The sequence below is a fragment of the Podarcis erhardii genome (genome assembly GCF_964252035.2).
Source record: "Podarcis erhardii genome assembly, chromosome: 17".
Taxonomy (NCBI): domain Eukaryota; kingdom Metazoa; phylum Chordata; class Lepidosauria; order Squamata; family Lacertidae; genus Podarcis; species Podarcis erhardii.
In genome coordinates, this window is record NC_138515.1 from 26,949,137 (window position 1) to 27,093,315 (window position 144,179).

Genomic DNA, 144,179 nt, shown 5'->3' on the forward strand with positions numbered 1-144,179 from the left:
CATTGACTTCAAATTTGCCTTTTTACTCTCCATTCATTCTGTTTGGAGTGGTCCTTCTGGAGTTCTGCAATCCTTTTTTTTTTTTTTTTTTGGCCTCTGTATCCAATTGGATGCATCATTTGGCAGAGAGAAAATTGCTGCCTCTTGCTAAGCTTTTCTCCTGCTACTGCTCTTCCTCAGTTTGTTGGCAGTGTTCTCAGTGGTGTTTCCTGTCTATACAGTGGTACCTCGGGTTAAGTACTTAATTCGTTCTGGAGGTCCGTTCTTAACCTGAAACTGTTCTTAACCTGAAGCACCACTTTAGCTAATGGGGCCTCCTGCTGCTGCCATGCCGCCAGCACGTGATTTCTGTTCTCATCCTGAAGCAAAGTTCTTAACCTGAAGCACTATTTCTGGGTTAGCAGAGTCTGTAACCTGAAGCATATGTAACCTGAAGCGTATGTAACCCAAGGTACCACTGTACATTCTTTTCTTTTTTTGCTCTGACCCACTTCCACTTTCCCCTTCATCTTCAAAAGAAGTCGTCATTTTGTGGATCTCAGCTGCATCTCATCCCCTACTCTCATTGAGTAATACAGTGGTACCTCAGCTTACAGATGCTTCAGGTTTACAGACGCTTCAGGTTTACAGTCGCTTCAGGTTACAGACTCCGCTAACCCAGAAATAGTACCTCGGGTTAAGAACTTTGCTTCAGGGTGAGAACAGAAATTGTTCTCCGGCGGCACGGTGACAGCGAGAGGCCCCATTAGCTAAAGTGGTGCTTCAGGATTTTCAGCCGCTGTGATTGACGTCCACGTCCAGCCCTCTGAAGCATTGCTGGGCTAGAAAAGCAGGTTAGCTTTGCTGAGTGGCACATGTGGCCAGGACTGCAACCCCAGGGCCACTCCCTCTTCTGAGAGAGGGAAGTTAAACACCAAACTACTATTGGTAATGTCTGGACACTAGTTGAATGAATACAGACTGAATAGTCATGGGCTTAAAGATAAGAAAGGCGGAAAATGTCATTACCTTTTTTAAAAAGCAATGCCTTGGGTGATAACTAAGTCCCAGGATAGCTCAGTTGGTAGAGCTTGAGACTCCTGGTCTTGGGTCATGGATTTGAGCTCTACGTTGGGCAAGATTCCTGCATTGCAGGGGGCGTTGAACTAGATGGACTTTCATCAATAGAAATGTGAATTATGCCGATTTGTAGTAGATCTACTTGGAATATGACTCTGAGTTGATACTTTTAAATCAGTGACTGAGTGTGCTATAGTTTGAGATCGCCCATTTACATATTCTTTAAAAATTGGGGGGGGGGGTGTTTAAGTATCCTTGTTTTGATGAGGGCTATAACATGCATGACCCTACAAAGCGGAACTCCAGCAGTGCAGAGTAGCTCACCAGTGGCTCTTGTTTTTTGTTTTAAAAAAAGCCTGTTTCTGCTGCTGACCTAGGACTACATTTGCTTGCCTTCTCCATAGAGGCTTTAAGAATCCTGTAATAGTATATGTTGTTAAACTGTAGACTCTAGTGTAGCACTGATTTTAGCCAGGGCAATGTTTATTCCGCCCCCCCCCCCCGAATTTTTTTTTGCCATTTGTGCAGAAAACACACAGCTTGCAGAATTGGGCTTTCTGTAAGGACCCAGTTTATTTTAAAAGAAAAACAGGTTTCTAAATCTCCTGACGTTGATGCCAGAGTAATATGCAGGCTCAGAAACTCAAAAAAAGCCAAACTCTGCACTCTGTAGGCATATTTTGCATGTTTGCAGGCATCTATTGAATTTAAGATATACGTCCAAGCACACCCAGCCCTCCTTGTAATTTATTCTGTCTTTGGTACTGGATCTGGGTACGAGAAGTTTAAGAGTTAAAAGACTGTGCTCTAGCCCAAAGCCACACACCACCTTCTGCATGTACTTGACATCTAACACAAATAGCAAAAGTCCAAAGTGGAGGAGCCTGGCAAATGTTTGCATAGTGTTTAGCTTGTTTGTTCAGGTGAAGTTCAGTTTCGTTCAGCAGCCCCTTGATCTCTTTGTTTCGTTGCTGCCTGCGTCTTGGGAGCTGGAGAGACCCTTCAGATAACTTGACTTTAATGCACTGAGCCTGTGTCCCGACTGAAGGCTGCTGCGGGAGACAGCTCTCTGCAGGGGTGAGATTATTCTCCCCAGCTCTTTTAAGGCTCCTTGGCTCACACCACCAGGCTCTTCCAACTTTGCTTTGAGATGGAGGTTTCTTCCGTGGTCCTCCCATTCTTTGGGCAGCTCATTATACCTCTGCTTAATCTGGAGTCCTTCAGCATAGATAACGCTGAAGGTTACAAGAAAAGAAACCATACAGCCAATAAAAAATAAAAAATGGTAGCTTGGAGGAAATGAATGTTCGCATTGAAGGACAAGTTTCTTGTTTTGGAGGCTGGGAAGGAAATTGGTAGCAGAAGCCATCTGCTGAGTGGGAGGCCTAATGCTGCTAACACTTAACCAGCTGAACTTTGCTCTCTGACACGATCTTTTGAGAAGGAAAGATCCCTAGGCCTGATCCCTGTAGGCTTTTTCATACTTCTGCTTCAAGTCCTGTTAGTAGATGTAGCTTTGGAAGAGTTATGCAGATGGTAAACATGCATAACAATAGTTTTTGTACTGATGGATAGTACTTGTTTCAAGTTGACCCCATTAGTCCAGCAGAAGTTTTTGATGAGTCCCTAAGCTGTAAGTGGTGGTGGGTAGACGCACTGTTTCAATAAGACCTTTCTAGTTCAACTGCACTGGGTATGTTAAATTGGGCAGATCTGGTTTCTACAATCTTTCTTAATTGACATCAATATATAAAAAATGTCCCAAACTTGCCCGGCCTAGTGTTCAAAGTTCACAGACTTGTGGAGGAGTTCAGTAGGTGGAAAACTCATTTTTATGTAGGTCCAACAGTGTAGGGCATAATGTTTATGGACAAGGTGCTGAGAAACCAGTTCTATGGTACAAAATGGTACCCTTAGGCTGCTGCTTAAGTCTTGCAGCTTGATTAGTACCACATCTTAAAAGCAGTGAATGCATTTCAGGATTCAAGCAATGGACATTGGAGTGCCCATGGGGCATGGGCATTGCCACTCCTTGCCAGATCAGTGCCCAGTCCGTAAGAGTGCCTGTTGAAAAGCTACAGTACCATATTGGGATGGCTTGCATTTCTAAAGTGATAGAACTATAGTCCTTTATGTACTATCCTTGTTAAAACTAATTCAGTGGGCATGCAATTCTGAGGAACGTGTCATTTTGGACCTGATCAGAAGGCTGGGAGAGGAGGAATGTGACTCAGTTTTCAGCCACATTGTAGGAAGATGCTGCAGGTTACCGTATTTTTTGCTCTATAAGACTCACTTTTCCCCTCCTAAAAAGTAAGGGGAAATGTGTGTGTGTCTTATGGAGCGAATGCAGGCTGTGCAGCTATCACAGAAGCCAGAACAGCAAGAGGGATTGCTGCTTTCACTGCGCAGTGATCCCTCTTGCTGTTCTGGCTTCTGAGATTCAGAATATATTTTTTTCTTGTTTTCCTCCTCCAAAAACTAGGCGCGTCTTGTGGTCTGGTGCGTCTTATAGAGTGAAAAATGTGGTATATGTTCAGTTCAGTAAGTTCCTGTTTGGTAAACGATTATCTACATTCAACCGGAAATCTTCGCTAGTAGACAGTATTACCCCTCCTCTACCCCTTTTTCTTGTTTTTCCTTGGATGCATAGAGAATAGGTATCCTAATATGACTTTACAGAGTTTGATCCTATAGGTATGGCAGTTACACAGTCTGGTTACTGCTTTGTTAAATTCCCTTCTTATCTTATGTACCCTACAAGGCTAATGCTTCGACTGTGCTTTCAATTTCTTCTTTGCAACTGGAACTGGTCATTGGCTTCTGAACTACATTAAATACTGTCCTCACTAATTTAGGGCTTCAACCTTCAGGACACTGTGTGACTTACTTCTGAGTAAGTACAGAGTTGGTGTCTATGTCAGGTTCTTTATGCTCTTAACATATCTCTCACACCCTGCACATAACTGGTGCTTTGCATATAAATGGTAACAGTGCCTTTATTTTAAATGTATTTTGACTCCTTTTTACCAGTTCTTCCTTGCCTAGGGGCTGTTGTGTTATGTCTTGGCTGGATGGGGGAAAAGGTCCAGGGCTCTGCACTTTGATTTGCATGACAAACAATGCTGTTAACTTTTTCTCTTCAACACAACCACTAAAAGGTAAAGGATCTCTGCACTCTTTTTCATCTGATTATCCAAGGTACTCAGATGCTTTTCCTTAACCTTGAATATTTCTTTGAAAAGGAGCAAAGGTAGCTATCATTTTGTTTTCGTTTTTAAAAAGCTGTAATCCTATAAGGGTAACTTTATGTTAGAGGTAGTTCTCCCTCCTTTGAGAAGGCCGCAAGTCCTGCTTTTAAGTTTTGTGGAACCCAGTAGACAGCCGACTTAATAAGGGGCTGATCCATATATAATAAAAGCCATGGCACAGATTGGATACTTTTATTTACAAAACCATATATACAACACACAACCCCAGGTCCGGGTTTTCTTTCTGACCTCCCCATCCTGCTATTTTAAATATATATAGGCAACATCCTCAACTTGAGGAAGCAAAGCTCTCTGGAGCATGTGGTGCCTAACTGCAAACAAGCCATTTTTGCTCTTAGGACTGGGCTCCAGGAGAGAAAACAAGACACATAAGCAACAAGGGGAGCAATATAAATTTGATCTAACGCTGTGTGATAAAGGCAAGTCCAGGCCACTGAGCTAAGGTACAAGGTAGGCAGTCTTGGCCCCAGGAACTGTGCAAACAATGGCAAGTCCAGTCCCCTCCCCAATCCCTGAGTCTTCAAGCACAACTTTTGCATTTGAAGGGACCCCTTATTGCTAGATAATGGCTTTGCCGGCAGAATGGTTTCAGCTCTGCTTATAATTTTAAGTACACCTTGCTTCCTTAGTCACTATGAAATGCGACGGGCAGAGCGGCTGCTGTGGGAGTAGAAACACAAGAACGAAACAAGAGGTGGAGAGACAGAAAATGAGAGAGAAGCAGGGAGTTTGCATTTTAAGCGCTGGCCACTTCTCTGGCGTTAGTATCTGCAGGGAGCCTCGTGGAGTGTTGCTTTCTGCATTGGGAAGCGCAAGTCCCAACCTGTGCGCTATGGGGCACAAGGAATGCTGGTGGTGCACATGCTGCAGACTCTGCCATCAGCTCTCAGAGCCCCAGGCCAATGCTTGCTGCGCCACTGCAAGATCGCCTCAGTCCGTTCCCCTTCTCTTCTCCTTGTTCTGCTGGGCTCTGTGGCGTTGGGTTCAGTGACAGCTTGGTGATGCGAGACCCCATCACTCTTTGAAGCCTTGGATGCTGCACAGAATACGCTTCTGGTGGCCAGGAAGAGTCACACCCATTTGCTTCAAGTCCCTTGGAAAAAACAGGAGGGGAGAAAGATTAGCTGCCTTGTTTAGCAGGTGAGGGACGTGGGTGGCACTGTGGGTTAAACCACAGAGCCTAGGACTTGCCGATCAGAAGGTCAGCGGTTCGAATCCCTGCGAAGGGGTGAGCTCCCGTTGCTCAGTCCCTGCTCCTGCCAACCTAGCAGTTTGAAAGCATGTCAAGTGCAAGTAGATAAATAGGCACCACTCTGGTGGGAAGGTAAACGGCGTTTCCGTGCGCTGCTCTGGTTCGCCAGAAATGGCTTAGTCATGCTGGCCACATGACGCAGAAGCTGTACGCCGGCTCCCTCGGTCAGTAAAGCGAGATGAGCGCCGCAACCCCAGTCGGCCACGACTGGACCTAATGGTCAGGGGTCCCTTTACCCTTTACATTTTCCTTAGCAGGTGAAGAGATATTGAGAGTGCTAGACAAGCAGAGGGTTTCATAAAGCTGTAGCACCTTAAGAAACCTCTGTCCCCTTTCCCCACCACTTGTTGGTTTTTTTTATTAATAAATTTTATTAGTATTTTCCACACATAAACACGAAAAATATCGAAAAATAACAATACACAAAACACAAAGACCAACATACAAAAAAACCACAAATCCATATCTTACAAGTTAATAATATAAACACTAAAAAGAAAAACAAACATGGTCTTTCCCCACCACCTGTTATGTGTCCTACCAAAGTCCATTCCTAGAAATTCAGCTGAGCTCAAGGCGCAGACCCAGCTCAGAAATATCACCATTTCCAGTTGCTGTCTCACAAGGTGGATCTGGCAAAACTGTCTGCAAGTTGGGAGTGAGACAACATATTTTAGAGCGCTTGGAGGTGTTATGGCAGATCCCAAAAAAGACATGTTAATTCACTGGGAAGGTGATAAAAGAGCTTCAGGAAGCTGAATTTGTAGGACGGCAAGCACAACGCAAAACTATGGGCAGAACCTGCAAAAGTGTCACTCTGCTAAAACATAGTATATCATCCGTAAAACTAAATATACTAAGATGCACAAATACAATCTTACACAATGCAGCAATTCCTTAGCAGTGTGATGGATGCCAGCAGTTATCTTAACTGTCTCATGTGAATTTTGGTATGCTGGTGCTAATTCCTTGGTTCCATATGATTATTTTCATATGTGTCCAGTATTTTGGTATGCGTTAGTGATTTTATCTTATGCTCTTAATAGAAGACCATGCTTATTACTTCTGCAAATATTTCTTACATATCCAGCTCGCCAATGAATCCTATGCCTGCTCACTAGGGAGGAGGTCCCATTGAAATCAGTTCTTGAGTAAACCTTTGCTAGGATCTTTTTTTATCTTGCTGACTTCTCTGGCCAGCTTTTGCAGATTTTTGAAGCCTTACAGAAACCCATACAGTGGTACCTCGGGTTACAGACGCTTCAGGTTACAGACTCCGCTGACCCAAAAATAGTGCCACGGGTTAAGAACTTTGCTTCAGGATGAGAACGGAAATTGTGCAGCGGCGGTGCAGAGGCAGCAGGAGGCCCCATTAGCTAAAGTAGCGATTCAGGTTAAGCATAGTTTCAGGTTAAGAACGGACCTCCAGAACGAATTAAGTTCTTAACCTGAGGTACCACTGTAAAACCTGTTTCACCAGAGTCAATTGTGAGGCAGGAGGGAGTAAATGAATAGGTAAATTGCCCTGTTCAAACCACCTTCATTTCTGAAGGCGGGGGGCGGGAAGAACCACCCTGTTTGTTTTCAGCCTCACTACCAGCCCACATACAAAATGAGATTGTGATAGAGTTGGCTCTAGCTCAGGGCTGGGGAACCTTTGGCCCCCACCCCCATGTTGTTAGACTCTCAACTCCCATCACCCTTGTTGATGCTATCTGGGCCTGACAGCAGCTGGGAGTCTGACAACATCTGGAAGGCCGAAGGTTAACCAGGCCTCTTAACTCACATATTCTCTGCTCTCCAACAAAGCATTACTGTGACTCTTTCTGATTATGCTCTGACTTAAGCTGTTGGTTCTCTGCCCGCTTTTCAACCACAGCAACAGACTCCGTTGGGCAATCATGAGCTAGATAGAAGGATCTATCTCACTCTTGTCTTTACAAGCAGCAGGAGAATGTCTCTCCATCTTCTGGCCAGGATTTTGGCCTTTTATTGGCCCTCCTCTCCTCCTTGAATTATAGCTTAACGCAGAGAAAGTGAGCACATGAAACCTTTTCCTGGTCACTCGGCCTCTGCACCAGGAAAGGCTGCGGTATCTGCTCAATGTCTGCACGGAACCCAGCTACAAGAGAGCAGGGTGAGAAAAGAAGCTGGCAACCCTAAGAAACAGCTATAATGAGAAGTGCTTGTAGAGGGGTACAAGCTTGGTAGTTAAGGAATCAGCGGACAGGCAGAGAGATAGAGAGATTCTTTTGCTGATCCTGTGCATATGAATTTCTTTGTAAAGGTAAAAGGACTTGTGGATGCTTAAGTCCAGTCAAAGGCAACTATGGGGTTGTGGTGCTCGTCTCGCTTTCAGGCCGAGGGAGCCGGCGTTTGTCCACAGACAGCTTTCTGGGTCATGTGGCCAGCATGACTAAACCGCTTCTGGCGCAACGGAACACCATGACAGAAGCCAGAAAGCACAGAAACGCCATTTACTTTCCCGCCACAGCAGTACCTATTTATCTACTTGCACTGGTGTGCTTATGAACTGCTAGGTTGGCAGGAGCTGGGATGGAGCAACGGGAGCTCGCCTCATTGCGGGGATTCAAACCACTGACCTTCTGATAAGGAAGCCCAGAAAGGCTCAGTGGTTTAGACCACAGCACCACCCACGTCCCTGAATGTCTTTGTATGCTGTAGGGAGGTGCAATAGACACAGTGGCACCTAGCTGCATGTCCTCCCTTCCCTCTCCTCTCTTCTGCCCTGGAAGAGCAGAATCCCAAATTCAGGGTGCCCAATGCTTACTCGGCAGAAAGCTCCAGGACGGATTCCATGGTGTTCAGGCCGGCAGTGCGGAAGTTGATGATGTAGCGCTTCATGCGAATGGATTCCAACCACTCTGGGATAGACCGATAAGGAATCCCATCGGAGCCACTGCAGCTGGGGAGGCGGAGCGTCACCCTGGGGATTGATAGGCATTTTCAGACCTGATGGAACACTTAAAATGAAGACCAGTGCCCCCCTCCCACTTCTGATGGAGCTGGAGAGAAATGTCTACCCTTTACCCTAGGAGTCTTGGTTGACTGCAAACTTGACATGAGCCAACAGTGTGACGCGGCAGCTAAAAAAGCCAATGCAATTCTGGGCTGCATCAATAGGAGTATAGCATCTAGATCACGGGAAGTAATAGTGCCACTGTATTCTGCTCTGGTCAGACCTCACCTGGAGTACTGTGTCCAGTTCTGGGCACCACGGTTCAAGAAGGACACTGACAAACTGGAACGTGTCCAGAGGAGGGCAACCAAAATGGTCAAAGGCCTGGAAACGATGCCTTATGAGGAACGACTAAGGGAGCTGGGCATGTTTAGCCTGGAGAAGAGGAGGTTAAGGGGTGATATGATAGCCATGTTCAAATATATAAAAGGGTGTCACATAGAGGAGGGAGAAAGGTTGTTTTCTGCTGCTCCAGAGAAGCGGACACGGAGCAATGGTTCCAAACTACAAGAAAAAAGATTCCACCTAAACATTAGGAAGAACTTCCTGACAGTAAGAGCTGTTAGACAGTGGAATTTGCTGCCAAGGAGTGTGGTGGAGTCTCCTTCTTTGGAGGTCTTTAAGCAGAGGCTTGACAACCATATGTCAGGAGTGCTCTGATGGTGTTTCCTGCTTGGCAGGGGGTTGGACTCGATGGCCCTTGTGGTCTCTTCCAACTCTATGATTCTATGATTCTATGATTCTACCCAGTTCCCATAGACTAGCATGGGGAAGCCGCTGTGGCACTTGATGCAACCCAGGCTGGCACTGATGCCACGCACACATTGAAGGGCAGGGTACAATTCTGCAGAAGTGCTCCAAAAGCACAGAATGCGAGGGTGTGTGCAGAATTCAGCATGCAGGGAATAAGGCCAAAACAAAAGAGATTATCCAGCTATGCATAATTGGACCTGGCAACATCTTTATCCAGTTTTAGGTGCCAGGCAAATCCTTTCCTCCTGAGCTTTGGCCCCTTAATTTGAAGGGTGGCATTGCCTCTTCTAGTGGGGCGGGACCTCTGGTCCTCCCTTTGTGTTTTTAGGTTTTTAATGTTGGTTTTTAATGAAAGCCGCTTTGAATTAACTTGGTAAGAAAAGTGACTAACAAATAATATATATAAATACAGTGGTACCTTGGTTCTCGAACTTAATCTGTTCCAGGAGTCCATTCCACTCCCAAAACTGTTCAAAAACCAAGGCGCGGCTTCCGATTGGCTGCAGGAGCTTCCTGCACTCAAGCGGAAGGAAGCAGCGTCAGACGTTCGGCTTCCGAAAAACGTTTGCAAACCGGAACTCTTACTTCCGGGTTTGCAGTGTTTGGGAACCGATTTGTTCAACAACTAAGCCTTTCAAGAACACTGTAAGACCGCATGTAGAATTTAGCTTTTTTTTTTTATTCTTCCCCTTTGTGTGTGTGTGTGTGCCCGTGTGCATGCACACAAATTTACACAGCTCTGCCCCTTAAGTATTGCCCTGCATATCACTTACCTGGGGTCAAAGTCGGCTACAGTTCGAAGCAAATGTGGACTGGAGATGAAGTGCTCTAGCTGAGCGAAGATCTCCCGGAAGCGGGGCCTCCGGGTCCGGTCATATGACCAACACACCTTCATGATCTCGTAAAGGACGGATGGGCAGTCCACAGGTGGGGGGAGCCGATACCCATCCTCTATGCTCTTCATCACCTGTTCCAGGTAAAACACAAGATCACTGTGAACAGGGCAAACATTCCTTAGAACACAGCTACCAAAGAAGCTGGAGTTGAGGGCCACTTTCTCAGAAGCGTAATGTCTAAATATTGGGAAATCCTTTGGAATTGGAACTGCCACATTTAATCCATTTAATTAATTCGTTAAAAGCGTATAAGCTAAGGAGGTCACCACATTCTTCTGTTAAAAGTAATTCCGATACAAGTTGAAGAGCAAAAGTTATGGATGAGTGGCATCTTAGAAAATGCATCCCTTTCTGCATCTTTGAGAAGGAAAATTACTTCCTAAAGGAGAGATGCTGCTACTGTATTAGATGCACGTCATTTGAAAGCAGTGTGTGAGGTTCCCTTCTAAACTGCTGGGCCATATCCAAAACTTGAGCTTTGCTGGTAACAAGAGTTTCCTCTCCCTCTCAGGGCTTCACACTTAACTTTTCCTCTGCTCTTTCTAGGGACTATGTCTGAGTACGCAATTTTCCTCTGGAGCTCTTTAAAGCTCAGTCAGAGCAAACAGCAATCCACAGAAAGCCCAAATTGACGTTTGCTCCAATTGAGCCCTAAAGAGCAGGTTTTTGAGGGGAAAGCTTGGGGCAAAACAAAACCACACTCAGACACTGAGCTTTTAAGCACGGACCTGTGCCTGGAAAAAGCAGAGAGAAAGTAGATAAGCCCCCTGTCCTCTCCAGCCCCTAGTAAAGGTAAAGGGACCCCTGACCATTAGGTCCAGTCGTGGGCAACTCTGGGGTTGCGGCGCTCATCTCGTTTTATTGGCTGAAGGAGCCGGCATACAGCTTCCCGGTCATGTGGCCAGCATGACTAAGCCACTTCTGGTGAACCAGAGCAGTGCACGGAAACGCCGTTTACCTTCCCGCCGGAGCGGTACCTATTTATCTACTTGCACTTTGACGTGCTTTCGAACTGCTAGGTTGGCAGGAGCAGGGACCGAGCAACGGGAGCTTACCCCATCGCGGGGATTCGAACCGCCAACCTTCTGATCAGCAAGTCCTAGGCTCTGTGGTTTAACCCACAGAGCCACCCACGCCCCCTCCAGCCCCTGCATGCCCCCAAAATCAGCTTCAGGGGGTTGGGAGATCCTCCAAAGTGGATTTGGGAGTGCGTGGAGAAGAGGAAATGGAAGCCCTACTGCACCCACAGATTTATGCTGGCAGAGCACTGGACGCAACCCATTGTTTTTTCTCCTATGCAGATTTAATCAAATTGGTTAATGTACTGAAACTCATGACAAATGGATCTCAGTTGGGCTGCCCAACTATGGCTGCTCCCTTCAGGAAAGTAGGAAACGGAATTTTGGGCCATGGGGAAATCTGGAAACGTGTTCTTTATTACAATCTATTCTAGTTCAGCTCCAGCTCTGCTAATCCAGGAGGTGGTTTCCTTGCTCAATAAGCATTTCCCTTGACCCTCTTACCTCCTGATTGGTCATATCCCCATATGGCTTGTCGCCATAGGACAGCACCTCCCACATGACAATGCCAAAACTCCAGATATCACTGGCTGAGGTGAAGATTCGATGGGCAATAGCTTCAGGCGCTGTCCATCGGATAGGGATCTTGCCACCCTGTTGAAAAAGAGGTTGCAACTGTGAAATGGAAACTACGGTTTGGCTATTCAACTGCAATCTAGGAGCTCACAAAGCCACTCCCTCCTTCCCCGGGGTAGAAAAAAGATGTGAAACACACACACATAAGTAAGCAAGCAAAACGTGGCGTTGTTGCCAGGAGCTCAAGCTGGTGTTCCTTGGAACCTTGGATCATAAAGTTTCCATTTTGTTTGAATGTAGCAGGAAGTAATTTATCAAGATGCAGAGGGCAAAATCCAGGTTTCTTGATAAAATTCTCTAATGTCATAGAGAAGAGAGTAGCCCCCAACCCAGCTAGACTTAGACCTCCTGAGAAGGCATATGCCCAAGCTCCCTTGAGGTCCAATATTATCAATTGCCTGCTTAATTAAAGAGTAGGATATTAGTAGTACTGGAAACCATTAAACCTCTTTTAGTTCAAACCTGGAAATCACTCTTCCAACATCATCCTTTCATACCCATCAAGCCCCTCCCTTCTCAAGTCTATAATGGTCCTGGCCCTATTTGAGTCTCCACGTCCCAGTTCTTTAAAGTATGTTAGATTTCTGGCAGACATCCCAGCCAGGGTCCTGTTGGATGCTCATCTTCATACCCTTGGACCCTGGTGCCCATTCTCTGACAAAACTGAAAAGGATTGGTGAAGTGCTCCTCTCTCTGACTACATTTCTGACTTCAATCGTCTTCTTCCTTCTGCCTCTTTTGAAGCCAAAGTCATGTTGTACAGCCCCTTCTTCCTCTTTCCCTCTCAGTTCCTGGAAAGTTTTCCACTGTTCAATTACCTTTTTTTTTGGGTACTTTTTAAAAATAAAACTTTATTTCTGAGAATGCTCTGACTTGGTCTGTGTTACTCCCTTAAGTACTTTATTCAGGCATTTCACTATACCCAGTCTAAACAATCAGAAAGTTACCTGTCATTTGGCTCTTTGGAGTTTTGAGTAAGTGTGCTAGTTTTGACCCAGCACTACGAGACAAACAGCAGCCTGTCTTCTGCTGGCACAGAGCCAAGGTCACACGGGGGGGGGGGGAGTTGCCTTAATACAACAACTGACCTAAATGTCCCAGTTATTTGTGCGTCTTGATATATCACCAGCTAAACATCACAAATACTGATATATCACAATGTCTGAAATAAGGATGGAGTTATGAGGAGAGGCATTGGCTGGCTTCACACACACACACACAGACACACACACATCAAAATATTGCCAGGTCAAAAACTATGAAACCAATATCACAATATGGACTTCAAACCAGTTTTGGATAATATATTGATACACCGCCCAGCCCTACTCCCTACTTTATTTATCTTGTTTTCATAATTTTACCTTCGTTTCGTAAGTTCCCTCCACGTCGTTTTCTAATATCCGAGAAAGACCAAAATCTGAAACCTTGCACTGAAGGTTATGGGACACCAGAATGTTGCGGGCCGCCAGGTCCCGGTGCACATAGTTGCGGTCGGACAGGTAGGTCATTCCCGAGGCAATGCCCTGCAGCATCGTCACAAGCTGCACCGAAGTGAACTTGTCCATGTTCTCCTGAAACACAAACACAGGCACATAGAAAAGTCTTCTCACTGTGCTTAGCCACTTGTTTCACAGTGAAGAATGCAGTTTCGGAATCGTCGTGGCAATGAAATGTTATAGCCACAGCTTGTGTCCCACCAAAAAACAAATACAGTCATACCTCGGGTTAAATACACTTCGAGTTGAGCGAGTTCGAGTTGCGCTCCGCGGCGACCTGGAAGTAACGGAGCGTGTTACCTCCGGGTTTCGCCGCTTGCGCATGCGCAGACGCTCAAAATGACGTCACGCGCATGCGCAGAGGTGGTGAAAAACGACGCGCGCATGTGCAGACGTGCAGTCGCTAGTTACGTTTACCTCTAGATGCGAACAGGGCTCCAGAATGGATCCCGTTCATATCCAGAGGTACCACTGTACAATGCGCAACAGTCATGGACTGTGGCTTGCCAGCCCTTTGCTTTTAGTCCCAGACAGACCACGGGGGGGGGGGGGCTGGAGTTCCTGATGGGCTGGTGGATATGGCTGATGGGTCTACATTCAGCCCAGTCGGTCACAACTTATCCAGGCTCAGTTCCCAAGAATATCCAGCTGTTTGAGGTAAAAGATTCCAAGGTGGCTAATATAAATTAAATCTTATCAAATTAATCTAAAACAACAACAAACAAACCCCAATAATGCTAAAAGAAAACTGCAGAAAAGAACAATGGCAAGAAAAACTGATGAGCTACACAGAGTTGGCAAAGTTGACATACAAACTACATGAGAAGGACAACCGTGGACTTCAAGGAAGAATGGGAACTTTTTACAAATTATCTAAAAAGTCAACAAAATGATTTGGACTCCTTGGCTGGTTTTGAATAAACATCCACAAATTTATTAGTAGAATATAAGATAGATAAGGCAACAATATGTACAATTTTGCAACATGAAGAGTATAATATGTGCAAATACCGCATTTTTCGCTCTATAAGACGCACCAGACCACAAGACGCACCTAGTTTTTGGAGGAGGAAAACAAACAAAACAAAAAAATTCTGACTCTCAGAAGCCAGAACAGCAAGAGGGATCGCTGCACAGCGAAAGCAGCAATCCCTCTTGCTGTTCTGGCTTCTGGGATAGCTGCGCAGCCTGCATTCGCTCCATAAGACGCACACACATTTCCCCTTACTTTTTAGGAGGGAAAAAGTGAGTCTTATAGAGCAAAAAATACGGTAAATCAGAGAGGGGAGCTGAAGGAAGTCCTTAGTGGGTGGGAGAGGGAGGGATGGGGGGGAATAAAAAGGGGTGTGTAATTGGATATATTGATTATTTGTTCTGTTAAAATTATTTAATAAAAATATGTTTAAAAAAAGAAAAAGAAAAGAAAACGTAGCAAGAAGAATATGGAGAATATAAACATAGATAGAAATGAAAGCCGTATTAAAAGGTTGGGAGAATAGGATTATTTTTGTCTGAGGCCTGAAACGTAACCAAGTGAGCACCAGTGGTGTACCTCTGGGGAGACTGTGCTCATTCCCTGCTTGAGGGCTTCTCACCCGCATCTGTTTGGCCCCTGTGAGAACAGGATGCTGAGCTACAGATGAACCCTTAATCTGATCCAGCAAGGCTCCTCTTACGTTCTTACATAGGGTGCATCGCAACCAGGGTCCCACTATAGAAAAAGTCCTAGATGCCTAACTTCAGAAGGCAAGGGCACCTGGAGAAGAAGCCTCTGAGGAAGACCACATAGTTTCACATGGAATAAAGCAGCCCTTCAGATATCCTGGTCCCAGGCTTTAAAGAGATCCCTAGATCAATGCCAGAAACCATGAGCACTGTCAGACAAAAGAGACAAGTTTCCTTTCCTGGTATGCCCCACAGAGGAACTTACGGTCTTCAAACAAAAATGTATTGGAGGTCCCGGGCCACAGAGAGGTTAGGTTGGCCTCAACCAGAGCCAGGGCTTTTTGGGCTGTGGCTCCGATCTGGTGGAACGCTCTGTCACAAGAGACTAGGGCCCTGCGGGACTTGACATCATTCCGCAGGGCCTGCAAGACAGAGCTGTTCCACCAGGCCTTTGGCCAAGGCACAGCCTGACCCCCTCCTTTGGCAATCCTCACAGAGCCCAATGGTTGCCATTAATCTGTTTTGAATTAATTTTATAATGAAATGATTTTAGAATGTTTTATCATTTTACTGTTGTTAGCTGCTCTGAGCCTGGCTTCGGCTGGGGAGGGCGGGATATAAATAAATTATTATTATTATTATTATTATTATTATTATTATTATTATTATTATTATTATTTCCTCTTCTAGGCCTAGTTATCATTCAGGTGGTAAAGCTCTGGTCAGGCTCCATCACTTCGTAGTGGCATTGGGGAATGACATGGCTAAATACTCCTCCATGCAAAAATAAAAAAAAGTGTGCCTATAGAAAATGATTTGGCAGGGGGATGGGTTCTAGCTGAGCCTTCTTTCTCCAATGTGCTCATTTTCTTAGGCTGAATTTCCTTTTGCATGGAGTCTCCACCTTCAATCTGAATTAATACAGCTCTGATACAGCTTTATCAAGTGGCGATGCCTAAGTGGCTGACGAAAAAGGACTCACCCGTAAGAAGGTGTCCAGAGCCCCATTTTCCATGTATTCTGTGATAATCATCATTGGGTGTCCTGGGAAGAAAAAAGAAAAGAAAAGAAAATTACTAGTGCTGCTCTCACCTTCGTTCCCATCGGCTGGCAGTGACTCTCTAGGCTTCCCCCCCAATGGAAAAGTCATTTTAACCTTTTGAACACATGAAGCTTCTGGTCCCTCTTGCCCAGTTATTGTCTGCTATGCAGCCCTCCAAGCTCACAGGGCAGGGATGATTTATATTATTATTATTATTATTATTATTATTATTATTATTATTGACGCGGGAGGAGCTGTGGGTTAAACCACAGAGCCTAGGACTTGCCAATCAGAAGGTCGGCGGTTCGAATCCCCATCACGGGGTGAGCTCCCGTTGCTCGGTCCCTGCTCCTGCCAACCTAGCAGTTCGAAAGCACGTCAAAGTGCAAGTAGATAAATAGGTACCACTCTGGCGGGAAGGTAAACGGCGTTTCCGTGCGCTGCTCTGGTTCACCAGAAGCGGCTTAGTCATGCTGGCCACATGACCCGGAAGCTGTACGCCGGCTCCCTCGGCCAATAAAGCGAGATGAGCGCCGCAACCCCAGAGTCAGCCACGACTGGACCTAATGGTCAGGGGTCCCTTTACCTTTACCTTTAAGTATATAACCTTTAGAAGACACCTGAAGGCAGCCCTGCATAGGAAAGCTTTTTAATGTTTGATGTTTTATTATGTTTTCATGCATGTTGGAAGCCACTCAGAGTGGCTGGGGCAACCCTGTCAGATGGGCAGGGTACAAAAAATACATATTATTATTATTCTCATTGGAGATTCCAAGGACTGAATCTGGTAGCTCCCACATGCTGCTCCAGCACCTTCCACAGAAGCCTCACACTCACTGGTGATTCCACGTAGTGAAAACCGTCCCATTCCACCACCAGGCACTAGTGCTCCGTCATGGCTGAGCCCTTACGTTTTGTAACGACTCCTTCCAAGCGGACAATGTTGGGGTGATTGAACTGGCCCATGATCGTCGCCTCGCGCAAGAAGTTCCACCATGTTGAGTCTGAGTAAGTTGACTTCAAGGTCTTGATGGCCACGACGACACGTTCCTTCCCTGGGAAACGCAGGTTCCCACAGTAGACCTCCCCAAACTCGCCTGTGGAGCATTCAGAAAGAAAAAGCGGGTATTGGGGATATAGAAAAAGGGGATCACCTGACCAGAGAGAGAGCAGGAACCTCATGATACGCACCTTCGCCAATAACAGTTTCCATGGTGACAACGGATGGGTCTAGCTCTTTTGTGAATTCTAGGACTCCCCTGCTGGGGTCGTCATAGGGCTGGAGGTCTACGTATGGCTTCAACCAAATCTCATCTGTAATAAAGAGCCATGGCTGTAAATGATTTCTGCACAAAGGTTTTGAGGCTCTTTCAGTACAGTAAGACGCAAGAACTCCCCCGGCCCACATCACAGTCCTAAACGTATTGGCTTGGGAAAGTAAATCTCGCTGTGTAAGGTTGCGCGGTGGGTTAAACCACAGAGCCTAGGACTTGCTGATCAGAAGGTCGGCGGTTTGAATCCCCACGACGGGGTGAGCTCCCGTTGCTCGGTCCCTGCTCCTGCCAACCTAGCAGTTCGGAAGCACGTCAAAGTGCAAGTAGATAAATAGGTACCGCTGTGGCGGGAAGGTAAACGGTGTTTCCATGCGCTGCTCTGGTTCACCAGAAGCGGCTTAGTCATGCTGGCCACATGACCCGGAAGCTGTACGCCGGCTCCCTCGGCCAATAAAGCAAGATGAGCGCTGCAACCCCAGAGTCGGCCACGACTGGACCTAATGGTCAGGGGTCCCTTTACCTTTACCTTTTAAGGTTACAGCCTTAAGCTACTAGAGCAAATGTACTGAAGCTGAAGGAGAACAGGAAAAGTTGCCAAGTTTTAAAAGCACTGAATTTTGCCTGCAAAGGAAGAAACAAAAGCACACTTGGGAGTGTGCTCCTAATTCTTCCTTTGAAGCACCTGAGCCTTGAACTCTCCCATGCCCAATGCCACATGCGACATCAGGTGCTGGAGGGATCAGCATGGATCGCCCAATCTCCTAAGATCCGAAGCCCTAACTAGGCCTGAGTGCTGTGGTTTCCCTATGACTGTGCTAGGAAAAATATAGAACAGGACTTCAGATGGATGAATGTGGGGGAAACAGAGCCATGGATAAAAAGTAAGGAAATTCATTCAAGGTTATAAACACAGGGAGAAGTGGGCTGTGCTGCTGCTGCTGGTGGTGAATGAGCAATAATATCCCAGGCTTCTTGCCTGGATATTCAGCTTTTATTTTATTTTAAAGATTTTAGATCAGGGTAGTCCAACAAGCGAGGTCAGCAACATTTGACGCATCCCCAGTCCGTGGCTGGGCTTGGGTAGGAGGCGTGAGGGCTTTGGCAGGATCCTGGAGTCAGGCGTGAGGGCTTTGGCAGGATCCTGGAGTCCTCCCACCTCCTTTCGCGACTTTGGAAGGAGCTGGGAGGGCTCTAAGATCCTGCCCATGTCCTGCCACCTCCTTTCCAAAGCCTGGGATCTTGCTTACTAGGCTTTGGAAAAGCAATGCAAGAGTTGGCAGGTTTGGGTCAAATTTTGGCCTCAGAAATCAGGAAGACCAAAACTTCAATAGAGAATGGGACAAATACAGACTGTATTTAAAAGAACACTGTAATCACTTGAGCTCTTTGGAAGGCTTTCAATAACTCTTGCAATATTACAAAGACTTTGGTTATATGTATAGTGGATGTTTGGTGGCGAACGTGATCCATGCGGGATGCACATTCGCAACCCGCAGCGTTTGAAACCCGCGCCTGCACACGTGCGGGTTGCAATTCGGCGCTTCTGTGCATGTGCAAAGCGCGATTTAGTGCTTCTGCACATGCACGACCGCTGAAACCTGGAAGTAACCCGTTCTGGGTTTCGGCGGTCTGCAACCCCAAAAAACACAACCTGAAGCAGCTGTAACCCGAGGTATGAATGTATTGGAGGATTAAAATTCGGATGAACTATAATATGCAGTTGATTAAGATATATAAAGGACCTACAGAGGGGAGGAGGTAAGTCCTAAGATTCGGAAGAAGCTTGTTTGATTCTAAAATTTAATTGTGTTAACTGTGAGATTTAAAGACTATCTGCAGAAGTATTACAAAATCAATGAATGTTAAAATGATGTTGGATTGAAAACAAGTGGTATTAGCAACAAAGTTAAAAAGAGTATGCAAATAAGTGAATTGATAATGGGTGAAAAGAATTTTGATAATGGGTGAAAAGAAATAGAATTTTGATACGTTAAGATATAGAGTTAAGATAAATAAAAGAGGGTAAGGATTTGCTGATCTGATTTTGTAAATGGGAATACAAAAAGGGAAGGTGTGAGGAGGTCATGAAAATAAGGATATGAACTTTAAAGTTAGCAAAAGAATAATGGTTGTTTTTCTTTTTTCTATTTTTCTTTTTACTTATTTTTTGCGCTTTGTGTATTTTTCTGCTTTGTGATTTTTTCTTTTTTGATGTATTTTGTTAAAAACTTTAATAAATATCTATTTTTTTTAAAAAAAAAGATTTATTTTGCAAAACCAGTAAAAATCATTTAAAAAAAAAGAGGGGGCCTGTCGCGTATTGCACGCCTGTGATGTCACAGTGTGATGTCATGCTGCCTGGAGGAGACCGAACACTCTGAAGGAGCCAGCTGCTGAAGCTGCAACACGCAATGTGTGTGATGGCGCATGCCAGGCCCCCTCAACACTGAGCTGTCCACTGAGCTTTCCAACAAATATTGAAGAGGCTGAAGACAAGGTGGCCCCTTAGAGTTGGTGGGCCTGAGTGTGAGCTTGTGCTTGGCAATATGTATCTGGACTTCAGACTGAGGGACATAGGATGGAGGAGGGGAGGAATTTGGAGCAGAAGTACACCTGCTGAGGAAAAGTTAATCATCACTCTCCCTGCACACATATGCCCTCTAAAACACCCTGCACTACTGACCATCCCCATCAAAGTGGCTTTTGATATTCTCACATGCTCGTCTGGCTGGTCTGCATGTTACATGTAGTTTGGGGCTCTCAACTCCTAAGCCTTTCACCTCCTCTGCCTTCCCCGACTCCAGGTGCTCACCTCGGTCGTAGCTGGATTGCTTGTGGCATCGCCGGGCTCCGCGTCGGTAAGAGTGCCTAAAACAGATAAGGATAAACATCAGAACAGAGACGGTATAACCATCCAGAGCACAGAACAAACCACATAACAATGCCCAGGATTTCCTCCACCCTCGCGAACCACCATCTGTACCTTCGGCAAACAAGGAGACCGACAACCAGACCGATAAACAGCAGAACTCCAAAGATTATGCTGACAATCACTCCTCCAGAGGGCATCCCAGTGTCTGCAAGAGCAAAACGCAGGTTATAGACACCGTTCCAGCACCAGGCCGCCCTAGCCAGAGCTCACCACTCCTGAAATATATATGGATTTCCATAGAGATTCAGAGTAACTGTATGCATAGGTATGTGAAAGCACATACCTATTGTTTCAACCAGATGTAAGGAAAAGTAACGAAGAAGTGGCATTTACGCTTAGAGCTCAATGTCCAATAATGCACCACCTTTGCCTCCGATTTTGCAGAGTACAGACCACAAATTATTTGGTCTATTTTGTGCATATAAATGCTACTTACATGTTTCCTACAATGTATATAAGTGAGATAACCCCATTCCCCCCAGTAGTGATGTATGGAAGTGAAAGCTGGACTATAAAGAAGGCTGATCGCTGAAGAATTGATGCTTTTGAATTATGGTGCTGGAGGAGACTCTTGAGAGTCCCATGGACTGCAAGAAGATCAAACCGATCCATTCTGAAGGAAATCAGCCCTGAGTGCTCACTGGAAGGACAGATCGTGAAGCTGAGGCTCCAATACTTTGGCCACCTCATGAGAAGAGAAGACTCCCTGGAAAAGACTCTGATGCTGGGAAAGATGGAGGGCACAAGGAGAAGGGGACGACAGAGGATGAGATGGTTGGACAGTGTTCTCGAAGCTACCAGCGTTGAGTTTGACCAAACTGCAGGAGGCAGTGGAAGACAGGAGTGCCTGGTGTGCTCTGGTCCATGGGGTCATGAAGAGTCGGACACGACTAAATGACTAAACAACAACAACAACTCCATTCCCCAGGCAGGCACATCAGCCCCAGGCAAACACAGTCCTGACACTTTTTGTGCTTTAATATACACAGAAAGTGAACGAGTATTAAACCCCAACGCAAACAGTGAGCACCCTGGGTGTTCTCTTGCTGTCCTATTTATCAAAACTCTTTATCTATAAATACCTGATCTGAGAGGTCATTGGAAGGACTTGAGGAGCTGAACTGTTATGAAGTGTATGCTCATGATGTCAATGCCAAATTTATCCCAAATGCTTTCTTCAGTATTTACGCTGGATATGGAACCACTAGTAAGTGAGTGGCTTGGCCCAGATCCCAATTACACTTTCAGTACTGAGTGCTGTGTGGATAATTTTTTTAAGTGCATTTTGATCTTTCTTTCTTTCTTTCTTTCTTTCTTTCTTTCTTTCTTTCTTTCTTTCTTTCTTTCTTTTTTTGGAAACAATGCTTGGCATTATCCTTAGTTCTAGTTTCCTAAAATGCCTTTGCTGACCTTATTTATCTCATCCAAGGGCCACACTGGGAAAGGGTGGGTTTCAGAGAAGTTTCATACAGCCATTGTTCTTAGCAGATTTTGTGGCATGTTTATGCCACAGCAAATGCACAAGGTGTGCCAACAGACCCTCCCAGGTGTTAGGACCAGCAGAGAGGGCCCTCTTGGTAGTTCTACTTCCCTCAGAAGTTTGGGGGTGTGGTGGCCAAGGAGAGAGCATTCTCTGTGACAGGCTCTACATTCCCTGGTCCTGAATGGGGTAACTGTGCCCCTGAAGGACAGGGTGTGCAGCCTGGGAGTCATTTTGGACTCACAGCTGTCCATGGAGGCGCAGGTTAATTCTGTGTCCAGGGCGGCTGTCTACCAGCTCCACCTGGTACGTAGGCTAAGACCCTACCTGCCCGCAGACTGTCTCGCCAGAGTGGTGCATGCTCTAGTTATCTCCCGCTTGGACTACTGCAATGCGCTCTACATGGGGCTACGTTTGAAGGTGTCCCGGAAACTGCAATTAATCCAGAATGCGGCAGCTAGACTGGTGACTGGGAGTGGCCGCCGGGACCACATAACACCGGTCCTGATTGATCTGCATTGGCTCCCAGTACGTTTCCGAGCACAATTCAAGGTGTTGGTGCTGACATTGAAGGCCCTAAACAGCCTCGGTCCTGTATACCTGAAGGAGCGTCTCCACCCCCATCGTTCAGCCCGGACACTGAGATCCAGCGCCGAGGGCCTTCTGGCGGTTCCCTCATTGCAAGAAGTGAGGTTACAGGGAACCAGACAGAGGGCCTGTTCCACAGGTGCCATGCCCACCCTGTGGAACACCCTCCCTTCAGATGTGAAGGAAATAAGCAGCTATCCTGTCTTTAAAAGACATCTGAAGGCAGCCCTGTTCAGGGAAGTTTTTAATATTTAATGCTGTACTGTTTTTAACACTTGATTGGAAGCCGCCCAGAGTGGCTGGGGAAACTCAGCCAGATGGGCGGGGTATAAATAATAATTAATTATTATTATTATTATTATTATTACATTGTGGAATTCTCTCCCCACAAGAGGTGTGTCGGGCTTCTTTACAGCTTTGGGTGGATGCTGTCAATGTGTCTCTTTATCCTGGCCTCTGATATCTTATCAGCACCCAACCTATTCTTGAGGCTTGTCTTAACTATTTTTTTCTTATGAATTTTAAGTTGCTGTAACCTGCTCTGGGACCTGTGGGTGAAGAGAAAGTAATAAATTTAGCAACAAGAGGCACTAGAAAGCCACAGTAAGAAGGGTTTGCAGGTTCATTTTTCCAGGAGCTTAGGCACATAGACTTGCCGCACACAGTTTATGCATTCCTTGCAGGAAGCTGGTGTAACAAAGAGGGGAGCTTCAGGCAGCAAATAGGATTGCTGCATGAAACAGCTCTCAGTCTCCAAAGGGAAGTCGTTTGCATTTAGTTTTAGTTTTGCAATGCAGATCTAAAAGCATTTCTAATTACCATGCCAAAAAACCAAACAATATATTAGCAAAGCAATTTAAAAAGGAAGCTGCCTCCTAGAAACTTATATATTGAGCACCCATCCTGATTTGTTCGTACAGAGACTATAAATAAACTGTTATCTTACACTTTATAATGCATTTCCCCATCACTTTCCTAACAGCAAAAAAAGTATGACCTCAAGTGTTTTAGAGCCCATTGAGTAAAAAAGATTGTACAGAAATGCTACCATATAATGCCTGGAAAAGTTGCAAGCAAGTGTGTGTATGTATGTATGTATGTATGTATGTATGTATGTGTAAGTTTGTTCCATTTTCCTTATCTTCCTTATGAAAATCCACACACACCAGTGGAGTCACGGTAGGTAACGTCACAAATAGCAACTTCAGGGATGGGGTGATTTCCTTTAGAAAAACATCTTGGAGTGGGTGGAAAATTAGCTTCCTACACTTGCAGCACTGAATTGTTCCTTGCATCTAGTTTAGTCCCAAATCCATTAGCAAGAATCCCTCCTTTACAAACAAAGTGGGGCATCAAGGGGTCTACCTTGTGGAAGAGTGCGGAATTCCTGTTCCTGGGAATATGGCCCAGCTACAGAGTCTGTGATGGAGCGCACGCGCATCAGGTAAGCTGTGTCAGGCTGCAGATTTGCCAAAGTTACTTGGGGTTCCTGGAGGTGCTGGACAGTGTAGTGCTTCTCTTCTCCCTGCAAAACAATTACGCTGTGCTATAGCAAGGGTTAGGGACGTGGGTGGCGCTGTGGGTTAAACCACAGAGCCTAGGACTTGCCGATCAGAAGGTCGGCGGTTCAAATCCCCATGACGGGGTGAGCTCCCGTTGCTCGGTCCCAGCTCCTGCCAACCTAGCAGTTCGAAAGCACGTCAAAGTGCAAGTAGATAAATAGGTGCCACTCCGGCGGGAAGGTAAATGGCGTTTCCGTGCGCTGCTCTGGTTCGCCAGAAGCGGCTTTGTCATGCTGGCCACATGACCCAGAAGCTGTACGCCGGCTCCCTTGGCCAATAAAGCGAGATGAGCGCCGCAAGCCCAGAGTCGGCCACGACTGGACCTAATGGTCAGGGGTCCCTTTACCTTTATAGCAAGGGTTGGGAACCTTTCTGGCCCAGGAGTCAAGATCTTTAGCACCCACCTGTCCATCACCTGAATTCATAATAATGGCATCAGGTGTCTGACAGGTAGGTTATCCCACCCACCTGCCAAAGTTGGTCCATGGGGGTGCGGGGAGAGGTAACAGCCAAGCAGGACTGAACTCCCCGTCCTTCAGCTGATGTGCAGGGAAGGGAGTTCAATGGTGCTTTCTGAAGGGACCAGCTCGGTGAGCAGCTGATCCACCCACATCTCTACTTGCCCCACACCTAACGTCACATATGACATCAGGTGTGGTTTGGGGGAAACAGCCTGGCAGGCAAAACTGAATCCATGGGCCAGAGGTTCCAAACCCATATGCTATAGGACTTGAACAACTTGTGAAATGGAAGGAGAACATTGATGAAGTTTGCAGGTGTTGAGGAAAGGAAGAGCATCTCTCACCTTCTCAAAGTACATAACCTCGTAGTTCACGGAGCTACGGCTGCGATGTCGTGTCGGTGACCAAGTCACAGAGAGGCTGCTGTCATTTCGCCTTGCCAGGATGAGATCAGTCACCTTGCCAGGGACTGCACATAAAGAGAGGAGAGATGGTCAAAGTGTAACCTGCTCTTTGCAATTCATCCCACACCCCCATTCCCTTAGTGAAAGCTCTGGATCTCATTGCTTTTCCTGACTCTGCCCAGTTAGCAGCAGATTGGCTAAACCTAACAAATTCTGCACAGAGCTTGCCCTTCTCTGAGCCAAAGTAAGGCGGCTGTCTCTAGGGCCACATTTGGGCTGCTATTAGAGCAGCAGTCCAGGAGACCCATGGGTCAGAACTTGCTAGCATCCTTCACACATACTTTTGCTCCTATTTGACTTCACTTCCTTCCATTTTTTGGATACTGCTTCTTGTACACAGAAATGCATTTCTAAGAATGACACAACTCTTAAAGGCATCTTGAGGCACAAGGGTGTAAATTTCCAACATCGCTTTTGTTTCTGGGAAGCCCACAGACTTCAGAGAAGAAACCATAATGCTATCTGTGCCACAACCTGCCTTAGATATGTCCTGGATTAACTCTGCATTCAAAAAGACCACCTCTCTTTATAAGTTGCTTTCTGCAGCATAAAAATCTGACTTTAAAAACACACACACGTGCACACACACACACGGTAGAAGGAGCAGTTCATGTGTTTATGATGGCACCAGGGAACTCAAAACAAATTTTGCCATTTTGCCTGGCAACTCTTAGACTGAAGAATCAACTTTCCTATTTCATTGATGCATCCACAACAAAGGTTTTGCAGATTAAATACAGTGGTACCTCGGGTTAAGAACTTAATTCGTTCCGGAGGTCCGTTCTTAACCTGAAACTGTTCTTAACCTGAAGCAGCACTTTAGCTAATGGGGCCTCCCGCTGCTGCCGTGCCACCAGCATGCAATTTCTGTTCTCATCCTGAGGTAAAGTTCTTAACCCGAGGCACTACTTCTGGGTTAGTAACCCGAAGTGTTTGTAACCCGAGGTACCACTGTACACGGTTTTTTATAGTAGCCACCAATGGGGATGGAAAGGCCTGACAGGGATATGGGAAATGATTTTGTTAGCTTGGGTGAACACAAATAAGCTTCTAATTCTCTTGCCTTCATAAAGCAAACTGAACGATAAGAGTTCTGCCAAGAGTGACTAGGATGCATAAGAGGCCGAAGAGCATCTACGTTACAATAATCTATTTATTAAATTAGTTTTCAGACCAGCGCAACAGGCTTGTTACATCTGCCAAACTTCTCTAGAGACCAGCATTCCACCCCCACCCTAGACAATAAACCACTGAGCTTTAAATACTGGACAAATGTCATATCCGGTACAACAGAGAAATTGTGTTGACAAAATACAGCAATTACGTATCTCTCTCTTGAGGACTGCAAATGCTTTACAGCCATTACCTCAACATTCCTTTCACCGGAGGTGGGGAGCCTGTGATAAGATGTTGATGGACTACAACTCCCATCATTCCTGGCTGTTGGCTAAGCTTTCTGGGACTGACTGGAGCCGGAGACCAGCAGCAATTGGAGCCCCACCCCCCATTCTGCTGTACACCAGCCCTTTATAGCAGGACTATGATTCCCACACGACAGTAGGGAGCTGAGGCTGACAAAGCGAGTGGGAAGCCTTAGTGCTGCCTAATGCAAACCCTCCAACATTTCTCCAATGAAAATAGGGATGTCCTGTTCCATAATAATAACAATAATAACAACCCATCTGACTGGGTTGACCCAGGCACTCTGGGCGGTTTCCAAACATACACAAAAACATAATAAAACATTAAACATTTAAAAACCTCCCTATACAAGACTGCTTTCAGATGTCTTCTAAAGGTTGTATAGTTACTTATCTCCTTAGCTCAGGGGTTGCACAACTCCCACACCCTCCAACATTTCTCTGATGAAAATAGAGGTGTCCCGAGGAAAAGCGGGACATTCTGGGATCAAATCAGAAACCAGGACGGCTTCTGCAAATCTGGGACTGTCTCTGGAAAATAAGGACACTTGGAGGGTCTGCTAAAAAGTTCATGGCTGGAACATGAAGAAAGTCAAGGACTCCCTTGCTCACAGCTCATACTTTTAGCCCCTACAGTACCTCAGATTTCGTCAGGATCCAAGCATCTAAGACAGTTATGGCCAAACGGCCTTCCAGCTGTTTTGGGACTTCAGTTCCCATCATCCCTGACCACTGGTCCTGTTAGCTAGGGATGATGGAAGTTGTAGGCCAAAAACAAAAGTCTGGCCATCACTGATCTAAGAACTGTAAATTTGCACACACTCATTTGCAATTAACTAATCAGTGCAGTGTAATTGGAAAATGCAGCTCGGCTGCTGCTACAACTTTTATTTGCTTTGGTTGTGCTCACTTCCTCTTCCCCATATACGTCGCAGCGACTCACCTGCGTGGCCCACCAAAACCCGGACAGGAGAGCTGGTGCTGCTGCTGTGCAAGGCAGGGCTGAGCTCTGACACACCATTATGAGCCCGAACAACGAAGCTGTAATTGGTGAAAGCCTCCAGGCCGCTCACAACCACACTCTCCTGGGTGAGGTCTAGGGCGCTGGGAGAAAAAGTCACGCTGCTCTCGCAAGGTCTGCACTTTGGGGAACTGCAACGCTGGCAGGAGACGCTGTAGGAGAGGTCTTGGCGCCCACCCTGATCCGTGGGTGCCTGCCACGAAAGGGTGACCTCAGTCCCCTCAATAAGTACGGTGACATTGTGAGGAGCCGAAGGGGGGCCTGGAAAGGCAAAAGGAGGCAGCGTGTTAAAAGTACAATCCTGCAAAGAGATTCTAACCCTATCTGTACCTACCGTATTTTTTGCTCTATAAGACTCACTTTTTCTCTCCTAAAAAGTAAGGGAAAATGTGTGTGCGTCTTACGGAGCGAATACAGGCTGTACAGCTATCACAGAAGCCAGAACAGCAAGAGGGATTGCTTCTGAGATTCAGAATATTTTTTTTCTTGTTTTCCGCCTCCAAAAACTAGGTGCGTCTTGTGGTCTGGTGCGTCTTATAGAGCGAAAAAATACAGTACCTTAAAGCTTATAAATATAGTGCACTGTAGGGTTCTATCTAGATTTCTTTTTCTTTTCTTGCACCTGGGGACAGGTACAGTGGATATAAATATCTTCATTCCAACTTATTATTATTATTTCCATATCTATACTGCTTTATCTTTTAAATTTTAAAAATCTCAAAGCGGTTTTACAGCACATTAAAACATCAAATGAAACAATCCAGAATAAAACCATTTCAGGCTTCAAGGAAAATGTTTCAGATCCTTCTCTTAAGTGACATTTTGCTTTTCCCATATTTATTTACTTACTTAATGTTTACGGCTGTCCCATGGCAGAAATACTCTAGGAAGGCAGTGTGGTGTAGTGGTTAGTGTGTCGGACTAGGACCTGGGAGATCAGGGTTCAAAACCCCGCTCAGTCATGCAGGTCACTGGGCGACCTTGGGCCAGTCACAGCCTCTTAACCTACCACAAAGGGTCATTGTAGGGATTTACAGAGGGAACCATGGACTCTGTGGCCAGAGACATCTGGAAGACATATAAAGGAGAAGCAATTTGGAACCTCCAGATCAGTTTGGTCCACAAGGCCGTTTTGGGCAGGCTGCAGCTACCCTGTCGTTTGCATGACATCAGGCGCAGGACAGGTAAAGACACAGCTGCGAAAGAACAACCAGGAGCCTTTGCATGCACTCTTAATTGTTCCTTTACAGCTGCAGCTTGCATTCAGCGCCACTTAAATTTAGAACCGAATGACACTTGCTCTCCTTTTGGCAAGAATCAGAACCACTCTGGAGCTTTCCTATTTGTTGAGTACCGTGTTTTTTGCTCTATAAGACTCACTTTTTCCCTCCTAAAAAGTAAGGGGAAATGTTTGTGCGTCTTATGGAGCGAATGCAGGCTGCGCAGCTATCCCAAAAGCCAGAACAGCAAGAGGGATTGCTGCTTTCACTGCGCAGCGATCCCTCTTGCTGTTCTGGCTTCTGAGATTCAGAATATTTTTTTTCTTGTTTTCCTCCTCCAAAAACTAGGTGCATCTTATGGTCTGGTGCGTCTTATAGAGCGAAAAAATACGGTAGGTGCATTTTTCAAGTAGGTGCGAACGAGGTTCCACCTGCTCATCTGGGGGACCACAGTACTCCCACCCAGGACTTACGAGTACAAGCAGCAGTTTCGTCCTCAGCGGGAGTCCGAAAGAAGTTTTCGAGGCAGGGGCAGCTTGTGGCAGCAGGAGAACTGGAGAAGCTGTTTGGAGGGCATTTGAGGCACTGGTCAGTCTTCAGCGAGTGACGATAGAACCCTGGCTGACAGGCTGTGGAAAGGAGAAGCAGATTAAGTCCCAAGTAGCTAACTTAAGCAGATGCAAATAACCATACATTTTGGCTATACCCATTTCTTTTAAAATCCAGTTTAGGAATGCAATTATTTAGGAATACAAGCACCCAGCAAGAGGTGCAGAACCTCATCCCTCAAGATGTCACCATACATGGGACTTATCTTGTTTCTAACTTCACAGAGGAGTTGGAGATCTTCATTCCTTGTCAAGGAGCAAGATCATCTCATACTTAAGTCCCCTTTGGATAATTTTCAATATCTATTGACCGCCACTTCTCTGCTCTCCCCATACTCTCTTCTTCATGCCTATATTCTCACCAACACCACCCAAAATGGATGACCTGTCTACTGCTATACTTTTACCCACCCAATTCTGGCTAGGTTTACACTTGGCTTTGTGCGCTGAGGTAGCAATGGGCTGCCGCTGGGAATTCTCAGCAGAAAGTGGAGCTCTGATTGGCTGGGTGTTGTGCACCAGGAGCCATGTTGGCTTGAGCCAAGCAGGAAGCTGTGGCTTTTAAGCGTCCGGGGCCTCAGGATGCCGTTCCAGCAGTAGGTGAGAAACATGGGGAAACTCAGTGTTGGTGGCAAAAATTTGGACTCCATTTATGCTACAATTCTGCTGGAGTGCCAGAAAAGCATATAATATGGTACTAGAGGACCAAACTAGAAGGGGTTTCTCCTGTAGTTATTGTCAGGAGCTCAGCCTACACTCGAGTAGGACCCTGGCAGAGACGCATATCCGACTGGCATGTTCGCTCCCTCCTGGTCGATCATTCAGGAGCTTCAAAAGCTTTCTTCAGCCCGAACATCACAGGGATGCCAACTGACACGGGCACACTTAGGGATCCACAGAGTTTGCGTAACAGACCTCAGCAAATCAGCATTTAGGCTAATCTACTTTATTTACATATAAACACACACGGAGCATTGCAACATGGCTCCTTCTCTCTCTAGCATCAGACGGCAAAGAGAATGAACAAAGGACAATAATCCCACTTCACGGAACACAGTAACACAAACATCCTGTTTCGGTCACTTCCCACTCTGTGGAGTCAAAACATATACCGTCAAGTGATAGACAACAATCCCATGACTGCAATCACAGAGCAGGAATTCTAACAGTTATCCCTGATGTTCATTTTGAAAATAAAAATAAACACTGCATGTCTGGTGAGCCACCAAAACAGAACCACCGAGTGTGTGCCTGAAACTTTAACAATTTGCCCCTGCCATGGTCTCAGATAGAATTGGGAGTCTCTGCATCTTTCATTTGTAATGGGGATTGGAATTCTTATGGCTCCAAGTACATGCTTGGAAGTTTATGAGTAACGAAACTGCTGAAATCTTAGAAGCTACAGTAGTGGCTGAAAACGATGTCAATTGATTTGGAGGAGTTCTGTTTGAAGCTGGGTTATATCAAATGCAGAGGAAATGAGGAGTGGCACCGACACTTTTCTTGAGGCGATAGATTTAGGATGGATATGGCATTAATCTTGTCTTTGAATCGTATGCTTAGGATTCTATCGATGTGAGTTCCAGCGGAACAGGACACCCCCCCCCCCCCGGGAGGTGGTGGAATCTCATTCCTTGGAGGTTTTTTAAAGCAGAGGTTGGAGGGCCAGCTGTCAAGTAGGATCTAGCTGAGATTCCTGCATTGCAGGGGGTTGGACTAGATGACCTGGGGGGTCCCTTCTGACTCCAAGAATCATACTTTTGTCTCCACCTCACTTTCCCCAGTGCTTTGCCCAGTCTGTGCCCATAATTAGGAGGTCACCTCTCTGCAGCCTCATTTTTCTGGGGCACCTTTCCTTACCCTAAATGCCCCAATGTGTTTCTCTCACGTATTAACCGAGAGCCGCCGCTGTGCATGGCAGAGAACTGGTTCTTACTTCCGCAGACATGAAAACAGGGCGGGAAATTGTGTGGGTGTCACAAAGGGAGTGCTGCCGACCTGGGGAAGGAGCAAAGGTGAACTAGGAATGCAGGCAACAGGCGCCAACAGGATTATGTCACCACAGGGAGGGAATGGAATGGAAATCGGGCAAGAATTGGTTTTTAAAAAACACAAAAACTACAAGGTAAACAGCAGGTGGCAGCACCCACTGTCCTATGAAAGCAGATGCTCCCTTCGGAGCCCTTTGTCTTCTCCAGAGTGACATAAATATACCCATTTTTTCCCCAAGCCGCACTCACGAATTTGCCCAGATATTCGGATATTGGGTTAATTATCCCCCACCCTAATGGCATCCAGATTCACCACATGGTAGCAACCAATTGAAACTAGATCGTCTGGGGCCAAGTGTAAACCTGTCTCGGAAGGACTATACCACTTCGGAATGCGGTTGGGAGATTGCACAGGGTTGAATGCTCCCTCACAAAGAAAGCAGGATTCCTGCACATTAAAAAAACTACGCTGCCACCAAACTCCAACTTCTCCATATTTTTCCTTTGCACCCATATATACCTGCTGACTGAGGATTACACCAGATGAGGTGGGCTACAGTCCACAAAACCTTATGCCATAATCTTTAAAGTGCCACAGCGCCTTTTGTCATTTTTGCTGCAACGGACTAACGCGGTTAGCCCTCTGGAAATCTTATCCTCCTCCCTGACCTGCTAGCTTTCCACACAGAAATTTATTTTCTCCTGGACCGGCGAGCATTTGGCTGTGTAAGCCCTCGTTCGCTGTCTGGAGCGGTATAATTCAGACAAAGGTTTATCGCCTCAGCGAAAACAAGATCTGAGGGATTCCTTTCTCATATGCAATGAACGCAGATGACTATACACTTTGAACCTACAGAAAAAGCGGAAGCATGCTATGTGCTGGAGGCCACCTGTAGTTCAACTCCTCCTCCAATGCCACCCACCTCTCCCCCCCCCCCCCAGTTTCTGGGATTGCTCTACCTTGGAATACAGGAGCTAATTACTTCTGATTAAACTGGGATGGATTAATTCAGAGCAGACAGGTTTATTTCCTCGGAGGAACACATAAATTGCTGGGTGTTGTGCCTATGCTCAGTCAGTTTGCCCTGAGGTGAGCATTGGCTCTTACAAATAAGGCGCTCGGGTGTGTTTTGCGCATTATGCAGTGACCAACTCAGGTTTCCCACAGAATGTACACCTGACAACAACAGTGTCGTCTGGGGCTTGTTGTCAGGTGTACATTCTGTGGGAAACCTGAGTTGGTCACTGCATAATGCGCAAAACACACCTGAGTGCCTTATTATTTTTTTTAATTATTTTTTTTTCCCCAAACATGGGTTTGTCACATTCATAGTGTAGCTTTTTAGGGGTGTGACAAATAAACCAAATTCCCCACATGGCAAGAGTCCGTCAGAGGAACCCATTCACAGAGTGTCATGGGAGCCTCAGCCTATCAAAATTTAAGGAGTTTTTCACCAGAGCTTTCCCCACCAGCCATAACTCACGGGACCTCAGTTCCAACACCTCTCAGGTGGGCGCCGTTGCCATTACAGACCCTCCAAGTGTTCTTATTTCCCAGGGACAGACCCAGATTTGCAGAAGCCGTCCAGGTTTCTGATTTGATCCCGGAATGTCCCGCTTTTCCTTAGGACATCTCTATTTTCATCAGAGAAATGTTGGAGGCTATGGAGTTATGTGACCCCCAAGCCATCTGAAGGCAGCTTCCCTGTATAGGGAAGCTTTTTAACGTTTAATATTTTATTATGCTTTTATATGTGTTGGAAGCCACCCACAGTGGCTGGGGTAACCCAGTCAAATGGGCAGGGTAATAATAATAATAATAATAATACAGTGGTACCTCTGGTTGCGAACGGGATCTGTTCTGGAGTCCTATTTGCAACATGAGCAGAACGCAACCTGCACCTGTGCATGCATGGGTGGCGATTCGCCGCTTCTGCGCATGACGTCATTTTGAGCCTCTGCGCATGAGCGAGTGGCGAAACCCAGAAGTAACCTTTTCTGGTACTTCCGGGTCGCCGCAGGACGCAACCTGAAAAGACGTGACCTGAACTGAACGTAACAAGAGGTATGACTGTAAGGAGGAGGAGGAGGAGGAGGAGGAGGAGGAGGAATAGGGCGTTCCTATTTTTATTGGAGAAACGTTGGAGGGTATGCCATTATAAGAGGAAAAGGGAGGCCTTCATGGTGAGTTCCGGCACCTGTTTTTCGAGAAAAATAGCACTGCAAAAACCTACACCGAATAGGGAGGGTCACAGGTTCCTTTTGTTCTGCAGTAGCTGCAGGGACAACTGGGCCCGATCCTGTGGCTTGCCAAGGGACTAAGCTCCTTAGGCAGACAGGCAGACAGGAAATCGGGTGCAACCTGGGAAGGCTAAACATCAGGCAGAGACACCCCTCCCCGGTGTGGGGGTGGCAGACAGTGGCACCAGCTCAACCACCACCACCCAGCAATTATCTTTAACGAGGCCTGTATGGGCTCATTAAATCGAAGGGAGAGAAGGGAGCTTCCCACCTTAGCTCACTTAGAGCAGCAGAGCAAAGGTTCCCCGTTAGGGAAAGGAAGAACCTTTTCTGACTAACCCCCATGATGCCTCTGTGTTCCTACAAGCCAGCGGTTCCCACCTCCACTCAGACATGGCATGTTACGGCTCAATTGGTGCTGATAATGCCAAGGTTGCAGGTTTGATCCCCATAAGAGACAACTGCATATTCCTGCGTTTCGGGGGGGTTGGACTAGATGATCCTCAGAGTCATTTCCGACTCTACCATTCTATGATTCTATATGCAGGGTGGGGAGAATTGACCCCTCCCCTGGGTAGGGGGTCTGTTATCAAAGCTAAGCAGGTCTCAGCCTTGTCAACGCTCTGAATTGGGGGACTCCCCATCGCAAGCTGCTCTAACCTTCTCTACAGATAAATAAAGACAAAATGTAATTACAGTGGTATCTCTGGTTGCGAACGGGATCCGTTCCGGAGCCTCGTTCACATCATGCGCAGAACGTAGCCCGCACCTGTGGGTTGCGATTTGCCGCTTCTGTGCATGCGCGTGATGTCATTCTGAGCATCTGCGCATGCGTGAGCGGCGAAACCCGGAAGCAACCCATTCCGTTAATTCCGGGTCGCCGTGGGACACAACCTGAAAAGACGTAACCTGAACCAAATGTAACAAGAGGTATGACTGTAAATGCTGTATATAAATTCACCTCTTGTCTCACAGTTCCTTATACTCTTTTAGGCGTCAGCACAATCTGCCATTTAAAAAAAGAAAGAAAAAAGAAATTTACCTTTGCAACCGAGACCAAAAGGCACTCACGCCAAGGAAGGAGTCAACATTCCCTTTTCAAGAGCAACACCACAGAGGCACTGACTTAATCCCTTGCTGTCCTCCTGTTCTTTACTGTACCCACAGAAAAGGCCATGGCTGTGGTTGCGTCTATTCTGTATCAAGTACGAAAATGCCACACAATGCGCCGGTGGGCTCCAAATTCAGCTCCCCGAGAACCCCAGCTTTCATTTTAAACGAACAAAGGGCACATTTCTAGAGTTTACGCATGTAAAGACAAACTTGAAAGCAATGCCTCGTGAAACCTCCAGAGTCTAAGGAAGCTTCAATAGAATACCCATCACCGTAACTTTGAGGGGCTCCAATGTGAAACAGCAGTAAACCTTAGATAGCAGTAATCTCCAGATATAGTTTTAATAAATTGCTAACCACAATTTCGCCAAGGGTTTGTCAGTTATCCCAGTGCATTAATTGACCAGAGCACCAGAAATCAGGGGCAGATTTATTACTTCACAGAAATACTGCTTTTCTTTTCTTTTTACTCTGAAAGTAAAAAAGGGTACAGATTTATTTTTAGATTTTTAAATCAAAGCTGAAAATTCAGAAAAGAGGCTCAGAATATCTCTGAGATGATTAAGGATAGACCTGTACGTCAAGCCTATGATGAAAGCCTGGCTCAGTATGGCTTTCTGCGTTTAAAAACAGCTGTGGCTGTTTTAATTTATATACCACCCTATACCTGGAGGTCTCAGGGTGGTTCATAGAACAAAATCCAAATATAAAACCACAAAAACCAAATATAAAACCACAAAATATATAATCAAAATCAAAACAACAACCCAATAACAACCCCCCCAACCCCCCCACATTTTAAAAGGGTATAGGATGTCAATCAAATCAACCAAAGACCTGGTTAAAAAGGTATTCTAGCTCTGAAAAGCTCGATATCTGCCTCTTCCCAATGGTCAAGCTAATGCAAAATAAACTATGCAAATTAATTTTGCATATATATTGCATAATTTGGGCAGGTTACACAGAACCCTGTGTCCAACTATTTATTTATTTATTTATTTATTTATTTATTTGACAAAATGTATATCCTGCCTGAATGCCATAAAACCACTAGGCAGTTTACAAAGAAATATTAAAATTATCAGTAAAAACAGTTCAGGACATTTAAAAATAATTAATAATTTAACGTGTGTGTGTGTGTGTGTGTTTGTGTGTACACACCCTGCAACAATTATGTGTCTGGAATCTCAAGACAGGCTCACTTAAACACAAATGTTTTAAGTAGGCACTGATAAGAGTATAGTGAAGGAGCCTGCCTAATGACTATAAGGCAGGGAGTCCTGCCACACTAAAAGACCCATTTCATACAACTATGGAATGAGTATTATGTGGCACCAGTAACAATGCCAGTTCTGCAGATCGAGGTGGTCAATGGACACATATGGCATAAGGCAGGCGTGGCCAAACTTGGCCTTTCAGCTGTTTTGGGACTGCAATTCCCATCATCCCTGACCACTGGTCCTGTTAGCTAGGGATGATGGGAGTTGTAGTCCCAAAAACAGCTGGAGGGCCAAGTTTGGCATAAGGCAATCCTGCAGGTACACTGTTCTCAAGCTCTTACTGTATTTTTCGCTCTATAAGATGCACCAGACCACAAGATGCACCTAGTTTTTGGAGGAGGAAAACAAGAAAAAAATTATTCTGAATCTCAGAAACCAGAACAGCATGAGGGATCGCTGCGCAGTGAAAGCAGCAATCCCTCTTGCTGTTCTGGCTTCTGTGATAGCTGTGCAGCCTGCATTCAGTCCATAAGACGCACACACATTTCCCCTTACTTTTTAGGAGGGAAAAAGTGAGTCTTAGAGAGCAAAAAATACGGTAAGGACTTTAAATACCAATAGGTACACATTGGACTTGTCGAAAACTGCAGTTTCTGGGTCAAGCACAAGGAAAGCCGCACGTAAGAGTACATTTATGCAAACATTTTTAAATTTTACTTCTTGGAAGTTTAAGCACAGAACAGACAGCAGCTATGATCACAGCTAGCTAGCCTTACTAGCTAGACCTGCCACTTCCTTTCATAAGGAGGCAGCCCTAGGCTCACCCTCCATGGCAACCCAAATTAAAGTCCAAGAATACTTCCCTTAGTATTTCCATCTTCTCCGCCCACCCCAAGTCAGAGCAAAGGTCAGAGTTGTACAACCCCCTCGCGTCCCGTCCCACACTTCAGCTCTTTGTGTGCTCCTGTTTGGAAGTGGCGTCACCCTGATCCTGGAACAAAGGCCAAAAGGAGTACCTCTGGCACTCTGCCAACGCTGGGTGGGTCCAGCAAAAGGTTTGGATCCAGACCTGATCTTAGAAGTGAACACCCAGGTCTGCTGCCAGTCTGAGACACCTGGGACAGAGAGATACCAGGAGAACAGCCAAATCTGCATGCCTTTTATTGTGAGTCCTTGGGAGCTGGCAAGAACCCTTTCTGAACAAAAGAAACCATTTCTCATCACGGCGTGGCGGATGGTTTGAAAAGGCGAAAGCGGACAGCATCATGAAAGCACCATCTTAAAAACTGTGTGCGATTGCTCACACACATGTGCATACATACAAATGTGTGCATGTGTGGGGGAACCCTCTTTTTAGAAAGATGCTAGCTAAATGTCAACCATTGTGATTGACAGCCCATCTGTATAACACAGAGATCCTATGTTGGATTGTCCTGTGCAGAAGCCACATATTGCTCCCCACTCTTGGTGGGAGATAAACCACCCACCATTTTGCGCTTTTCAGGGGCAAATAAATATGCAATAGATCTAGATTGTGTGTGGAATAGATTGGGGGGGGGGGAGAAACAAGTACCGTATTTTTCGCTCTATAAGACACACTTTTTCCCTCCTAAAAAGTAAGGGGAAATGTGTGTGCGTCTTATGGAGCGAATGCAGGCTGCGCAGCTATCCCAGAAGCCAGAACAGCAAGAGGGATCGCTGCTTTCGCTGTGCAGTGATCCCTCTTGCTGTTCTGGCTTCTGGGATTCAGAATAATTTTTTTCTTGTTTTCCTCCTCCAAAAACTAGGTGCGTCTTGTGGTCTGGTGCGTCTTATAGAGCGAAAAATACGACACTCCATCTCCATTGATTCTAGAATAAAACGCTGTGTGTGCACAGCCTAAAACCGGCAGTTCTCATGTGTCAATTGCCATTGTTCCACGTGCCTTTTCTCTTCAGGAAGGCCTCCATTTTTATTTTGCCCTCCAAGTCCACTAACTCATCCCCACAGGTTTGAGAAACAGGGATAATTCCTTGAACTCGCTCTCTGAAGCCACCTCTGCCTTTGTCTTTGCCTGAACTGGGTAAGGGAGTAGCTTGTGTGTCAGCTACTACCTGGGCGGGTGCAGAGAGGACCTGCCTGGGCAGGATGTTTCCCCGTCCCGTTCCAAGGGACGGCTCCCAACCCAGGAGGGTGGAATGAAAGCAGTAATGCTAGCAGCTAAGTGGAAAAACTGGCTGAGCTGTGGAAGCAGAGGGGCAGGGAAGGGTGGATGTCTGGAAATGTTTCCCAGTTCTTCAGCTAGCAAGACAGAGAAGTGCAAGGACTACCAGGCCTCAAGCAGTTGCCCTGGAACTTCCAAGTGGTGCAAATTCCTTTTACAGGACAGAGCAGCCTAATGAGAAATCCAAAGAGGAACATCCTGAGGAAATTTTGTCAGTATATTATCTTCCCTACACCTCATCACAGTGAATACTAGCTCTTAGCTGAAATGTTGGGAGAGAGCAGATTGCAGACTAAAGAATTAGGTTTAGCTGGAAGTCATTTTCTGTCATAAGAGAGGAAGCTGCCTGTGATGGGATAGTGAGCTGCTTGTGCGTAAAAGCTTGATCCCTCTGGGGTTTGGCTGGTCATCCAAACCGATGCACTAACGGAGCCCCCAAAGCATGACTCCGTCAGTCGCTGGTAGAATCTGACAGTGGACGCCTACGGAATTTACGCCAACATAAAAGCTCTTTGACAGACATGCGCTTTCGAGACTCTCTGCGTGACAGTTTCCGGCGAAGGGTGGGCGTTCCCAACGGGGGTCCCGTTACCTCTCCACTACTCTCACTGGAAGCATCCCAGAGCCTCCCCTCCGCTGTGACTCCTGCACTCCCCCTGCTGGTTCCCTCTTCTACTGCAGATTCTCTCCTATTCTCCTGTAGCCTGTCCACCACCTGTCTCTCCGATGGCAGTTCCCTGACATCCACCTCCCCCCCAGGGCCCCCTTCACCCCCTCCCGCCTCCTCTCCCACTGGCGGTGAGGGTGGAAAGCCCCTGAAGGAACTCTCCTCGTCGTCCGAGGATTCTAACACTTCCAGCCACGGCGTACCGTCTCTCTCCCCGTCTTCCTCTTCTTCGTCGGAGTCGGCTTCTTCACCCACCCCTGACTCTGGGAACCCTTCAAACTCTCCTTCCTCATCGGTGGTCCCAAAGTGTTCCCTTCTAAATCGAGCCACGGGTTGCGGTTTTCTTGGGAAACGCTGATGAAATGTTTCTATTAAAACCTCGTCATTGACTACCTCTGCTGGTACCCAAGTGTTTTCCGACTCTGCTTCCCCCTCCCATTCTACCAGATATTCCACCTGATTCCCCTTCCACCTGGAATCAATGATTCCTGCCACGTTCATGTCGCGCTCTCTCTCTTCTATCACGGGCGTTTGGGTGGCCTCTCTCTCACGCTCCCCCCACTCGCGTCCCTCTCGGTACGGCGACAGTAATGACCTGTGAAATACTGGGTGTAATTTCATGTGACTGGGCAGCCTGAGTTTGAATGCCACTGGGTTGACCTGCTGTATGACCTCAAAGGGTCCCAATCTTTTGGGCCTCAATTTCTTACTCCCGCCCTTGAACGGTAGCCCTTGGGTAGACAACCACACCCGGTCCCCCACCCTTATAGTTTCACCTTCCCTCCTATTTCTGTCTGCTTGCTTCTTATATTCTTCCTTGGCTTTCTCTAAGTTAAGTTGAAGCTGACGGTGGATCGCCTCCATCTCTTCAAAAAAATATTCCGCCGCCGGCACGCTCCACCTCTCCCCTCCCTCTCCTGGGAATGCCCGGGGGTGACACCCATAATTTGCCAGGAAGGGACTCATCCCTGTGGACACGTTCTCCGCGTTGTTGTAGGCAAATTCTGCTAGAGGTAACTTATCCACCCAATCATTTTCTCTGTCTTTTACATAACACCTCAGGTATTGTTGTAAAACCCCATTTGCCCTTTCCGCTTGCCCATTGGTTTCTGGGTGCCGGGCAGTTGAGAAATTGAGTTCTACGTGCAGTAAGCTCATAAGTTTCCTCCAGAACCTGGAAGTAAATTGTTTCCCTCTGTCGCTGACCACCCTCAAGGGGGCGCCATGCAACTTGAAAATATGTTCTACAAACAACTTGGCGGTTTCCTCCGCTGTGACTGCATGTGAACAAGCTATAAAATGACACATCTTGGTTAATTGATCTACCACCACCATGACAGCTGTTTTGCCTTTGGATTTTGGCAGGTCCGTCATAAAATCTATGGATACTGCCTCCCATGGCCTTTCGGGCGTGGGTAAGGGTTGTAATAGCCCCGCTGGCGCCACCCTCTCTCCTTTCGCTCGCTGGCACCTGCCGCAACCCCTGACATATTCCCGTACGTCCTCCCTCACCTTGGGCCACCAAAACTCCCTGGTAACCAACCACATGGTTTTGTGCTGTCCAAAATGTCCCGCTGTGGGGCTGTCATGCAACTGCTTGAGTACTCTGCCCCTCAGTTCCCCGTCAGGTATGTACAGTGCCCCTTTGTAATACAATGCCCCGTTCTTTTCTTCGAACCCCCCTGTGTTCTCCTCTGTCCTCCGGAGCTCTCTGAGTTTCTCTTGGGCGTATTCATCTTTCTCCGTACCCTCTATCAGTTCCCTCTGCCCCACCAATGCCGCCCCACACACCCAGCGGTCTTCAGAGATTACATGCCTTGCCTCAGGCGCTCCCTCCCCCTCTAAGTACTCAGGTTTCCTGGAAAGAGCGTCCGCCCTCACGTTCTCGGAGCCGGGCACGTAACGAATCTCAAAGTGGAATTTGGAGAACTCCTGGGCCCATCTCACTTGTCTCTGGTTCAGCACTCGGGCTGTTCTCCAGTATTCCAGATTTTTGTGGTCAGTTCGGACTTGAACCTTGTGCTGCGCCCCAATCAGCAAGTGCCGCCATTTCCGGAATGCTTCATGAATGGCGAGCAGTTCTCGGTCGTACACTGTGTAGTTCCTCTCTGATTTGTTCAACTTCCGCGAGAAGAATGCACACGGTCTCCATTCAGACGTATCTTTTCCCGGCTGGAGAAGAACGGCCCCCACCGCTCGGTCTGACGCGTCAGTCTCCACTCTCATTGGTTGTTGTAGATCCACGTGCAAGAGTTGCTCTTCCGACGCAAACGCCTGCTTTAAGCGTTCGAACGCTTGTTGCGCTTCTCCCGTCCAAACAAATTTCTTTTTGCTACTAAGACAATCCGTGATGGGCGCTGTTAAATGGGCAAAGTTTTTGATGAACTTCCTATAGAAGTTTCCGAAGCCCAGGAACCTTTGCACGTCCTTCTTGGTCTTTGGTGTTTTCCATTCCAGTACCGCTTGAACCTTGCTGGGATCCATGGCCAATCCCTTGTCAGACAACCGGTACCCCAGGAATTCCACCTCCTTGGTATGAAACTGACACTTCTCCAGTTTCACCCACAGCCGGTTTTCTCGCAGCTTGCTCAGTACCTCTCTTACATCTCGCACATGCTGCTCCTCATTGTCTGAGTACACCAGAACGTCATCTAAGAACGCTACGCAGTTCTTGTAGAGCAGTGGCCCCAGGACGTGATTCATGAATGATTGAAAACAGGCGGAGCCCCCTTGTAATCCGAAAGGCATAACGGTGTACTCAAAGGCCCCCAAGGGGGTGAACATAGTGGTCTTCCACTCATCCCCCTTTCTCACACGTATCAAGTTATATGCCCCCCTAAGGTCCAGCTTGGTAAAAATTTTCCCTTTTCTCACCCGTGTTAGAATGTCATCAATTCTGGGCATAGGGAAAGTCACTGGTTCTGACACTGCATTTAGGGCCCTGAAATCACATACAAGCCTGGGCTTGCCTGTGTTTTTTTTGTCCACAAAGAACACTGGGCTGCCCCCCACCGCTCGTGACTCTCTGATGAAACCTCGCTTGAGATTCTTGTCAATGAACTCCCTTAACTCCTGCATCTCACTGTCTGACATTGCATACAGCTTGCCCACTGGCAATTGTGCTCCTGGGAGTAAGGTAATTTGACAATCAAAGGGTCTGTGCGGGGGCAGTTTATCTGCTTCTTTTTCGCTGAATACGTCAAGCAAGTCAGCGTATTGTGGTGGCACCCTCCCTTTGTCCATCACTTCCATCACTGCTAGAGTGCCCCTGGCGCCTGCCTGAGCCTCTCCCTCCTTGCAGTGTTCTAGGCAATGTGCTGATCCAAAGGAAACCACTCTCTGATGCCAGCCTACTAGCGGATCGTGTAGCGCCAGCCAGCTCATACCCAAGATAATAGGAGCTCCTCCCAAGGTGGCTACGTTAAACGCTATCAGTTCGGTGTGTCGTGCCACCCTCATTATCATTGGTACAGTCTGTTGGCTCACTTCTCCACCCAACAGCTCCCTCCCATCAATCGTGGTAACCTGCAAAGGCTTACTCAATGGGATAGTCTGTATTTGGTGTGCAGCTGCAAACTCTTTGCTCATGAAATTACATGAGCTACCTGAATCCAATAGCGCCTTTATCTTCAGTGGGTGTCCGTTTGCCAGTTCCAGCAACACCTCTATCACAAGCGCTGGTCTTGGAGGTTCCGGCGTGGGCACATTCATTACTCCCTGGCCTGGCTGCTGTGCCCTGATGTTGGCAACCAGGCGTTGGCTTTTACTGGCTCCGTGATTTCTTCTTCCTCCTTCCCCCCAACAGTTCCCGCCATCCCTTGCCATTCCTTCCTTTGCGGACAGACTCTGGCAAAGTGACCTGGCTGTTGGCAGAGATAGCATCTCTTGCCGCTCTTTCCCTCCTTCTTCCGCCCTTCACTGGTGTTTGAAACTGCGCGCGCGCGCGCTGTTCCAAGTTCCATCGGCTCTGCTGGCGGGAAAGGCTGCTCCGGAATCTCTGGAATGCGGAAGTCCTTCCAACGTTCCCCCTTTCCTTCCCGCTTTTCCATAGCTCTAGCTTCCTGGCGTGCCCCAATGGACAGCGCTGATTTAGTCAGCTGATCCATAGACTCCGCCCTAGGCGCCCGGGAAAGTTCATCTTTCACTGCCGGAGAGAGACCTTCTTCAAACAGCATTTGAATAGGTTCACTAGCAAGGTCCCACCCAAGTCTATGAATCAGCATGGTGAACTCAGTCCAGTACTCACGTACAGATCGGCTCCCCTGTTTACACGCCATTAACTGCCTGCGCACCACTCCCTGCTCGATCTCGCTGGAAAACATCAAGTCCATGGCGCGGAAAAACTTCATTGTGTCCTTTAAGATTTCATTATTGGCTGCCATCAGGGGCCGAACCCAGTCCCTCGCCCCTCCCTCTAGATGGCCAATCACGTACGCCACTCTAGAGTTCTCGTCGGGGAAGTCATCAAACAGTAGATTGAGAGCATATTGCATCTCTGTCCTAAAGGCTTGATAGTTCCGGGGATCCCCCCCAAATTTCTGCACCAGTCCAGGCACCCGTCTGGCAAGTGGGGTGGTCTTCCCCTTATCTGCATCTTGAGCCCTCCTCTCCTCGAGCCTCGCCGTTTGCAGTGCCAGCTGGACCTCCAACGCCCTGTACCTTTGTTCCAGGCTTGGATCTGCGCCAGCTCCCGCTCCTGCTCCTCCGGTTCCGGATGGTTCGCTCATGATGCCTTCTGCTTGCACAAGCTGCTTTCAAGGACTGTCAGATTGCTGTGATGGGATAGTGAGCTGCTTGTGCGTAAAAGCTTGATCCCTCTGGGGTTTGGCTGGTCATCCAAACCGATGCACTAACGGAGCCCCCAAAGCATGACTCCGTCAGTCGCTGGTAGAATCTGACAGTGGACGCCTACGGAATTTACGCCAACATAAAAGCTCTTTGACAGACATGCGCTTTCGAGACTCTCTGCGTGACAGTTTCCGGCGAAGGGTGGGCGTTCCCAACGGGGGTCCCGTTACCTCTCCACTACTCTCACTGGAAGCATCCCAGAGCCTCCCCTCCGCTGTGACTCCTGCACTCCCCCTGCTGGTTCCCTCTTCTACTGCAGATTCTCTCCTATTCTCCTGTAGCCTGTCCACCACCTGTCTCTCCGATGGCAGTTCCCTGACACTGCCCTATAACCAGGTTGGGCTTTTTGGCTGCTTAGTAAAGGTAAAGGGACCCCTGACCATTAGGTCCAGTCGTGGCCGACTCCGGGGTTGCGGCGCTCATCTCGCTTTATTGGCCGAGGGAGCCGGCGTACAGCTTCTGGGTCATGTGGCCAGAATGACTAAGCCACTTCTGGCGAACCAGAGCAGTGCACGGAAACGGCATTTACCTTCCTGCCAGAGAGATACCTATTTATCTACTTGCACTTTGACGTGCTTTCGAACTGCTAGGTTGGCAGAAGCAGGGACCGAGCAACGGGAGCTCATCCCGTCGCGGGGATTCGAACCACTGACCTTCTGATCGGCAAGTCCTAGGCTCTGTGGTTTAACCCACAGCGCCACCCGCGTCCCTTTTGCTTAGCCCAGTATTGTCTACCAATTGTACTGGCTGGTGGTGGCTCTCTCTCCAGACCCCCCCCCCCAGCTCTTGCACGATGCCTGATCCCATTTTTTAAGTGAAGATGCCATGGTTTGAACGAGGAATACTATGCATATACTCATCTTCCGAGACATATTCCCTTGACTTAGTTGGTACTTCAAAAGCAATTTGAGGATGGAGTGTATGGAGTGTACGATCAGCTACATTTTTTACAGCATGCTTGTTTTGTGTGTGTGTTTATAGTAGACTGTTTTGGGCAAACAAATGTTTCATTGGCTGCCTTTAAAGGTTTTTGACTGTGTCCCCTTTTGCCGTTTTTCTCATGGCCTCTGGTTGAAACAAGTAGAACATAAGAAAAATATATCCTACTAGTGCTGGGAAAGAGAGTTGGGATTTCCTGTCTGAGCTTCCAAAACGCTTCAGGACGGCCCTGCAGATACAGGTGGCCTATAGAGTGATACCACCCTGACCCAACTCCTACGCCCCAGAGGTGCCCAGTTTAAAGAACTGGGAGACACTCATCGAGTGAATCAGTCTCAGTCACGCACTTCCACGTCCCTGAAACTGGCTCCAAAACTTGGAAGGAAATAAAAAGCAGGTGGAAGGACAGGTATGTCAAACTAGTCTACTTACTTTATAGACAGAGGGAGAGTGAAACAGAAAGACAACCTGGGAGTTGCGCTTGACGTATAAACAGCAATGGGAGTCAGATAAGCTGATGCGCCCCAGTGAGTTGCGTGCAATGAGTAAACTTTCCACACCTTCCACCCTGTGAACTCTGGCGTGCTCCTATCCCGAGATCTCCTCAGGTACCCGCCTCCTAGCTTGCACCATTATGTACTTACCAACACACCTTCCTCCATCCTCCTCAAAGCCAGCGATGCACACACAGCGGCCCACCAGGACCAGCCACTCCCCATCGGGACTGCAGTGCATCTTCGGCGGAAGCCCTCCGTCCTCGACTGCGTTCTTTAAGCAGACACCAGACACTTCTTCCAGTCCCCCCGAAACAGCTAGCTTCTCTGGGAAGTGGGCCAGTCCGCGCACTATGTCCGAGCAGGTCTTGTAGTAAACTCTCACGGAAACCAAGGCAACGCAAGCCCCCGAGTTCTGAAAGGCCAGGTAGAAGCCGCGTTGCTGCAGGTTGTCTATGTGGCACACCTCCATGTTCAGCTGCATGTCACGCGTCATGATGTCCTGCGCCGTGAAACTCCGGTCTCCTGCCACAGTGTTGATCTGCAGGAGGAGAAAATGGGCATGAAGTTTGCACATATTCAGCAGAATCAACTTTCCCCTGTAATATAGGACTTAAGAAGAAGAAGAGGAGTTTGGATTTGATATCCTGCTTCATCACTACCCGAAGGAGTCTAAAAGCTGCTAACATTCTCCTTTCCCTTCCTCCCCCACAACAAACACTCTGTGAGGTGAGTGGGGCTGAGAGACTTCAGAGAAGGGTGACTAGCCCAAGGTCACCCAGCAGCTGCATGTGGAGGAGCGGAGACGCGAACCCGGTTCACCAGATTACGAGACTATTGCTCTTAACTACTACACCACACTGCAGGTGAAGGTTTCACACATCTCAATGTTCACCTATATGCAAAAACTCCCACTCTTTGTTTATTATTTATTAAATTAATGTACTGCCCTTCATCCGAAGATCACAGGGCACTTCGCAGTATGAAAAGACAAAAATACATAAAATGGTAACAAACTAAAAACAACCCTCTCTCCAGTTTTAAAGACCCAAGGTTTCCCGGATCTCCAGCTGCTGTTGGACTACAATTCCCATCATCCCTAACCTCTGGTCCTGCTAGCTAGGGATGATGGGAGTTGTAGTCCAAAAAACAGCTGGAGACCCAAGTTTGGGAAACCCCAAATTAGCCCAAAGACTTGGAGACGGGGAATGTTTTTCCCAAATTGTATTAAATTTAAGTAATTTGGACAGATTAAAAAATACAAGCACATCCAGGTTTATCTAGCCTTCTAGCCAATGCATAGGGAGATTTCTTTTTCATGTGGAAGATCATTCAAATATGTAACAACAACACCCACAGCTGAAAATGATACACCCCAAATTCACCAAATTCTTCAGAAATCAAACATTATAAAATGGCTCCTGAGCCCTCCAAAGATAGCTGTATCACCCATTCACCTTCCCATTCATAACCATCAGAGTGAGGAATTTGGCTTAACCAGTAAGTATTTCCATCTTTCTAAGGTTTAGCCTGGTTTTTGTGCTAAGCCAGATAGGAGGAATTTGTGGTCCTCCAGCTGCTCTTGGGCTACAATTCCAATTCATGGAATGGTGAGTGGTCAGGGATGATGTGAGTTGTAGTCCAACAACATCATACAAGCCACAGGTTCCTCATCCCTGGACTAAAGAATTCCCTGCCATGCAGTATGGTTTATAATGGGACTAATGGAAGATTTTTAAAAACTACTTGCTAAATGACTAGAGTATATTAGAGTTGAACAGTAACATTGAATCACGTGCACGTATTTGACACAGAAATGAAAGATGGCTAGAGAATGCTCAAAAAAATCAGTGATGCTGCATCTAACTCTGAATTAACTGAAGCGTGATTGACTACTTTCCTACAGCAAGACTACGTAGCGAAACCTGCTGGGAATAAAGAACAATTCATTCAACTGCTATCTCTCTGGTTTGGATGTACTGTATTATATTTACATAATGATCATAAACGTTTCAGAGTATGAGTCAAAGAAAAACTGGTTTGAAAACTGTATCGCAGGTCAAATGGAATGCAAATAATAATTCATAACATTATCAGCAAGTAGATAATAAGCACACATAGGATATCTGAGCCTATATCAAAAAAAAATAATCAAGAAAGAAGATCTGAAGTTTACATAATTGGTTTGTCAGACCTGTGTCCGGCAGGTTCTGACAGGTACCTTTAATTATATAATGGAAATATTTAGAAGAAAGACACCAGCAGGATCACTCCAGACGAGTGGGGCTTGCCCATACTTGTTGCACTCTAGATCTTATTGGCTAAAATCCAGAGTCCATCAAGTCCAGCGTCCTGTGGTCAGCGAGATTGCCTCCAGGCAATCCACAAGTAGGGCAGGAAGGCAACGTCCCTGGAGTTTGTCCTCCAGCAACTAATATACAAAGATACACTGTCTCTGAACATTGAGGTTCCATTTAGCTATCATGTCTAATGGTGTGTTCGGTTCTGCACAATCTTCTAGACCAGGCTGATAAACAGCTACAGCTGCAATCTTACATAAGTAATCTTTTGGTGAAAACAGAGACTTCCTTCTGAGCAGACATGCATAGGATTGCACTAAGAGGCTGTTCTGACAATTTTTCTTTTTAGAAGGAGGAGAAAGGAGGGGGTTGAGCTGCCCTGACAATATACCCAATATTCACAGGCCATACAGTGCCCACTATGCAGCTGTGTGGAATGTGGTCCTTGCACAGGTGTTGTTGTTGTTGTTTAGTTGTTTAGTCGTGTCTGCCTCTTCGTGACCCCCTGGACCAGAGAACGCCAGGCACTTCTGTCTTCCACTGCCTCCCGCAGCTTGGTCAAACTCATGCTGGTAGCTTCGAGAACACTATCCAACCATCTCGTCCTCTGTCGTCCCCTTCTCCTTGTGCCCTCCATCTTTCCCAACATCAGGGTCTTTTCCAGGGAGTCTTCTCTTCTCATGAGCTGGCCAAAGTACTGGAGCCTCAGCTTCACGATCTGTCCTTCCAGTGAGCACTCAGGGCTGATTTTCTTAAGAATGGATAGGTTTGATCTTCTTGCACAGGTACCACAACCCAAATACAGGAAAGCGTAATGCTGCAAAGAGAGAGGAACAATGCCTAGATCAGTGCCTCCCAAACTTGGGTCTTCAGCTGTTTTTGGACTACAACTCCCATCATCCCTAGCTAGCATGACCGGTGGTCAGGGATGATGGGAACTGTAGTCCGAAAACAGCCGAAGACCCAAGTTTGGGAAACACTGGCCTAGATCCATCTCCTTAGCTGTGGGAAAACGACCCCAAAATACTAAAACATGAAACAGGAGTGTACAAGGCACCCTAACTTGGAAAGAGCTTGCATGGAAATCAAGGCAGAATACTTCCCCAGGTGAAGGTGTTTCAAATCAAATTACAGTGATACCTCAGGTTACATACACTGTAACCTGTATCAAGCTAACATTGGTCAAAAAGGGGCAACTGAGCATCAATTACTTAAAGCAAAAGTTGTCATACCCCAGCTCCCAACAGCCTCAATCAGCTTAGCCAATATTTGGGGGTGGTTGGAATTCAGCTGCAACATCTGGAGAGCCACATGCCCCCCCCCTAATTTAAAGTATTATTTTCACAGAACTGTAATGAAGAGAGACTTGGCTGCACAACCTTCACCAAGACCAAGGGAGATACAGTGGTACCTCAGGTTAAGAACTTAATTCGTTCTGGAGGTCCGTTCTTAACCTGAAACTGTTCTTAACCTGAGGTATCACTTTAGCTAAGGGGGCCTCCCACTGCCGCCGCGCGATTTCTGTTCTCATCCTGAAGCAAAGTTCTTAACCTGAGGTACTATTTCTGGGTTAGCGGAGTCTGTAACCTGAAGCGACTGTAACCTGAGGTACCACTGTACACAAGAGGACAGTCTTGCTTTTGTACACCACTCCTTCATTTCAGTAGGGCTTGTGCAAAAAAGACTTTCCTACTCCCTTTTAAAGCAGGTGTGCCCAACTTCTGGCCTTCCAGATGTTGTTGGAATACAACTCCCATCATCCCTGGCCATTGACCATGTTATGGCCATTGAACATGTCCTATGCCCTTTTGAAAATGTGGCTCTTTTGGGGACGGGTTATTGGGTTGTATTTATTTTGATTATATACATTGTGGTTTTTATACCTCTGGGTATAAGGCGGTATATAAAACAAAGAAGAAGAAGTATAAGGTAGGGCTTTTTCACACAACTGTAGAGTTGGAAGGGACCACGAGGCTCATCTAGTCCACCCTCTGCAATGCAGGAATCTTTTTGCCCAAGGTGGGACTCAAACCCACGACCCTGAGGCTAAAAGTCTCACGCTCTACCAACTGAGCTGATGGTACCTGGGAGTCTAATGAAATCTGGAAGGCCACAGGTTAGCCACCTCCATTTTAAAGCTTTGCCTGAGCCCCCAGCATAATTTATCTCTTCTCCTTGTTGGCTTCTGCAGGGAAAGATCTTGCATCTTTCCCACCTTTGCCCTTCAGATCAAATGACGCACTTATTTGCTTCACATTGACCACTAATTTCCTTGCCTGACTGGCTTCTCTTTCCACAATTCTTATGGGCCATCCACCTTCCAGCTGTTGTTCTTTCTTTGATTATAGTGCTGCCTGCAGTGTTAGATAAATGCTATTTGCTCATTTCACCCATCCACAGAGACAGGTTGGTTGGTTTGCTGTCTTAAAAAACGAAACAAAAAACTAATTATTACGTTTAATCTGAAAAATGCTCCAGGCAGGGAAGGAAAACTTTATCATGGTGTCTTGGGAATCCAGCAAATCAGCACTCAGCCAGAGGTGGAACCCAGGGGTGTGTGCCAGCAGCGGTATGCGTCCCAGAGGAGTGTGCTGGCAGCGGGGAGCATCCCAGGGGGGTTAGCCGGCGATGGAAAGCATCCCAGAGGGGCACCACCAGCGGTGATGTCACCCCCCCTCAAGGATGACATCTGGGGCGCGCTGCCCCCACCTTTCTCCGCCTCTGCACTCAGCACAGCCTCTTCTGCTTCAGATTGACAGGACTCGTTCCTTCCAGACTTGATCCCCAAGAGAAGAGGACCTCTGGAGTGAGGAGAAGATTGTACATTTGCCCCAGTTGACAACAGCGGCTCCTGTTTGTAGGAGTCTCTTTCGAAGGGCAAGAGTGGCCTCTTTTTGGAGAGGTATTCCATGCCGCCTTCTATAAAAGGGTTCCCTGTCTTTGTGGAATACCTGACAATCTTTAATTGTGGTCAATGCAGCCAGAACCAGCCAAATGAAGAACAACTGGTATATTTTCCCTGTCTGAAAACTGTCTGCCTCCAAGACGCATTTTTTTCTTAATCTGACTGAAGAGCACATTGGTGCAAATAGCTCCCCACTTGTCCATCTGTTTGCAAGGAAGCTGTTATGAGCATCTGATCACTGCGGTATTTGCACTTTTGGATGCTCTGATTCCCAAGGATTTGGCTTTGCTCCAAGTGTCACTGGAATTCAGGGGTTTCCACACTGAAAATGCTCCTGAAAACCTTGGCTAAGGGCCCCTTCGCATGGCAAGTTTTAAAATGCAAATCTAAGATCTTTTAAACATACACATAGAATGTGACTGTGACAAATTAAAGCGTACAGAAACAGATTATCAAAAAACATAGCCGTCAACTTTCAGATTTGAAAATAAGGGATCAGCAGCCTCACTTGTCCCGGAGACAGTCTACGGGATATCTAACAATCCGGGATAGCAGCGGGAAGCAGGGGGAAACGGTGCTGAAATAAGGGAATTTCCCGCAAAAAAAGGGAAGGTTGACAGCTATGTCAAAAGAAACCTGTGACTGGCCATAGCTCCTTGCTGTGTACACTCTGTGTCAAACAAAGATCGACTCATGTGTAATGTGTAAAAAGATCCTCAGGGTTTGTCCATACTTCTGCTTGTCCCAAGCCTAGAAAGGATGAGTCCGAGTGGTTTTCTGCTTAATCCACACTTTCTAGGCATGGGTCCAAGTGGTTTCCCCCTTTCCCTGCTCCTTTTCGACTGTAAACTCCCTTTTAGTGATAAAACATGAATTGCTGATTGCTCCAGTTGAGTGCATAAGAGTGGTTCCCCCCGCCTCGCAGGGAAAGCCACAGAACAAGAGGAAATGTGGAAAATGTTGTACCAAGTGTACACAGACAGCATTCCCCACCCCTTTCATTAGAAGGCTCTCCTGTTTGCATCACAGCTGAAAACTGGAGCTTTGGGGAACAGAAATCCAAGGGGCGCTGCTACAAGGGCAGTGGGCTCAGTACTGACTCCATAGAGTGCTCATTCCTGAGAAAATTTATCTGGGTGGGCCCATATAATAATGTCTACTTCCACACCCTGTACAAGCTTCATGGACTTGCTCCACCCTGGTGTTTTTGTTTTTTTTTTGGGGGGGGGGTTCCTTGCTTCCTGCCACATCCCTACCCAAAGCCTTTACTCTTGCAACTCAGCCACCCAAAGGACTCCTGTTCTCCCAAACCATTCTGCTCATTCTCATCTCTCCTTCCCCTCTGCTGTTGTTTAGACTGGATGCTCCTTCTGCTCTTGAGTAAGCCAAGTTTTGAAAACTTTCTGTAGCTCTGCAACCCCTGCTGACCTTGGTGAAGAGAGCGCGGCGAAACTGGATGCCAACATCTTGCTCCGACTCCATGAAGTAGAGGTTGAATGTCTCCTTGCAATTGACCGCCTCTCCTTTGAAGCTCTTGCAGTCCCGGATGGTGAATTTCAGCTCCACGTAGATGCGGGAAAAGGCTTCGGCTCGGAATATCCAGTTGGTCCGGAGCCAATGGTCAGTATCACCTTCCGAGAGGACGCTGCAGTCTTGATACATGTACATCGGAGTGCCATTTACGATCTCCTGCACCTCACTCCACTATGGGGGGGGGGGGAGAGAGAGAGAATGGGGGAAGAGTCATGTTAGCCGAGAGTTTTATCAGGCTGTCAAAGAACTCATGCTTTTTTGTTAGTCCTATGATGTATGCCAATGGATTAATGTAAATATAAAGAATGAATTAAAAATATAAGGCAAATAATCTTACAATACTACGCAAGAACCAGTCCACCACACACACCCCGCACTGTTTAGCCTCCCTGCCATCTCCCCCCACCCATGCTGTCAAATTTTGGAATGCAAGTTCCTTCCTGCCATTTTAGAATGCAAGTTCCTTGGGGGCAGGGACCTACCTCTTTGTTGTCATCCTTCTAAACTGTCATGCAGATTAATGGTAAACTATATATGTAAATCAGCAGCAGGTGGATACCAACAGTACAGTGGTACCTCGGGTTACAGACGCTTCAGGTTACAGACTCTGCTAAACCAGAAATAGTACTTTGGGTTAAGAACTTTGCTTCAGGATGAGAACAGAAATCGCATGGCGGTGGCGCAACAGCAGCAGCGGGAGGCCCCATTAGCTAAAGTGGTACCTCAGGTTAAGAACAGTTTCAGGTTAAGAACGGACCTCCAGAACAAATTAAGTTCTTAACCAGAGGTACCAGTGTACTAAAATAAGCACCATGCCCATATAGCAGCAAGAGACAGTCATCAGATCTCTTGGAGTTGTTACTTGAACATAGCTGGGTGAGTGGGGCGGGGGGGGGGGGCTAGCAATTTGAGGAGAGCAGCAACTGCTGAGCAGACCCAGTGCAAGGAGGACAAATGGCAGGTAGTTTAATTCTTTATTGACAAAGCACACACAGTTGATCCTATGGTGCACAGAACATGCACACACACACTTCTGACAACTAAGGAGCTGGCCTCCCCTCCCTAGGTTTGTGCTATGAACTGGATGGTTGGAGCAACAGTGTAACCATGGCTCTACGCATGGGCATAGCCAGGAATTTTTTTTGCCGGTTGGGGCAGAACCGACATGATTGGTCAATTAGTTAAGTATTTCTATTGTTTTACTTGATCTGGGGGGGACAGCTGCGCCCCCCTGGCTACGCTCACCCAAACTTAAGAAGGCTCGTCTGATGGGGTGCGTGCAAGCAAACTGCGACTTCTCCTACACAGAAGTTGCCACTGTGCCTGTCTCTTCAGTAAAAAGGTAAAGGACCGCTGGATGCTTAAGTCCAGTCAAAGGCGACTATGGGGTTGCAGTGCTCATCTCACTTTCAGGCCGGGGGAGATGGTGTTTGTCCACAGACAGCTTTCCGGGTCATGTGGCCAGCGTGACTAAACTGCTTCTGGTGCAATGGAACATTGTGACAGAAACCAGAGCGCACGGAAACACTGTTTACTTTCCCACCGCAGTGGTACCTATTTATCTACTTGCACTGGCGTGCTTTCGAACTGCTAGGTTGGCAGGAGCTGGGGCAGAGCAACGGGAGCTCACCCCGTCGCGGGGATTCGAACCGCCAACCTTCTGATCGGCAAGCCCAAGAGGCTTAGTGATTTAGACCACAGTGCCACCTGCATCCCGTCTCTTCAAGCCCCTCCTGGTCCTGGGGGACAGAGGGGATTCTACCACCTCACTCTCTCAGGACCATCTCTTCCTCCACTCCTGGCACATCCTGCCCTTCCTCCAGTCCCGGCTCCTGCCCCACAACCTACACCCTGTTCCCCATCTCCTTCTGGCTCAGACTCTTCCCCTCCCTCTAGCCCTGGCTCCTGCCTTGTGGGAAGCACAAAAAAGAACCCCATTCCCCTGGGTGAACCTCTGGCCATGCAACCTCTGCCGCATTCTCAGCTGTGGTGGCTATTGCTCAGAAGGAAACCACAGAGAACTCCCTGCTTCTCCCCCTTTCACATTTCCAGGCAGGTCATGGCTGCTTCAAGCCGCTTCCTACAACCCCTTTTGGAGGGGCAGGATCTTTTTCCCTGCAGGCCACAAGGCTATGGCTCACAGCACCTACAACTGGCTCCCTGCCAACAGAAGGGTGTGCATCCAGCGCAACTCTCCAAGCCTTCCAGTTCTGAGGTGCTGGATTGCTAGTCACCCAGCCTGCCCTGCAGGAATCGACAAGGTCTCTTATCTATGAATCACCAGTGCTTTCCTGAATTAAGAAGTTCAGAAAGAGGAAGTTCTTCGCAGGGTGTGGGAAAGAGCGTAAGTTTTATATAGGTTTATGTGGGTGGCTAAGTATATCCTCTTTGTGAATTACTGCATTAAACTAAGCACAGAAAGCAAATTTCAATGAAGAAATGAGTGTTTGTGTATGTGTGTCATGTATGTGTGTTGCAAGTTGAGATACACAGGTTTTCGACTATCTGTATACCAAAGGCACCTATTACGGTATGTAGCATTGCTGTTTTTAATTAGAGCTATAGATTTATTAGAAAAGACAAGATCAATCCTCCTTCTTCTGGGAGAAAATTTTAGTCTAAGTACTGTGTTTAAAACGGGCATCCATGCGGGGGACAAATCCATTTAAAATGCAATCGCAGGCAGAAAAAGATACAACAATAACAATAACAGCACAACATATTTATTTCCTGTGTGCCTTCTCCTTCATATTGGCTCCCACTGGAGACAAACAAGTTTATTACGAATGCTAGCATTGCCAAGCCACAGTTGTTGTCCTTGCCAGAAGGAAGAAGCTGGATTCCAGGGCTTATTGCCACTACAGATTCATATTTGTTGGTTATGGCAACCCTGAAAAATCTGGGGGGGTTGTAATTCGGGGATTACGAGACTTCTCTGTTAGAACTCACTAGCCCCTCTCGTGCAAATGAAAGGAATTACTATTTAAATAGTCTGAAGAGTGTAAGGTAAATGTAGCTGTCTGCATATTACTTTGCCACAGTGATAGAAGCTGCTTCAATATAAGACAACGGGCCAAGTTACAATTTTGTATTCTTCCGAGACCTTTGAGAGAACCCTACTTCAGATTGAAGCAATCAAGCAAAGGCACTCCCTTGAAAATTACTTCTCTGGTTCTATTTCAAAAGAGCTTGTGATTTAAGACCACCACCCGCTATCAGGAATTTTGTAATTTTGGCACAGCCCCTAAAGGGTTGTTTTAAAAGGGAGCATTAGGCAAATGAACTCTAAATTGTGCAATTGCTGTCTTTTGATGAACTTCTCCCTGCATGCAGAGACAACATCTGTGGTGTTTGGGGGGCCTGCTAACAGACAGATGAGCCGTGGTGACTCTGTGGAGTCACTTCTGCATATTACACCCCACTTGTCTTTCTTCCACAATCCCAGTCTAGAGTGAGAGCACACTGCTTCACTTAGGTAACACAAAAGCAAGGCAAATGATACCTAATAGGGTTGATAAAGTTATGGATGACACGTCAACGGAAGCTGGAGAAGAATTTGTTGGCAGGATAAGAAACAGATTAACCAGGTTTGTTATCCCACTCAACTCACTCAATATGAGCTCATTTGCTTAGCTGCAGAAAGAATCACCTGCCCTTAATGGCTGAGGCTGAAGCATTAGATTGATTCATATCAGGATCAGAGGATCAGATTCATATCATATCAGGATGCACAGCAAGGCAGGGCTCATAATCTGGCAGCAGAGCACATCCTGCACATATAGATGGCGCCAGATGAAATCACAGGTATTTCTAAGTATAGCCTTTCAGGTAGGAAGGCTGGGAAAGAAGTTTGCAGCACACCTTGGATTTACAAAGTGCCTTTTCCAGGAAAAGGATTTAACGATCATTTCCAGGAAAATGATTTAATATATTTATCGTTTATTTTTATTTAAAGTATTTTTAATAGCATCCTCCAATAAAATTCCCAGGACAGTTTACAAGAATGAATGAAAGAATTGAACTGTAGACACAAAGGGCTATAGTAGGCTTATAAAACTTATAAAAGCAGCACAAAACAATACTCAATATTAAAATCTGATGGTAAAATAAAAAGGCATTTACTAGACACGAAAGAGACAACAAGGAAGAAGATGCCAAGCAAGTCTTTCTGGGCATATCTTTCCATAACTGGGCCACCAAAACTCAGTAGCCCATCTAAGAGTCATCCATCTCTACTCAGTTGGCAGGGGCACCCATAGGAGAACCTAGATTAAAGTCCTTTGTGTAGGACAGTGGTTTTCAAACTTTTTATGTGGGCCACACTTTCAGTTTAAAAATTTGCTCATGCCAGAGAGAATTTTTTTACTGATAGGAAATACATTGAAAAACAAAAAGAAGCAATTCCCAGCAGTGCTTGACTTATAACATAGAACACATCAGGCCTCAACAATTCACCCAACAGCTCAGGACCAAACAGAATTATGGACATTTCCATAGACTGATCTATTTCAATTGTTGCATCCATAGAATAGCGGGTATGAGTGATTTTTTCCTTCTTCAAAGTGTTTTGCAAACATGTCATATCAGAGAGCCTCAGAAGGTTCCTTAACATCAACAGATGGACCAGATTCCAAAAGCTTTTGGAAAAGCTTAGCTGGGGCTTCTGCAATGCAGTAGCATCAGAGTGTGGTTAAGACTCAGGAATTTCCCTAGTAGAAATCTCACCCTGGTCTTTCTCTTAGGTCCTGCTTTGAGGCTTCCCACATGCATCTGGTTGGTCAAATGTGAGAACAGGATGCCCAACCAGATGGACCACTTGGTCTTATGTTCTAAATCTTAAAAAAACTGAGTGGCCTTAGACAGCCACTCATCTACAGTAATGCAAGTACAGAACTGCCCGCCTTACAGTGCTAAGAATTTCCTAGGTGATGTTTTTGAATTTGAATACTCTCTCTGCATAAGCATAATGATGCTTTCCTGTAAGTGATAGTTACCCTTTCAAGTGCAGTCATAACTAGGGCTGCAAGCTGCAATTCATTTAATCAAGAGATTAATCAACCCAAGGCTTAGCGGCTTGATCAGTGGGAGCCAATTTCAATTGACGAGGGAAATTTTAATTGATGGATCTGCAGGTTTTAGCAACATATCTCTTGTCACGTCACGCCCCCAACTCCTTTTGAGGCCCCTCTTGAGTTACTGTTGTGTTACTGTAAAAGGGAATGAGAATTTAAAATGTAACGATGACCCTTCCTTCTAACAGTGAGATTTTATTCATTAAATTGCTAGTTATTTTACATTTCGTTCAATATCTCAAAAGGCTCCTACACTGAAATAGTGGCAATATGCATGCTTTAAAAAAAAAGTAACTGATGAATCATTTATTAATTTTAAATCAACTAAATATTATTTAATTGGTTGACAACATTAGTAATAACTGCCAAGGTGCACAAAAGAGTAAATATGTGTCTTATGGATCATGCATATGAAGACCTCATCCTGTTACTATTTATTTACAGTAGCTAGAATTCCAACAACTAAAAACAATTACTACTGGGTGTTAATGTAAACATTGCTTACGCTGTATCACTGCCTCCAACGGTGGCCTAGCAGATGTTCTTGGAAAGCACAAAAGCAGAGCATGAAAAGGAAATTATTGGAATTATTGTTGAATGCCATAAGAAATGATATTAAAATAAAAAATATCTCATTAGGGGGATTTATGAATCATGTCATAAGAAAATCATTATATAAAACAAGGACAAAATATAAGGATCTTCTAGAACCAAAAACACCATGGTGGGCATCACCTCTAGAAGCAATTACAATAAAAAAGAAAAAATATGGAATTAGAATGGGCCACATATAAAGATCTGATTGGGCGAAAGATAATAAATTGGTAATTAAAGATTATGAGGAAATTAAAGAACACCTTACGGGTCGGATCCTATACCATCAATTGCATGAAGTGTTCAGGACAGATAAGAAAAAAAGGTTTCTCAAACGAACCTTCATTATTAGAAAAAGTGTTATTACAAAAGAAAACCAAGGTAATATAAAAAATGTATGATACATTATTGGAGTGGGAGGTCAAAGACGAACAGGTCAAGGAGATAATGATCAAGTGGGCTTTAGATATTGGGAAAACCATTAACTTAACAGCATGGGAAGAACTATGGAGAAAGAACTGGAAATCTACAGCCTGTGAAGTATTGAGGGAAAACCTAATCAAGATGTTTTATAGATGGTACTTAACACCTACCAAAGTAGCTAAAAAGTATAAGACAAAAACAAATCTGTGCTGGAGGTGTGGTAAAACAGAGGGGACATTTATACATGTTTGGTGGACCTGTAAAAAATTCAAAAGCTTCTGGTACACAGTGTATGATGAGATTAAAAAGAATGTTTAAGTACTGTATAACTTTATGAAAAATACAGAAGCTTTTCTACTAGGGATAACGGACACTGGTATAGCAAGAGAAGATCAGAAAATATTCCTCTATGCCGCAGAAGCGGCAAGGATCCTAATTGCTAAAAACTGGAAAAAAGAAACTGTGCCAACAAAAAAGGAATGACAAGATAAACTGTTAGAGTATATTGAACTGGCTAGATTAACAGAGGCAATTAGAGATCACACTAGACAAGAGTTTCAAAAAGCATGGGGAAAATGCAGAGAATACTTCGCAAAACAGCGCCCTAAAATACATACCTGGACTTGTTTCGATTAATGTCTGCAGGAGACTTTGTAGATATTTAAGTTATAATTAGAAAAATCTTAATAATTATTCATAAAGGAAACAGTTTCTAATAAGTAAATAAGGAGGCCAGAAAAGGATAAAGGAAGTCTTTTATTTGGTTGTTTGTATTGTTGTATGTTATGTTCACTGTATGTTATGTTCACGTTTAATGAGGGTGGATTTGTGTATTGGGGGTGGGGGGTTTGTGTTATGTGGTAAATAAAATTCCAATAAAAATTTAAAAAAGAAAGAAAAGGAAAGCACAAAAGCAGAGCATTAAAAGGAAAAAGGAAAGCTATCTCAGGTCGCTCCTCCCTGTTAACTGGTATTCCAAAGTAGAGTGCTTCTGAACATAGCTGACACATGAGTTAAGACACTAGCAGAATCCACAACCTATATGGAAGCTAATGATGTGGAATGAAACCACACTAGAGGAGGAATGTAGAATAAGCCCCCTCATCCCCCCCCCATTTTAATTAGGAATCTGAGATTGCTAAGCAATCATCTCAGGTCCTTAGAGCCTGCCAAATTGCATTGCACTCCTTGTTGATTTGGTGACCTGCCCGGAATACAATGGGTGAGGCTTGGCTTGCTTACTTTGAACTTCCAGCCTTTCCTGCTTCTCAAGTGTACAGCAGAACAACGATGCAAGCCAAACCTGCTGAGCTATTAAAGTCTGGAGTATCTAAATTGAATAATGCATGTCCCAAAAACAGGGCCATTAAAGTGGTAAGTTACAGTGATGACAAAGTAATAACCCCGACTAGTCAATCTCTTGACTTATCTACATAGCTGTTATCCTGTCCCTAAAACACCATCATCTGGCACACACAACACTGTCTGTGAATGCTGAAGTAGTTACTCCTGACTTGGTGGAGACACGTTTTCTGCTTCTCAATATTTTGGTTCAAGCCCCCGGGTGGGATCCTCTGCCAGAAGGAAAGAAGCTGCATGGGGAGTCCACAGCTGTGTGCCAGAGAGCACACCTTGTACACATAAGAACTGGTGTGGTGGTGAAGCGATTACAGATTCAAACCCAGTTTCAAATCCACACTCAGCTGGGAAGCTTTGGCCAGCCCACTGTCTCTTGGCTTAATCTATTTCACAGGATTGTAGAGAAAATAAAACAGGGCTGGAGGAGAACCATGAAAGTCACTCTGTTCTCCTTGGGGGACAGCGCAGGATTAAAATGTACAAAGATCCCATGTTCAAACCCTGGCAATTCCAGTCAAGAAGGATCTCGACTAGCAGTCCAGAGAATGAGCTCTTTCCCTGAAGACTTAAGAGAGATGCAACTAAAGGCTGCATTGATCCTTGGCCTACACTCTGGGGACGGCCTACCAGAAATGGATGTAGCGAGGGCTTTTTTTTTTCCAGCTAGAATTCGCCAGAACTCAGTTCCAGCACCTCTCAGGTGGGCACCATTGCCATTATAAGAGAACAAGGGAGGCGTTCATGGCAAGTCCTAGCACCTCTTTCCCTAGAAAAACAGCAATGAGTGTGGCAGAAAGTGTGTCTGAACACCCCACATTCTTGCACTCAAGCACGTTCCGGTACACGCCTCCTCCTCAGGTGATCTGTGTTATCATCGCCTTACCCACTCATCAAAGGGTATATGAATAGGGGGTGGGCGATTTGCATCTCTAGCAGGGTGCTGGGTTGTTAAACATCACTGCCCATTCCTGAGTTGTGCCTCTTTAATTTTTTGTTGTTTCTCTTAAAGGTAAAGGTAAAGGGACCCCTGACCACTAGGTCCAGTCGTGACCGACTCTGGGGTTACGGCACTCATCTTGCTTTATTGGCCGAGGGAGCTGGCGTACAGCTTCCGGGTCATGTGGCCAGCATGACTAAACTGCTTCTGGAGAACCAGAGCAGCGCACAGAAACACCATTTACCTTCCCACTGGAGTGGTACCTATTTATCTACTTGCACTTTGACGTGCTTTCGAACTGCTAGGTTGGCAGGAGGAGGGACCGAGCAATGGGAGCTCACCCCGTCACGGGGATTCGAACCACCTACCTTCTGATCGGCAAGTCCTAGGCTCTGTGGTTTAACCCACAGCGCCACCCGTGTCCCTCATTGTTTCTCTTAGCATAGGGTAAATTGGTAGGACAGGGGAGGAGGGCAGAAAAATTGCTTTGAGGGGCTGAATCAGGCCCTCAGACTGGGGGTTAGCCACCCCTGCAGTAGGAGCAGGATTCTGACCACTGGGGCAGGTGGGGCGGAGGGCAGGGCAGCCAACTGCTGGTAGAGGTAGTGGTAGCTGGAAGCTGCAATTGGCAGAGCAATTACACAGGCACAAAGTTTAAGCAGAGAGGGAGAGATTGGGGAAACAGAGGTTATGGGGGAAAAGACTAATGGGTCTGGGGGAGTGCTGTGCTGCAGTAAAGGAAGACTTTTTTTACCAGCATCTCGTCCTTCTCCTTCTTTAAACTAAAGCAACACAACCTGATTGCTCCTTCTGTTGCTTCCCAACAGAACAGCTAGGTCAGAGCATCCTGAATACATGCTGACTGGGCCCAAGGCCACCAACAAAAGTAAAATGAGGGAGAATATCCTAAATACTTGCCATGGTTTAGTCTTGGGTGTTGATCTAGAACTAACCACTTGCTGGAACTTCAGCAAGTATACCTATGTGCTGCTGATTAGCTAGGTGTCTGCAAACTCAATAAAATAAGGTTATCTGAAGGATCAGTAAGTCTTGTCATCCTACATGAACTGCCCCTTTTTATATAGGAAATTGCTTCCAAAAAAATTCAGGATTTTCTAATGTTCAAAGTATCTGGATGGGACGGCCACAACTGTACATTATGGGCAGGCATCTAAGAGTGTTGGGAGTTTAGACTCCATACACGTACACACATCAAACACTCAAATTATTAATACAGTATCTGTACAGCACAATCACTGTGTATGATGCTCTACTACAGAATAATAGAGCAAACAAACATGTAGAAATATTGAAGCACGCCTATAATTTCAAAGGATGAGTGACTGTATTAAAACAAACAAACAAATTCCACAGAAATTTCCTGTAGGAGAAAACTATTTAAGTCAATTACCAATTGCTAAATATAAAATTTGCAAAAGAGATGATGACTGTGTTATGTTTGGCAGAAGCTAGATTGAGAAAATGCATCTCTTCTACTGTAGGTGAATCATCTTCAGATGAGACTAAATTAAACATTGTCATGTTCTAGCCCAAACCTGTTTACCTGTTTTGGCAGCTGTGATCCCCCCCCCCCCGTGTCAACCTTGGGCCTCTGCAAAGCACCCTAAATGTACCCTTATCCCAAACCTTACAGCCGTACCCTCTGCCTGGAGTCAGAGATCTCACAAATCAAAGCATTTATCCACTTGATGATAAACAGATGTTACTTTAATAGTGTGATTAGTAACCATGGCTGTTCTTTTTTAAAAAATTAAATATTAGGTATTTGCAGGAGTGGGTGGTTTATTGTGACTGCAGCACATGAGGAGAGGCAGTTTAAACTAAAAAAAAATTGCCCCATCCCTATGCACCAATTAGACACAGGGGTGGGTGGGTGCGATTCCCATTGGTATCAATGGGATTTCTACATGCGTGTGCGTGTGTGTATTTGGAAATAAGTGTTTCCTGAGGTCATATGTAGATCTCAATGAACTTTGAATAATTGGCAAGAATTTGACTATTTATGCAGAAAGTTTTATCTGAGGCCAGGAAGGTGGAGGGAGGAATGCAATGAAAAATAGGTGTGTCCCCCGCCTTTTTGCGAAAAGGAGCTGGAACAGAGTTGTGGAGCGAGAGAAGATTAGGAATAGTCTCCCCCACTTTTGGGGAGGGTGACAAGAGAACGTTTTGGTTGCACAGCATAGTGGCAAAGAAGGCAAATTCTAGGCAATTCGGGCAGAGAATGTGGCTCTGGAATCTATTCTCCCTAACTTGAAGGGTACAGTATGCAGTTTCAGTGATGAGGTAAAAGGCACTTTGCATATCCTCAAAGACAAATTTTAAGTCCCACTGATTTCAGTAGGTCTAAGCGTGACTAAATTATGACTAAACACAACTAAATACTTGTGATGCTTGTTCTCTCTTAGCCGGATTGAACCCAGCAGCCAAGGGTGGAATTCCTATATGGTCTGTGCATGTGCAGAGTTCAAATTTCAGCAAATCTTTTATACCATTAAAAGTGTTGCATCTTTTGGCTAAATTACCATTTGAATAAAGGAAGGGAAGGGTAAGGAGTATATTTTAAAATAGGGTTAGATTTAAAATGAAAAGAGAAACTCAGCAATTCAAGTTTTCACCAAAACCAGCAATAGAAGTTGGTCAAATTAAATTTCTGTTAACTCAGTTCTAAGGGATCATGTTTCCTGCAGCCCAGGCAAAGGGAGTACTGCTTTCTTTATGTACAGGAAATTGGGGTGCAGGTCTCTACAGTGGCACCTCAGGTTACATACGCTTCAGGTTACATACACTTCAATTACAGACTCTGCTAACCCAGAAATATTACCTCGGGTTAAGAACTTTGCTTCAGGATAAGAACAGAAATCGTGCTCAGGCGGCACGGCAGCAGCAGGAGGCCCCATTAGCTAAAGTGGTGCTTCAGGTTAAGAACAGTTTCAGGTTAAGAACAGACCTCCGGAACAAATTAAGTACTTAACCCGAGGTACCACTGTATTAAAAAAATGTGGGCTATCATTATTTTGTGTGCTCCCCCTCTGGTCATTCACGGAACATTTCACAAGGTAAAGGGACCCCTGACCATTAGGTCCAGTCGTGACCAACTCTGGGGTTGTGGCGCTCATCTTGCTTTATTGGCCGAGGGAGCCGGCGTACAGCTTCCGGGTCATGTGGCCAGCATGACTAAGCCGGTTCTGGCGAACCAGAGCAGCACATGGAAACACCGTTTACCTTCCCACCGGAGCGGTACCTATTTATCTACTTGCACTTTGACGTACTTTCGAACTGCTAGGTTGGCAGGAGCAGGGACCAAGCAACGGGAGCTCACCTCAAACTAGGGGATTCGAACTGCCGGCCTTCTGATCGGCAAGTCCTAGGCTCTGTGGTTTAACCCAGGGCGCCACCCGCATCCTTAATTCCTTAAGCAATTCCTTTATTTATTTATTTTTTAAAATATCTAGTTGTGTCCTACCTAGTGCATCACAGGACCGAAATAACTTCTGTAGAATTCTACACCAGTCCCTTTCTCCCAGGCAGCTGCACAAAGCTGTGCCTTTCCTCAAGGACACCCCCTGTCCTGGAGCTACTAAGGCCCACTGTTCTTTGCAAAAATGAAGCAAAGGGGCAAACAAACCCACTTAGAGCACTTCCTCCTGTCCCATGCACACATTGCACAGACAACCATTCTTGTCTGCTTGCTCTTTTTGCAGGCGGATTCCTAAGGAGTTATCCAAAGCTTGCCAAAATGACTTTGTGGCACCCACACTGCAGTTGCTCTTGCTGCTCTCCAAAGTAAAGAGGTGAGTAAGGTGAATGAGACAAAAGGAGGCAATGACTGCCCTTACATGCAAAGCAAGCAAGGTTAGTTGAAGCTGTAATTGCGTGAGTCACAGGCTGGATTCGTGTTTGGGGATCACATGTTCCTTTCTGTACAAAGGGAGCTGAGATGGATCACCTGAAACAAGCCTCTGTGGGATTGCCCTCATGATGGTACATGTCGCCCAGATGCGGGTATTCTTGCCGAGTCTGTCACCTATAAACCTCTTTTGTATAGAGCCAAGCCATGCAATCTGCAGCTTGACATGACAAATCCTTTGCTGTTGACTGTACTTCAGATTGCAAGTGAGAGGTTGACTATTTGAGCGCTCCCACACATTAAAACAAAACAAAACAATTCTCCAGACATATAAAACTAGTGTGTCAGGGAGAGCATTCTTGCCCACATTCTTGCGTGAGCAACAGCTTTTGTTATGAGGGATTAAATATAAAATAAAACAAAATGGGGAACTTTTGAAACATTCAGTTCCTCACCTGCAATCTGAAATGTGGCAGCCTGGAAACTGATGCAGCATGGGAAGCAGCTGCACATGTGTCTCTTAGTGTGGTGGCCTCTGTTCACATTACACTTCCTTCGTATGTCCTGGGATATCCTTACCACCAACTCAGCTACCACTGGTGAACATGTGGAATTAAGATTTTTTGCCCCAACACGCATCCGTATACATTTCTTTACACTGAACCACAACTGCAATTTTAATGCCCACTCATCCACAAAAAAAGATATTTTGAGCTATTCTTTCACAATCCTTTTTTGTTTTGTTTTTACCACTCTAAATAATTTGGTGTCATCAGTAAAGTTAGGCACTTCACTGCACATTATTAAATCCAGATAATTCATGAGCAAATTAGAAAACACAGGTCCCCTGGGGCCTCACGTTTTATATCTCTCCATTGTGAGAATGGGCACTTATTCCCACTCTCTGTTCTCGCATCTGTTACCGATTCACAAGAGGACCTGTCCTCTTATCCCATGGCTGCTAAGTTTACTCAGGAGTCTTTGCTGAGGAATTTTAGCCGAAGCTTTTTGAAAGTCCAAGTAGACAATTTCTACAGGATCACTGTGTCCATGTGGTTAATGACACTTTCAGAGAATTGTAAAAGGTCAGCCAGGCTTTCCAGAAGCTTTGTTGGTTTTTCTATTGCAAGATTCGTTCTTGATAATTTACCTTTAATCATGCTTTCCACCAGTTTACGCAGAACAACTTGTAAACCAGATGAACATTTATTAAGAAACAACATTAGTGATAACTGCTAAGAACTAACGCTGGAAGGAGAAAAGCCAAATCTGTCTCTGTGGATCGCTGACTTCAGGGAAAACAATGATATATTAAAGTACAGCCCTGCTAAAGTACCAGGTGTCCTCATACTTGGTTACATTGGCAAGAGCTGCGCCTCACTTGTATGTACTTTGCCTATATATGGTCCTGGTACAACTTCTGACACCCCCAGTTGAACCAGTAGGGATTACTAATATTTATGAGATTTCCTACCCACCCTCCCCATTCCAGGGTGGGTTACATCAATGTAAACATACAGTATTAAAATAGTTTAAACAATATACAATCGAAAGAACAGGGTGCGTCCTAAAAACATATATATCAAGTATCAAGAGTCAAGGTAGAGGTGTGTCATCAGCATATGACTAAACCTACACAATAAAAGTGCCTGATTTTCCCTCTGTGGGGAGGGATTTCCACAGCTTAGTGGCTGCCATAAATAATGCCCTGTCCTGGCTGCCACCCCTCCAAGCCAACTACTGAAGGTGGTAAAAGTACCAGGAGGACCTCCTCTGTCAATACAAGGCTGGATAATACCACTCTCCCTGGCAGGGTTGACAGACTGGGATACAGAGATCCTGCCTGATTGTTTGAAATGTCCAAAGCAGTGAAAGAGAATGCATTCACTGAGTCTCCAGTCCCTTCATCCTCTTTCACCTTCCCTAATGTAGCAGTCGGGATTCCTGCTTCCCTGAAAGCAGCAGATTGAGAAGAAGTGACTAGTGGAAGATCACTCAGGTACAACGGCTGAATCGACACCTGTTCCCCACGAATTCTTAAAGGAATGGGCACTATCTCTAGGTTGGAATCTGGCAACCCTTGTGTCCAAGCATTGTATATTCATGTCCCAGGTTGAATTTGGATTCATGTGGGTTCAGCTGAGATAGAGCAGTTGGGTGACTACAGGAGCCAGGGCCCAGGAACCCAGCTGATAGGTAACCGGTAAGCCCTGGCAAAAGCTGAGAAGGCAGGAACAAGAACCTTCTACTGTCAAAGGAATACCAGTTGCTGGAAACTGCAGGAGCAGAGTGCTGTCTTCTTCTGGGCTTCCCATCTGGTTGGCCACTGTGGGAACAGGATGCTGGACTCAACTGGCCAGAGCCATCAGGCTCTTATTACATTCTCCCAAAAGGTTCCCATTGCAATTCAAAGGGAGGACCAGATGTTTCTGAGGAAGCAAAGACTTCAGGCAGCCAGGCTAGCAAGGACTGAACACGTAGTTCTAGTTGCAAGAGTGTGCTTGCAGGCCTTGCCTAAAAGCCTAAGACTGCAGAACCACCATCCCGACACCCATGTCACTCTGACTTATCTGGACCTGAGCTGGGGCAGGGTGGCAGCAAAAGTTGAGGCTCAGCAGTTGCACTGACATCTGTGCCCCTGCTAATCTGGCACTTCCATCAGTACAGCCATGCAACCATGACCCCACTACTGCTTCGCTTCACCCCTGGTAGGCAGCAGCTTCAGAGTTTCACCCCCCATGTGCTACAACTCAAAACAGGGCCAGCACCAAAGAAGGAGGCCCATTTACAAGACCCCTCCAGGACCCATTCCTCCCCTTCATCACTGCAGCCTACTTGTTCACGCACCGCTTGCTCAGGGTCAGTCAATGCTGGTGGTGAGAAGTCTTGGAACTTATGCACAGCTTAACATGTAAGCTTGGAGTCTGAATTGCGGTGAGATTGTTATGTGCACAAAGATGGAAAGATACAGCCCTACTATGGAGGAATGGCTGATAAAATTATTAGACTTAGCTGAGATGGCAAAGTTAATGTGTTTAATTAGAGAAAAACAATTATTGTCATTTTTTAAAGCATCAGAATCTTCTTATGGACTTTTTGCGTGAAAGGGATTTGAAGACGGAAAAAATATTGGCTTATAGAAAATGGAATGGTTGGATGTTAATGAGTGGTACTATATTTAGCTGACAGAGAACTGGGAGTGTTTTTATCTTTTCCCATTTCTTTCTCTTTATTCTTTTCTTTCCCCTTCTCTTTTCTTTTGCTCTTTTTTTAGATTAGATTTTAAAAGTGTAGTATAAAAAAATACTCTGTATTGGGTATAAACTTTTGTATATATTTTGATAAGTATAAAAAAATAGACCTAAAAATGGGATTTGAACTGAGTACTGAATGGTTGTTGGATAATCACACCTAGCCCCTGGCCATAACTGAGACTCTGCATTCAGGAAAATAAAAATGCTAACTTTATTAAAGGGAAGACATATTTGATAGGAAGGTCGCTAGTTCTAACTACGAGCCATGCCTGCCCTTTGGTATCAGCAGGAGACACAAACAGAGATGTATCTTCTCCCAAGGCTAGGAGGAAGAAGGAAATACGCAACTCTGAAAGTATCAGCCTAGCACCTGAAGCAAGGTCAGCACAGGTTAAAGGACAGTCTAGGGAAGTTCCTCTCTCATGCTACTTTATCCAGTGCAGACCCACAAGTCTTCAGTACAAGCTGAGTTGCACCCCAACACCTCCAACAACAACAAGGAGCAGTAGACGCCATTGCCAATGCCAGTTTGCTCACTGGCAAGCAAGAGGGTGGCGCTGTGGGTTAAACCACAGAGCCTAGGACTTGCCGATCAGAAGGTCGGCGGTTCGACTCCCCGCGACGGGGTGAGCTCCCGTTGCTCAGGCCCTGCTCCTGCCAACCTAGCAGTTTGAAAGCATGTCAAAGTGCAAGCAGATAAATAGGTACCACTCCGGCGGGAAGGTAAATGGTGTTTCCGTGTGCTGCTCTGGTTCGCCAGAAGCAGCTTAGTCATGCTGGCCACATGACCCGGAAGCTGTACGCCGGCTCTCTCGGCCAATAAAGCAAGATGAGCGCCGCAACCCCAGAGTCGGTCACGACTGGACCTAATAGTCAGGGGTCCCTTTACCTTTAAGTAAGTGGGTAGTAGCAATCCTGAGGAAAAGGAGCTGCAGTAGTTGGTGTCTATGGTGGTGAAGAGGTAGACTCACTGAGGGAGGACTAACTGAAGGAGGGGTGCTCAGGAAAGGTGTCTTATTACTGCCCAAGGGTCTTCCATACCTGGAGACTGCACCCAACAGGAATAAAAGCTGCATTGTACAAAATAGACATTTGCAATACAGATGTCTCGGTTCCACCTTCTGTTCCACACCAACCATGAGCAGAGGCACAGAGGACCTTTAAGCCTTGTGTACGAAACACTTTTAGATAAGCAATCCAAGGCCGACACTTAAGACTATCTGATAATGAGGGCAGGAGATGTACCCTGTGTCCACAAAAAACATAAACTCCTTGCTAAAATCCTTACACCATAATGTGCTGCTTTGGGTGAGCGCCGCTATTGAGCAATGACTGTGAAAACAGTGTTCAAAGGGTCACAGAGTTCATTGCCACCCAAGGGAAACATCTGCATTAAATTCCTTTCCACAGCATCAGGTGGCCAGTCTGACTACTTATCAAGAACACCACCAGCCTCAAATCTCAGTGGGACGTGAAACTTGATTCTGTTTACGAATTCGAAAATTTCACAAATTTGAATTCTGAACTACAGTAATCAAAGAAGCCACTTTTGAGGTCCAAGATCACAGAGGTGATAAAATAGATCCACTATATGTGAGATAGTGTGCCAGGAGGTATTGCAACCCCTTCAGCAGCTTACAGAGGTTAATGTATATGCATACATAGAATCATAGAATTGAGGAGTTGGAAGGTCCCCTGCAATGCAACCCAGAAGGAGATTTGCATGAAATACTTTATAATTTGGAATTAATGTATATATATAAGGGAACATGAGGCATAGCCGGGGGGGGGGCAGCTGCCCCCCCTAAATCAAGTAAATAAATAAAAATACTTAACTAATTGACCAATCACATCACAGATAGCTCGGTTCTGCTCCCCCAATCCCTCCATGTAAGGGAGTTCTGTATTATGGCCTTAGTGTCATCAGATCTTGTCTTTTTCAGTCCCATAAAGATGGAACTATTTCTTTGGTTAGTGCAGTACACTCAGTGCTGGTTTAATACTGGAAAACTGAAAGCACACTGGAAAACTCTGATCTTGTGAACCAACCTGAGATCTTCGGATGAAGGCAGTACAGTTGTACTTTGGTTTTCAAACAGCTTAGTTTTCAATCGCTTTGGCTCCCGAACGCCGCAAACCCGGAAGTGACTGTTCTGGTTTGCGAACTATTTTGGGAAGCCGAACATCCGATGGGGCTTACACAGCTTTCGATTGGCTGCAGGAAGCCGCACTTTGGTTTCCGAACGTTTTGGAAGTCAAACGGACTTCCGGAACAGATTCCATTCGACTTCCAAGGTATGACTGTATATAAATGTAATTAGTTAGCAGCAGCAGCAACAACAACAACTGAAAGCTATGCAACAATAGCTGCTTGTTACTTAAGGCTGTGGCTTGGAGGGCAGTGAGGAAAAACTCGTCCATAAAATCCTGCTCTCATCTAGGAGGATTGCCATACCTGATAAATCTAAGTGATATCCATTTGTCTCTCATATTGAAAATACATATTATTCAATCTGTTGTAAAAGATAAGAACATAAGAAGAGCTTGCTGGATCAGACCAATGGCTTATCTCGTCCAGTATCCTGTTCTCACAGAGGTCAACCAGATTCCTGTGGGAAACCCACAGTCAGGACCCAAAAAACAAGGGCCCTCCCCTGCTAGTGGTTTCTTGTTGGTCTACCTGTTTTTTTGTGATACTTAACATAACAATTATTCCTATGCCTACTTCTCCATTTGTATTCTTCAACATATAATTAGTTTGTTTTTCAGCAGTAAGCATTTCTGTTTCGGAAGCATTTTAATTTTGAAACAATAAACATGGAAATCTTTGGAAGGAGTATAATAACGCAGATTTTCTGAGCTGTGAATTTGGCACCAAACGCAACACGAAATGCTGGAAACGCGTTGCAGATTTAACATTTTGGATGAATTTAAACCATATTCCGAACTACATTTGAGAAATGGTTGGTGACTGAACATGAGAATTATAAGACCGGTGGACAGATGTAATTAAATCCATCCCATCAAGTAAGGCGGGGCAGAAATTTCCCAGAACATTTTCTGCTGCTATATGTTTCCACAGAAAATGTCCTTTTAAAATACGTGTTGCTCCATAAAATTAATTAGCAGCATAATTAATGGATATGGTTATCAGTTAAATGGAGTGGTTCTAAAGTTGTAATTAACTTTTTCAGGTGGCTGACCCTAAGAAACATGTAAATATAAATGCATAGTTCTTTATGTGCGTCAGTAGCACCTGAACACATTTCTTTCTCCTTCTTTTACACATTTTTTGTTCTTTTATTAAACATTACAAACAACAAATAAAACCACAAAAAATTATTTCTGTTACAAGTTTGTATGTAGCCAAGCATAGTACAAAAGCAAGGAAAGTATTAACCAATGTAATATTATGAGAACTCTGCTCTCATGCATTTAGAGATTCGTTTTGTTGGATCCTCAGTGGAGGATATAGAGTACAGTCATATCTCGGGTTATGAACGCTGCGGGTTGCACATTTTTGGGTAGCGGACCACACCGAACCTGGAAGTACCGGAACGGGTTACTTCCGGGTTTCGGTGCTCGCACATGCGCAGAAACACAAAATGACGTCACGCGCATAAGCATAACCACCAGATATCCCCAAATATGGAGCACTCTGTGGAACTGTTCCACCAACAAATATACTAAATACAAGTCAAACAAACACACATCCTAAATCAGATCCTAAGCAGCTGAGCTCCCTGGGCTTTTTGAAAGATTTTACCTAACTGAACCAGAAGAAGGAATGAAAAACCTGCTGCACACTCTGAGGTCTACACAACTCAGTTAAACCAGACAAGCCCCAATCTGCAGGAGAAGGCTGAGAAAACTTCAACACAAAGGAGACACACCGTAACAAAGCAAAAATCTCTTGAGGAACATTTCCCCCTGCCAGAAATGTCTGGAGTAATAGGTACTGAGCATGAATAGGGTTTGCCAAGTATCAAGGCCAGCCCAAGAGAGATTTTGCTGCCCAAGGTGGAGCAGCAAATGGTGCTTAGTACTCCTAACCACGAACAGAACTTGCCTTAAATAAATGTTTTCTTTCATTTCAGAAAATAAACCAAACAAAATCTGCACTACTATTCTGCCTGCCTCCCATGCATGTGGAACCTTACTTTGCAGCACGGCGGGCGGAGCCTGGAGGCACTTTGTGATATTATTTTTTTTTAAAAAATACAGATTTCAAGCATCTTCTCTCTTATCTCCAGTGCAGAGTCATTCCCTCTCTATACCTCATATGTGCCCAGATACATTGCCTATGCCAGTTTTAGTAGTGTTCTCCTCACTGTTGCTCTCTTCCACAGAAAAAGAGCAAAAAAAATACCAACACCAAAAAATAAAAATAAAACCTGTTGTAAAAAGGAAGTGGTTCTTTTTTTAAGCATTGGAAGAGAAGGCAGAAAACAATTTGCCTTTTTGCACCCACCTTCTTACCCTGAGGGACGCGGGTGGCGCTGTGGGTTAAACCACAGAGCCTAGGACTTGCCGATCAGAAGGTCGGCGGTTCGAATCCCCGCGACGGGGTGAGCTCCCATTGCTCGGTCCCTGCTCCTGCCAACCTAGCAGTTCGAAAGCACGTAAAAGTGCAAGTAGATAAATAGGCGGAAAGGTAAACGGCGTTTCCATGTGCTGCTCTTGTTTGCCAGAAGCGGCTTAGTCATGCTGACCACATGACCCGGAAGCTGAACGCCAGCTCCCTCGGCCTATAGAGCGAGATGAGCACCGCAACCCCAGAGTCGGCCACAACTGGACCTACTGGTCAGGGGTCCTTTTACCTTTACCTCTTACCCTGAGATTTATCTACTTTTCCTTGAGAACCCTAAAGAAGCAGAAAACAACAACCCTAAAACTTTTGGTCAAACCCTGAATTTTGGCCATTTTGGAGCAAAATCCAGCTACAATATCTCATTAGGGAAACTTTACTGAGTTCACCTTTACGCAGTATCTATTACCATTTCTGAGAAATAGCTAGCTAACAAGAAATGTGTATGTAAATGGGTGGGCCCTTCCCACTTCCCTGATCTCTTTCCCAACCGCTCACTCTTGGTGATTGCTAAATTACGAGAGAGGTGCCAAGAGGTTTACCATCTCAGTGAGAATTGATTACATTCAGATTTTTCTGGCAACATTTCACAGCACGTTCATTTTCATGTTTTAACCGCAAGCATCTTTGAGTCACTTTAAAAACTCTTTATTTTCCTCGATATATTTATACTCACATCTAGGAAGCCTAACTATACACAGGGGAGAGCCCACAGCTCAGAAGAATATCTCAGGCTTTTAGGGTGGCAATGCATCCTTCTTTACAGGGGTTAGCCCTCCGTTTGAAGGTGTCTCCTCTTTGAGGGCTGCCCAGTCCAATGGTCAGTTCCTCCCTCTGACTGTATGGCTTTGCTCCTTTCAGGGTGGCACCAGATGGTCACAGTTGCCCTTCCTCTTTTCCCCCTGAAAGGGCAGCTCCAGGTTACAAGAGCCATAGCCTTTACCCTTTACTCACGCCAAGGCCAGTCGACGACGTGTAAACAGGCACACAAATATCAAAGGCTAACGTCAGGCCATGGACTCTTTCTCTTTGTCTGCAAGGAAATAATTGACAAAATTTGCGATTGGGGCATGCCTGAAGCTTCAGAGCCAGGAAGAATAACGGGGCAAAGAAGCATATTGAGCAATGTTTGTTGAGATGGTTGCCTGGCTGCAATAGCCGGTAATTACATGAATGGCTAGATAGTGACCCTAATGCACCAGGAACCACATTGGCTGTCAGTCGCTCCCTGTTGCAAAATAATGCTTAATGTTGATTCATCATAGCACTATGAAGCATACATGAGAAAGCCTTGCCACTGTCAAGAGTGGCCTAGCTGAGAGAACTGCTTTATTGGCCGCCCATCGCTCTGAAGGCTAAATTCAAGACGTTAAAAACTTCTTACATAATTTGGGGACTAGGACACCTTAGGGAATACTTCCTCTGATATGAACCTGCTGAATTTAAGTCATTTAATAAAGCTCTGTGCCAAGTGTGGTTTGTGACTAAAGCAAAACTGACACCTTACAAGGAGCAGGGCTTTCACTGTGGTGGCACCACAGGTAGAAAGCTTGCTCTGTTGAAACATGCCTTGCTAGCTCCTTTCTGGACTTCAGAAACCTGATGAAACTTTGTACAGTGGTACCTCAGATTAAGTACTTAATTTGTTCCGGAGGTCCGTACTTAACCTGAAACTGTTCTTAACCTGAAGCACCACTTTAGCTAATGGGGCCTCCTGCTGCCTCTGTGCCGCCGGAGCCCAATTTCTGTTCTCATCCTGAAGCAAAGTTCTTAACCTGAAGCACTATTTCTGGGTTAGCGGAGTCTGTAACCTAAAACGTATGTAACCTGAGGTACCACTGTACATTCCACCAGGCCTTTGGGGATTACAACCACCCCATTTACTGTTGCGTAATCATCTTGATGTATAAAATATTATTTTGATGTATAAAATATCGTCGTGATTAGACACATTGAGGACCCAAACTTGGTTATAACATGGTAGAGTGAGGCCTATGGTTCTTCTAGCCCTAAACTGCTGCCTGCTCCCTAACTCAATAAACTAGAATACTCTCCAGGTGTCCCTATTTTCCAGGGACAGTCCCACGATTACAAAAGCCACCCCAGCTTCTGATTTGATCCCAGAATGCCCCTGTTTTCTCCAGCAGCACCACTGCTGTAGAGCTTGGGGATGACCGTGAGCCTGTGATTGCCTTGAGTGACGGTGGTGGCAGCAGTGGCAGCTGTGAGGGAGCATTCCGTTGCCTCCCCATGGCTGCTGCCGACTTCCTTCCTTGACAGCAACGTCTAGGCAACACAATGACCATGTACATACGCAATAGAAAATCTTTATAGAATTCCTTCAAACCATAACAAATACGAAATGAAATCTTTAGTCTCAAAGTCTCTGAAAATCTTTAAATGAAGTGAGGTACCAGATTATGTACGGATATTGACTACATGAGCACTGTTCCACAGAATTTGATATTTTCATTTCATACATTCATTCAAAATAAGATGGGTTTATGAAGCAATTCCATATCTTCCCACCAGGCTGACAAAGAATTCTACGAAACAGTAGTCAATATCTGGAATCACTGTTCAGTGTTGGACATCATATTTGATGAATACACAAAGCTTCACAGCTTGTGAATCAGGCTAGTCAGAGGAAAACAGAGACCGGCTACTATTCCTTTGGTGTTACGGACACAATATTAGGCTAGCACTGCCCATCTGTGTGCCTGCAATGCGTGTATCCATGCTGCTCAACTTCTCAGTTATAGTTGTAAATAAAAAAGGAATTACAAAATCACCACAGGTCTCCAGAATGCTCTTGAAACTAACCCCATAAAGCACACTCATGTAAAAAGAAAGACTCTGGAATTATTGCTCATGGGAACTGTATGCATTGATCCCTTCCTCACCCTTTTCCATAGCTTGGGGGCAGGGCCAGATTTAGCTTTGAAGAGGCCCTAAGCTACTGAAGGTAATGGGGCTTTAGCAGTTAACCTTCCCATTTTTTGCAGGAAATTCCCTTATTCCAGCGCCGTTTCCTGCTGCTTCCTGCTGCTATCCTGGCAGTGGCGTAGCGTGGGGGGTGCAGGGGGGGCGGCCGCACCGGGCGCAACATCTGGGGGTTAGGGTTAGGGGGTGCAAATCCACGGGTTAGGGGGCACAAATTACTTGTCTTGCCCCGGGTGCTGACAACCCACGCTACGCCACTGTATCCTGGATTGTTAGATATCCCGTAGACTGTCCCCGGGACAGGTGAGGCTGCTGATCCCTTATTTTCGAGGCTGCTGATCCCTTATTTTCAAATCTGAAAGTTGACAGCTATGAATGGGGCCCTGTATATGTCCAGCTGTCCTTTGTCAACAACAAATTGTCGCTGTGTTTTGTGTTGAATATATATGCTACATGGTAATTTATGGACCTAATAGGTATCTAAAGCCATTTGCACATAACAAAATATGTATTTTATCAAAGTAATTGTTGAATTGAAATACATTTAAGAAAAAGTATATTAATAGTGCCTGGCTTGCTCTGGTCCATGGGGTCACGAAGAGTCGGACACGACTAAACGACTAAACAACAAATATTAATAGTGAAACACTGTTGCTGTATGTAGGTTTTATTTTATTTGTTTTTTAATCTTATATTTTGGAAATGTACCTCCAGTTTTTTCCCCTTTAATTTTTTTGGGGGGCCCCCCAAGAGAGTGGGACCCTAAGCTATAGTTTGTTTAGTTTATACGTAAATTCGGTACTGTTTGGGTGGCACACACACACACAAACCCTCCACACTAAACTGGGAGCAAGTGGTAGCAATTTGGAATGCTCAAGGTTAGCACACTGCGTTGCAGGAACATCAAAAGGGAAGCTGAAATGTATGTGACAATCCCCGGGGGCAATGGAGATTTACAGTGCATTCCAAAGAATGTTATAACCAGGTAGTCTTCCACAAACTTTAAAAAAGAAAAGAAAAAAGGCTGTGATCTGCTCAAAAATTTCATTTGGAAAAATCTCTTTAACAGAAACTGTGTAACATCTCCAGGGTGTTACATTATAGGTTTCGGAACTAAAAAGATAAAAACTCAAGGCTTTGAACAATTAACATAATTAATTAACATAAAAGGGGTTGTGTGTTTCCCCCCCCATCCCCACCCCCCACACTGAATCCAAAAAGGATAAAGAAATACAAAAAGCAAAGCTTCTTAAAGAAGAAAACCAGAAAACACAAAACAAATAACAAATACTAATAGCCAGTGTTTTTTTTCCTGGAAAAAAAGGATGGGGGAACTAATCAATCAATCAATCAATCAATGAATCAATGTCTATATAGATAGCGAGATTGCGGGCCCAGTTGCCATGCCACCCCCAGGCAGTGGCGAAATGTAAGATATGATTAAACCCAAGCAGACAATGATCTAGGTTAGAAATGGCCACAACTTTATTGATTACAGTGGACACTTGGGTTGCGAACGTGATCCGTGCGGGAAGCACGTTCACAACCTGCAGCGTCCGCAACACGCAGTGCCGCAACACGCAGCGCCGTGTCTGTGCACAAACGGATTGCGATTTGGCACTTCTGCGCATGCGCAAAGCGCATTTTGGCGCTTCTGTGCAGGCGCGACCGCCGAAACCCGGAAGTAAGCCATTCCGGTACTTCCGGATTTCGGTGCGTCCGTAACCTGAAAAAACGTAACCTGAAGGGTCTGTAACCTGAGGTATGACTGTAGAGATGCAGATGGATTTTTGGTTTAGGCATTGGGCATATGTTTATCTGTTCCAGCCGTCGCCCCCCCCAAATATTAATTTTAAAAAGGTAAGGGTTCCTGCTAAAAAACTACAACCCTGCTTCCTAGTAAACATGGCTAGGCTTGCACTGTGACTTCAGATTCCTAGTACACACCCTTCGTTAAGTGTCTGTTCCCCTGCTTCTTCCACCTTTGCTCAAGGTGGCAATTTCACTTGTTGTGAATCCACAAGAGCTCCCCCTGGCCACTTCAGTCTTACTCTCTCTCCCTTTTTCTTTGCTTTCCCCACTTCCTCTCCACTCCTCAAAACCTACAATCCTAGATTGACTTAAGACCCACTGGAGTGTGTGGGATTTACTTCTGAGAAGACATGGTGAGGATTGCGGACAGTGTCCTGACATAAACTCCCCATCGCCTTCTCATCCATCCCATCCCTTGTTTTGCCTCAAGCTTTGACCAATTTACTCAGAACAGTGGGCCAAAATAATTATTAATGGCAATATCTCGGAGGAGTGTAACATTAGTCAGGGAACCAGGCAAGGATGCCCCTTATCCCCCCTTATTTTCATTATGGTAATAGAGGTAATGAACAATCAAATTTGGGAAGACCAGTCTGTCAAAGGCATCATCCAGGGCAACAAAACATACAAGTTCAAAGCCTTTGCCGTTGACCTGATTATTATGAGTGAAAACCCTAAAGAAAGCTTGATAAGAGTGATAGAGTTGATTAAATACTTTGGAGAGGTGGCAGGTTTCAAGTTGAATACTACCAAAATAAAATTATTAGTTAAAAACTTATCAAAACAAGAAAAAAATCAAATTAGAAGAAACATCGGGATTGCGGATCTGCCAGAAAGCGAAATATTTGGGTATTTGGATCACCCCTAAAAATATTAATTTATTCCAGGACAACTATACAAAAACTTGGCTAGGAACTAAAAGGAATCTTGAAACCTGGAGCAGATTGAGACTAACATTCCTGGGAAGGATTTCAATCATTAAGATGAACGTACTCCCGAAACTAGTTTTTTTATTTCAAATGATTCCAATACTAGGAGGCGCAGACTTTACAGTTTATGGATTATGAAATTTATATTAATTCTTTCTGTAAGGCGTGGCTGACGGTATTCTTATTATGGTGTAATTTGTCTTTTTTTGTTATGTGTTGAGCAAATTAAATAAATAAATATTTAAATAAATAAATAAATAGCCTCGACAGAGCTCTCTCCCATTTTTGAGGCAATCCTAACTATTCAATGTGTTTAGTTTTCTGCCCAGAGACTTGCTTTAAAAGGGAAGTGAAGGAATTTGGAAGTGTCCTTGCAGTGCAGAAAAGCTGTCTTGCTGTCTTGTGAAGTCCAGAGGAGGAGAGAGAGAAAGCTGGGGGTGGAGTTGGAAGTGGAACTGCCTGAGAATGGGAGATGATCAGGAACCAGATGAGGTATAAAAGCCAAGTAAGAGCCATGTGTGTGGGACGCGGGTGGCGCTGTGGGTTAAACCACAGAGCCTAGGACTTGCTAATCAGAAGGTCGGCGGTTTGAATCCCCGCAACAGGGTGAGCTCCCGTTGCTCAGTCCCTGCTCCTGCCAACCTAGCAGTTCGAAAACACATCAGAGTGCAAGTAGATAAATAGGTACCATTCCGGCAGGAAGGTAAACGGTGTTTCTGTGCGCTGCTCTGGTTCGCCAGAAGCGGCTTAGTCGTGCTGGCCACATGACCCGGAAGCTGTATGACGGCTCCCTCGGCCAATAAAGTGAGATGAGCGCCGCAACCCCAGAGTCGGTCATGACTGGACCTACTTTTACCTTTAAGAGCCATGTGTAGAAAACTCAGGCCTGGAATATATGGCTGGGCTGATGTCTGGTTACAAAGTGAAGCTACCATTCTGCATCAAAAGCATGCAGCCCTACATTTGACGGATTATTTCAGGTCCAAATGTCACCTTCAGCTTTCCTCACATCCGTAGCTCTTGTCCATTTTCTCCCAGCTTCCATTTCTTTGTCAACCCTCACCCTTTTCTCTTCATCACCTCATCCCCCCCCCCCCAGTAGACCTTCAAATCCTCCTGTCCCAGCCACATATCATTGCTTCCTTTGACTTGTTTTCTCAACCCACCCCTACGTAGGGTGGCCACACAACCTATTTTACAAAGGATAATTCTTGATCCCAAATGGCTGTCAGTACAGTGGTACCTCAGGTTAAGAACTTAATTCGTTCTGGAGGTCTGTTCTTAACCTGAAACTGTTCTTAACTTGAGGTACCACTTTAGCTAATGGGGCCTCCCGCTGCTGCCGTTCTGCCGCCACGCAATTTCTGTTCTCATCCTGAAGCAAAGTTTTTAACCTGAGGTACTATTTCTGGGTTAGTGGAGTCTGTAACCTGAATCGTCTGTAAACTGAAGCGTCTGTAACCCGAGGTACCACTGTAGTCAGTCCTATATTTGAAGGTGCCCTCTGTTTGAGGGCTGTCCATTCCAGTCTAAGTCTGGTTTAAAGCTCAGGAACGGAAAAAAATGAGAAGTTGCCCATCAATAGTCAGCAGACTGAACAGGCATCCATGTCACCTGGCATCTTCCCCACTATTGTGAGATGTTTTGCATTTCTATTTAAATTCTACCAGTTATTTCTACATTTGTGCATACATATGAATACATATACGCATAAATTATCATGCATAGAGTTTATGCAAATTTATGTCTTTTTTTTGGTCTGCCAATTTTTTTTGGCAAAGCATAACGGGCTATCTTAGCTCATCTGATCTTTTATAAGGCCTCTGTCTCTTCTGCCTCTCATTCTCTATAGACCTTTACCTGCATTGCCCCTCTCTGACATCAGAGAACCTCAGCCAATGGGAACCTATCACCGCCAGAGGTATCACTACCACCGCCACAAAACCCCTCCATGCGTTTCAATATACAGGTAGATTGCTTCCAGTTCTCTTTCTGAACATGAACAGGCTACTCACCCCGTTTTCTTGAGGATGTGGCAACCAACCCAACTCATTCTGAGCAATGCTTGTGTCAAGAAGGTTCACTGAAAATCATTAAAAAAGCAACAATTAGGACATGCAGCAAAATATCGGATTTCAAGTCACCATGTAATGGGTCCTTACTGTACAGGCTATCCTTTATGCCAAAAGAAGGCAGCTTCATTGAAAGTCACTAGTGGAATCATAAAGGTATGAAGGGACCTCTTGATACCTCAGTTGGTAGAGCATGAGATTCTTAATCTCAGGGCTGTAGGTCTGAGCCCCACATTGGGTGAAAGATTCCTGCATTGCAGGGAGTTGGACCAGATGATCCTCATCATCCCTTCCAACTCTACAGGTCTGTGATTCTGTGACCTGGAGAATCACACGATCCCAGAGAGCCAATCCTGTGCTGCCACTTGCTATACAGCACCAAGATCTCTTGTTGTTCATGTACTTGTCACAGGTAGATGCACTTTACCAAATCATAAAATTTTGAGTTGGGAGGGATCCCAAGATTCATCTAGTCCAAGCCTCTGCAATGGAGGAATCTCAACTAAAGCATCCATGACGGATGACCATCCAACGGCTGCTTGGAAACCTCCAAGGAAGGCAGAGTCCTCTATTTGAATGTGTCCTCTATTTGAGAGCTGAGCAGATCAAGAAAGGTCTGAAGATTCCCCATCAACACATAGCAACACCTGCACAGCAGACTGGGAAGACACATGTCACCTGGTGCCTTACCCACTGTGGAGAGACATATTGCATATCTGTTTAAATTTTGCCAATTACTCCTACATTTGCACCTATACTACACTTATAACTTCTCATACTCAAATGGATGTCCACTTTTTTTGGTTGATGCAAATGATCACCTTTGGGGATGCATAACTGCCACCCTACATAGGGACTGGACCAGGGGTCAGCAACCTTTTTCAGCCATGGGTCAGTCCACCGTCCCTCAGACCATGTGGTAGGCTGGACTATATTTTGGGGAAAAAATATGAACGAATTCCTATGCCCCACAAATAACCCAGAGATGCATTTTAAATAAAAGGACACATTCTACTCATGTAAAAACATGCTGATTCCTGGACCGTCTGCGGGCCGGATTGAGAAGGTGGTTGGGCCACATCCGGCCCACAGGCCTTAGGTCGCCTACCCCTGGACTGGACCTTACCAGTCTTTGGGACACCTGGGCACCTGGAAGCTGCACCACAAAATAAAACACATCCATTTTAAAGAGAGTCTGGTAGTGAGATGTGGACAATGTAAAGAAGGAATGGGGAATCTCAGGCCATGTGCCGAATGTGGTCCAGGCCTCTCTGGCTCACAACAGGATTCATCCCTATACTTCACACTGTCCTCTGGTTCCTTTACATGGCTGAAAGGTCTCCCTTCCTCTTTCCACACAATTTCATTTTTAAAAAATGGGGGGGGGGCACAGAAGAGGAGTCCTTGTCCTTTCTGTATTCCATCTATTTTGCAAGCAATAAAATGTCTCAGCCAGCAGTTAATGGATCTCGGCCACACCAACCTGATTTCTGAAACCTACATCTTAAATCACAGAACTTGCAGCGGCTGAGCTGAGAGAATTACTGACTCATACTTCAAGTTCCTCTCATGAACAAATGACTCCCAGAAGAAGTCACCATGATTTGTCTACTGCCGTGGCAAGTAAAGTGGCGAAAAAGAGCCGTAACATTATCTGGGGTTTATTAGAAGGGGAAAGGGGTGCCTTGACACTAGCAGTCATCTCTTCAGCACAGAGGAGCATGACCTAACAAAAGGATGAAAAGTGACAGGGACAAATTACCAGAACAAAAGATCAATTAGTGTTGCCTCAGGGAACTAAGCAGAGACAGGAATGACAGGCCAGGGGATCATGGGAGACAAAGATGCACATGCAGTCACTTTTTTGAATAAAACTGTTCAACAGTTATTGGATCCCCACTTTGGGCTACTGTATGTTCAGTGGTACCTTGGGTTAAGTACTTAATTCGTTCCGGAGGTCCGTACTTAACCTGAAACTGTTCTTTTTTTTTTTTAAATATTTATAAAGATTTTTAAATAGAAGGATAAACATAATAACCAATATAACATGTATCGTAACATAATTTCATAACTTCTTTGGACTCCCTCGCGTCTCCCGCTCCCACTTACATCATTGTAAATTTTTACCAGCAATTTATCATCTTGTTTACATTCTTGTGCCCCATTCATTTAAATATAGTCTAATAGTTCTCCAGAAGATTTATATTTCTCACTTGTCATCCCAATTCCATCTAATTTAGTGGTGCTCAATTATTTATGATCTAGCATCCTTCTTAACATTCAACCAAATTACAATATTTTTGCAAATACATCTTAAATTTCTTCCAATCTTCTTCAACCCTCTCCTCTCCCAGGTCACGGATTCTGCTGGTCATCTCGGCCAGTTCCATATAGTCTATCAGTTGCATCTGCCATTCTTCCAGGGTGGGTAGATCTTGGGTTTTCCAATGCTTAGCGATGAGTATCCTTGCTGCCGTTGTTGCGTACAGGAAAAAAGTTCTGTCCAACATTTGTTGTCCGACAAATGGTATATTTTGGCAAGTTTAACTGGGGTCATGTACCATCTATATATCATTTTCATTACATTTTCCTTCAAAGCATTACATGCAGTGAAGTTCAACCCAGTGGTCCACAACCTTTCCCAGTCCTCAAACATAATGTTATAGCCAATATCCTGTGCCCACTTTATCATGGCCGATTTAACCATTTCGTCTTGTGTGTTCCATTTTAACAGCAAGTTATAGATTCTTGAGATTACCTTAGTCTTAGGTTCTAACAATTCTGTTTCCAATTTCGATTTCTCCACCTGGAACCCTAACTTTTTGTCATTTTTAAAGACTTCTTTAATCTGAGCGTAGTGTAGCCAGTCTCGCACTTTATCCTTCATTTTCTCCAAACTCTGCAATTTCCAATTGTCTCCATCTTTTTCTAATATTTCCCAATATTTTGGCCATTTGGCCTCCATATTGGGTCTTTTTCGGGCCTTAGCTTCCAGAGGTGATAGCCACCTTGGAGTTTTGTTTTCCAATAAGTCTTTATATTTTGTCCAGACATTGAACACTGCTTTTCTGACAATATGGTTCTTAAAGGCCTTATTGATCTTAACTTTGTCGTACCATAAGTATGCATGCCAACCAAAAGCATTGTTAAAACCTTCCAAATCTAGTACATCAGTGTCTTCAAGAAGTAGCCAATTTTTTAGCCAGCAGAAAGCTGCGGCCTCGTAGTACAACTTTAAGTCTGGCAGGGCAAAGCCCCCTCTTTCTTTCGCATCAGTTAATATCTTAAACTTAATTCTGGGCTTTTTGCCCTGCCAGACAAACTTAGAGATATCTCTCTGCCACTTCCGGAAGCACTCCGTCTTGTCCACAATCTGTAGTGTTTGAAACAAAAACAACATTTTTGGCAATACATTCATCTTAATAGCAGCAATTCGGCCTAACAAAGAAAGTTTCAATTTTGTCCAACTGTCTAAGTCTCTCTTAATTTCTGACCAACATTTTTCATAGTTATCCTTAAATAGACTCAGATTTTTTGCTGTTATATTTACCCCTAGGTACTTTATTTTTTAACCACATTTAGTTCTGTCTCTCTCTGAAACCGTTCTGACTCTGTATCTGTCAAGTTTTTTTCCAACACCTTGGTTTTCTGTTTGTTTAATTTAAATCCCGCCACCCGACCAAAGTCCTGAATCAATTGTAATACTCTTTTCGTACTAGATTCTGGCTCCTGCAGGGTCAAAACTAGGTCATCTGCAAAAGCTTTAAGTTTATATTGTTCGCTCCGACCTGAATTCCTTCCACCAACCGGTCCCCTCTAATCATATTCAAGAGCACCCCCAGAACCGAAATAAATAACAAAGGGGAAATAGGGCAGCCTTGTCGTGTTCCTTTTTCGATATTAAACTCTTCTGTAACCACATTGTTAACTATCAATTTAGCCTTTTGTTCTGAATATATTGCATCAATCCCATTCTCAAAACCCTGTCCCACTCCAATTTCTTTTAGATTTCCCTTCATAAATTTCCAGGAAATATTGTCAAAGGCCTTCTCCGCATCTATAAAAATTAACACTGCTTTTGTATTTATATCTGTTTGCAAAAGTTCCAAAATATCGATAATATTCCTTGTATTAGCAAACAAATGTCTACCTGGGAGAAAGCCTGCCTGGTCCTTGTGAATTACTTCATTTAAAACTTTTTTAAGTCTACTTGCCAAAATGTCTGCAAATATTTTGTAATCCACATTTAAAAGAGAGATGGGACGATAGTGCTTAAGTTGTGTCTTTTCAGCTTCCGATTTTGGTATCAATGTGATAAAAGCTTCCTTCCACGATTCCGGCGCCCTCTTCCCCTCCATAATTTCATTGCTAACCTCCATCAGTGGTTGTATCAAATAATCTTTTAATGTCTTATAGTACTTGGAGGTCAGCCCATCTGGCCCTGGAGATTTGCCCAGTTGCATGTTCTGAATGGCTTGTTCGATCTCTTGTCGTGTTATTTTACAATTCAGGATTGATCTATTTTCTTGTGACAATTTTGGTCGTCCATTTTTTTCCAAAAATTGTTTAATCTCGACCTCGTCTTGCGGCCCTTGAGTATATAATTTTTTAAAATATCTCTGGAAGCACTTTCTAATATCCACGGGGTTCTGAATGTTTCTTCCCTCAATCTCTAAATTTGTAACTGTATTTAATTTTTGTCTCCTCTTCAACTGCCAAGCTAGCAGTTTTCCACATTTATTCGCCGATTCAAAAGTTTTTTGTTTCATTAGTTTAATCTTCCACTCTATTTCCTGGTTTATCAATTTAGAGTATTGTGCTTGATGGAGTTTAATTTCTCTCAGAGTCGGCTGTGACTTCGGATTTAATCTTAACTTCTTCTCTAATTCTTTAATTTTCTCCAAAATTTTGTCTTTCCGCTCATTTTGTGTCCTTTTCTTTACCGCATTCTGTTGTATCAGGAACCCCCTCATCACAGCCTTACTTGCATCCCAGATAATCCTTTTTTCCACCGTAGTGTTCAAATTTATCTCAAAATAGTCTTTCAAAACTTTTTGGGCCTTCTTAGTGATCTCCTGGTCTCTAAACAAATTGTCATTCATCTTCCATCTAAAGGAGCCGGTTGGTAGTAGTGTCATGTCCATCTTTACTGCATTATGGTCGGAGCAGGTCTTTGGGCAGATTTCCACCTTTCTAGCCTTAGGTGCCAGACATCTAGATATCCATATTTGGTCGATTCTTGTCCAGGTCAGTTGGGCTTCAGAGAAAAATGTTCCCTCTCTTCCCAAGGGGTTCTTTGTTCTCCAAATGTCAATCAGGTCCATATTGTCTGTCATTTCAAAGAAAGTCTTTGGTAGTCTGCCGTCTTTTGTGACATTTTCGCTTTGTGACTTATCCATGTTAGTTGATACGACCCCGTTCATGTCTCCCATCATGATGATGTTGTTATAGTCCAGATAATCCAGCATAGTCTCATGCAACTTCTTGTAAAATTCCGATTTCCCCTCATTTGGTGCATAGATTCCTAATATCAAAAGCTTCTCTCCTTGATGTTGTATCTCAATTGCCAAAATTCTTCCATGTTCGTCTTTAAATAAAAATTTAGGTGACAGGCTCTCTTTTGCATATATCACCACACCTCTCTTCTTTACTCTGTCCGAAGATATAAATTCCTGGCCGAGTCTTTTGTTTATTAACACTTTTCTGTGGAGCCTAGTCACATGTGTTTCTTGTAAGCAAATAATGTCCAATTGTTCCCTTTTTAATATATGAAAAATTTTCCTCCTTTTTTCCGGAATGTTGCAGCCATTTATATTCCAACTCAAGAGTTGCAGAGACATCCTGAATAAATCTGGTTATTTTTCTGGGGGTGGTATCTTATTCGCTGGGTCTTCAGGTTCCAAGGGTGCAGGTACCGCCGGTGCTCCAGGCCCAGAGGGTAATTCAATTCCTTCCGGAGGCGGCGCGAACGGCAATGGCGGTCCTCTTCCTTCGGTGAAGGGGAAGCTCCGTGGGAAACGGGTCGTCCGCTACGGCGAAGCGGAGACCCACTTCGGAAACCCACAGGCAGCAAAAGCCTGTGGTCTCGGGACCCGGCGGGCGCCTGAAGCAACCCCTGAAACGTTGAAGGAACCCCGTAAGGGGCTCCGGAACGGGGAGGGGGTAGCGGCGCTGTGGGTCGTTTCGCAAGCTACAGAGTGAAGCCGCACTGCTGCTGCCGGTGAGCGCTGACCTTTTTTCCTGAAACTTTCTGATTTGGAAAAGCAACAACCCGTGAGTAAAGAAGGACTTTATTAAATTGGAGACTAAAATTTACTGAATTTGGCTGAAAGCGGAGCGACGAAAAACAGGAAGTCCGTCTTCCGCTGTCATTGAATTTCAAAGCAAAGAGCTGGAGGAGTGGAGGCAAAGAAAGAACTTTTAACCTAACTGATCTGAGCAACCACTGAACTTTTCTGTAAGCGAATAAGGACTCTAAGTACTTGATTTTATGCTCTAAATTTGCATCGTGATACCTTTCTTCTAATTGGAAATATAATTTGAGCAAGAAACCCAGGTGCTGGAGCTGCCTGAGTAACTGAGCTGTCAGTCTGCAGATTTGGTTACTTTGAATTAAAAAGTGCAACAATCTGAGGGAGTTTGGACTTGTTACTTTGAAGCATCATTAATACCAGTATGCACTGTTTGAAACAATGTGGCGCTAATACTAACTCTGCTTAAAACCTGTTTTTGAAGGTTCCTGGACTTTAAACTTGATTTTAACAATTTTATTAGAATTGATCTCTTCCCTAAAGACATTTTAAGCTCCCCCTAGAGGATTTTGGATTTACAGCAGTGACATTATTTTACTTTCCTTTTCCCGGCCTCCTGTTTGACTGCTACCGTCTGGGCTGTTGTTTTCTCATGGGAACAACTCAGCTTGACCTTGACTTTTAGATAACTTTGGAATGAGTGGCACTAGAAAAAAGGGACCAAGAACCAGACAAACAACTTTAACAACTTTAACTTCAGCTTCTCAGGCACGTAGATCATCTGTACCTACTCTGCCCTCAGAGGAAGAAGCTGCTTCTCTGACAAAAGCAGGGGAGGAAGAAACTGAGCAACTACAATTGGAAGATATGGCCTCAGGAGCAACTGCTTCTATTTTAGAGAAAATTTATGAAAAACTGGAATCTCTGGATAAGAGAGTGGAATCTCTGGATAAGAAAGCTGATGAGCAAACAGCTAAAATTGATCAAAACACAGAATGTCTAAATAGACTAACTGAACAAGTATCACAGAACGTACAAGCATTTGGAGAATTAACGAGGGCCACAGCAGAAAATCGGAAATTGGCTGAGGACACTAGCCAAAAACTTGAAAATTTAGAACAAGAGGTAAGACCACTCTGCAAACAAGTAGGTGAACACCAGACCTATCTTTCTATGATAGAACTGCGGAACCGGGAGAGTAACTTAAGGATAAGGGCGATACCAGAAGTGGAAGAAGGCAACCTAGCTGAGTTTTTGACTAAAGAATTTTCCAAGTTTTGGAACTTAGAGGAAAAGGACTTTAAAATTGTATCAGCTTTCAGGCTTGGGAGATTTGCAAAGAAAGAGAAGCCCAGAGACTGTTTGATAACATTGAGATCAAAGGAGGAAAGGGATAAGATTTTGGGCCTACACTACGAAAAGTCACTGGACATTTTGGATAAAAGAATTGAAATTTATAAAGATATTCCTAAACAACTGTTCGACCTTAGATCTGCCTACCTTGAATTGGTTAGACTGTTGAGGAGCAACTCAATTATCTTTAGGTGGGAATTTCCCCAAGGATTATCCTTTACCTTCAGAGGGAAGAAGGTTAAAATCAGAACATTGGAAGATAGAGATAAATTTTTGACTGCATACAGAGAGGACCTTCAACCTGAAACTGTTCTTAACCTGAAGCACCACTTTAAATAATGGGGCCTCCTACTGCTGCTGTGCCGCCGGAGCACGATTTCTGTTCTCATCCTGAAGCAAAGTTCAGGACTATTTCTGGGTTAGCGGAGTTTGTAACCTGAAGCGTATGGTAACCTGAGGTACCACTGTACTGATATGACACATATGACATATGACACATAAGAAAGACTGAATGTCTGTTAAACAAAAACCCCAACCTCCAGTTGGCAATCTTATTTTGGGCCTGATGCAAACGTAAGACTGGTTAGGGGATTAGAGCACCTTATGGGCCCCACACTCTCCTCCCACACCCCACCTCGCCTCTCGTATGGGCATGCTTTCCATTTCGGGGCTATAATTAGAGTCAAGGGCTGCACCTGTGCTTTCCCTAATCTTAGCCAGCATCAGACCACAGTTTGGAACCATGATTAGAAGTGGATTTGCAAGCTGTGGTTTGGGCTGACTACGGCACACGTTAGACATTACAGCCTCCTGGTGGAAGCTGCTTTCCCACAGGTTCATGCCAACAGCACGGCTGCAGCTTCTAAAGCCCCACAATTATGTGGGTGAGGCCAATTGTGCAGGTCTTTCCTATTCTGTAAATCTCATCCCTCGTTCCCTACAGCTCATCTTGTTTCTCCTCTCTCCCTGCCCTGGTTGTGAGAGGTTGTTGGTTTTTTTTGTCGCTTCCTAGTTCTTGCTTCTCTTTCCCAACTCCTCCTTCCAATTTCATTCTGTTGATTCTTTAACTCCTTTTAAGCCCTTTTGTGTGCATCAGCCCATTATTTACTCCTGATCTTTTAATATCTTGAATTGTGATTTCACTCCTTTCTCCTTCTCCTTTTTCCTGTGTGTATCTACCAATTAGTAACGTTTCATGAATCTGATGACATCTACTCTAGTGACTAGTCCATGAAAGCTTATCCCATAATAAATTTGTTTGTCTTTAAGGGGCTACAATACTTTTGTTATTTATGCCACAATCACATTCACTCTTTTTAATCTTACATATTTCTATACTGCTTTTCAGCCAAATGGCCCTCAGGGCAGTTCACAGAGATAAAAAGAATACAGGCAACTCCCAATTTGCATGGGGGCTATGTTCCAAGGCACTGCGTGTTTAAGTGAAATCACGTATATTTGAAACACCATTGAAAAAGCCTGTTCAACCACTGTTATTTTCTGTGACGTTTTGGGGTCACTTCCGGGTTTGGCGTGATGCGCGCATGCGCAATCATGCCTAAAATGGTCACTGCCTGTATATAAATGTTGTTATTAATTTAAAAAGCATTACATGCACACATCTGTGTTACTGTGATGACATTGTGGTTTTTCTTATTACCTCCCAAGCCCTGCTTTCACTATCTCCACAAATCAGTGAAGTCTGTAAATCAGAGCATGTAGTAAGCGCATGAGAGAAAATCCCCAATGAAGCAACCTCCTGCAGTCTCTTCTTCTGTCCTGTCTGAAGAATCCTTATATACTCCGCTAATGAAGACCTAGGGTGATAATAAAGTGCTCTTTTAAGTTTGGAGCATCACTGACCCACACAGTAGAAACATCTAACAGATAAGAAGTGGAACACTTGTGCACTTTTAGCACCAGTGCTATCACAGCAAGGATCACTACTGGAGGCCTCCAAGTGTTAAACATCGCTTAAAGGCTCTTCTCAGCTGCTTTGCAATAGCCCACCCATCACTGATTTAAAACACCATTGTCCTATAATATGATACTAGTATAGTTAAAGCTATGGTTTTCCCAGTAGTGATGTATAGTGAGAGCTGGACCATAAAGAAGGCTGATCGCCAAAGAATTGATGCTTTTGAATTATGGTGCTGGAGGAGACTCTTGAGAGTCCCATGGACTGGAAGAAGACCAAACCTCTCCATTCTTAAGGAAATCAGCCCTGAGTGCTCACTGGAAGGACAGATCATGAAGCTGAGGCTCCAATACTTTGGCCAGCTCATGAGAAGAGAAGACTCCCTGGAAAAGACCCTGATGTTGGGAAAGATGGAGGGCACAAGGAGAAGGGGACGACAGAGGACGAGATGGTTGGACAGTGTTCTTGAAGCTACCAGCGTGAGTTTGACCAAGCTGTGGGACGCAGTGGAAGACAGGAGTGCCTGGCGTGCTCTGGTCCATAGGTCACGAAGAGTCGGACACGACTAAACAACAACAACAACCAGTTTAATCTGAATGTCGCCGCCTGAAGTGTGTGAAAAGAGCTTCTGCCTATGAGGTGCTTCAATGTTAATGAGCTTGCATTCAGTGTGCATGTGCACTACGGTGAAGATGCATCCACCCTGCACTCTGAGATTTAACTTCTACAGCCGGCTTCCCCAACCTGGTGCCCTCCAGATACTTTTGCTTGGAGTAGAGCAACAATGCTTGCAATTAGTTACATGAACTGGGCAGAGAGGGCAGTGTTTATAGGCCAAAAAGGCAATCTGTTCTTGCCTCACACACTCTTTGCTAGGAAGTACTTTTTGGTAAAGCAGATTACTTCTGTTCAGGCTTCTACTTCCTTCCTCCTTCGCCAAGTTAGTCCAGGTTAGCGACAGAATGAGTTAGCATGTGGTTGTAATGCTAACGTATTGGCTCCATCTTGGCCACGTGCAAAACAGGTGCTTAGCATGGCCTTGTTTGCTGTGAGTAATAAACCTTAAGTCTTCTTTATCCTTTCAACTTGAAGTCTTACCAGACCGTTTCTCTGTGCAAACCACTGCAAAATATTTACCAGACTCCCAACCACGTCGGATTAGAACTACCACCGATTTCAGCCAGCCAACCGAGAGGTGGTGCCGGAAACCAGAAGATAGGAAAAAGGAGCAACTCACAACCCTGTTTCCGAAGGGCAACACAAGGGAGTGTTTTACTATGGCCAGGAACAAAAAGTGAAGGAAAGTAGGGACAGCGGGAATAGATTTTTGCTCATATAAAACATTTAGACTCTGCTTCTTAACTACAGGAAGTCTCCTTAACAACTCTTACTGACGGTGGTTCTCCATGTTTGCAGACTACAAGATAATAGCATCAGGGGCACCATCGGGGTCATCCAGTCTAACCCCCCTATAATGCAGGAATATTTTGCTCAACATGGGGTTCGAACCACACCCCTGAGATTAAGAGACTCAGGCTCTACCAAATGAGCTGTCTCAGGCCCAGCCCCGCTGCTGGAGATCCTTGTAACTGGAAATACCAGGACCTGGAAATTGAACCTTCCAATTCTGCCCGATATTGCCTATTGCCCTGATACGGATGCTCAGCAGGGCCTACAGGCCTCTGAGTAGGCTATGACTAGGGTGAGTGGATCTGGGCAGGCTTTCTGGATGACTGCTTGCATTTTAGCATGTGCTGAGGATCTGATCTGTACCGCCCATAATGTTAATTTATCCATGTTGGGTAGAGGGGAGGCCTATATCTGAAGGATCCTTTTCTTTCATAAGTTTGCATGGAGTAGGAGAATGCGTATGCAGGTACGGAAGAAGAACACACAAGAATTTCCAAGAAGAGCAAGTTGTTTTTCTTGCTACATTACCCAGTTTGTTCCACTTTCTTCATTCTGACACATCTCAAATGGATTTCTGTATTGTGCTGCAGACTAATAAGAGGCTAGAATGACCATTAAGGCCACAGTGACTCATTTTCAACTCAGTGCTTAATAATTTAAGCTGCCGTGCTGAAAATTTCTTCTGCGGGTTAAAACAAACAAACATTCTCCATCAATTAATGAGATGGAAAAGGCATTAGAAACTTTTCAAAGGAGAGAGAAAGATTTGAAGGGGTGAAACTCTCATGGTAGGGTTTTTGTTGCGCTTATCTTACTTTTAAGGTGGCCAGAGTGTGTTTTGGTTTCTCAGTGTCCTTTCTTTCATTCTAGAAATCACTTTGCAGCCTTCCCAGGTGCCCGTGTGTCAGTTAAAGCCCAGGGGAAAACATCATGGTGTAACTCCTTCCATGGGCCTTTTTAATATCATGGTCAGCTGGGGAGGCTGCAAATTGCTGGGTAGATGTTTACAGGAACAGGTAGCACATGTACCACCCTTGGCCATCTCATGATGATAAAATAAGCTCAAAACCCCACAACCACTCATATTTTAAAGAAATTCTAAAACAGCCTGAGAATGTGAGAGAAAAATGGGAACCCTTTTGCTGAGGAGGAAAAGGTTTGAGAAACTGGGGGGAGAGGTATCGGTACTAATTAAAACAGTGGGACTTGATAGCTCCCCCAACCATCTCCTATGACATCCACTATTACAACAAAAATCTGGATTGTCCAGATCTGGTCTCGAACGTTGTCCTGCTCGCCCAGGTGTCACTTTAGACGGCTTTAAAATGGCTGCTGTTGTTTTTTAATTGAAACGTCTGATTGGAATTTGTGGTTGTTTTAGGTAAGCTGCCCTGTGAAAGCTCTGCTCCAAAATGTGACCTATTTCACATTTTCAAGAAATATTTCAAGAAGAAATGAAATGAAATCTTGCCACACTAATGCTGCAGGCCGAGCACAGCTCACAAGAGGGGTTCATAATATATTTGCTGGAATTGAGAGGGTAGGAGACATTGCCCCCCCCCCCCCCCGCAGCTGCACTATGCATTCAAATCAGTATCATACCACTTTAAACAGTGATGGTTTCCTGACAAGGATTCTGGAAAATGCATTTTTAAGGGTGCTGAGAGTTGTTAGGCGAACCACCAACACCCCCCATTCCCCAGACAGAGCTGCAATTCATATATTGATTTAACCGTCACTCCCTCTTCCCAGGGAACTCTGAAAATGGTTTCTCTGTGAAGGGAATAAGGGTCTCAGCACTCTTAACAAACTACAGTTCCTGGGATTTTGGGGGGAAGAAAGCTGTGATTGTTTAAAATGGCACGGCACTGCTTTGAATGTATAGTGCGTTGCCAGAAGTGGGCAGAATACAACTCAATAAATCACCCACTCAAAAAAAATGCTTCAGTGAGTCCAACTCAAGCAAACCCCCATGTCTGACACAGAGTTCCTTTTCTGGGTGCTATTCACTGGTACCCTCAATCTAAATCAATCCAGGGGGGTGGGTGTTACCAGTGGCATAGCGTGGGTTGTCAGCACCCGGGGCAAGGCAAGTAATTTGCGCCCCCTAACCTAGGTAGGGGCAGGTAGGGGCAGAGAGCTGCGAGTGCGAGCGCGCCCCCCCCCCCCATGTTGCGCCCGGTGTGGCCTGCACCCCCCACGCTACGCCACTGGGTGTTGCAGAGAGAGACAGAGAGAGACAGAGAGAGAGAGAGAGATAAGTAAAATGTATTTGGCATAAAGTTATACGGAAATGAAGGGTTACAAAGCATAGTAACAATAGGTTATGTAGTGAAGGGAGGTCCTTCTCGCCAGACCTGCAAGCTATTCACTAATTAGACCTATCATTTCATTCCCACAGGAGATTAAATTCAATTTAAAAGACTTCTTTCACACTTCTCCTTCTCCAAGAAAATTCTGGGCAGCATCTTCAGAGTAAGTTTTCTTGAAGAAGAGAGAAACAGAGGCATAGGGTGATGTAATAATGTGCTCATTTATGGTCGTTCCTTCTTTTCTCCCTTCATGTGTGTAACATGTAAAGTGGGATCAAGTAAGGGAGTTAAAGTAATCAGGTTCTGAACAGCTACGAACCTTGACAGCTTGGTTTGATGCAACTTGCCCATGGAAATGCAGAACATCGGCTCCAAATACATTTTGATACTAGTTAAAAGCAGATTATCGGGACGCAGGTGGCGCTGTGGGTTAAACCACAGAGCCTTGGGCTTGCCAATCAGAAGGTCGGCAGTTCGAATCCCCGTGACAGGGTGAGCTCCGGTTGCTCGGTCCCTGCTCCTGCCAACATAGCAGTTCGAAAACATGTCGAAGTGCAAGTAGATAAATAGGTACCACTCCAGTGGGAAGGTAAACGGTGTTTCCATGCGCTGCTCTGGTTCAGCAGAAGCGGCTTAGTCATGCTGGCCACATGACCCGGAAGCTGTATGCCGGCTCCCTCGGCCAGTAAAGTGAGATGAGCGCCGCAACCCCAGAGTCGTCCACAACTGGACCTAACAGTCAGGGGTCCCTTTACCTTAAAAGCAGATTAAGGGTTTCGGATAAGGGCACCCATTTTATAATAAAAACAACTACTATAAGCAATTGATACAAGGAGCCCGTTATTCAAAAACTTCATCAGCATCACTGCATTAAATAAGGAGAAGGTGCCAGCCAAACAGAGCTAGAGGCCAAAGAGGAAGGGCATAAAGGTCGTCAGGGTTTTCATGAGATGTTGAAATACTGAAATCAATATTTGAAGAGCACTTATATACGTTCAGCTTCGAAGTTCTCATGAGTTTTGTGAACTCTGCACCTGCAGTGTGCAGAGCAAATATATTTATCACTTTATAAATTCCCCATTTGCTAATGTCACTCTAACCCAGTAATTTCACCCATTGGTTATGCCATATTTCCGTAATTCAGGTTTAGAGATCGTTCCGATATAATATGTTGTCACCCACAGACACGATGATGTAAACTTGCTTGGTCTGCTGACAAAACTGGTGAAACTAAAGTATTCTGATTGAGTGATTTTAATCGCAGTCATTTTGACTAACAATGTCAATTATTACCAAGACTTCCCTTCCCTTCACACTAATCACTTGTGAAGTCTCTGGGCCATATTTACATCACACCATAGTCTTAAGTTGGTTTAAATGTTCTGGGAACTATAGCTGTGACAAGTGAAGTAAAGAGTGGATTGGCAGGGATGGATCCCTAGGAAAGAATTCACAGTACCATCATCAAACCTGCTATGGTCTCAGTCAGGATAGGTGTACAGCAAGCATCAGAGCATTGATGCGGCATAATGTTTTTCTTCTGGTATCATCTCCTCCTCCTGTCTTTCTCATTTTCCCTGTGCCAAATTTTCCTTTTCTTACAACTTCAAAACTTCAAGTAGAAATTATATGGGGGAATGTGTGGATAAAAAGCATCACAGGTCATGTGGTTTTTGTACGCTGAAAGAAAACTATATGAAAATGATGTACCGGTGGTATTTGACTCCTACTAAATTATCTAAAGTGTACAAGACAAGTTCAAATATCTGCTGGAAGTGTAAAGAAAAGGAGGGTACATGTGGTAGACATGTAAGATAACAAAATCCTTCTGGGAAATGGTATATAATGAACTTTTAAAAAAATTGTTTAAAATAACTTTTGTCAAAAAACCAGAAGCGTTTTTACTAGGAATTCTAGGTACCGAGATTCCAAAAGATCAGAAAAGACTTTTAATGTATGCGACAACAGCTGCACAGATGTTATTAGCCCAAAGATGGAAAGAAGTGTCAATCCTAACAAGGGAAGAATGGCAAGCCAAAATGCTAGACTATGCCGAAACGGCAAAACTAACAGGGAGACTCAGGAATCAAGAAGACAAGGACATTAAAAAAATGGGGGAAATTTATAACTTACCTAGGAGACCATTGTAATCAAATTAAAACCCTAGCTGAACTCTAAGATACACTTGTAAAGTAACAAAGATTACAGATAATTTGGAAAAATGAAAATTATGGACAACATACTGATATGTAGTTTTAAACTCTGTTTTAAGGACCCATGTAGGCGATGGGGGAAAGTCACGAGATTCAGAGAATATCACAAAATGATTACACAAATTGTTTGAATGTAAATTTTTAATGATAAAAATAAATGCAGAAAAAGCGTTTAAGATGGAAGATTATCAGAGGTGCTGATGGAAGTCCAATAATGAATGTATTTGTGATAAATTGTGTGGTATGTTTTATAATTTTGTATTTTAAAAACCAATAAAAATATTTAAAACAAACAAATAAATAATTCCAAAAATGTCATGTGATTTATATAGTGCTAGCTATTCAAACATTATTATGTATTTCCCCCTTTTCATGTTGGAATAATCAGGAAAGCTTGGTGGAATGCCAGATGGTAGCTTGCTAGGAGGCTTAGCAAGGGCAGCTGGTTGGACAGGAAGGGGGAAATCATTGAAGCTTCTCAGTAACTCCATGCCACAGAAGCTCAATCAACTGGCTGAGGGCTGGGGTTGGGAATCAATAGATATATATACCCTTGGGACAGCAATAGGCAGAAATTTTATTTATTTTTTAATGTCTATTTCATTAAGCATTCTGTCTTGCTTAATAAGAACTTTGAATTTCAGCAGAGTTATCCTTAAAGGTCCATAAACATTCTCGACCCTCCTCATTATTTATTATTTACTCCTTACAGGGATGGGTTCATAGAAAACTACTGCTTTGTTTGCTTTTTACGTCTTGCATGTAATCTGCCAGATTATAATTTTTATTTTTTTTGTGATACTGTGCCGGGGCGGGTGGGAGAGGCATAGTACTGTACTGAGAACCATCTCCAGGCACAGAAATTACAAGCAACAGAGTGTCTGCTCCGTGTAAGCGGAATATATGTGTGATTCAGGTTAGCACTAAGGTTCTAAAGTAATGGGCTCTATAAAGTTCTTGGAGTCGTATCATTTGCCTACAGCTTGCTTATCAGGGCATTTCACTGTTCCTAATATATTTTTATTTTTCAAAAAAGAAAGGTTTTTTAAAAAGACAAAACACCAAGACCTGGAAAGCTAAGTAAAAACAAAGATCCTCTTTTTCAACCAAAAAAATCAGAGTTTAAGACTAACCATGTGTTATTTTAAGAATTTTTTTTCATGTATTGGGGATGCCACTCTTCACTTCAATGCTACTTTCCAGGTAAGTAAAGTCAGCCTCACGACAGGCAGAGATGGTTCAGTGAGCTTGCCAATCAAGGCCTTTTTAAGCATCTCTTTATCACCTAGGGCTGTTTCACACACAACACAGCAGTAATTCCAAGTTTGCCGCTTGGTGCCACAGCCAACCCAGCACTAAGCACACCTGTACGAACACAGGTCCACCACATTCATGCTTTACATTCTTAGGTGCACACTTAAAAATCACAAATGCGTTAGGAGGCTCTTTCCTAATTTCTCTTCTGCCAGAACTCAACACACATTGCAACTTTTTTTTTTTAATAAGCTGTTCCTAACCCACAGTGGCGTAGCGTGGGTTATCAGCACCCGGGGCAAGGCAAGTAATTTGCGCCCCCTAACCCATGGATTTGCGCCCCCTAACCCGTGGATTTCCCTAACCCCCAGATGTTGCGCCTGGTGCGGCCGCCCCCCCTGCACCCCCACGCTACGCCACTGCTAACCCAAGACTCCCTATAAAATGCTCCAGCAGTTTTCTTTTTGCAGTTTTTTGCCTGGAAAACGAAGCTTCCCCTCCTTCCAAGGAGATTGTCCAGTTTAACCGAAAACTCCACGCCCATCTTTCCCAAAGTGCCCTTACCTTCTTTACTGGACACCTCAGGAGGAAGAGAAGCCCAGTGCAGGAAAAGGAGCTCAAAGGAGAGAACTGCCTTTGTCACAGTAAATCTCACATCCATATTCCCTGTGGAGGCACTTCTGACCCTTTGCAGCACTCCTCCTCAGCTCTGGCAGCCTGCAGCTCTTAGTTCCTTCTCCAGAGGCCTTACACATCTGGGCAACAGCGTGGTGCCCTTTGCACGAGGCTCTCTCTAGAGCCAGATGACGGACTGGGGCTCCTGCATTGCAAAATCTGCCTGCCTGGCCCTGAGTTATGATGAAAGACTCAGGCAGAGGAGTGGTGAAACCAGTTCTCCCCCAATCAACTCCCTTGCTTTACTAGCTTGAAAGGGGCTGTCCCAGGACTTCCCATCTGGCAGACAAATAAACTCACCTTAAAGGTAGCTACCTTTTCCTGGGATCCTCCCTCTGTCTTTTCCGTCAGTTACACCCTGTGTACATAGCTTCAGGGTGCCACCTGGTGGGTCGGTGCTGACATTTTTGGTCTTCTTCCAGTGACTTCCACAGAAGTTAGGCTTTCTGTGTTTGTGGACTCCAGAGCTGAAAGAAGCCACTTGGATTAGTTCTTTTGCAAGATTCCTCCTGCTCTTGGAGGGTAGACCGCAAACCAATGGCTTCAAGTTACACGAAAGGAGATTCCAAATAAACATCAGGAAGAACTTTCTGGCAGTAAGAGCTGTTTGACCGTGGAACGATCTTCCTTGGGAGGTCGTAGACTCATTCCTTGGAAGTTTTAAAGCAGATATGATGATGATGATGATGATAATAATAATAATAATAATAATAATAATAATAATAATAATAATAATAATAATAATAATATATTTATTATTTATACCCCGCCCATCTGGCTGAGTTGTTTATTGCCTTCTGTGCATATGCTTCTAGGCAATGCACAAAATGCAATAAAACAGCTAAAGATCAATTTAAAAACAGTACAGAAAATAACACCGGGTCAGTTTTAAAACAATGCTTAGTAGACTTCCATGTAAGAGAAGCATTAATCCAGCTGAGACAGCTTGGTGGAACCAAAATGTCTTCAATTATTTCCAGAAAGTGCAGAAAGTGGGTGTCTGTCATATCTTGACAGGAATGCTGTTGCACAGAGCAGGGACACAGGGACAACCTCCCTAAAAGTCCTACCCCGAGTTATCTTCATTGCTGAGCAGGGATTCAAATTCACCTCTATCTCTTCCCAGTCCAATACTCTAGCACAGCACATGGGCTCCTTTACATGCTTCTACGGTTAACAGCACAGTGTGCTCACCCAGCACAGAATTATGAGAGGGGTGATCTCATTGACAAAGTCAGGAATTAATGCAGAATTTGTTAACATTTTTTCCTCTGTGGCTGTAGTCCAAAACATCTGGATGTGTCCTTTTCCAGAGCCATAAATAAATGCAATAAGATGGCTCATGGGGCTGCAAAACTAGTGTATTGGGTAGCGAATAAAGCTGGGGGACCAAAGAGCAGAGAGGAGAGAGGGAAAAAAGTTGATGGCAGCTGTCAATATGATGAAGAGGTTATGGTTAAATAATTTGGAACAAACAAATATTGCTATACTCCGAGATTTAAAAACAAAACACAAAGCAAGTAAGACAGTCAGCTTTGTTTGATTTATGTTGATGTTTAGTATTTGTTAAGTTTCCTTACTTCGGACACATGGTATGCAAGAGTCTGGTCAATCGCATTAGCAGAAAAATTGACTCATCAAGTTAGAGCTGCTAAAGGCAAGTCAAATCCCTTTCCTTTTACAACACCTGGCTGGCCAACCATTTATTCATTACATGAAAATAGAAGACAGTGAAAGAACACCACCACGCTCTCATCTGAATTTATGGAATGATTTATTGAACTGAGCCAATACAGATGTTGGTAACTTTTATTCTTGTAGAAGGTTGTGAAGCCCAAAATGTTGTGATGTCCTTTGTTGGTTATACTATGCTGATCTGTTGACCTAAACGTGAATAAAAACATTTTGTTAAAGCCTTGGCTAAGCTTCCATATTACCCAGAAGAATTCATGTAGCAGAATGGGGGAAAATAGCTAATCCTCACTGTTGGCAGGTGGTTCAAATTTGCAGTAGTTTCTTTCAGCAGCACCTTCTTGGTGTATTCCCCTTTCTTCAACTATCCAAGTGCAATCCAGTGGAGTTGTACATGTAGCAACATATCCATCCACCTTCCTCCGCACGGTAATGTTATAAAGTCTCCACCCCCAGCTTCCCAACTGGTGAGTGATCATATTCCAGCTGGTCACCGTATTTACTTTCTTTTTAGCTTTCGGGCCAACGTCTGTGGTGGCAATGCTGGACCAAAGCCATTGCAACCAGAAGAAAACCACGTTGCCATCCAGCAGTTTGTATATTGGCCTGGCACTGACTGCAACCGTGACATCGTCGTAACCCTGGTTGTGGACCAGGATAGTCAAGTCATTAGTTTTCGCTTCCAGCTCTGAAAAAAACAACAGGTAAATACAGATGATATTATTCATTTCCCTTAAATTTCCAGAGCACTGTAACGAAGGCAATGCTAAGCTGAGGATTTGGTGGTTATTAGCCTGACTTTTCCCTGTGCCTACTGCTACTACGTTGGCTTCTTTAATTTTTTGTTTTGTTTAACAGCCAGTCTGTTGTACAGTATAATAATAAGAAATCAATGTACGCTATAAAACGCATAGGGAAAGGCCTTTTCTCTTAATGCTGTCTTCACCCATTTCCTGACCAGCAGTAATTTCTCATCGTGATCTGATGTACAATGGCCTCATCTCTTTCATGATCCTGTACAACACAAAACACCCTCAGGATGAAACATAATTAGCAACACCCTAGTGGTCCCGGGCCCTAAGGAAGTTAGATTAGCCTCAACCAGAGCCAGGGCCTTCTCAACACTGGCTCCAGCCTGGTGGAACGCTCTGCCTCATGAGACCAGGGCCCTGCAGGATCTGATTTCTTTCCGCAGGGCCTGTAAGACAGAGTTGTTCCGCCTGGCCTTTGGCTTGGAGCCAATTTGATTCCCTCCCCCTCTATCTTTTATTTTTCCTTTCTCCTCCTGTGATGAGGCTGCATTTTAATATTTTAATGTTTCAGTATTTTAATTGTTGTATTTTAATCTTGTTTTTAAGTTGTATTCATTCAACTTGTTTTTATTATTGCTTGTTAGCCGCCCTGAGCCCCGCCTTGGCTGGGGAGGGCGGGATATAAATAATAATAATAATAATAATAATAATAATAATAATAATAATAATAATTACCCCTTAGTGCATGCATCAAGTTTTACTCTATGGTTTTTATCATTTGTAAATGTGTTAAAATGTTTCCCCAACAATAAACTTTTTAGGCCATTGCATAACATGTTCCCCCACCCCACCTCACCCTGGAACTATGTCCTAGTTATATAGGATAGTCACATCCAACTCCCAAGAGACTACAATCTAATCCCAGTATAAAAAAACTGGCAGTGATCTACCCTTTGGGGGGGGGGGTAGGCCAGAGTTCCTGAGCTTTTTTTAGGGGGGCCGGGCAAGAATTGTTGACCATTCTTTAGGGGAGGGGAGACACCAGAGTTATAGAGCTTTTTAGGGGGGCAGGCCAAAGTTGTTGAACTTTTTTTTTAAGGGGGACACAGCATTAATTGCTCACCATAGACAGAAGCAAGCAGCAATTACTCCAAATTTTGTTTTCCCAATTGTCTGCAGAAGACGGCAAAAGAACAACCATTTTGCATGACAGAAAAAAACAGCGAGGGGGCCAGGGTTGGATACATTCATTCAACAGCCCCCCCTCCCATGATTGCAAATGAGCCCAAGATCGAACACGATCGACCGCTATCACCAGGGGAACTACCTGTCGATCACGGTCGACTGGTTGGACATCCCTGATATAGGCTGTTTCAAATCCTATATATATTTGCTTGTGGTTAAGTGCCACACTGAATTTGCATAGAATCAGAATCAGATCTCCAATGTACTAGAGTGATTTGTACTGAATGCTAAAATTTTGATTTCCCATACCAACTATTCTGATAAATGTGTTCCTAATATACAACCTGAGTACACTTCTAGGCAGAACGGAACTTTTATCTGAAGAGGAATTTGTGATAGTGCAGGGAGAATAGGCTTAACTCTTTTGAGGACCTCACTTCCTCCTGTTTAATAGCATTCCCACCTAACCATTTCAGTGGTCATGTGCACATTCCTTCATTTCGCAACAGCTGGGCTGAGGAATTCAGTACTGAGTTCACTAGTATTTGAGTAATAATAATAATAATAATAATAATAATTTATTATTTGTACCCCGCCCATCTGGCTGGGTTTCCCCAGCCACTCTGGGCGGCTTCCAACAGAGATAAAAAATACACTAAAATGTCACATATTAAAAACTTCCCTGAACAGGGCTGCCTTCAGATGTCTTCTGAATGTCAGGTAGTTGTCCATCGCCTTGACATCCGATGGGAGGGCATTCCACAGGGCGGGTGCCACCACCGAGAAGGCCCTCTGCCTGGTTCCCTGCAACTTGGCCTCTCGCAGTGAGGGAACCGCCAGAAGGCCCTCGGAGCTGGACCTCAGTGTCCGGGCAGAACGATGGGGGAGGAGACGCTCCTTCAGATATACTGGACCGAGGCCATTTAGGGCTTTAAAGGTCAGCACCAACACTTTGAATTGTGCTCGGAAACGTACTGGGAGCCAATGTAGGTCTTTCAAGACCGGTGTTATATGGTCTCGGCGGCCGCTCCCAGTCACCAGTCTAGCTGCCGCATTCTGTATTAGTTGTAGTTTCCGGGTCACCTTCAAAGGTAGCCCCACGTAGAGCGCATTGCAGTAGTCCAAGCGGGAGATAACCAGAGCATGTACCACTCTGGCGAGACAGTCCGCAGGCAGATAGGGTCTCAGCCTACGTACCAGATGGAGCTGGTAAACAGCTGCCCTGGATACAGATTTGACCTGTGCCTCCATGGACAGCTGTGAGTCCAAAATGACTCCCAGGCTGCGCACCTGGTCCTTCAGGGGCACAGTTACCGCATTCAGGACCAGGGAATCCTCCACACCTGCCCGCCTCCTGTCCCCCAAAAACAGTACTTCTGTCTTGTCAGGATTCAACCTCAATCTGTTAGCCGCCATCCATCCTCCAACCGCCTCCAGACACTCACACAGGACCTTTACCGCCTTCACTGGTTCTGATTTAAAAGAGAGGTAGAGCTGGGTATCATCTGCATACTGATGAACACCCAGCCCAAACCTCCTGATGATCGCTCCCAGCGGCTGCATGTAGATGTTGAAAAGCATGGGGGAGAGGACAGAACCCTGAGGCACCCCACAAGTGAGCGGCCAGGGGTCTGAACACTCATCCCCCACCACCACTTTCTGAACACGGCCCAGGAGGAAGGAGCGGAACCACTGTATGACAGTGCCCCCAGCTCCCAGCCCCTCAAGACGGTCCAGAAGGATGTCATGGTCGATGGTATCAAACGCCGCTGAGAGATCCAGCAGAACTAGGAAACAGCTCTCACCTTTGTCCCTAGCCCGCCGGAGATCATCAACCAGTGCGACCAAGGCAGTTTCAGTCCCATGATGAGGCCTGAATCCCGACTGGAAGGGATCCAAATGGTCCGCTTCTTCCAGGCGTGCCTGGAGTTGTTCAGCAACCACTCGCTCAATCACCTTGCCCAAGAATGGGAGGTTTGAGACTGGGCGATAATTGGCCATCGTGGCCGCATCTAAAGATGGTTTTTTAAGAAGCGGTTTAATAACCGCCTCTTTCAGCGGGTCTGGGAAGGCTCCCTCACGGAGGGAAGCATTCACCACCCCACGAAGCCCATCGCCCAGTCCTTCCCGGCTAGCTTTTATAAGCCAGGATGGGCAAGGATCCAGGAGACAGGTGGTTGGCTTCACTCGTCCAAGCAGCCTGTCCACATCCTCGGAGGTAACAGATTGAAATTGATCCCACACAACTTGACCAGACAGGACTCTAGCACTCTCCCGCCCCGGCCCTGCTCCCACGGTGGAGTCTACTTCTTCCCGAATCTGAGCGATTTTATCTGCAGACTGACAATCTGAAACACAGGTTCATTCATTTGAAATATTTATACGTTTGAAATATCAAGTGTGAACTTAGCTGGAAGAAGCCCCAGCATGTTCCAACATGTTCATCACAGTTTAACTCACTTGCAGGGCTTTTCCTTGAAAAGCGTTGTAAAGAATTTGTGGCTTCACAACATCCTTGATATTTCCAACTCTACAAATTCTATGATTCATTGATACTGTCTTCTTTCTTATACAGGGGTACCTAATCTGTGGGCCTCCACATTTTTTGGAATACAACTCCCATCTTCCCTTGCTGTTCGCCACACTGGTTGCATCTAATAGGAGTCAGTTTACAGTGGTACCTCGGGTTAAGAACGTAATTCGTTCCGGAGGTCCGTTCTTAGCCTGAAACTGTTCTTAACCTGAAGCACCACTTTAGCTAATGGGGCCTCCCGCTGCCACCGCGCCGCCGGAGCACAATTTCTGTTCTCATCCTGAAGCAAAGTTCTTAACCCGAGGTACTATTTCTGGGTTAGGGGAGTCTGTAACCTGAAGCGTATGTAACCTGAGGTACCACTGTAGTTCAACAATATCTGGAAGGCTTCAGGTTACCTACCCCTTGTTTTTACAGATAGTACGTCTCTAATTCTTAGCAAGTTAGAACAGCCCATTTTTTAAAATGTCAGAACAGAAAGACTGGTGTTTGAAACATGTTGAGAATTAAGAATCCTTTGGGGAATAAAAATATGTAAATATATGTACAAGGACTGGGTAAATTAAAGATGGTTGCAGAACCTGCAGCCCTTCAGCTCTTGCTTGGCTTTCACCATCCCTGACCATTCACCATGCTGTCTGAGGCTGATGACAGTCGTCTAGCAACATCGTAGAGGACCACACAGTTTCCCAAATCTTGTTTTAGAGCATAGAGTGACACTTCAGGTTACCCTAGACGGCTTCGATCTTCTAACACTTCCGGCCTCCCCTTCCTTGAAAGGTGGTCGCCCCAAAGGGGGTCTTTTGATTGGGATCTCACTCCAACTTCACGCCAAATTCACTCTGGTACGGGCTTCCCCGCCTTTTGCTCTATCTGGACTGATCGCAGAAGGGAAGTCCTCATTACTAATTACTAATGTCTATCTCCCCCCCTGAAGGCTCTGCACCTGATCTTGATTGGAGATGGGAATCATTTGAAAATCACCTATTGTCATGTCATACCAAATGCCCTAACTCGTACTCCTTAATTGGGAGAGACTTTAATGCTCGTATTGCCACAAATTGGGACCTACTAACCAAGTCCAAACGGTGGACTCCCCCATGCTTGGACAACTTTGACTTGGAACATGCCAGAATTAGAACTTCAAAGGACAACAGAGTAAACAAAGCAGGAGTGACCCTTTACCAAATGGCCATTCGCCTGAATCTAGTCTTCTTGAACGGCACCTTCCCCCCCGACATACCGGGGGAGTTCACTCACCTGGGACTAGCATCTAACAGTGTTATCGATTACTTCTTGATCTCTGCAAATTTGGCCGTTAATGTACTTTCCTTCCAAGTTGAAAACCAACATTTCAGTGATCACCTTCCAATAGTGACCACTTTGTCATTGTTCCGGTGCCAGAAGGACTATAAACACTCAGTCCTTCTGGAAACCTCATCACCGACCAAAATAAGAGGGATGAAATGGTCGGAGGCTGTGGCCCAAAAATACCAGGAATTTTTTCATAGGGAAATCATTGCCTATCTACCTCAAATAACTACTGATTTACAAGACTTCAATTCGGTTTTGAAACTTTTTAACCTTCTTATAACAAACTTTTTTTACATCACCTCCTCAAAAGGCGAAAGTGGCACATTGCAGTACTGGGGCCCCTTGGTTTAACACCTCTTGCAAACAAGCAAGATCCCTTCTTCATTCTATCTATAATGAATACAAAAACTCTAATGCCCAGGCTCTACCACCCTCCTATTTACAAGCCAAAAGAGCATACAAACAGACTTTAAAGCTGGCCAAACGCGAGTGGTACCAAAAGCGTTGGCGAGCCTTGATTGCGGCCTCTAGATCCCGCAGACCACAGGAATTTTGGGCTCTGATAAACAAAAGAGGAAGGAAGTACCCACTGGCGATTATCCCTGCGCCCACATGGGAACAATTCTTGAGTAAATATTTCTCTTTGGCAGAGGAATCCAACTCACCCACGGAATTCCGAGCCGACCATCTACCTTTGTGGCCCTCTACCGACCCAGAACTGATAATGGACTTGATACTAGATCTGAAAACGGGCAAAGCCCCTGGGCCGGATCTAGTCCCTGCTGAGGCTATTGTTGCGCAACCGAGGTGGTGGGCTGAAATTCTGGCTAAAGTCTTTGATGCAATTAATTCTACGGGGCTTATCCCTAGGTCATGGAAGGAGGCCGTGATCGTACCAGTCCATAAAAAGGGTCCCCCTGCTGACCCAGAGAACTATCGGAACATCGGCCTTTTGTCTATCATTGGGAAAATCTATGCAAAATTTTTGCTGTCTAAGCTGTCCCATTGGGCATACGACTCAAATTTGATTGGCCACGAGCAAGCGGGCTTTAGGAACAATTATTCGACCACTGACCATATGGTAATTATGTATCATCTTGCCAGAAAATATTCTGCCCCGAGTCGGGGGCGCCTATGTGTCGCTTTCATAGACTTAAAGGCCGCCTTCGACAGTATCCCAAGAAACTGTCTATGGAAGAAATTAGAGAGATGGGGCATAGATAGAAGGCTGTTATGGCTTATAACCCAATTACACCACGGGTCGTCGGCTAAAGTGAGACTCACACCGGCGGGAAACCTATCCAATGAGGTCCCAATAAATAGAGGATTGCGCCAAGGCTGCATTTTGGCCCCACTCCTCTTCAACTTGTTTATTAGCGACATGAAGCTCTTTCTGAGTGAGTCTCAAGCCAACATTCATGCCCCCCGCCTAGCTGATTTTCGCTGCCCTCTGCTCCTATATGCTGACGATGCAGCGATCCTTTCCTACTCTAGAGTCGGTTTATGCAGAGCTCTAAAGATTTTTGCGGCTTATTGCAAACTCAACCATCTGACAATTAATCATGGAAAATCTAAAGTACTGGTCTTTACCAGGTCTCAGAAAACTTACAGCTGGAAGTTAGATGGAGTCCAATTAGAACAGGTTTTCAAATTTAAATACCTGGGAGTCTTTTTTCACTACAACCTAAGCTGGAAGCCACAGATACAGTATTTACTGAACAAAGGGAAAACAATACTTTACACTCTACTCCAATTTTTTGCGGTCGACGGAGCCTCCCACAACCCTTCTGCAATGAAGGTGTACCACGCAAAAGTGGTTTCCACCCTCTGTTATGCTGCCCCGCTCTGGGCCCCAGGGTCCAACTTAACATCGCTGGGGACATTGCAGAATCAGTTTCTCCGTCGCCTCCTGAAACTCCCCATGTGTGTGAGCAATGCAGCCATACATCTGGAGCTAAGGATTGCAACATTGGAGACTGTCATCTGGAAGCGAGTCTTTGGCTATTGGCTGTCCAGCTGGCATAGGCTTCCCGACCATTACCTCTTTCAGTGCCTCTGGCGGGATGACTTTGTTAATCCGTGGGTAGGAAAAATCCATGCCAAACTTCTGAGCATCGGAATTTCCCCAGCGGACTCCTTAAAGATGAACCTACGCTCAGCCAAAAGCCTTATCGAGCAAAGATTAGCAGACATTGAAAATCAACACAACCTCTCCAGGGGTGGGGGTGTCTGCTCCTCCAGGTATCATGGAATAACCCCACCACTTGGCCTTCCATCATACATGTCATCTCTTTCATCTGTACCACACCTAAAACAAGATTTGGGAAACTTGCTCTAAAACAAGATTTGGGAAACTGTGTGGTCCTCTACGATGTTGCTAGACGACTGTCATCAGCCTCAGACAGCATGGTGAATGGTCAGGGATGGTGACAGCCAAGCAAGAGCTGAAGGGCTGCAGGTTCTGCAACAATCTTTAATTTACCCAGTCCTTGTACATATATTTACATATTTTTATTCCCCAAAGGATTCTTAATTCTCAACATGTTTCAAACACCAGTCTTTCTGTTCTGACATTTTAAAAAATGGGCTGTTCTAACTTGCTAAGAATTAGAGACGTACTATCTGTAAAAACAAGGGGTAGGTAACCTGAAGCCTTCCAGATATTGTTGAACTACAATGGTACCTCAGGTTACATACGCTTCAGGTTACAGACTCCCCTAACCCAGAAATATTACCTCGGGTTAAGAACTTTGCTTCAGGATGAGAACAGAAATTGTGCAGCATTGGCGCGGCAGCAGCAGGAGGCCCCCATTAGCTAAAGTGGTGCTTCAGGTTAAGTACAGTTTCAGGTTAAGAATGGACCTCTGGAACGAATTAAGTTCTTAAACCTGAGGTACCACTGTACTCCAAAGTCCTCTTAAGCACCCATGAGTTCCCTGGAGGCAGAAAGTTTTAAAATCAAGGCATTTAGAAAGTGCAACATGAGATCATACCCATTTTCTGAGGGATGTTTCTTCTCAAACACCGGCAAGTTGCTGGCAAAGATCTGCATAAGAGAGAAACATATCTTTTTCAGAACATAAAGGATCTTTCCACTGCACCACATCTCAGTGTCCAAATAACGCTCCAAAGACTTGTACATTGACAATGGCCTCTCCGGGTATTCCTCCTCTCTAAAGAATATGCCTCCTTTGTGCTCTTAACAGGGATGCAATCTACATCCCATCTGCATGATAACTTTGAAGCAGTATCACACAACTTTAAGCGGCAATGACTTCTCTCAAAGAATCCTGGGAGCTGCAATTTGTTAAGGCCTCTGAGAGTTCTTAGGAGACCCCCTATTCCCAGAGTGGTTTAACAATCAATCCCTCTTCCCAGGGAGCTCTGGGAATTGTAGCTGTGAAGAGAACAGTAGTCTCCTAACAACACTCAGCATCCTTAAACTGTGGTACCTGGGATTCCTTGGGGAAAGCCGTAACTGTTTAAAGTGGTGCGATACTGCTTCAAATGTACAGTGGTAACTCGGGTTACATACGCTTCAGGTTACATACACTTCAGGTTACAGACTCCGCTAACCCAGAAATATTACCTCGGGTTAAGAACTTTGCTTCAGGATGAGAACAGAAATCGTGCTCTGGCAGTGCAGCAGCAGTGGGAGGCCCCATTAGGTAAAGTGGTGCTTCAGGTTAAGAACAGTTTCAGGTTAAGAACAGACCTCCAGAATGAATTAAGTTCTTAACCCGAGGTACCACTGTATAGTGCAGATGGGACCTAAGCCAGGAATAAGGGCACGTTTTCTTAAATGTGGTATGATTACCATTTATCAGCGTGTGTTGGCACTGTTTTCTCTGTGTGTCCTATCTTACAGTGTTGAATACCACCAGCCACAATGAAAGGATTCCAAAGGCGTACAAAGTATTTGTGTACTTTGTTTCCCTCCAGTTTTTTTGTCTGAACAAAAGTCATGGAGAGCATTTTATTAGTGAAAAAATGCCATGATAAAAATCCTTCAAGATGGTGAAGTATGGGGAGATGCGGTAGCGGGGAGAAGGGAAAAGTTCATCTCTCTTTACTTGTGCACCTTTTTCAAGTAAACATTATTCCCCACATGTTCCTGCGCCGCTTTGTGTGTGGATGTAGCAAACAGCTGAACAAAGATGGCTACCACCATCATGATTCGTTCCGTCCAGTGGTGGGTCTTCCCCACATATTTTCTCTTGCTAAAACCAGTCTCCAGCCTTGCTGGAGAAACCATGTTTCTCTTTTATTCTGTGGGATTTGTGTGTTCCTGTTAATGCTCAAGTCACTAGAATCTGTTTATACTTTCCATTACTGTATCTCTGTTTCGGCAGCGCTTGACACAACAAGAAATCTGTTTTGCACCTAGTAGAGTCTATTTTAATTAAGTCTGCCTAATGCCTCCAGCATTCGCTGTTCAGGGCCAAATTAAACGTGTCACCACCATTCATGCAACCAGCAATTATTATTGACTAAACAACATGTGTGAGGCCCCCAATCTGGATCAGGGCCCTGGGGGAAGGCTAAGCAGATGTTAGCCTTTGTTTCTCCACCCTGGTTCTCATCTGGATTGAAAGGAAAACTTCCATTGCCACCAATCTGGTGGAATGCAATGAGTGTGTGGGGTTTTTTTGGGGGGGGGAATGGGCTAAAGCACCCCCAATCCCCCTTGCCAGGGTGCTGATCCATAATCCACTCCATGCATGATATTCTCTGTAAAAATAATTCACGGAGTTGCCGATTGTGTGAATGGCATTACACCTAGTTTTGCCCTAATATGTTTACAAACCGCAGATTTTGGGGCTTTCCAAGTTTCCCACCACCACCACCCTCTTCCCCTTTCTCTGTCTTGACTGTTCATGTTTGCGCAGATCGAGTCGGAACGAGTTTAAACTTGTGAGGAGCTACAAAAGGATTCCAACAAATGGAGCGAATGTGTGGCAAAACAGCAACTATCATTACTATTACTATTATTATTATTAAGTTTCTTACCCTCCCTTCGCCAGCAGGTCCCAGGGCAGGTAATTGGTAATTACTCTGGGCGGGTACAATAGTATAACTTATCTCTACAGAAATGCAGAAATACCAGCACGCTAATGGCATCAGACACAAAAACCATTTCCTTATACCATCCCAGAGCTAATGGCGTAGCTGGGAGAATAACGAGATGCTTTGAAAGCCCTCAGAGCTTGCAAATAAGCAAAGGGCACTGTGGGAATAAAACTTATTACAAGAGGTATCCTCTGCTCACACTTCTCGTGAGGAATATTACTTTTGGGAAGAGGACACAACATCACAGACTGTGAACAGTCCATCCCTTTAAAGCACACTCAGGGCACTTACCGTATTTTTCGCTCTATAAGACGCACCAGACCATAAGACGCACCTAGTTTTTGGAGGAGGAAAACAAGAAAAAAAAATATTCTGAATCTCAGAAGCCAGAACAGCAAGAGGGATCACTGTGCAGTGAAAGCAGCAATCCCTCTTGCTGTTCTGGCTTTTGGGATAGCTGCGCAGCCTGCATTCGCTCCATAAGAGACACAAACATTTCCCCTTACTTTTTAGGAAGGAAAAAGTGAGTCTTATAGAGCAAAAATACAGTATTTCTCCTTAAAGAATTATGGGCACTGTAGTTTATCCCTCACAGAGTGACAATTCCCAGCAACCCATAATGAACTACAGTGCTCAGAAGTCTTTGAGGGGAATTATGTGCTTCAAATGTGCTTTAAAGGTAGTGTACACAGCCAGAGATTGTGCCCCTCCATCAACCAACCACTATTTTCTCTTCCCCACTGCGGCTGCCGCCTCCATATCTCTGCCTCTCTCTCCCATGCTCTTTTGCCTCTGCCTTAGCAGCAAAGTCACTGGTAGTTTGTTCCCCTCCTCTAAGGAAGCGCCAAAGGGGTCCTGTAAACCAAAATGAGACCAATCACCTGTCCAGCACTCTATGTTTGAGACAAGAGGCATCTTAGTTCTGTTTCTTTCTGGTTTCTGCCTGCCAAATTTTTTCATGTCGTGTTTCCATTATGATTTTCTGTATTGTGTGATTTAATAAGCTGTGAGCTAGTTTCATTTTAATTAAGGGCAGTTCCACTGATGCAGTTTTCAAAACATTTTTAATTTACATATTTGCCCATTTAGCATCACATAATTATCTCTTCATTGAAGTTTTCTGCAGTTCTTAGGGTGTGTGCCTTTTGTAATTAAATAGTGATAATTTAATTTTAGGCAGTTATCTAGAGGAGTTAAGACAGCACATTTGATTGTTTCAGTGTTATTTTAACTATCATACTCCTGTTACTATGACAGCTGCACCCCATAAAAACAACGTCACTTACCAATCTTAATCAGTTCTCCTTCTTAACAGCAAAACGAAGGTGAATGAAACTAAAGCTGAAGGAGGGCAGGTCAGATAAAGGGACGAAATCTTAAAGAAAAGAGTCTGGAGAAATGAAACTGAAACTGTTGCCATTTTTAGTAAACGAAATGCAAATGAACAGAATTTGTATTCAGCAAAGTGGCTTTTGTGTGCCTCCTTGTGGACTTCTACTGACATTTCCTGTTTTCAGTGGATTCCTGCAGATTCTATAACTTCCACATCTGCATGGACAGAATAGGTTGGGCTTCGTGCATGAAAATAGGCAGCTGCGTTGCAATTTCTGTGAGGGTTATTGAAACTCTGCACCTTCTGCCTGCATTGTCACATGCAGAACAAGTTAACACTCCCTTTTCTGCATTATATGTGTGAAATTATGATATTTGAAGGTCATATGATAATTACCTTAGGAGTTTATTTCTGAAGATGTTTTCTTTCTGTTTCTGTATGTCAGTGCTGGGGTCTACGTTACTGGGCTAATAAGCCCAGATAATGTACATTTCCTTTTTCACTTTTCCTAGGCGAGTAGCTGCATCATACTTTGAGAGGTCTGCCAACAACTAAATCATCAATGAGTGAGAACTCCTCCCCACCCTCCCCCAATGCCTGGTTTTATATAGACTTCCATGTAATTCTGTTACTGTACTGGGATTCAGCAAAGAAAAAGCACTTTATATGCATTGTTTATGCATTCTAACACGGTGACACCAGATGGCGCTGTGGAGTTCCACTTTTGCTAACCCAATTTCTCATATAGAGTTTGCAACACGTTTAACTGAAACAAGTCTTTGATGGGTCTAGATCCAGCCCTGGTTTCTAATTAGTTAACCCACAGGCATATGAAATCTCTCCTAGGTGGCTAGTTGCCAAATAATTTCTCTTTTTGCTGAAATTCAAATGGTTTTCGCTTTTTTAAAAATGAAAATTCAGGGGGTTCCCATTTTGGCTCATAAACAGAGCTTCAGACTCTTATCTTGGAATGTGATTGGTACAGATTGACCACAATGTGCTTCCAGGCAGTTTGGATCATTCCTCACTTAGCTAAGTGTTTCTGTATCCAGCAATACTGCTGCCATGGGCTCCTTTGGGAGGGTGGGTGAGAAATAAATTTATTTTTTAATAATAATCATCAGTGCTTTTTTCTGGGGGTACGCAGGGGTACACATACCGCTAAACATTTTGTGAATCTATGTTTGGCCTCATTGAGGGGCAGTATTTCAATATGAGTAGGAAAATGAGAGTAAAAAGGTAAAGGTAAAGGGACCCCTGACCATTAGGTCCAGTCGTGGCCGACTCTGGGGTTGCGGCGCTCATCTTGCTTTACTGGCCGAGGGAGCCGGCGTACAGGTTCCGGGTCATGTGGCCAGCATGACTAAGCTGCTTCTGGAGAACCAGAGCAGCGCATGGAAACGCCATTTACCTTCCCACCAGAGCGGTACCTACTTATCTACTTGCACTTTGACGTGCTTTCAAACTGCTAGGTTGGCAGGAGCTGGGACCAAGCAACAGGAGCTCACCCCGTCACGGGGATTTGAACCGCCGACCTTCTGATCAGCAAGTCCTAGGCTCTGTGGTTTAACCCACAGCGCCACCCGCGTCCCCTCTAAATTAGAGTATCCCTAAACATATTTCTTAGGAAAAAAGCACTAATAATAATAATAATAATAATAATAAAAAACAGCTAAAGAGAGACAAGAGTTTTACCAGAAAGCTGAAGGCTCCTAGTAGCAACAGTTATCCATGCTGTGATGTCTAGAATTGACCGCTGTAATGTGTTATGTGTAGGGCTGTACAGTGGTACCTCGGGTTAGAGACGCTTCAGGTTACAGACTCCGCTAACCCAGAAATAGTGCTTCAGGTTAAGAACTTTGCTTCAGGATGAGAACAGAAATCGTGCTTCAGTGGCGCGGCAGCAGTACCTCAGATTAAGAACAGTTTCAGGTTAAGAACGGACCTCCGGAACGAATTAAGTTCTTAACCCGAGGTACCACTGTATTTTGGAAAGTTTAATTCATTCAAAATGCAGCTACCAGGTGGTGACCGGTCATTGGGAACATGCCTTGCCAGTACTTGAAAGACCTTCACTGGTCTCCAGCTATCACCCAATTTTTCTCTCTGGTGAACAGTTCTTGCAGGTTTTTGTTTTTCCTTTCCCAAATCTGTCAAACCTATTTGGCACAACGGGACAGAAGAAATAAACATGCACACTGTGAGAAGTGGTGCCCATCTCAAGCCGCTTCCAACTTTCTTAAAAAACTATCTTCCGTCTCCAGCCACTTAAGCTGCAGTCCTATACCCACAAATCTGGGAGTCACTTCCACTGAACCTAATGGGTCTTACTTCCAAGTAGGCATGTCTAGGATTCCAGTTATTTTAATAGGAAAAATTTGTTGCATACTGCACTCTTGAGGGGCCCTGCACATATTGTGACCTACAGGGGTCACAACCACAGAGCCTAGGACTTGCCGATCAGAAGGTTGGTGGTTCGAATCCCCGTGACGGGGTGAGCTCCCGTTGCTCAGTCCCTGCTCCTGCCAACCTAGCAGTTCGAAAGCATGCCAGTGTAAGTAGATAAATAGGTACCGCTCTGATGGGAAGGTAAATGGCGTTTCCATGCGCTGCTCTGGTTTGCCAGAAGTGGCTTAGTCCTGCTGGCCACATGACCCGGAAGCTGTACGCCAGCTCCCTCGGCCAATAAAGCGAGATGAGCGCCGCAACCCAAGAGTCAGCCACGACTGGACCTAATGGTCAAGGGTCCCTTTACCTTTACCTTAAGATGAATTCAATCCACCAGTCTTGTATTGTCTGACAAAATATTTGATGCTGCCCTTGTTTTTGCAGTCCCAGGCAGGCAGCAAAGACAGGAGGCTCATCAAGTATTGGCTGGAGGGATGAGGGACAGTGGCACCATTTACGTCTACTTTCCTTCCCTCCTTACAATTTATACCATATAGAAAGCATCACTGTCAATGGCTTCTGAGCTGCATGTATGTCCTGGACTCACTGGATGCAGAGTAGTGGGAGGCACCTGCTGGGGAATCCCCAAGGAAGCCCCCAGGGGATTGGTGGTGGGATGACAATGAGTCATCAGAGGAAGAAGAGGGAGCAGACTGGGAGGAGGAGGCGTCAGAAGCCGAAGAAGGAACAGGGTTTAGTGAGCAGGAAGAGTCTGTGGCAGAGAGCAGTCCAGAATGAGAGGCAGAAGCAAAGACTGGTGAGGAGGGGGACCAAGGGGCAGAGATGAGGCAGGCTGCTGAAGAAGCCAGGGAGTCCCCCCTCCCTCCTGCTGTGACCAGCTGCCCTCCCCTCTGGTCTCCCAGAACCTGAAGAGGATGAAAAGAGTGGAGCAAAGAGAGACAAGACAAAGGAGTCTCAGGTTGCTGGGAAAGGAACCAGGGGTGGAGTTATAGAAGTGGTGGGAAGGTGAGAATCTTCTGTCCTTGCAACTGCCTCATCCGAGCAAGACCTCCTGGGAAGAGTTGCAGCGATCACTAGGCCTGAGCTGTTTTTGTTTCTTTGAATAAAGAGCTAACTTCACTGACACTGGCTGCTTCATTGCTGACCTGCGCCTCACTCCAGCTCCTGACAATACAGCTGCGTGGCCTACAAATTACGCAAGCCTCCACTTGAAGGTGTTGCAGTGTGGCTGAGCTAACGTTTTCTGCAGCAGCTTCCTCACAGCTCCTTTAATTTCTTTGTTCCTGAGACTGTAAATCAGAGGGTAAAGCAAGGGGGTGATGTTGGTGTAGACAAGGGACACCATCTTGTCCCGGTCTGGCATGTAGCTGGACTTGGGCCGGACGTACATGAAGGTGGCGCAGCCATAGTGTAAGACTGTGACGGCCAGGTGCGAGGCGCAAGTGGAGAAGGCTTTGCCCCGGCCAGCTGAGTCCCGGATGCGCAACACAGCCATTGAGATGCACGTGTAGGACGTGAGGATAAGAAGGAAGGGGAACAGGAGGAGGATTACACAGGCTGCAAGGAGGGGGAGCTCACTGATGTAGCTCTTTGTGCAGGCCAGGTGGAGCATGGCAGGGACATCGCAAAAGAAATGGTCAATGCGGCGGGAGTTGCAGAAAGGCAGGCGGAAGACAGCCACGGTGAGGCCCAGTGAGACCACAAAGCCCCCGAGGCAGCAGATGATAGCAAGCTGAAGGCAGACACCCTGGCTCATCATTGTCATGTAGTGCAGGGGCCGGCAGATGGCCACGTAGCGATCGTACGACATGGCTGCAAGGAGGAAGCATTCAGCGCCGCCCAGGGCCACAAAGAAATGCATTTGGGTCGCGCACCCCACAAAGGAAATGGTGCTCGCCCCTGGGCTGGGCAGGTCAGCCAACGTCTTGGGAACAATGACGAGGGTGTAACAGAGCTCGATGGCAGAGAGCTGGCAAAGGAAAAAGAGCATAGGAGGGCGGGAGGGTTCGGCAGCCACTGCCAGGAGGATGAGGAGATTTCCTGCAAGGGTGACCACATGCACCATGAGGAAGACGTAAAAGAGGAAGGTCCTCAGCAGGAGCAAGTCAGAGAATCCGAGGAGCAGGAATTCCATAGTTCTGCCAGATGAAGTATGGTTACTCTTCTCCATGCTGTTTCCACATTATACCTGCAGCAAAAGGAATGGGAAGCCGGAGCACAAAATGTAAGAAGCCAACAGCTACTGCCTTGTCCTGTTTGCAGTAAACAAACCCCTATGTTGCAAAGAGAACATCAGCAATGTCTAGGCAACATGATAACAATGTACGTACGGAATAGACAATCTTTATAGAATTCCTTCAACCCATAACAAGTACAAAATGAGCAGTGACTACATTATTACATGAGCACTGTTCCACAGCATTTGAAATTTTCGTTTACATACATTCATTTGAAATACAGTGGTACCTCGGGTTACATACGCTTCAGGTTACATGCACTTCAGGTTACAAACTCCGCTAACCCAGAAATATTGAAAACAAAAAATTCCTTCCAGTAGCACCTTAAAGACCAACTAAGTTAGTTCTAGGTATGAGTTTTTGTGTGCATGCACACGAAAGCTCATACCTAGAACTAACTTAGTTGGTCTTTAAGGTGCTACTGGAAGGAATTTTTTGTTTTGACTATGGCAGACCAACACGGCTACCTATCTGTAACCAGAAATATTGCTTCAGGTTAAGAACTTTGCTTCAGAGCCAGTGTGGTGTAGTGGTTAAGAGCGGTAGTCTCGTAATCTGGGGAACCGGGTTTGCGTCTCCGCTCCTCCACATGCAGCTGCTGGGTGACCTTGGGCCAGTCATACTTCTTTGAAATCTCTCAGCCCCACTCACCTCACAGAGTGTTTGTTGTGGGGGAGGAAGAGAAAGGAGAATGTTAGCCGCTTTGAGACTCCTTAAAGGGAGTGAAAGGCGGGATATCAAATCCAAACTCCTCCTCCTCCTCCAGGATGAGAACAGAAATCGTGCTCCGGCGGCAGCGGGAGGCCCCATTAGCTAAAGTGGTGCTTCAGGTTAAGAACAGTTTCAGGTTAAGTACGGACCTCCGGAACGAATTAAGTACTTAACCCAAGGTACAACTGTAAGATGGGTTTACAAAGCAATTCTATATCCTCCTACCAGGCTGACGAAGAATTCTACAAATCAGTAGTCAATATCCGGAATCACTGTTCAGTGTTGGACATTGTATTTGCTGAATACACAAAGCTTCACAGCTTGTCTTTCATCATACAAAGTCTGGTACCTCGCTTCATTTAAAGATTTTCAGAGACTTTGAGACTAAAGATTTCATTTTGTACTTGTTATGGTTTGAAGGAATTCTATAAAGATTGTCTATTGCGTATGTACATGGTCATCGTGTTGCCTGGACATTGCTGATGTTGTCCTGTTTGCAGCCTATGGACCCTTCTTGTCGCCAACACTCGTAGGAAGCAGCCCCCCTGTCCATGAAACCCCCTTTTGCATCGGCTCAGTTGTGTCCTCAGTGAGAGCAGTTGCCATGATTCCCAGGTAAATGTCACATGACATTCAAGGACAGTCCAAATTTCTTTAAACTGGGAAACGCTTTTGACTCTAGAGAAGAGATGGTCATTGAAATTCTACTCAATATTGATCCAGAGTAGATTCCAACGTATAGTTTGCAGAGTAAAAACTTAAAACATGTTGCAGGATTCCCAAAAAAATAGACCAGAGGCATTTCATCCAGCAGAACTTTACTGCTACTGAAGGCAAATGAGCATAATGGTCAGAAATCCAAAAGATTCAGGACTGGTAATGTCCATAAGAAATCCAGTTGCAGCAGACTTAACAAACTCACAGTAACTTATAATAAGTCTAAACCTTAACACTACACCAGAAAGAAGACTACACCAGAAAGAAAAGAGATAGAAAGAGAGAGATGGAAACCCAGGCTCCTTCTGGCCTCACTATTATAGTCAGTATGACCTTGACAGAAAGAGATAACAGAACCAGTTTAAACCAGCTGTGCTCAGCTTCTCTGAAGGAATAACCCAAACATCATGTAACCTTCTTTCACACAGAGAAGCTTCCAGAACCCTCTTGAATTAAGTAGAATAGGAAAGATCTCTACACATCAGATCAATACTTTCTGTACTAAGAAATGCAAACTGACACTATTGGCAACCAATGGCAGCATCTAGCCCCTGAAACAACCTAACATGTTCCTACCAACTGTTAATTTTCATATAGGAAAAGATTTTGCCCACTTCCCTTTGTAAGGAAAGGAAGTACAGTAATGAGAACCCATACTATTTTGAAGAAATGTTTTGTTGTTATTACCTCACAGGTATTACAGAAAGACAACAGGCCACGGCCATGGGGCCTCTTCAGAAGATCTTTCAGGAAGACCAGGACTGTCTCAAATTAAAAAATGCCAGTTCATAGATTGGCTGTTTTGCTTTCATTATATTCATATATTATATGTGGGGCGAGGCTAAATTAGTTTGCAGGAGGAGACTCTGAATGGCTGCCACTGTGTTCTTCCAAGAAAGTCCTGTTCTGAGGTGCTTTTTGAGCATCGGGGAAATAAAAAATGTCTGTCACTCATCTACACTTGTCTCCTGCCTAGAAATCATGGGTCTGAGAGGTGTTCTGCTAATCCCATGCTTTCTAGGCATGGGTCTGAGTGGTTTTCTGTTTCTCCCATTGCTTTCCCCAAGAAAACCTGCTCTTTACTGCTGAATTGGAGCAAATGTCAGTCCATGGAAAACCCAATGGACATTTGCTTCGACTGAGTGGTAAACAGCAGGTTTTTCCAGGTGAAAGTGGCAGGGCAAGTGGAGGCATGGACAAGCCCTATTATTGAGGTACACTATTATATTGGACAGCAGTTCAATCTACACATAAAATAGGGTAAAACTCCCGAAAACTGCAATATTAATGCCTATCTACTCATAAGCCTTTGAGATCAGTGGTGAGACTCCCAATTAAACATGCTGATGAATCAGTGGAATTATTCAGCAAAACAACACTGGGGACAATGTGGGAGGAGATAATTGCATGAAAACATTTCTACCCATTAATTTCTGGGTAGATTTCAAGAATGTTGGCTGAATTGTTGTTTTTCAGAGTTTTTAGAAGCACATTTGTTCCTCAGCCTCCTGTCAATTGATGAAATCATACCATCAAAGCACATATGCTTTGAACTTGTTTCTAGCTTTAGGACTAATATAGTGGCTTCCAAATTTTAAATCCCTGGTCTAGAGGTTGCATGTAGCATATTAAATTTACCTGTGAAGTGCAAAACAACAACAACAACAACAACAACAACAACGTACTGTAGTAACAACAACAATTACAATAATACTAATAATACAAGGACAGTGAATGGGAACATACTCAAAAATATTGCACAGCAAAGCCATAACAGTAACACAGGTAAGGTATTACTGTATTCATTGAACCCAAAATTTAAAAGGATTAAAAACTGCAGAGTTTCACTTTTTAAAAGGAAAGCAGAACTAACTAAACAAAAATGGCCCCCTCCCGAATTCTCCACACTACTTATGGGTGTTGAAATGGTGAAGGGGATTTCACGGAATATTCTCTAGAAAAGGACTGACATTCTCTTTGTTTATTATTATTATTATTTATTAATTTTTATTAAGTACAAATTAGAAAACATACATATTTACAACAAAAGAAAATACAAAAGAAAAAGAAAATATATATAACCAAGGAAAAAAATTAGAAAATACTTGTGTAAGTGTGTGTGTGTAATATATAGAATGATGTTCTAACAAATCTCTTCTTAGTAACACAGAAAACCAGCCCAGCAGCCCTTCAACATCACAACATCCCCATGTAGAGATGGATGAATCTGCCAATTTTGATTCCTCTTAGGTTCTAATTTTTTAATCTTAAATTTGGTTTGTCTCTTATCCACATCAGGTTGCCATTAAAAAAAAACTTCTCACAAAAAGATTGCCAGCATTTTAGTGTGCATTTATCCTAATATAAACATATTAAAGTTTCGGTATGTGCCTATTTTTGTACTGACATGTTCTTGTATATTATTTTCACTAACCTCCCTCAATATATGGATTTTTGTACATATTTTTGGGTTGGGGGATCCCATCACAAAATTTGGAGAAGTATGAATTTCGAAGTCTCTCTGTGTTTTGGTGTGTGTGTGGGGGGGGGGGGGATGTATGAATGAGAAGGGTTTCCATTAAACTGTTAACTGAACCAAATTACTTCCCCATCCCTATGTCACAACCTCCCTCTTATTCCCTGACATATAAACTTTAGACATAGTCAAATGTTCATAGGAACAACTTCCATGCTGGAATTCTCAGGGTGCACAGTGTGGCTGTACAACATCGCATTTGAATTAAGTGCTTTGCCTGTCAAACACTGACAGACATTTAAACAAAAGATACCTGTATCTAATAAAGCTAGTAATTATACACATATTCAAACCCTCTTCATTGTCTCAGTGTCAGTTCCTGTTCCCATGGGGGAGGCATGGCTTTAATCACTCCTTTTTAAAATCATTTTTATAATGATATAAGGCAGATGGGAAGGATACAAGGATACCACAGTAATTAAAGCTCTCCCCACTTCATAGGAACTGACATAAGGGCAATGTAGGGGTTATTCATAAACAACCTTCCAGGTTCAATCGGTTAGAAAAAAATAAAATGGCCAGTAGGACCTGCAAACAGGAAACTTTTAATGCATCTTTGAATGAACCCTGCTTAGTGGCATGTATTTATGAGTGCAAAGATTATAGAAAAATCCTGGCCATGAGCAAGGATATTGATATAACACTATATTAAGTGCTGTTTGAAATCTTTGGTTTGATACCACTTTCAGCTAGTTAAAGAAAAGCCACACCTTAGCAGAGTTAAAGGGGTCTTGTGTGGTAGCAACCTAAACTGGTCCTGGTGAAGAGATTAACCTGGCTCTACATGCATTGGGTTTTCTGTAATAAGCTTTGTTTTCTATCTGTCACCTACTTCTGTTTTGAGTTCCATTCTGCTACATTTGGTAAACGGTGACCAACCAGTTCCTAACTGTGGGGTGACAGATTTTTAGATAGGCATAGCAGCATACTATCCTAAACTGGTCCTGATGAAAAACATACTCTTGCTCTGCATGCGTTATTGGGTTTTCTGTAGAATCATAGAGTTGGAAGGGACCACGAGCGTTATCTAGTCCAACCCCCTGCAATGCAGGAATCTTTTTGCCCAATATGGGGCTTGAACCTACGACTCTTAAGAGACTCATGTTTTACTGACCAAGCAATAGGCTGTAATAAGCTTTGTTTTCTATCTGCCACCCACATATATTTTGGGCTGTATTTGGTAAACAGAAACCAACCAATTCCTAACTTGCGGGTGTCAGATTTTGAGAGAGGCTTAGTAGCACACCATTTAAAGGTGGCCGGACCAAATATGGCGGAGCAGCCATGTGCAGCGTACATGACGCACTCTCTTTGATGCCATGAAGCCACACTCCTGACACAAGTTTTGATGATGCCTAGATGGGGCTAGAGCAGGTTCTGGGCAAGCTCATAGCCAGTATGACTGCACCATTGCCAACCCCTTGCTCCAGGGGTCAGCAGACTTTTTCAGCAGGGGGCCAGTCCACTGTCCCTTAGACCTTGTGGGGGCCCGAACTATACAGTGGTACCTCGCAAGACGAATGCCTCGTAAGACGAAAACCTCGCAAGACGAAAGAGTTTTTCGTTTTTTTGAGTTGCTTCGCAAGACGAATTTCCCTATGGGCTTGCTTCGCAAGACAAAAATGTCTTGCAAGTTTGTTTCCTTTGTCTTGCAAGTTTGTTTCCTTTTTCTTAAAACCGTGCATTCAGGGGGTACAGTTGCGACTTGACTTTGAGGAACAACTCATAGCACGCGGTGTGGTAGCCTTTTTTGAGGTTTTTGAAGACTTTGGTGATTTTTGAAGCTTTTCCAAAGTCCGTGCTTCGCAAGACGAAAAAACTCGCAGGACGAATTAATTTCGTCTTGCGAGGTACCACTGTATTTTGGAGGAAAAAAATGAACGAATTCCTATGCCCCACAAATAATCCAGAGAGGCATTTTAAATAAAAGGATGCATTGTACTCATGTAAAAACACACTGATTCCCGGACCGTCTACGGGCCGGATTTAGAAGGCGATTGGGCTGGATCCGGCCCCCGATCCTTAGTTTGCCTACCCATGCCTTGTTCCCACTAGTGCAACATGTGGCACTGACCTTGCTGTTACCCCCTCCAGGTAAAACAGCAGCAAAGGGCTGCGTTGGAAGGGCAGCTCTGTGGCTTTTTCCCTTCATGCATGCCAGTACCGCTCACATCATCTCTGACCATCGGCCATGCTGGAGGGAACTGTTGGGAGGATCACAGGTCCTTAATGTTGATGGGAATTATCTGAATCACTTTTTCCCTCCTAAAAAGTAAGGGGAAATGTGTGTGCGTCTTATGGAGTGAAAGCAGGCTGCGCAGCTATCCCAGAAGCCAGAACAGCAAGAGGGATTGCTGCTTTCACTATGCAGCGATCCTTCTTGCTGTTCTGGCTTCTGGGATTCAGAATATTTTTTTTATTTTTTCCCCTCCGTGCATCTTGTGGTCTGGTGCGTCTTATAGAGCGAAAAATACGGTAATTCTTCAGATAAGAAAAACAGTGCAGGCAAGACGCTCAATGGGAAAACAAGGAAGCTAAGTGGCAACTTCTGCCCAGTTCAAAAATTACGTGTAATACAGAAATCTTGTTATAATATCTCAGCTTCTGTTTTGCCTATGAAGAGCAGCTGCAGAGGGGGGCAGTGATTTGCAGTAGAGAAGCAGTAACTGTGATTTGTGGAGGGTTGTCTTAATCTTTCCCCACCTACTGGCTTTTTCGCTGAAACTCCCGCTATCCAGATCCCAGATGCATTTTTTTTTTTTTTATCTTACCTTAATCATATCTCATATGCTTTTCATTCAGTTGTGCTGAGAGGGTTTGGGCCCACAACCTGGACCCCTTTCTCTTCCCGTAGTTTCATCAGCAGAAATATTATTCTTTCCACAGCAGCAGCCACACCTTTCTTATTACTCTTACTTTCTCCTTATATCCAGTGTGCAAAGGATGACCTTCCTTCCTCGTTCCCCAGCTTTTCCTGCCCTCCCTAGAGAACCCCCAGAAGAACTGCAAAGCTACTTCAAAGTATTACAAGTTCCTTGTAATAAGCTATGAGGCCAAAAAGTTATTGAGACCCAGTTTTTCAGCCAGTGGAGATTGTGCCCTGTCTTCATTAAAAAAATAAGTAAATCTGAGCTTAGGCTGTCCTCCTGACTCCTGCTAATTTGGATAAAAACGCCTATTTTTGTGTACCGTGGTGGTTGTTTTTAAGCTTGAAATGAATGAAGTGAAAAACTGTTTTTATTTAACATCCACTCTTTTAAAAATTATTTTTTAAAATGTTTATTAGAAACTGATAATCAGTTCACACAAAGCATGAAATGCACACCAAGATTTTCAATAAAAAAATCAGGAGTTAAAAACAGGTTGACGTAAAAATATAAGTCAAGTATACATAAAATCAGCAGTTCAAAATATACATTATTTTAAGAAGAGAAATTGCCTTATTTGTTTACAGGTATTCCTGATTTGCTGGCAGGGTATTTACATGTATTCCTGTTAGTCATTAATTTGTGCCGCACTTTTCAATTGCCCATTTTTAACAAGTGGATTTGTTTTGATTTATTCATTTTTAAATTGAGGTGTGCCCAGTGATGTCATGGGAAGAATCAATCTTGGTTGCTGTCTATTACAGTAGTTTCTGAGGAAATAGCAAAACAAAAAAATATTCCAGAGTTTTCATCAATATTGACTTTACTACGGCCTGGAATTTGTATATAAACTCCCCTGATGTATGGTATTTGTTAACTTCATTTATTCATTTCACTGATATCAGTACCAATTTCTACTGATATATAGTGTCCATTTAACCCTTGGGACACATGAAATTTAGTTATTGATATACAACCTTTGCATTGTTTATTACTTATGTCACTTACTGTTTAGTGCCTCCATTATATATAGTTTTCATATTGGTTATTGGCACTTAGTCCTGTACTGTTTTGTAACTTCATTGATGCTTTGGTTGTTACAAATATTTGCATTAAACTATAACACATTGTCTTGGGGGTTTTAGTCATCCATTTTATAAGTATCACAATATTAATTTTGTATTATAATCTTTAAATTTATTGGTCTGTGATTAATAATAATAATAACAATAATTTATTTCTTCCCCAGCCACTCTGGGCGGCTTTCAACAGAACATTAAAAACACAATAAAACTTCAAACATTAAAAACTTCCCTAATCAGAGCTGTCTTCAAATGTCTTCTAAAAGTCGGATAGTTGTTTATTTCCTTGACATCTGATGGGAGGGCGTTCCATAGGGTGGGCGGCACTACCGAGAAGGCCCTCTGCCTGGTTTGATTACCTTGTTTGTATTACTGATGGAACCCTCACTCTGATTTTGCTATAATTATTTCAAGGCACATAAATTACAAATGCATTCAGAGTTTAAAACTGTCTTCCTAGTCCTATCCAGGCAGTCTAAAGAACATGTGAGGGCACAAACTATGCAGGGATCATGAGACCATGTGCACTTGCCCTCACCCCCAGTTTCCCTATTCCTCAGATGAGAATAGGGACATTTCTCACTTCCTCCAGCTGACTCTTCTTGACCCCCCATTTTTCCTCCCCCTGCCCACAGAGCATTTCCTATCAGAAGGCTGAGTGCCGCCGCCAGTACACCAACGGGACAAAGCACAAACTGTTATGTACTGAAGTTCTCATCCTGGGCCAGCAGGGGGATACTGTAGATAGTTCAGGTCCACATATGCAAATAAGGGATTGAAAGTGACATTCAGTGATTGGATAGTTACAGAAAATGGTTACTGTTGTGTTGTAGTGGAGCTCTATATAAGCAGGTTGGCTGAACCCTTCAGTTCAGTTCAGTTCTGGCCTGAGAATAAACAAGAGCTGTTTGAAGAATCGCTGTGTCGTCTGATATGTTCACCCACAACTTAACACAAACCCTCCAGTGTCCTGAGAAAAACCCTTGATCTTGATCTTATTTTATTTTATTCCTTTGGCAGATTTACCAAAGAAAAGAAAAACACACGGCAATAAACAATTTTTTAGAAAGGGGCAAGATTAGATGCGGACCCACAAAGTATTTAATAATAACAATAACAATAACAATAACAATAACAATAATAAAATATTTATTTGTATCCCGGCGAAAGGCCGGGCTCAGAGTGGCTAACATCATAATAACAACACAATAAGCATAAAAACAGGCATAAATTAATTAAAATACATCTTAAAATGAATTAAGACAAGTTAGAACCCAGGCAGGTGGCAATTATCAGGGTGTAATTGAGAGTGGTTAATAGCTGCCAGGACCAACTGTTTCCATTGATTCCTTGTGCTCTGCTCCCCCTTCCTTTCCGCACAGGGCGCTCTGACCTCTGCCTGCCCCTCAGAGCTGGCGCGTCACTTGGGGCTAGGACTTGGTGGTGGCAGTCTCTCCTTCTCCTTGTCTGCTCTCCAGCAGCTGCTATAATAAATAATAATAAATTTTATTTATACCCCGCCCTCACTGGCCAGAGCCGGGCTCAGGGCAGCTAACACCAGTAAAATTACAATAAAAACATAATGGGGGGGGGACAACAACCCCAATTTAAAATACAGGTTAAAATGCAATTTAAAATGCAGCTTCATTTTAAAAGTAGCCCATAGATCAAAACCGTAAGGGGAGGGAAGACATAAGGGTCAGATTGAGTCCAAAGCAAAAGCCAGGTGGAACAGCTCTGTCTTGCAGGCCCTGCAGAAAGATGTCAAGTCCTGCAGGGCCCTAGTTTCTTGTGACAGAGCATTCCACCAAGTCGGGGCCAGTAGTGAAAAGGCCCTGGCCCTAGTTGAGACCAATCTAACCACCTTGCGACTTGGGACCTCCAAGGTGTTGTCATTTGTGGACCTTAAGGTCCTCCACGGGGCATATCAGGAGAGGCAGTCTCATAGGTGCCCAAGGGAGGAGGCTGACAGCAGTGGCCCTGGGGAGGCATCGAGATGCTCCCTCACTATCGCCACTGCTCGGGACAAGCACTGGCTCATCCTCCTCCGTGGCAGCACTGGCATAGGAAATAGGGACATTCCGGGATCAAATCAGAAACTGGAATGGCTTTCGTGATTATGGGCATGTCTCTGGAAAATTGGGGAACTTGGGATATATACTCCACCTCCTGACTTTCCTACATCAGATGCAGAGGTCTGAAGCGAGTTTCGGCTGAATGCGCTTAGGATCCTCCCCGTGATAGGGAACCGAGCACAGTCACGAAAAAAACGCATGTAAAATAATCCTTCGACCTTCCTACCCAATGCAGGAAGGTTGGATGTGGGTTAGCCAGAGCCAACACACATGGGAAAATTCTGGGCAGCCACACAGGTCTGGCACAAGGCCCCTGCACCCCCTACACAGTGTGTTTCCCCACTGATAAGATCTATAGATAAATATGAACTAGAGGAGTGACAGTGTCATTGCTCAGAATCATGTGTGGTTTGTGGATACTTACCTGCCAACTGTCCTGCTTAGAGCGGGACATCCTGGAATTACAGATGGCACCCTGGCTTCTGACTGTACTGTTTTGGCTTCTGCAAGAACGTGAGCCCGAAATATATGTGCCCTGATTTCCCTCTGCGGCATGTTGGAGAGTATGTTGGTGGAGCCTGGCAGGTCCAGTGATTAGCTCAAGAGCAAACAATATTTGACAAGCAGTAGCAGAAGAGAAGACTCCCCGGAAAAGACCCTGATGTTGGGAAAGATGAAGGGCACAAGGAGAAGGGGATGACAGAGGACGAGATGTTTGGACAGTGTTCTCGAAGCTGCCAGCATGAGTTTGACCAAACTGCGGGAGGCAGTGGAAGACAGGAGGGCCTGGCGTGCTCTGGTCCATGGGGTCACGAAGAGTCAGACACGACTAAACAACTGAACAACAACAACAGCAGCAGGTGGCATAGGTGGGGCTGCACTTCTGACCTGACCTCCTTCCTAATGCCACATATCACTGCCAGTTAGTGGATGGGGCAAGGCAGCTGGGAGCTTGCCATTGTGCTGGTGCAACAGTGGAGCCAATCTGCTGCTCCTGACTCGGTGTTTGCATCGTACTGAACTCCCACTGCCTTCTCCTCCCCACATCCTCAGTAACCTGCAGAGACATGCACAGACCCTCCAAGTGTACCTATTTTCCAGGATCAGTCCCAGATATACAGAAGCCATCTTGGTTTCTGATTTGATCCTGGAATGTTCCGCTTTTCCTTAGGACATCCTGATTTTTGTCAGAGAAGTGTTGGAGGGTGTGACCCCTGAGCCAAGGACATAACTAATAATATAACTTTTAGAAAACATCTGAAAGTGGCCCTGTATAGTTTCATTATATTTTTATATCTGTTGGAAGCCGCCCAGAGTGGCAGGGTCTAGATATGATGATGAGGTTGATGGAATAGGACGTCCCTGTTTTCATTGGACGCAGGTGGCGCTGTAGGTTAAACTACAGAGCTTAGGGCTTGCCGATCAGAAGGTTGGCGGTTCGAATCCCCGCAATGGGGTAAGCTCCCGTTGCTCGGTCCCTGCTCCTGCCAACCTAGCAGTTCAAAAGCATGTCAAAGTGCAAGTAGATAAATAGGTACCGCTCCGGCGGGGAGGTAAACGGCGTTTCCGTCATGCTGGCCACATGTCCCGGAAGCTGTACACCGGCTCCCTTGGCCAATAAAGCAAGATGAGCGCCGCAACCCCTGAGTTGGCCACAACTGGACCTAATGCTCAGGGATCCCTTTACCTTATTTTCATTGGAGAAGTGTTGGAGGGTATGTATGCCACAGTGGGAAGCCAGGTCAGCAATAAAGCTCTGCCTGTGCAGTCTGCTACCGCTACACATTATATATGTTAACCATCTGATTCATGTTGCATGCCAGAATGTGCTTTTTACAGGACAGAGCAGTGAATTACTGGCTGATTGGGGTCATAGCGCCACATGTCCATATTTCAGCCTAAAAATGGCTTGCTTCCTGCCCCCACCTCCTCAAGCTAGGCTAGTGTAGTTTATCATTTAGTTTGTTATTAATCTGCCCAACAGTGACTATTTTGGGCCTGGATGCTGTGCTGGAATGATGACAACGAGTCCAGAATTCTCCAGCGGGTGTCGCCAGTATTTCAAAAGGTTGCCATTAGCTCAGATGTGCCTGGTGAAATTATTTTTAAAAGGGACCAACCGAGATCAATTAAGAAAATGTCATAAAGTCCTTCTGGGTCTCATTAAAAAGTTTGTCTATTAAAACAAAATGGTAATTGCAAATTAAGGGCTCGATTTGGATAAGTACCAAGTCTCTGTAGTCCTCACTGAATTGGCAATCGCTAAGCTGCTTCACTTCCAGGATGGAAGGCTCCAGGGTCTTGTTTAGAGCAATTGAAGTTGAAGTCTACAAATGGTACATTAAACCACTAGCCCTTCCTCTTCTCCCAGTATGGCTATTGTCGGGGGAGCCTCAATCTAAACTTTGCTTTCAGGAAGTCGCTGTGGATACTGCACTGAAAGCATCAGCCCAGTGTATCCACTTCTGATCTATTATCTATTTTCAGGTGGGATTCAGTCAGGAATCGGCAAATTCAGGCTGTGCAACTATAGTTGACTGGGGGTCTTGCACAACAAACCTGCTTCCTCAAAATATTTTTTTGCAATAAGGAAAGTGATGGGAAGGTGCCCTAGAAAGTGTGAGATAACACTTGCTTTGACACAACATGGTCTAACCTTCCTGCAAGCAAACAGAAATCCCAAGGAGTTGTTTCCCACTGTGCTTCAATTTTAAAAATTCATCCTGACTGGCAAGAGTGGCTGGGGAAACCCAGCCAGATGGGTGGGGTATAAATAATAAAATTATAATTATGCTAAGACCAGAAGCCTCCAAGGTGTGCACTTCCACCAAGGGGCTCTCTTTTGGAAGCCCAGAAAAGACTACAAAGTCTATATTCATCCAGCCTTTATTGGTATGATTTGGATAAGAAAAATCATAAAATATAAAAAGTCTATATATAAAAGACAAAGCAGGATTTTTATGTGACGAAGTTGGTCTGTGTGCCAAAGATGACATTCGGTACAACAGGCTAAAAATATTAAAAGAAGCAAATATCCATAGGCCAGTTGACTATCCCCAGAGGTGCAGAGAAATTCTGAAACCTGTCGCTATCTCTGCCAACTGCTATAAGCCATGATAGCTACAATGAATTTCCATATACATCTGAACACCAGGTGCTGTGGAGGACCATAAATAATGGTCAGCAATTTCATGCTCTCTTTCTGAGTGTCCAGAGAATCCTTACTGGATACTGTTATATACTTTGCTAGACCAGATGGACCTTGGTCTGAACCAGAAATGCAGTCCTTTTTTTATGATTCGCACCAATCACAGTTTTGTTCTCTGTAAACCTCTTAAATTCCCCAACCAGTCACTGAAGACCTCCTTGACCTTCTGATTCCTCAAAGTGAAAATGAAGGGACTTAGAAATGGGGTCACTACAGCCGTCAAGAGGGCTACCATTTTGTTCATATCTGTGGAGTGGCTCTTCTCAGGCCTCACGTAGATGAAGATAACAGTGCCATAGCCGATGCCCACCACAGCGAGATGTGAGGTGCAGGTGGCGAAGGTCTTCTGCCGACCAGTGTTAGAGGGGATCTTCAGAACGGTGGAGATGATAGCGACATAGGATGCTATTATGACAACAAAAGAGCTTAAGACAAACAGAATCGCAAGGAGGAAGTCCCCAAGCTCAATGAGGCGGGTGTCTGAGCAGGAAAGCTTGAGCAAGGGTGCGTTATCGCAGAAGAAGTGGTCAATCTGATTAGAGCTGCAAAAGGATAGCAGGGACCTTAATATGGTTGGGGGAATCATGAAAAGAAAGGGAATCGCCCAGGATCCAAGGGCAAGCTGGATGCAAACTCTGCCGCTCAGGATGACAGAGTAATGCAGAGGATGGCAAATGGCCACGTAGCGGTCAATTGACATTACAGCCAGCAGAAGGAAGGTTGTGGATCCCAGCGAAAAATAGAAGTAAAATTGAGCCAGGCACCCTCCAAAGGATATAGCGCTTCTTTCCACCATTAGGCCTGCCAACATTCTGGGGACCACAGTGGATGTGACCAGAGTCTCTGCCACAGAGAAATTACATAGGAAGAAATACATAGGTGTGTGAAGACGAGGATCCAGACTGGCCATTGTAACAATAGCAGTATTTCCACCTATCAAAACCAGGTAGAACGCCAGGCATGGTGCAAACAGAACATTCTGCAACCACATTGTTGTTGAGAAGCCTATCAGGATGAATTCTGCAGTGTGTGTTTGGTTTCTCATCGCCCTGTTTCTTCTACTCTTCTCTCTGAAGGACAAGCAAAATAAGCAGATTAGTCTTTGCTGGATAAAGGGGCGATGGTGGCATCTCTCCCCCTCCCCAGCTTTCTCCTTGTGTAGGCCATTGTCACGTTGCCTCATAATCATGCACAACCTATTGAGAGAACGAAAAGGGCAGTGGGGAGAACAAGCACATTACCAACCCCCAAAAGAAGGGTAATCTGAAGATAAAACACTTGCACAGACAGAGAACCAGAAAGGTTAACCCCATTCATAGGTAAGAAGACAATAACAAAGCTTTAGAGCAAGGGGTCACCATATGTTGCTGTTCTATAATTCCTATTATGCCTGACTATTTGCCATGATGGCCGGGGCAACATGAGCTACTCTCTGTCCTAGTGCTACCGAAGGAACAAAGAACTCACTGCGATCAAGACGGAGTTGAAGATTTTCATTATGTCTGTCGTTTTTAGTTTTGATGCCCCACTTGTATCCCAAAGGGGTCAGGAAGAGGCTACCGTGTTAAATAATATTGTTTAATTTACTGAAATGGGAATGGCTATGTGTATTAATGATTGTTGCTAACACGGGGATTTTCCATGAGGCTGTATTGAAAGCTGGGGCAAGCACTTTTGAGTTCTTGCTAAGTCAATGATTAACTGATTGTTGTTTCTCTGGTAGCTAACATGTGAGTGGTGTAACGTTAGATCATGTGATAAAGGTATTGAGTTGCTTTTGAGTCATTTCAAACTCAGTGAAGATGTAAAATAAGCTCCTCGGAAGGGAGAACAAACCATCTGGAGGCTGGAATGTAGGCTGTGAATAGGGAGAGCTTTGCTTATAGGTCTGTTTGGATTATTTCATATTTTGTAAGATGATGAGCCTGACTAGACAGTGTGCCAGGGCTCACACTCGCCCGGCAGGCTTCTATCCCAGCTTCCCTTTTAGAATCAAGAACCACCAAATTAGATGGGAGCCACCCCCTCCCCACCAAAAGCACACTGTGATTTGCCGGTGCATTTGTACCCTGCCAAAAAAGCTCTCAACGCAGCTTACAAAAACCAGTTCTTCAGTGGCCCCTGTCCTCAGGCTCACAATCTAAAAAGACATGACACACAAGAAAAGAATGAAAGGGAGGGAGGAGGGAAAAGCAAGCTCAGGCCCAAGTCTTTGAGTTACAGTTCTGGAAGGTACAGCCAGTGTCAGTGGTGGTCCTGGCTTTCTTGTCCTTGATAAAGAACAGTCCCTCCCTCCTCTCTTCTCCCCAAATCATATCTTCGAGCAGAACTGGTGACTAATCCATAACCATCTTTTTTATTAGCTCAGGAGGGCTACACTCCTTTGTTACCCAACACTTTTTTTTTAACCAATTATCTTTTAAACGCCTTTCCCCTGAACACTCCATAGCAGGTCCCCTCTTCGTTCTCTCTGCTGCATCCCTCATATCCTCTTCCCTCACCACTTAGTACTTTCTTCCCTCTCTGCATCCCTTTTCACATTTTTGTTCCCAAATTCACAAGTCTTTCTCTACCTTCTCTTGCTATGTTCCACAGTTCTCTTTGCTCTCCATTTGAATGTATGAAAAGGCTTTTTTTAAACCAGATGTTTCATCTAGACCAGCCTTCAGTTTCCAACACTAGTCAGATGTCTTGGAATAAGGAAGCTCACAAACTAAGGATAGACAAATCACCCTATTTCCACTTCATGATAGTTTTGAATGGTCTGTCCCATCCACTTTTTGCAGATAAAAAAGTAAAAAAAAAACCCCCACACTTCTAAATTGTATGTATTTTATACACATTTTGTATACGTTCTTCTCCTTAAAGGCACCTTTGTGTAAGCTTTTCAATTCATTTCCCCTTAAAAAATGTGCTTTGTGCATACTGAACAAAATATGCATATTTGGATTGCATTTTTTGAACCGAAATCACATTGTGGTGTCACGTTGTTTTGGAAAACACAATCAGGTGTCCAGGATTTCAGGTTGATGCTAATAAGGTAACACTGCAGATGTATCACAGAACAACAACAACAAAAAAGAGCAGACTGATGCCCAGTATAAATCTGCCACTAACACACCATTGTTGTGTCAATGATATGTTGCAAAATACAGACACCAAAAACCACTTGTCTGGAGAGACCCTCTGAAACTTGAATAGGATTTTTGTAAGCATCCTCATTCATTCCAATAAGCATAAAAAGGTAAAGGTAAAGGGACCCCTGACCATTAGGTCCAGTCGAGGACGACTCTGGGGTTGCGGCACTCATCTCGGTTTATTGGCCGAGGGAGCCGGCATACAGCTTCCAGGTCATGTGGCCAGCAGGACTAAGCCGCTTCTGGTGAACCAGAGCAGCGCACGGAAACGCCGGAGCGGTACCTATTTATCTACTTGCACTTTGACGTGCTTTCGAACTGCTAGGTTGGCAGGAGCAGGGACCGAGCAACGGGAGCTCACTCCGTCGCGGGGATTCGAACCGCCGACCTTCTGATCGGCAAGTCCTAGGCTCTGTGGTTTAACCCACAGCGCCACCCACATCCCAACAAGCATATATGGTACTTATTTATTGAGAGGATGGGCTTGTTTTGGCTTGCAGAACATCTGTTCCCCCCCCCAACCCATCCCAACCTCCCTTTTTTAAGTGAACCCATTTGCTTGAGAAATGTAAGGTGATTTTGCGCAAACTCCCCCACCCAGAAGCTAACAATGGCCATTACTAACTCCTGTGGGAGTGAGATCCATAGTATTAATAAGTATTTGTTGAGTGGGGCCTCTATGAGTGTCTGGTTGCTAAAAAAGAAATCCTGCCCCGAGTGCACCTTTGTCGTTTTGTATTTTTATGTTGCTCTTATTTACTATGCATGTTCTTGACAAGGCATATTCTTTTTTTATTGCCTGAGTAACTTGCATTACATTGGAAACTTTCAACAAATATGTAGAATTTTAAAGATTTGGGCTTCCTGGTTTGCACAAGCTTGTTTTTTTTTAACCAATCTCATCTTTTAATTTAAGCTGCCCCCTTCTATTTTTTTTTTACCCAATTTAGCAAAACAGCTCAAGGAAATCACAGAAGTTTTAAGGGTGGGGAAAGGGTGGGGACCAGTTGGAGGGGCTTCATGTAATGTATCCCCCACCCACCCACCCACAGGTCATTTTATTATCCAAATGTGGTCCAGGGGCTTCTCTACATATTTTGAGTTACCTAGGGTTGCCATATTTCAAAAAGTAAAATTCCTGACACCAGCAACAGGACATGTCAGGAGTATTCCTGATGTATAGTAAGCCTAGAGTTGCCTGACCTTATAATAAAAGTCTCTAAGTGCCACCCATTGAGAAATTCCATGCAGGACCCAAAAGAAATGTAACATTATTGGGTTGAATAATGTGATGTTTGAAAGCAATTTTCTTTTTTCTTTTGCCTCACAAGTGAAACTATGAGTAATGCATTTTAAACACACCTTAATTAAAGTTCGATTGGGACAGTGTGAGCCAAGCAAAATTGGTTCAGGAGCTGGATCCAACCCACAAGCTTCCTGTTGGTGTGGTACCTCTTGTTTCAGGGCAGGTAGTAAGACTGGAGGGCCCCAGAGCATCCAGTGCAATAAATCAATGGGAGAGTAATCTTAGGAAATTACTTACAGTGCTGTGAGTCTTTGAAACACAGGCTAGATATGAAAGCGAAAGATTCTTCCATGAGTAGAGAAGTGAGGCAGGCAGCTTAGGGTTGGATTCACACAGAGAAAGCAATTTAAATGTCTGCTTGTTTTGATCTCCTCAACATCTAATTCTCTCTAAGATCTCTCTCTCTCTCTCTCACCCCCCCTTTTTTAATGAGCACAGTCATGGCTTCTTTTCTCTGGTACAAGATCCAGAAAAACCCAGAAATGTGCATTGATCTAGAAAGAGCACCTTAGTATTTTCCAGACAACTGCATTTGGAAGAGATTCTCTGTTCCTGATTTCTTCCACATTCAGAGTGCTGTATGTGAGCAAGTACTTTTATAATAAAAGTTTTATTTGCAGCCTGTCTAATGCTCCCAGGAGACTGAAAGAGCTTCAAGGTGGGTGTGGGGTGGAGCGGGAGGGAGCTGTGATCCACAGGGGTGCTGAGAGTAACATCAGAATCTTGCTCTGCGCCGTCTCTTTTTGAGAAGGCGCTCTGAAAATCCACGTCTGGGGAGAAAAGACATCTCTCTGCAAGGCCTGTTCCCACCTTCACTTCTCAGCCACGTAGTCTCCTTCCACCTGCTGCAGAAAGAATAAATCATCTATGCTTATTGCAGAATGTGGAAGGAGCAAGGCAAGCCATTTGACAGTGTCTTAATTGCTCTGTGTGGTCCATGGGACCGATGTGAGGAAAATGAGCACTTTATTCCTGACCGACATGTGGTGACCGTCCTCCTCTTCCACTGGGTGTATTTTGTATCAGGGAAGGAAGCAGCCTTCCAAACTGTGCTTTTCGTTTCACGACTATGTGCCTTAAGTCTGAAAGTGTGTACAGTGGTACCTCGGGTTACTGACGCTTCAGGTTACAGACTCCGCTAACCCAGAAATAGTGCCTCGGGTTAAGAACTTTTCCTCAGGATGAGAACAGAAATCGCACGGTGGCAGCGGGAGGCCCCATTAGCTAAAGTGGTACCTCAGGTTAAGACCAGTTTCAGGTTAAGAACAGACCTCCAGAATGAATTAAGTTCTTAACCCAAGGTACCACTGTACACATTAGTTAGTGCTTTGAAACACCAGGAGGTGGCTTCTCCCTGCTTTTTATTGTTGCCGTTCATATCAGAAAGGGAGCAGGGATGTTCCTCATCTGATGCCCATTTCGTGATTTGTTTCCCTGCACTGAACTTGATGAATTCAATGAAGCTGTTATCTGACATGCACAAGAGCTGAATGCACACACCTCCTCTTAACAGCGGCGTCTGCTTTCTAACTGGAGGGAAGCTGGTTGGAGGGAAAGTGCGTCAAGAAGGAGTATTTCTCAAGAAGCGACAGGATACCTATGGATCGGGGCTAATGTCATGTGCATTTAGCTACAAACACCACCAATGGGGGAGCACTGGAGCCAGAGTAAGCAGTAACGTTCTCACATAATGAGTGTCCTCACACATCAGAAATTGCAGGCCCAGTCCCCAACCCCCATAGAATTACAAGACCGCTGAGATTGGTTTGTATTGAAACAGGCCACAACTTAATTGAATACAGTTGAAGTAGGTTTGGTTTGGGCATGGGGCAATCAGAGAATACATCCGGCCCGTCTGCTGGAAGTGATGCGTAGGTCAATCCGGGCAGGGGTTCTTAGGACTTACATCAAATAGGGTGACCCCCACAGGGACTGCCGTCTGGGGGGAGTGTCATTGGCCCTGGTCCCCAGCTGGGTATGAGGACAGGACAACTCCCCGTGGATCCCTTTAACAGGATACCCCAGTGTTTGGAGGGACAGGCGGTGTTAGAATTCCTGCTCCATGATTGCAGTCATGGGACTTTTGTCTTTCAAATGACGGTATGTGTTTTGACTCCATAGAGTGGGAAGTGACGGACACAGGATGTTTGTGTTACTGTGTTCCATGAAGTGGGATTATTGTCCTTTGTTCTTTTTCTCTTTGCTGTCTGATGCTAGAGGGAGAGGGAGCCATGTTGCAGTGCTCCATGTGTGTTTATATGTAAATAAAGTAGATTAGCCAAAATGCTGAGTTGCTGAGGTCTGTCATGCATGATGCACAAACTCTGAGTATCCCTAAGTGTGCCAGTGTTGGTTGGCATGGGTCGCTGTGATGTTCAGGCTGAAGAAAGCTCCCGAACAAAAGACCAGGAGGGAGAGAACATGCCAGTCGGGCATGTGTCTCTGCCAGGGTCCTACTCGAGTGTAGGCTGAACTCCTGACAGGCGAAGACTACAACCTCTCCTCCATCCAAGACAAGGATTGCCCCAATGCCTAACCAAGCTGTGACAATTGCTATAAGGTAGCCAAAACCACCAGGCTGGAGCCAATATGCCTGGTGGACAAATTCCTACCCGGCCCCAGAATACAGCAACCACCGTAGCCACAGCAAGGTCATTGACCATCAGCTTGAACCAAGGGTTGGTGGGTGGGGAACCCGGCGAAGGAAAAGCAGGTAGGGCCCCAGGTGTGGGTAATAATAATTATTTCAACAATAACAACAATTTATTATTTATACCCCCCCATCTGGCTGGGTTTCCCCAGCTACTCTGGGTGGCTTCTAACAAAGTATTAAAATACAGTGGTCTGTTAAACATTAAAAGCTTCCCTAAACAGGGCTTCCCTCAGATGTCTTCTAAAAGTCTGGTAGTTGTTCTTCTCTTTGATATCTGGCGGGAGGGCGTTGCACAGGGCAGGCGCCACTACCGAGAAGGCCCTCTGCCTGGTTCCCTGTAACTTGGCTTCTCGTAGTGAGGGAACCGCCAGAAGGCCCTCGGTGCTAAACCTCACTATACTGCTTTTAATTCGGGTATCTCTCCCCCCCCCCCCATTAAGTGCTAATGTTTTGCTCTCCCACATACCTGCTAAAAGAAAAGTTTCTGGGAGGTCCACCCAACCTCCTTTTTGAAACAAGATACCACGGGACTGAAATCTTACAGCGTCTTTTGCATTAAGGTCTAAATTATTCCATCAAACCCATGATTAGCAAGATATTAATATGCAAACTCAAACCGACAATTGGACAGATATGTGGAAGGCAGTTACTTTGACAGGTAAGTGTCAGTTATATGATTTGTGCACACAAAAACAAAAGGCTGTGTTGACAGATTGTGAACAAGTACTCTCATTCGGAAAGCCTGGACCTTTTTCGAGGAGAGAATGTGGACTTACATTTTAAACCCCTAATAAGTTTTCTACTTGAAGCAGCCAGGCTAATAATAGCTAGATTTTGGAAGAACCTTCAGGGAGCATCTCCAACAAATTGGTACAACAAAGTCTGGCGGACTGTGCTTATTGAACAGTTGACCAATAATTTGAAGTTGGCATGTTGGAAAGGAACACAGGGACTCATTTCCCATCTGCCTTCGAGATCTTTTGGTTAGTCTGAACATGGATTTTTTCTTTATTTATGAGCCATCTGGAATGAGAACAAGCAGTGGTTATTGACTTGAATTTTTACGGCATGCTGCATCTTGAGAGGAGTTGTCCTGGTGGCTGAGGGAACTTCCTTTGTAAATCTCAATATCAATCAATCAATCAATCAATCAACCAATGCTATTTTAAAAATCCACTCTCACGTGAGAAAACAAAGGTGATGCCAGGAACTCTAGGACCAATTTGCACACACACAAAAAATGCAAAGTGTGTGTGGGGGGGGGGGAGCACTACCCGGGAGGAATGCAACATTGGGCTAAGTTCCCCCTGCAAAAAAATAATAATCATTGGGCTAAGTTGAATGTTCTGTTAGAACCAGAATGAACACACATATCCTGGCTCCTCCTTGCATGCTTCTAGGAGTTCTCCTGTGCCCAAGTCATTTGCGGGATGTGGCATGGGGGCACACAGTGGGCAGGGGTGGTGGGAAAGCCCTGTTGTAGAAGCAGGCGACCTTGTGCAAGGCTTCCACTGACAGGACTACGTGAATCCTACCCTCACCTTTCCGTGCTCATAATTATATGGACGATCAGCAGTGAGGGTAAAAAGACAGTCACCTCAGAAGACGCAACTTCAATCCTCTTTAAGCAACCTATGAAATTTTATGGCAGCGGCAATAAAATGGCAAAATAGGAACATCTATACCTCCCTCTGGTGGCTATAACAAACATGGTTATTCAGCCAACAATTTTCCCCAGTGTCAATATAGCCACTGAGAAGTCAATGCCACCGACATTGTTCTTTGAGCTCAAGCCACACAGGAAGGGATTGAATAGGTGCAATACGTTCATTTTTACTGCTGAGATGGGACCTAACCATGTGAAATGAATGCCTTTCCACCATTTCTGAAGCCAGCCATCCCTGGGGCTTTCAATCTTTTCAGTTTTTTGATAACCTCCTGCATTTCCTCTTTTTCTACTGGACCATTAAGAAACATCATGTGTTCATGAGTCTTACCAGTGCTGCATAAACAATTATTGTCCTGACTCCCAGTGGATGATGAAGAATTCAAATTCAGAGTACAGTTTCTGCCCAAACCCTTTAATGCTCAGATCCAGTATGGTTCATAGACAAAACAGGGTTCAAACGCACAACAGGTGCTGTGCATGGCTAACTAAACTGAGATTTTGATTCAACAAGTGACACATTTTCTTACGTCCCATTATATGGGAATGGGGCAAGCAAGCTGACTATCACCATCTTTGGTGTGCGGTTAAAATATTACCGCATTCCAAGGAAACACGATTACAGTTTATACTTGAGAGTCACATGCATAAGATTATAGAAAATCTTTGATTAATGTTGAGTCTTGGTATAGATAATAATAATAATAATAATAATAATAATAATAATAATAATACATAAGGTAAAGGTAAAGGGACCCCTGACCATTAGGTCCAGTCGTGGCCGACTCTGGGGTTGCGGCGCTCATCTCGCTTTATTGGCCGAGGGAGCCGGCGTACAGCTTCCGGGTCATGTGGCCAGCATGACTAAGCTGCTTCTGGCGAACCAGAGCAGCACACGGAAACGCCGTCTACCTTCCCGCCGGAGCAGTACCTATTTATCTACTTGCACTTTGACGTGTTTTCAAACTGCTAAATTGGCAGGAGCAGGGACCGAGCAACGGGAGCTCACCCCGTTGTGGGGATTTGAACCGCCCACCTTCTGATCGGCAAGTCCTAGGCTCTGTGGTTTAACCCACAGCGCCAACCGCGTCCCTAATAATAATACATAGGTCTATATTATTATTTAATTGGCAACGTTACAAGGATTATTTTCCTTTGGAGGAAAGAGCGCTGGAAACTTGTGTCATCTTTGTGACATTTGCTTTATTTACAAATATGCAAGCAGAGCATAGTGAATAGATGATTTGTGTATGCGTGGACACATCGTGGGTATCAAGAAAATACTCTCCCCCACCCCCACAGAATCCTGAAACATATATCAAGAAATTTAACAAGATTAGTCTGAGCGTTTTTAAAAAAATGTGATCAATGCTGTAGTTCATCACAACAAGCTGAATAATATTTGAGATGTTGCAGCTATTTTTGAAGCCAGTTGCTAGCTCACAAATACATATGAGGAGTTATTAGAAATTGGACTAGCTGACAGTAATTAGGGAATGCTCTCTTGAAGCCTCCATGGAGCTAATTAAAAAGTTTGTGTTTGGAAAACGTAACTTGTAGACATGAGCCTGATTTAGATGGATGCTGAGTTTCTCTAGCTTGTATTAAATTTGAAGGGCACCAGCTCATTTCTTCCACTTCCAGGATGAAACCCTGAAGACTCCAGGTCCTTGTTTGTAGCTATGGATGTTGAAAGCTTTGATGTGATGCATTCCACCATTAGCTTCTTAAGCAGCTCCCAATGCAGGGCTTTTTAGCCTGGAAGAGAGGAGATTGAGAGGAGATAGGATAGCCACCTTCAAATATCTGAAGGGCTGTCATATGGAATATGGCGCAAGCTTGTTTTCTTATGCTCTGGAGGGTAGGACACGAACCAATGGCTTCAAGTTACAAGACAGGAGATTCCAACTAAACATCAGGAAGAACTTTCTGACAGTAAGAGCTGTTTGACAGCAGAACAGACTCCCATGAGAGGTGGGGGCCTCTCCTTCCTTGGAGGTTTCAAAGCAAAGGTTGGATGGCTATCTGTCATGTATGATTTATTTGAGATTCCTAGATGACCCTTGGAGTCCCTTCCAACTCTATTATTCTTTTTCTTTCTGCTGCAACCCACTATTGTTTTTTTAATTAGATGTTAAAAAAATTAGAGAGTTGTGGTCAGACGAATGCCAACAAACAACAGCATCAACAATAACAACAACAACAGAGATTGGTGGTCTTCCCAGCAGAGGTGAGTTTTTGAAAGCTGCAAGGAAGAAAGAGAATAAATTTGTGCATAAGTGAATGAACATACCTGCCCAGGTCACAACCACTGCTAGCCAATACCTCATCTGGCTCAGTATACCCATCACTGCATGTGACCCTCATGGGGAAGAAGAAGAAGAAGAAGAAGAAGAGGAGGAGGAGGAGGAGGAGGAGGAGGAGGAGGAGGAGGAGGAGGAAGAGAAGAAGAGTTTGGATTTGATATCCCGCTTTATCACTACCCTAGGGAGTCTCAAAGCGGCTAACATTCTCCTTTCCCTTCCACCCCCACAACAAACACTCTGTGAGGTGAGTGGGGCTGAGAGACTTCAAAGAAGTGTGACTAGCAGCTGCATGTGGAGGAGCGGGGACGCGAACCCGGTTCACCAGATTACGAGTCTACCGCTCTTAACCACTACACCACACTGGCTCAAAGGTTGCCCATCCCCTGTTAGGCGAGACTAGCCTAACAACTCCTCCTCATGTGTCTCTTCACAGCACTCAGACTGACCAAAGACAACATGAGCATTTTGTTCCAGTGATTTGTGCTGTAGCTACAGCAACTCCACCCTCCTTGATGGCTCTTCATGCCATGAAATTCTACTCAATATTTATCCAGAGCAGATTCCAACGTATAGTTAGCAGAGTAAAAACTTAAACACCTTGCAGGATTCCCCCCAAAATAGACCAGAGGCAATTATATTTCATCCATCAGGGCTTTACCACTACTGAAGGCATGAGAGCATAATGGTCACAAATCCAATACATTCAGGATTGGCATTGTCCATAAGAAATCCACTTGCAGCAGACTTAACTTAAATTTACAAGAACTTATAATACGTCTAAACCTTAACACTAAGGATACCATGTACAGAACACCACACCAGAAGGAAAAGAAAGAGAAAGTGAAACCCAGGCTCCATTTGGCCTTTCTTTTATAGTCAGCATGACCTTGTCAAAAGAGATAGGAGAACCAGTTAAAGCCAGCTGTGCTCAGCTTCTCTGAAGGAATAACCCAAACATCACGAACCTTCTGCTTGTTTATTTCACACAGAGAAGCTTCCAGAACCTCTTGAATTAATTAGAATAGGAAACACCAGATCAATACTTCCTGCACTAAGAAATGCAAGCTGACACTTCAGCTCTGTGAAATCTACTGTGATTATGAATGTATCTTCAGTTCCTTACACTGCACAAGGCAAACAATTGTGCTCTTGACCCAATTCCTGGAGCCAAGATGCCAACATATAACAAAGACATTTACACCCTTCTCTGAACCTGAGCCCCTTCAAGGAATTCATTGGGAAAGAAGCTGATGGATTTATCCGTCTATCCACCTTCCTGGCAGGAGCCCCAGTACTCTGTCAAAAAGAAATCTGCAGAACAATTACCTGTAACCCTGAATGAAATCACTATTTGGAATCACTGCTTCTTCTCGGTGATGCCAGAACTCTTTAATTACCTGCAGATGGCCCCATCACTGCATCGATTTGGATTTGAAGGAAGCGTACAACTTGGTGCACATTTGGAAAAAAGGAGGCAGGGCTGGCAAATAGAAAAATCATTAAAACATGATGTAGCCTTGTCCTTCTTTCTCTGCAGTGCTCTGGCGGTCTTTCAGGACTTTACGAACGGCATGTTCCAAGACGTGCAAGATCAATTTATAATCATCTACTGGGATAACATCCTGATCTACCCTGAGATATTCCAGCAACATATAGCAGCCGTCCATTGGGTCTTGCAGTGGCCCCATGAACACCATCTATATGCTAAACTGAAGAAATGCACATTTGATTTGGTCACCGTCGGATGCCTGGGCCTTGTGTTTTCCCCACACATCCCAATTTGTCCAGAATCCAGATGAACATCTCCCATGCATGAACCTTGTTGGTGTCAGGAGTGCATGCAGGAGCCAGGCCCTGTGACCAATAGGACTTTGCAGGACTGGGGCCTTCCTAAGTTTGTTCTGAAGAGGCAAGGCGTGGCCGCACAGGCCACTCACAGCACCTGGTGGCAAGAGCTGGGAAGGGATATAAGGTCAGCATTTCCCTCTGGCTCTTTGCCACAGCAACGTGTTCCCTGCCTTGCTGTATTTGGCTCCTTGACACCTTGCTTCTTGATCCCCGGACCCTTGACTTTGTGACTCTTTGCTTCTTGATCCTCGGACCGCTGACTTCGTGACTCCTTGCTTCTTGATCCCCAGACCCTTGACTTCGTGACTCCTTGCTTCCTGACCCTCGGACTCTTGGCTTCCTGACTCCTGGTTTCTGGACTCCTGTTTCTGCTCCCACCCCGCCATCTTGCCCCCGGTCCCGACATCCCCAGCCAGGACTTCAATCGCCCATGTACCGGACCGTGACAGTTGGACCGGCAGATACCATAGATACAGAAAGATCTGCAGTGGTTTCTAAGTTCCACCAATTATTACCATTACTTTCTTTAAAACTTTCTCCACTGTTGCGCCACTCTTGAGAGCTCTCCTGAAAACCAGCCAGCCAATCCCATGGAGCCTTATTACTGCATTAAGGATTAGCAGGGTAGAACAACAGGTTCTTGCTCTGGAGAACTCAATGTTCATTTAAAATGTTCTTTATCTCGTGGGTTTTTCTTCTTCTTCCTTAAATAATTAATGGAAACAAAAATTAGTAAATAAGAACCACACACAGTAACTCAACTCCTAAACCAAAGTTAATTGCAAGGCAATGTTAGTTACGAATATGAGACTAGTAAGTGTTGCTTTCACAGTTACTTCAGTCTTTAGCTGCTGGCTTCACTGAGGGGGTTTACTCTTCCTTACTGCAGACCCTCCAAGTGTCCCTATTTTCCAGGGACAGTTCTGGATTTACAGAAGCCATCTTGGTTTCTGATTTGATCCCGGAATGTCCCGCTTTTCCTTAGGATGTTCCTATTTTCACTGGAGAAATGTTGGAGGGTATGGAGTTATGTAACCCCTGAGCCAAGGAGATAAGTAACTATAGTCGTACCTTGGAAGCTGAACTCCTTACGAGTCGAACATTTTGGCTCCTGAATGCCTCAAACCTGGAAGTGAATGTTCTGGTTTGTGAACATTCTTTGGAAGCCAAACATCCAATGTGGCTTCCACGGCTTCTGATTGCATGCAGGAGCTTCCTGCAGCCAATCGGAAGCCATGCCTTAGTTTGTCGTGGAAATGCGGAAGACAATTGTATTTTGAGGAGTTAGGTGGCATGTCCCTTTCCCTTTAACAATACATTGTTTCCATTGTCTCCTTCTGCGTTTAAAAAGGAGTAAAAGTAGCTGAAAATTGAAACTAATTTTACTGCTTGAACTGTGCTTAAAAGGATTGATACAAACAGAAATTGTTTCCCTCTAGAGGGAGCCTTTGAAATTGTTACAAGAGTTGGGCTGGTGGAATCTCCAGCTGCAAGAGAAAACCATGAGATTGACCTTGGATCGCTTGAGAATGTCGACAGAAGAAGCCTGAGTGATTGCACTATGCAAGATAAGTGAGTCATTGGAACAGCTCCACAAGAAGACGGATGTGATGAATATTAAAATTGATATTTTGGGACAAAAAGCGACTAATTTGGGACAAAAAGTGAACATCTACACAGAAACTATTCAGGAACCGATACAGGAATCTACTTTGACATGCCAAATAGTGGAGAAAGCGAGGGAGAAAGTTGTGGTTGTTGAACCTAAAGTAATACAAGTGGAGAGGGAGAGAGCCCCGTTCAACAACCAAGGTATGACTGTATACAACTTTCAGAAGGTTTTTTTTATGTTTAATGTTTTAACTTTTTTATACATGTTGGAAGTCACCTAGAGTGGCTGGGGCAACCCAAACAGATGGGCAAGGTAGCAATAGTAATAATAGTCATCATAATAATAATAATAATAACAAAGGAGGAGGAGGAGGGAAAGGACATCCCTACTTTCATCAGAGAAATGTTGAAGGGTATGTCACTGAAAGATGTATCCCCTCCACTGCTTTCCTTTATCTTCTGAGATGCTTCCCTTCACATCTTCTGCTTCTCTCTCTTCTACCTCCCTTTATACATTCCATGTGCCACCCTCTGCCAATAAATTGCCTTTGCAGGAGCATCACTTACAGGTCTCAGATGTAGTAGGCCTGGGGTCAGCTGAGCCAGAGCTCCACTGTGGCACCATGCCCTGGATACCATAGCTCAGGATGGGGCATCACTCAGTAGAACAGCCCCTGCTTTGCATACAAAAGGTTCCAGCTTCAATTCCTAACATCTCCAGTTTAAAAAGAATCAGGAAAGACGTGAGGGTGGGGGGAACCCTGCTCAAAACCCTGGAGACCTGCTGCCAATCAGGGTAGTCAGGGTAGACAACATGGAGCCAAGTGAACACCCAGCACGACCTCCTAGTATAAAGCAGCTTCTGATGTACCTTGCCAGTGGGTGGCCCTGTTTCAACTACCTGGTAATACCAGCTTTGCAAGTAGGAGGTTGGAGGCCGGAGAGAAAATGCAGGGGGATAAAAAACTGGTTAATTTCCACTACCCACAGTGCAAAAGCCTAAGGCTGCTGAATGTGGGGGCTAAATGAGTAACTTCCAGTTCACCTATTCCCCAAACTCAGCAATTTTCTACTGTTTAGCACAAAAGCCCGATAAAGCTGATGGCTGAGGTTTTGGGCTGGGTTAGCAGAGGTCC

The 144,179-nt window shown here is 44.8% G+C and overlaps 4 protein-coding genes and 1 long non-coding RNA gene across 6 annotated transcripts; 1 reads left to right on the plus strand and 4 right to left on the minus strand.

Annotated features, from left to right (window-relative positions):
* Positions 1 to 4,487: 4,487 nt before the first annotated feature.
* Positions 4,488 to 97,027, minus strand: EPHA1 (EPH receptor A1). The gene is made up of 18 exons (XM_081844912.1): positions 96,685 to 97,027; positions 79,353 to 79,420; positions 51,454 to 51,729; positions 44,971 to 45,361; positions 28,970 to 29,125; positions 27,199 to 27,537; positions 24,715 to 24,839; positions 23,713 to 23,872; positions 20,331 to 20,424; positions 20,160 to 20,215; positions 17,265 to 17,387; positions 16,985 to 17,170; positions 16,014 to 16,075; positions 13,232 to 13,441; positions 11,736 to 11,885; positions 10,090 to 10,283; positions 8,375 to 8,530; positions 4,488 to 5,424 (listed from the first exon to the last, which is right to left on the minus strand). Exons 1-18 carry the CDS (start codon positions 96,779 to 96,781, stop codon positions 5,346 to 5,348), a joined length of 2,922 nt encoding a protein of 973 aa, XP_081701038.1. The 5' UTR covers positions 96,782 to 97,027; the 3' UTR covers positions 4,488 to 5,345.
* LOC309332591 lies at positions 88,475 to 95,019 on the plus strand. Its single transcript, XR_014152215.1, has 3 exons — positions 88,475 to 90,633; positions 92,743 to 92,816; positions 94,571 to 95,019. It is a non-coding gene; the product is annotated as an uncharacterized lncRNA (long non-coding RNA).
* Positions 97,028 to 98,552: 1,525 nt separating the features above from the next.
* Positions 98,553 to 110,945, minus strand: LOC309332481 (uncharacterized protein). 2 transcript variants are annotated; one of them, XM_081845704.1, is made up of 4 exons: positions 110,628 to 110,945; positions 107,265 to 107,317; positions 98,780 to 99,175; positions 98,553 to 98,679 (listed from the first exon to the last, which is right to left on the minus strand). In XM_081845704.1, exons 2-4 carry the CDS (start codon positions 107,266 to 107,268, stop codon positions 98,657 to 98,659), a joined length of 423 nt encoding a protein of 140 aa, XP_081701830.1. In that variant the 5' UTR covers positions 107,269 to 107,317; positions 110,628 to 110,945; the 3' UTR covers positions 98,553 to 98,656. The 2 variants fall into 2 exon arrangements, with proteins under 2 accessions (XP_081701830.1, XP_081701831.1); XM_081845705.1 differs by lacking the exon at positions 110,628 to 110,945 and adding an exon at positions 110,223 to 110,521.
* A 2,513-nt stretch (positions 110,946 to 113,458) lies between these two features.
* On the minus strand, positions 113,459 to 122,377 carry OR6B1 (olfactory receptor family 6 subfamily B member 1). Its single transcript, XM_081845508.1, has 2 exons — positions 122,056 to 122,377; positions 113,459 to 115,271 (listed from the first exon to the last, which is right to left on the minus strand). The coding sequence occupies exon 2, from the start codon at positions 115,251 to 115,253 to the stop codon at positions 114,276 to 114,278; it is 978 nt and encodes a 325-aa protein (XP_081701634.1). The 5' UTR covers positions 115,254 to 115,271; positions 122,056 to 122,377; the 3' UTR covers positions 113,459 to 114,275.
* A 6,166-nt stretch (positions 122,378 to 128,543) lies between these two features.
* OR6V1 (olfactory receptor family 6 subfamily V member 1) lies at positions 128,544 to 133,271 on the minus strand. The gene is made up of 2 exons (XM_081845451.1): positions 133,197 to 133,271; positions 128,544 to 129,586 (listed from the first exon to the last, which is right to left on the minus strand). The coding sequence occupies exon 2, from the start codon at positions 129,559 to 129,561 to the stop codon at positions 128,617 to 128,619; it is 945 nt and encodes a 314-aa protein (XP_081701577.1). The 5' UTR covers positions 129,562 to 129,586; positions 133,197 to 133,271; the 3' UTR covers positions 128,544 to 128,616.
* Positions 133,272 to 144,179: the final 10,908 nt, after the last annotated feature.

Bases quoted from the DNA above. Each gene is read 5' to 3' on its own strand.
- OR6B1 (XM_081845508.1), bottom strand. From the start codon at position 115,253: ATGGAGAAGAGTAACCATACTTCATCTGGCAGAACTATGGAATTCCTG.
- LOC309332481 (XM_081845704.1), bottom strand. The intron at 98,680-98,779 runs GTGAGGATTAGC...ATTCACGTTTAG, and splicing joins ATTTGAACCACCTGCCAACA to GTCAACAGATCAGCATAGTA.
- OR6V1 (XM_081845451.1), bottom strand. From the start codon at position 129,561: ATGAGAAACCAAACACACACTGCAGAATTCATCCTGATAGGCTTCTCA.
- EPHA1 (XM_081844912.1), bottom strand. From the start codon at position 96,781: ATGGATGTGAGATTTACTGTGACAAAGGCAGTTCTCTCCTTTGAGCTC. The intron at 45,362-51,453 runs GTCAGCAGGGGT...CTCCTCCTGCAG, and splicing joins GCCGCGCTCTCTTCACCAAG to ATCAACACTGTGGCAGGAGA. The intron at 29,126-44,970 runs GTAAGTACATAA...TCCTTTCCACAG, and splicing joins GGATGGAGGAAGGTGTGTTG to CCTGTCAGCCAGGGTTCTAT.